Here is a 144179-nt window from a genome sequence, read left to right as displayed (position 1 = left end):
CACAGCCGACAGGTTGGAAAATCTTACGGAAAAGGCTAAAGCAGCCACAGCCAACAGGTTGGAAAATCTTACGGAAAAGGCTAAAGCAGAAGCCTTACGGTTTACAGTTGCTACAAGCCCTGACACCCGATGACAAAGTCAAACGCTTTGAATTTTCGGCGTGGTTGCAACAGCTCATGGATGCGTTCAGTGCGAAACTTTTTTTCAGTGATGAAGCAACATTTTTTTCTTAATGGTGAAGTGAACAGACGCAATGTGCTAATCTGGGCGGTAGAGAATCCTCACGCATTCGTGCAGCAAATTCGCAATTCCCCAAAAGTTAACGTGTTTTATGCAATCTCACGGTTTAAAGTTTACGGCCCCTTTTTCTCCTGCGAAAAAAACGTTACAGGACACGTGTATCTGGACATGCTGGAAAATTGGCTCATGCCACAACTGGAGACCGACAGCGCCGACTTCATCTTTCAACAGGATGGTGCTCCACCGCACTTCCTTCATGATGTTCGGCATTTCTTAAACAGGAGATTGGAAAACCGATGGATCGGTCGTGGTGGAGATGATGATCAGCAATTCATGTCATGCCCTCCACGCTCTCCCGACTTAACCCCATGCGATTTCTTTCTGTGGGGTTATGTGAAAGATTCAGTGTTTAAACCTCCTCTACCAAGAAACGTGCCAAAACTGCGAGCTCGCATCAACGATGCTTTCGAACTCATTGATGGGGAAATGCTGCGCCGAGTGTGGGAGGAACTTGATTATCGGCTTGATGTCTGCCGAATCACTAAAGTGGCACATATCGAACATTTGTGAATGCCTAAAAAATTTTTGAGTTTTTGTATGTGTGTGCAAAGCATTGTGAAAATATCTCAAATAACAAAGTTATTGTAGAGCTGTGAAATCGCTTCAATCATTTGTAGTAACCCTGTATACATTCAATGCTGTGACATACATCAACAAGAAACGCGCAAAATAAACGGCCACAGATTAAATATGTTCAGACTTTTAAACAGGATCAACTCGCAGCCCTGTCTTGGCAACTCTCATAGGTAGTCGATCCTATATATTTACTAGTGGAAAGGCCTCAAGACCAGATGAGATACCTATACGATTTTACAAAGATTATGGAAGAACTTGCTCCCCTTCTAGCAGAATTTATCGTACATAGCTTGAGCATCGAAGGGTACTTAGCGACTGGGAGAAAGCCCACGCCACTCCGTTTTTTTTTTTAAGAAGAGCCATAGGACATATTCACACAACTATAGCCCTATATGATTCACGCCAATCTGTTGTAGCATTATGACGTTCTTGGAAAAATAAGACCTCCTCTAACAAAATCAACATGGATTCCTCAAACAGAGATCCTGCGAATGCCAGCTCGCTCTGTTCCTCCATGAGATCCGCAGCGTCGTAGAGAACGGCGCTCAGTTGATGACGTGTTCCTTCAGGCAGTGAAAAAGATACGAACTTATCCTGATTTCGAGCAGATTTGGACTAGATTCAAGGTTTCCTTGCAGACTGAGCTCAACAAGTCGCTGTTAATGGAACAAAATAGGTAACTTTCGGAGTACTGCAAGGAAGTGTGGCAGCGCATTTACTGTTTACAATAAACGGAGTGGGCCACTGATCATGACCGGGCCAAATATCTCACGAAATAAAATGAAAAAACTACAGAGAACTAAACTCGTCTGTCTTGAAGGGGGAAACCAGATGGCGCTATGGTTGGCCCGCTAGATGGCGCTCCCATAGGTGAAACGGATATCAACTGCGTTTTTTAAATAGGAACCCCCATTTTTTATTGCATATTCGTGTAGTACGTAAAGAAATATGAATATTTTAGTTGGACCACTTTTTTCGCTTTGTGATAGATGGCGCTGTAATAGTCACAAACGTATAAGCACGTGGTATCACGTAACATTCCGACAGTTCGGACGGTATTTGCTTTGTGGTACATTATCCGTGTTAAAACGGACCGTTTACCAATTGCCGTAAAGGTCGATATCGTGTTGATGTATGGCTATTGTGATCAAAATGCCCAACGGGCATGTGCTATGTATGCTGCTCGGTATCCTGGACGAAGTCATCCAAGTGTCGGGACCGTTCGCCGGATAGTTACGCTATTTAAGGGAACAGCAAGTGTTCAGCCACATGTGAAACGTCAACCGCGACCTGCACCAAATTAAACGTCAACCACGACCTGCAACAAATTATGATGCCCAAGTAGGTGTTTTAGCTGCTGTCGCGGCTAATCCGCACATCAGTAGCAGACAAATTGCGCGAGAATCGGGAATCTCAAAAACGTCGGTGTTGAGAATGCTACATCAACATCGATTGCACGCGTACCACATATCTGTGCACCAGGAACTGCATGGCGACCACTTTGAACGTCGTGTAAAGGTCTGAAAACTGGGCACAAGAGAAATTACGGGACCATGACAGATTTTTTGAACGTTCTCTGTTTAGCGACGAATCGTCATTCACCAACAGCGGTAACGTAAACCGGCATAATATGCACTATTGAGCAACGGAAAATCCACGATGGCTGCGACAAGTGGAACATCAGCGACCTTGGCGGGTTAATGTAGGGTTCAGCATTATGGGAGGAAGGATAATTGGCCCCCATTTTATCGATGACAATCTAAATGGTGCAATGTATACTGATTTCCTACGTAATGTTCTACCGATGTTACTACAAGATGTTTCACTGCATCACAGAATGGCGATGTACTTCCAACATGATGGATGTCCGGCACATAGCACGTGTGCGGTTGAAGCGGTATTGAATAGTATATTTCATGACAGGTCGATTGGTCGTCGAAGCACGTTCACCGGATCTGACGTCCCCGGATTTCTTTCTGTGAGGAAAGGTGAAGGATATTTGCTATCGTGATTCACCGACAACGCCTGACATCGTGCGTCAGCGCGTTGTCAATGCATGTGCGAATATTACGGAAGGCGAACTAATCGCTGTTGAGAGGAATGGGGTTACACGTATTGCCAAAGTCCATTGAGGTTGCCGGATGTCATTTTGAGCATTTATTGCATTAATGTGGCATTCACAGGTAATCACGCTGTCACAGCATGCGTTCCCAGAAATGATAAGTTCACAAAGGTACATGTATCACGTTGGAACAACCGAAATCAAATGTACAAACGTACCTACGTTCTGCATTTTAATTTAAAAAACCTACCTGTTACCAACTGTTAGTCTAAAATTGAGAGCCATATGTTTCTGACAATTACAGCGCCATCTATCACAAAGCGAAGAAAGTGGTCCAACAAAAACATTCATGTTTCTTTACGTACTACACGAATATGTGATAAAAATGGGGGTTCCTATTAAAAAAAAACGCAGTTGAGATCCGTTTGACCTTTGGTAGCGCCATCTAGCGGGCCAACCATAGCGCCATCTGGTTTCCCCCTTCGAGGTAGACAAGTTTCGTTCTTTGTAGTTTTTTCTTTTGACGCTTATTTCGTGAGATATTTGGCCCGGTCACGATCATTGGACCACCCTGTATATAAATGATCTAGTACAAAGCGTCCGATGCTCTCTAAGGCTGTTTGCAGATGATGGCGTTGTCTGTAAGAAAGTGGCAGCCCGCATCTCGTGGTCGTGCGGTAGCGTTCTCGCTTCCCACGCCCGGGTTCCCGGGTTCGATTCCCGGCGGGGTCAGGGATTTTCTCTGCCTCGTGATGGCTGGGTGTTGTGTGCTGTCCTTAGGTTAGTTAGGTTTAAGTAGTTCTAAGTTGTAGGGGACTGATGACCGTACATGTTAAGTCCCATAGTGCTCAGAGTCATTTTTTTGAACAAAGTGGCAGCTCCAGAAGGTAGTAACGTTTTGCGGAGTGACCTTTAAAGAACGGATGGCGCAGGCGCAGGGAACTAACCTTGAATGTAAATAAATGTAACATATTGCGCATACATAGGAAAAGAGGTCCACTACTGTGTAGCTACACCTCTGATGACAAACCACTGGAAGCATCCAGGATTAAGTATCCAGAGCGACCTTAAGAAGAAAGACCACATAAAAGAAACACTGTGAAAGCAGACGACTGACCCAGATTTCATAAGAAGAATATTAAGGAAATGTAACTCATCCACGAAGAAAGAGGCTCATAAGGTGCTTGTTCTACCGGTAGTTGAGTACCGTTCATCTACACTCCTGGAAATGGAAAAAAGAACACATTGACACCGGTGTGTCAGACCCACCATACTTGCTCCGGACACTGCGAGAGGGCTGTACAAGCAATGATCACACGCACGGCACAGCGGACACACCAGGAACCGCGGTGTTGGCCGTCGAATGGCGCTAGCTGCGCAGCATTTGTGCACCGCCGCCGTCAGTGTCAGCCAGTTTGCCGTGGCATACGGAGCTCCATCGCAGTCTTTAACACTGGTAGCATGCCGCGACAGCGTGGACGTGAACCGTATGTGCAGTTGACGGACTTTGAGCGAGGGCGTATAGTGGGCATGCGAGAGGCCGGGTGGACGTACTGCCGAATTGCTCAACACGTGGGGCGTGAGGTCTCCACAGTACATCGATGTTGTCGCCAGTCGTCGGCGGAAGGTGCACGTGCCCGTCGACCTGGGACCGGACCGCAGCGACGCACGGATGCACGCCGAGACCGTAGGATCCTACGCAGTGCCGTAGGGGACCGCACCGCCACTTCCCAGCAAATTAGAGACACTGTTGCTACTGGGGTATCGGCGAGGACCTTTCGCAACCGTCTCCATGAAGCTGGGCTACGGTCCCCCACACCGTTAGGCCGTCTTCCTCTCACGCCCCAACATCGTGCAGCCCGCCTCCAGTGGTGTCGCGACAGGCGTGAATGGAGGGACGAATGGAGACGTGTCGCCTTCAGCGATGAGAGTCGCTTCTGCCTTGGTGCCAATGATGGTCGTATGCGTGTTTGGCGCCGTGCAGGTGAGCGCCACAATCAGGACTGCATACGACCGAGGCACACAGGGCCAACACCCGGCATCATGGTGTGGGGAGCGATCTCCTACACTGGCCGTACACCACTGGTGATCGTCGAGGGGACACTGAATAGTGCACGGTACATCCAAACCGTCATTGAACCCATCGTTCTACCATTCCTAGACCGGCAAGGGAACTTGCTGTTCCAACAGGACAATGCACGTCCGCATGTATCCCGTGCCACCCAACGTGCTCTAGAAGGTGTAAGTCAACTACCCTGGCCAGCAAGATCTCCGGATCTGTCCCCCATTGAGCATGTTTGGGACTGGATGAAGCGTCGTCTCACGCGGTCTGCACGTCCAGCACGAACGCTGGTCCAACTGAGGCGCCAGGTGGAAATGGCATGGCAAGCCGTTCCACAGGACTACATCCAGCATCTCTACGATCGTCTCCATGGGAGAATAGCAGCCTGCATTGCTGCGAAAGGTGGATATACACTGTACTAGTGCCGACATTGCGCATGCTCTGTTGCCTGTGTCTATGTGCCTGTGGCTCTGTCAGTGTGATCATGTGATGTATCTGACCCCAGGAATGTGTCAATAAAGTTTCCCCTTCCTGGGACAATGAATTCACGGTGTTCTTATTTCAATTTCAAGGAGTGTATATGGGACCCCTACCCCGTAGGACTGATAGAGAAGATTCAACGAAGAGCTGCGTGTTTAGTCACGGGATCATTCAGTCGTTGCGAGAACGTTACAGACATTCTCAACGAACTCCACTGGCAGACGTTACAAGAGAGGCGATGTGCGTCACGGAGGGATTTGTTACTGAAATTTCGAGAGAGCATTTTACGGCAAGAGTCGGACAACTTGCTTCGCCCCCACATACGCCTTGCATAATGACAAAGGTGAGAAAATTCGAGAAATTAGAGCCAATACAGAGGCTTACCGACAACCATTTTTCCCACGCGGTATTGGCGAGTGGAACAAGATTGGAGAGTTCAGTTACTGGTACAAAAATTACCCTTCGGCACGTACCATTACGTGGCTTAAGGCATGATCTACGTATAGATGTAGATATTTAGAAGCAACTAGTAACTCACACCCTATCCTTTAAAGAATATATTAATATATAAAAAAACTTCTGCTGCAAGAAACTAGGTATTGACGTAAAATCTCCCGAAATGCACAAGGTACAATGATGAACGCTGAGGTGACAAAAGTTCTGGGATGTTGCACCTTTCTGCCCAGAGTAGTGTAGCACATCGACATGACATACTCACAAAGTCGCTGGTAGTCCCCTACAGAAAAATTGAGCCATGCGGCCGCTATAGCCCTGCATAACTGCGACAGCTTGCCGGTGTAGAATTTTTTGCGCGAACTGATCTCTCTATTATGTCTCATATTCATAGCGGGGATTCACATCGGGTGATCTGGGTAAACCGGCCGCTGTGGCCAAGCGGTTCGAGGCGCTTCAGTCCGGAACCGCGCTGCTGCTACGGTCGTAGGTTCGAATCCTGCCTCGGGCGTGGATGTGTGTGATGTCCTTAGGTTAGTTAGGTTTAGGTAGTTCTATGTCTAGAGGACTGATGACTTCAGATGTTAAGTCCCATAGTGCTTAGAGCCATTTGAACGATTTTTTGATCTGGGTAGCCAAATCATTCGTTCGAACAGTCCGGAGTGTTCTTCCAGTCAATCGCGAACAGCTGTGGCACATTGTCACCCATAAAAACTACGTCTTTGTTTCGGAATACGAAGGTTTATGAATGGCTGCAAGTTGTCTCCAAGTGGCCAAAGATAACCATTTCCAGTGAACGACTAGTTGAGTTGCAGCAGGGGACCCAGTCCGTCCCGTGTAAACAGAGCCTAAACGATTACGCTGCCACCACCAGCTTCCACAGTGACTTGTTGACCACTTAGGTCCACGGCTTACTGGAATCTGCACCACACTCGGACCCTACCATCACCTCCTACCAAATGAAATCGGTACTCATCTGACAAGACCCTGAATTTCCATGAATTTGGATTCCAATCGATGTGGTCACGAGCCCTGGAGGGGGGTTACAGCCACAGGTTATGTTGTGCTGTTAACAATGACAGCCGCATCGGTGATCTGCAGCCATACTCCTTAACGCCACATTTCGTCGCAAAGTCCGACATTGACTTCACCGAGTGAGGTGGCGCAGTTGCTAGCACACTGGACTCGCATTCGGGAGAACGACGATTCAATCCCGCGTCCGGCCATCCTGATTTGGGTTTTCCGTGATTTCCCTAAATCGTTCCAGGCAAATGCCGGGTTGGTTCCTTTGATATGGCACGGCGGACTTCCTGCCCCGTCATTCCTTAATCCGATGAGACCGATGACCTCGCAGTCTGGTCTCCTTCCCCAAATAACCAAACCCCCCGTTGACTTTTGTTGTCACTCGGACCCTACCATCATCTCTTACCCACTCAAATCGGGGCTCATCTGAGCAGATCATAGATTTGCAGGAATGTCGGGTCCAAACGGTGTGGTGACGAGCCCTGGAGAGGGGTTACAGCCACAGGTTATGTTGTGCTGTTAACAATGACAGCCGTATCGGTGATCTGCAGCCATACTCCTTAACGCCACATTTCGTCGCAAAGTCCGACATTGACTTCACCGAGCGAGGTGGCGCAGTTGATAGCACACTGGACTCGCATTCGGGAGACCGACGGTTCAGTCCCGCGTCCGGCCATCCTGATTTGGGTTTTCTGTGATTTCCCTAAATCGTTCCAGGAAAATGCCGGGTTGGTTCCTTTGATATGGCACGGCGGACTTCCTTCCCCGTCATTCCTTAATCCGATGAGACCGATGACCTCGCAGTCTGGTCTCCTCCCCCAAATAACCAAACGCCCCGTTGACTTTTGTTGTCACTCGGACCCTACCATCATCTCTTACCCACTCAAATCGGAGCTCATCTGAGCAGATCATGGATTTCCAGGAATCTTGGGTCCAAACGGTGTGGTGACGAGCCCTGGAGAGGGGTTACAGCCACAGGTTATGTTGTGCTGTTAACAATGCCAGCCGCATCGGTGATCTGCAGCCATACTCCTTAACGCCACATTTCGTCGCAAAGTCCGACATTGACTTCACCGAGCGAGGTGGCGCAGTTGATAGCACACTGGACTCGCATTCGGGAGACCGACGGTTCAGTCCCGCGTCCGGCCATCCTGATTTGGGTTTTCCGTGATTTCCCTAAATCGTTCCATGAAAATGCCGGGTTGGTTCCTTTGATATGGCACGGCGGACTTCCTTCCCCGTCATTCCTTAATCCGATGAGACCGATGACCTCGCAGTCTGGTCTCCTCCCCCAAATAACCAAACGCCCCGTTGACTTTTGTTGTCACTCGGACCCTACCATCATCTCTTACCCACTCAAATCGGGGCTCATCTGAGCAGATCATGGATTTGCAGGAATCTCGGGTCCAAACGGTGTGGTGACGAGCACAAGAGAGAGGTTACAGCCACAGGCTATGTTGTGCTGTTAACAATGCCAGCCGCATCGGTGATCTGCAGCCATACTCCTTAACGCCACATTTCGTCGCAAAGTCCGACATTGACTTCACCGAGCGAGGTGGCGCAGTTGATAGCACACTGGACTCGCATTCGGGAGACAGACGGTTCAGTCCCTCGTCCGGCCATCCTGATTTGGGTTTTCTGTGATTTCCCTAAATCGTTCCAGGAAAATGCCGGGTTGGTTCCTTTGATATGGCACGGCGGACTTCCTTCCCCGTCATTCCTTAATCCGATGAGACCGATGACCTCGCAGTCTGGTCTCCTCCCCCAAATAACCAAACGCCCCGTTGACTTTTGTTGTCACTCGGACCCTACCATCATCTCTTACCCACTCAAATCGGAGCTCATCTGAGCAGATCATGGATTTGCAGGAATCTCGGGTCCAAACCGTGTGGTGACGAGCCCTGGAGAGGGGTTACAGCCACAGGTTATGTTGTGCTGTTAACAATGACAGCCGCATCGGTAATGTGCTGCCATACCCCTTATCGCAACATTTCGCAGCAATGTTCTAATGGATACGAACGTCCCACATTGACTCCACCGAGCGGGCTGGCGAAATGGCTAGCACACTGGACTCGCATTCAGGAGGACGACGGTTCAATCCCGCGTCCGGCCATCCTGATTTAGGTTTCCCGTGATTTTCCTAAATAGTTCCAGGCAGATGCCGGGATGGTTCCTTTGAAAGGGTACGGCCGACTTCCTTCCCCGTCTTTCCTTAATCTTATGAGACCGATGACTTCGCTGTCTGGCCTCCTCCCCCAAACAACCAAACCTCCCATTGACTCTTGAGAATATTTCACGCAGCGTTTCTTGTCCGTTAGCACTGCCAATTCCACGCAAACACCGCTGCTTTCAGTCGTAAAGTGAAAGCCGTCGGCAACTGCGTTTCCCGTGGTGAGTGATAATGCATCAGATTTTTTACTCTCGAAACACTCTTGATACTGTTGGTCTCGAAATACTGAGTTCCCTAACGGTGTCCGAAATGGAATGTTCTGCGCATCTAGCTCCAAATGCTATTCCGCGTTGAAAGTTTGTTAGTTTCCGTCATGCGGCCATAATCACGCCATACACCTCAACATGTGAATCACCTGAGTACAAATGAAAGCTCCGCTAATGCACTGCACTGACCTTTCATATCTTGTGTACTCGATACTACCGCCATCTGTGTTGTGGTCTTCAGTCAGTCCAGAGACTGGTCTGATGCAGCTCTCCATGCTGCTCTATCCTGTGCAAGCTTCTTCATCTTCCGGTACCTACTGCAACATACATCCTTCTGAATCTGCAGAGTATATTCATCTCTTGGTCTCTCTCTACGATTTTTATCCTCCACGCTGCCCTCCAATACTGAATTGGTGATCCGTTGACGTCTCAGACCATGTCCTACCAACCTGTCCCTTCTTCTAGTCACGTTGTGCCACATATTTCTCCTCTCCCCAATTCTAGTCAATATCTCCCCAGTAGTTATGTGATCTACCCATCTACACTTCAGCATTTTTCTGCAGCATCACATTTCGAAAGCTTCTATTCTCTTCTTGTACAAACTATTTATCATCCATGTCTCACTTGCATACATGGCTACACTCCATACAAATAATTACAGAAACGACTTCCTTACACTTAAATCTATACTCGATGTTAACAAATTTCTCTTCTTCAGAAACGCTTTCCTTGCCATTGCCAGTCTACATTTAATATCCTCTCTACTTCAACCATCGTCAGTTAGTTTGCTCCCAAAATAGCAAATCTCCTTTACTACTTTAAGTGTCTCATTTCCTAATCTAATTCCCTCAGCATCACCCGACTTAATTCGACTACATTCCATTATCCTCGTTTCGCTTTTGTTGCTGTTCATCTTATATCCTCCTTTCAAGACACTCTCCACTCCGTTCAACTGCTCTTCCAGGTCCTTTGCTGTCTCTGACAGTATTACCATGTCATCGGCGAACCTCAAAGTTTTTATTTCTTGTCCATGGATTTTAATACCTACTCCGAATTTTTGTTTTGTTTCCTTTACTGCTTGCTCAATATACAGATTGAATAACATCGGGGATAGGCTACAACCCTGTCTCAGTCCCTTCCCAACCACTGCTTCCTTCTCATGTCCCTCGACTCTTATAACTGCCTTCTGGGTTTTGTACAAATTGTAAATAGCCTTTCGCGCCCTGTATTTTACCCCTACGACCTTCAGAATTTAAAAAAGAGTATTCCAGCAACATTATCAAAGGATTTCTCTAAGTCTACAAATGCTAGAAACGTAAGTTTGCCTTTCCGTATCTATCTTCTGAGATAAATCGTAAGATCAGTATTGCCTCACGTGTTCCAATATTTTTACGGAATCCAAACTGATCTTCCCCGAGGTCGGCTTTTACCAGTTTTTCCATTCGTATGTAAAGAATTCGCGTTAATATTTTGCAGCCGTGACTTAATGGTTCGGTACCGCTATCTGTATATATGGATATTGCTGTATAATGACTTTTGTCACCTCACTGTATTTGTAGTGATATATGTGGATAGATCCTGCAAAATGTGTTACGAGTTAATAGTAACGAGGTAACGAAAATAAGTTACAAATCAAAACGTTGTGCCTTATGCTGACGTTTTACTTCAGGAATAGCTTAAATGTGCGAGTAGGAAGCGATGTAGTTTTATATCCTTTGTTATTTTATTTTTTGGGGGGAGGGTGTGTGGGGTGGGGAGGGGTGGAAACGGAGGTAGAGAATATCAGCGACAAAAATTTTGAGAAGGTTTGAGATTATGTGCAAAGTATTATGGTAGTCGCTCTTATTGAAAATATTGGATTAAAATGGATAACTGTGCGCCATAAGTTGCCCTGCCTCAACAAACGTACACAGTTCACAACTTTACTATCTGCCTTACTGTGTTATTTAGTTGTAATTATTACTGTCTATCGTACTGCGACAACAGAAAATAAATTCATCAAGTGGATGAAGCCAATTGAAAGCAGTGAGAGGCGGCGTTAATAAAGTCATTGAATGATCCTGGATACAAATTATTTTAAATTCGGGGCATCTGAAAGGCATGATGTTAGTAAGAATTCCGTCAGCAGCTGGTGAAATTGTTCTTGGGCCACACAGTCGCAGGCTGGAATTTTTCGGATTCCCCATTTGTGCATCATAGCTACACATCTTGCTTGACGGGTTCTTACCCTGTTCAGTCTTGCTCACTTACTTCTCCACAGATGACATCCTGGTAGTTTGGCAGATGGACCCTGAACTCCTCGATGTTTTATTGTTACAGCATTCCATCTCTTGCGCCACTCCTCTTTAATGTGAAGCTTCCTTCCCTTATGCTACAGTAAAGTGTGAGGTATCACACGGTCTGGAGAAGGGAAATCTAAGACACTGACGGTCTTGGTGGTAGTCGGGGTGATGTAGCTTCCTCCAGTGTTGACTGGTTGCCTCTTGGCGTCTTAATTTAGGTGCTGGAATGTTACCGATGGTGTGCAGCCAAAGTATCGTTGTGGATTTTCGTGTACCTGAGATAAGTCTCATTGATTCATTCAGATGGATGTCTAGTTTCCTTGCATGAGCACTGTGTTGCCTTACTGGGGCTGAATGTTATGTATTGGGTGTACTAGTGTCAAATCTGTAGAGCGTGGAGTGGGTGCTTCAGTGCCCCAGAGTGAGCCAGCCACTTCCTTTAAGGGGCTCCGGAACGCCCTATACTTGCAATGTTAAAATAACGCTTATAAATTACATCTTTCCTCACAAAGTATTTGAGGTAGGAAGTTGAACTTTTTACAGATTATTTATTGGAATATGGGCTACAACTTAACATGGGAATTTTACAAAATTTTAGTTCAGTTATTAAAGATGATTTTTTTAAATTGTAATGAAAATTCACAACAATTTTTTACAATTTTTTATTTATACATTCAAAAATATACAGTTTTTTGGAAAAAGGCTGTGTTATATTATGCAGAAGGTACTGTGTAACATTTACTGAAAGTTTGAAACAAATATGTTTGGAAGATCCTTAGAAAACATGTAATTAGTATGAGACAATAAAAGTTTTGGGAATCGAGCGACAAAGATTGGATTAACTTTTTAGTGCATTCCAGGTCCATAGGATGGATTATCTTCATCCTCTGCAAACTCCTCCTCCAGCTTACTCTTGTTCCTCCTCCTGTTTACTCTTGCTTGTATTTCTAGACTCTTTACAGCCCTGTCTGCAGCCCGAAGGCGTTCCTCTTCTAAAGCAAGCATCGCTCGTACCATGTTAGAGCCTATCGTCTTTATTGTTTACAGTAATAACACATACCTTTGGATTTCCAACATTTCTCCTTTTCTTAAAAGCCTTCAGAGGATTTCTAATAACTTTACTTTTACTCATTATTATACTTCAAGAAAACAGAGACTCAAGAAACAGAATTAATTACGAATATTTTCGAGATAACGACAGAGTAAATAAACATGAAACAATCGACAATCACACCAGCGATATATATTGAACCATCACAGGTTAGCCACAACACATAGTTTATCTCACATCACTAAAATGTACCTGATGAACACGGACGTTAATAATAATACCATTTGACAGCAGTTTAACAGCGCCACAGTGGGTCACGCCGATGTAGAACACATTTCAAAAAAATTTAAAAATAGTTGTAGTCTTCGGAATTGAATAAATTATATATCTATTAAAAGGTAGTAGTTTGCAGATTCAGTAAAACCCAAAAAAGTAAAAATTGAACATTTCATGATTTTGAGCCTTTCCGGAGCCCCTTAAGATGATATATCGGGTCTTTAGCTGTTGGCTAATGTTTTCCAGTTATCTTTTATATGTTAAAAATCGATGCTGTATGAAACCAGGCTACACAGCCTGGAAATCGTGTCTAATTCCCTATTGACAGAAGTCCACATTGTACTGCAGATGTGCAGTTCTGTTGTTTAGGGGCAATCCTTAAGAGACGGTATTGACGGAGGACATCGAAAAAGGTCAAATAAGGGCAGCTCGTTTTCTACTGTCGCTGTTCAAGAGTGGAACGGTTCAGAGATAGTTTGAAGATAGTTCGATTCACCCTCTGCCGGGTACTTAAGTGCGAAATGCAGAATAGTGTGTAGATATAAACGTAAATACAAGTATTTCAATAGGACTCCACTTCGGTCACTTGCGTGTCCCTGATTTACATCTATTGTGGAACCTGGGAAATGGGATTTATGGTTAAACGTGGCGACCGAACCCCGAGTAGTTGCTGCCGACTCGTCACGTTGTTGAAATGTGAATGCTAGACTAAAGGCAGGCTGGATATATGGGTGGTGTGACTGGGATTCAGTCGCGCCACATGTTGGCTCCCAGGTACAAATATGCATTTCAGGACAGGGGTTTCCTCTCGAAAATTTACGTTCGTCACCCTGATTAACGTACTGTCGATGTTGTTTTTCTTTTCTACACCCTTCATATACGTGATAAGCTGAGAATGTGTGTAGCATGTCTTGACTCCACATAAACAACGCAAGCAGTCGACAAAGACTTCCTTGGTCTGTGTTTTACTTCAAACTGTCGGATAGCTTATGTGACGTCAGTCAGAGAAGGTGAAGCGCCCAGCCAGCCGGTGTGGCCGAGTGGTTCTAGGCGCTACAGTCTGGAGCCGCGTGACCGCTACGGTCGCAGGTTCGAATCCTGCCTCGGGCATGGATGTGTGTGATGTCCTTAGGTTAGTTAGGTTTAAGTAGTTCTAAGTTCTAGGGGACTGATGACCTTAGAAGTTAAGTCCCATAGTGCTCAGAGCCATTTGAACCATTTTTTGAAGCGCCCAGAATGCGTGGTCGCCTCTCAATGTAACTTCACATGCACATGAAGCTGCTATTCTCTGCAACAGGTCGAACTCCCATCAGGATGTATTATAGTTATTTGTGTTTGATGTTGCTAAGAGGCCTGATATGGTATATGAGAGGCTTGAAGAGCCTCAGATGTTGAGTGAAGACCATGAAGATGCAAGGTACTCCTTTGAGACAGCGTTGTCTGGACCTGACAGTCTTCGAAAGGGGTCCCATTTTGGGTCTCGATTTGGAGGCCTGGTCAAATTTCTCATCACCCAGATTTGTGGGGTATTTGGATGTATTAGTGGCTCGATGCTGGAGGAGATAGTGTAAGGTGGCATGGTCTCCTGACCTTCATTTATTACATATTCCGACCTCACCATCATATTCTGCGTATCAAGACGTTTCATTCGAGCCCAAACTCGATAGTGTAGAGTTAATTTTACATATTTCCATTTAACCAATATGCAAATCTAAAAAAATAAATCGCAAGTGCGCACCAAGATTAAAAAGTTGATGCTGACGTACACAAGCATTCAAGACACGACCGCCACAGGAGTTTCTGTTCGGTGGAGGCAACCAGTCTGCTGGAAGGTCCGTAGGAGGGTGAGTTAGCATGCAGCTGCGCCGGCTGGCCGACCGTACAGGGACCAAAACAGTTTTTGCCATAGGAAAGGGATAATGCCCTGCTGTACTGTTTGGAAGAGCCCCAGCATATGCATTTTGTGATGGACCTTGTGAGCAGTTCAGAGTTCTCACGTGTGGACAGTAAACGCATAACGCGGATGCTATATATTTCCGCAGAGGTCGGCTCAAACGGAGTGCCATTCTCCCGTTTGGAATAGTAACGCTGATTGGCAGAATATTTCTGACGCAATGAGCCGGAGGAATGAGGGAAAGACAGGGGATGATGTACCCTTTTGCTTTTTGCGTGCGGAGGTGTCGTTCCTGTGACGCTCTTGAAGTGGGAACACGTAGCGGGAGCGAGTGCGCTCGTGCATGTACGCAGGGAGCGAGGAACAAAGTCTCTACTCAGTACTGCACTGAGAGAGCACCTCTGTCGCCAGCGAATCGGAGTAATACTCTATAGCGAGCTGCTCGCGATTAAGCCTTTGTTCACTGTGTTGGCTGTGACACTTAATGTGCGGTATGAACACAGACAGAGTATTAGTTAGCGCCTGCGAGCAAACATTTGGTGGCATTGCGGTGGACTGGTTATCTGACCGGTGTACCACGCCAATAGTTAAGAGTAGGGGCAGATAGGAGACCTTGCTCCATAAAGGTGTAGTGAGAGTTCGATTGGCAAAGGTCAATCCAGATAGAAAGAGATAGTTGTGTTATTTTTCAGCGGCGAACGACCCAGGCAGCAGTCGTCACAGCTCACGGTATTGTGCGCTACAGCTTATGCGAGCCCCATCTTTCCTCCATTAGAAATAACATACTTCATTCACGTCACTCCATTACATTCCTCACGCGACAGCCTCGACCGTACATAGAATAATTCAATTGGAAATTATTCAAGTTGAGTAGGAGCGGCTCTCAGCCGTTCTGTCAGAGTAAATAACATTCTTAAAGAAAAGGGATAAAAGAGCTTTCCCACACTTTGTATAAAAATTTCATTAACAGGATTCCTATCCATAAGAGGTAACCTCTTTTTCGAAAAGAACCCGGAAATTTGTGTACAAGTTTATAAATAAAAGTTTCACTTGATTTTCTCAGATTTTGCAATACATAATATTTTGTGTTCATTTAATGTTTTTCTTACACTAACTAGCAATACTCCAGTACCCAAGTATCCCAATGGTTACATAAGAATATATAGAACATTTTTGTGTCTTTTCCTTACAGTGGACGACTCCAGAAGATATTTATTGCTGAAAGTTTTTCAGGCATTTTAGGTACGTTAGGAGCGTCTGTCTGGCTTCCGTAGTAGTGTGGGGTGGAAATTGCTTCTTGCAGGAGCCAAAGGGTACTTTTCAGAAAAATCCATTGCGCAACTCATCAACATAAGACCCACTGACAATAGGAACGTGAAGGCAGGCATACCTGTTGTCAAGATTTTGGTTGACCACGTCTGGAAGCACACTGTTAACCTCTTCACATCCACACCTGGTGTCCGAGAACAGGCTCAAATGATTCAAATGGCTCTGAGCACTATGGGACTAAACTTTTGTGGTCATTAGTCCCCTAGAACTTGGAACTACTTAAACCTAACTAACCTAAGGACATCGCACACATCCATGCCCGAGGCACGATTCGAATCTTCGACCGCAGCGGTCGCGCGGTTCCAGACTGAAGCGCCTAGAACCGCTCGGTCACTTCGGCCGGCTCCGAGAACAGGTAATGGACTTCTTGCTATGTTTTGAGTCATCACACGGCGTTAGTCCAAGTCTAATAACAGTCAGACAGAAGAATTACCTTCTCACACATAGGTTGCCTTTAACATCACAAGAGAAACGACTATGTTTAGAACGATACCGTTACCGGGAAACATGGACTGTTGATGAATCACGTCGCCCTCTGCTGAGAGATGGCTTGCGGTTGTGCATCCAGCATGTGACTATCTTTGGGTAGTATGGTTGTGATCCGGTGGGAGGTTCTTCTTCCAATGATCTGGAGCGACACAGCGATGTTAGTCGCAGCGTCACGATGTGGGGAGTCATCGGCTTTACTTCAGGCCACGGCTAGTGGTCATTGACGCAACTCTGACGGCAAAGTAACCCATCACGGACATGCTGCGTCCTCGAGGGCCGTCTCCGCCGAGACAGTATGGTGTTACCATCTATCAAGAGGAAAATACTCGTCCACACACGACACACGTCTCTATGAACAGTCTGCGTGATAGTGAGGTACTCCTGTGCCGAACTAGATTTACAAATCTACTTACGAGACTAGCTTGGAAGCAAACTGAGCCCCAGAGCCATTATGCATTAACAGCCAGTTACAACAACTGTGGGCCGTCTAGCCTCACGAGAGACTACAATGGTTGTATGACATCCTTCCCAACCGAATCTGTGCTTGAAAACGGGGCCAGAGACTGTACAGCCTCATACTGATAAGTGGGCTCACACTGCGGAGCTCTCTGTAAATTTGACTCGATTGTATACTGTCTCAGTTACTAGAGAGTAACTGTGACAGTATCTAATCGAGTCAAATTTACCGTGATGTTTCAGTTCGTTTCCTCGTGCCCTTAGTGTACACAGGGAAGAGTCAATGAAGAATAGAGCATTTCGTCACGTTTTGTTTGGTAAGAGCGAGTCTTTCACCTAGATGATCATCACACCAGTAGGAGGCGCTAAAAGATAGCTGTCGTTAGTTACTGAAGGGTTTATCTGATGAAATTCCGAGAACACACTGCATGGGGGCTTAACTATTGTGCAATAATTTTAGTAGCTGTGTGTCTGGTTACGAAGTCTCGTAACCGGTTGGCCCTGACAAGTATTAGTGCGCAATCTGACTGCATAAAATAACAATAAAGAATGAAACGAAATTTCCGTTAACAGAATTGATTAATTAAGTACCCTGCAACTATAAAATCTACGATACAACAAAGCACAAGTGTAACTGTTCTGTGTGTGGAAGTGTGATTCAACGTACATGTATCCGGCACGGTTCTTCGTCAATACGAGAAGATATTTTAAACACCATTTACAATGAACTAGTTGAAAAACCAGAAATACTATAATTGCACAAAGAAACCAGAATTACAAGTCTAATACGTGAACACGAGCCAGATGCCTTGTTGACTCAACCTGTGACCAAGAGGCATTGTCATTAAGGAAATGTGAAATAATTTTTTTTTTTACCTCCGTATATACTGACGAAAAATACACTGTGATCATTGCAACATCTTTCATCTATACATTACACCAACTGAACAGCATCTACTGTCTCGCCCAACAGAACAATAACTGCACACGACATGCTCTCAACTAGTACTCCTCTCGACATCCTCTCAACAAGCACTGCCCACGGCAACCTCTGAACTACTACTGCACCAGTGGAGGCGGCGGAATAATAAAGTTTGGCGCAATCTCTGGCGCTGTGACTCAGTGTTGCCACCTTTCAACACGTTTCAAAAAGTTTCACTAAATGTCCAGAATTTTCGAGCTTTTATGGAGAGTTATTCACAATCTTCCATCTTGTATTCGCAAACTAAACAAAGAACGTAGTTGCGGTTCCACGGGAGTATGTAACGTGTCCTCCATTCACACTGTGTAAAGTTGCGTGCGGTTTGCAGATGTAGACCTAGATAAACGAATATAATGCACAGTGGACCACTTATAACACTCCCGTCTGCCACTGCTATACCATAACCTCGAAACTGGAGCAGTTTGCAAAACAGAATTATTTTGTTAGAGTAATAATGGTATAAAGCAACAGAACAGTGTTACCCTCTGAGAGGAATTTTGCTAGGTTGACCGTGTTGTTCCTAACGGAGGTGGCTTATCGGAAATGAAAGTCAGAATTACGTAAATATTTGAACAGTAACAAACAAAATTTTGCCTATCTGCACTGTTTAACTGATAAAGAAAACGGCCGCCAGCCTAACTAGGCAAGAAAATGATTAACATTCTCGTTCAATAAAATAGTTATTAGTAACTTTAATGGATAAACACAACCTATACTTTGTCACACGCGAGTGCAGGGAACTCTGACACATACATATGTTTACGGTAAGATTGAAGCTAACAACTGGAGCAGCACAAACTATTTGCAAAAATATAAGAGATAGCGAAACACACTATTACTTTCGGGGCTTAAATAAATTATGGTTTTACTAATTAGTGGTCTTTCCGTTACTTGTTACCGCGCATTAATACAATAGACAAACTGTGTATCTTGTTATACTATTAATATGCACTTCCAATACACAAGAGAGACAAACGCTTAGCAATCATGAACATATAGTTTTCTACTATTGCAGTTTCCCACTTTTACTACAGCGAAACACAATGTTGACAAAATTGCAAGAAACTAACTCACCTTTAGAATTTACTACAGACAACCATGTGATCATTTACTTTATAAGCCTCAGTCTTAAGAACTTTTAATTTTGAAGTTAGCAACAGCATTTTAATAAGCCGGTTTTATAGGAATATTTTCAGCAAACAACATTTACTTTAACTCACTCTCTTGCCATCTTAACTTTAACTTTCTTTTTACTATGTTGAAGAGGCATTGACGAGCAAAATATTGTGCTTTAATGGTCTTTTAGTAAGGACACTCGGATATCACTTTAGCTCAAACGGAGAGGAACCCGAGAGGTGTTATGATGAGGAGAAAAATCAGGGTAGGTACATAAATTCAGATATAAATTACCTTATATTTGAGCACACTAACACATCCATTAAAATGATCCTTCACTGTACATCATTGTAGTATTCCAATATAATGATTGCGCAATGTGGTGGCAACTGCATGTTGTTAAGTGGAATTGCAGGTAGAATTGCTGGACTCTGTCATTTCTTGGTGGCGATGATAGATACAAATTCCAGAATAGTTCCAGCTATTTATCCATCCATCCGAGGCATTGTAAAGTAGCAGAAAAAGCCTCTCTCGGAACCAGCACAATATGCATCTTTTACATGGCAGAGCATAGTTTGGTAGCTCGTCTCCGACTCGTAGCTCGTCTCCGACTGACTATCAGTTCCACCTTTTCTACATAGGCCAACCACAATTTGCGCGCGCTACACAGTTCCGTTCCCGAGGGGAACCACAACAACTTTTACATACACAATAACTAAGAACCCTAAGTGAAGGTCAGCAGTTTACATAACAGCAAACAAACACATTAAATAAAACAGAACATTTTCACATATTGACATTTCTACCAACAATTATTCACACAAAATTACAATCATATACAGTAAGTTTTGTTCCCTCCAAATGGGACAAAGCATTTAAACTGAAAGATACACTACTTTGCACTGAAAAAAACCACGACATCAAAGTTTTAACAAAGAAAAGAGTATACAATTTTGTGTTATCTATTCAATCAAAAACATTTACAGGTTCTTAACGATGTAATATTAAATGAAACAAAAGCAAAATAAATCAGTAGAGCATTAGAGCTATGGTGTTACACACTAATTTATTCGTTCATAACTGAGGAGAAAGAATTTCCTTTGGGAAAATGCATTGAATCCGGCAGAGATTACGTAGAGAGATACACTCTAGTTCTTCTATAAAAAAAAAGCTTCAACGTTTTTTTTTCACTGCTGGTGCACTGGCGATGAAACGGACCAGACTTCCTCGTACGGCACAGAGAGGTGAAATGGTTTATGGAAAGACAGAGAAACCGCGTGCGCGAGAGGGAAGAAGGACAAATAAGTGTCAGTGTGTGTGTGTGTGTGTGTGTGTGTGTGCGCGTGTGTGTGTGCGCGCGTGCGCGCTGTAAAACGCGGCCAGCGCCGCGGCCCACGGTGCAATATGAGCGACCGCACCGGCTGTCGCCTGCTGCTTTTGCTGCTGCTGGTGCTGCTGGCGGAGATAACGCAGACATCCACCCGGCCAGCAGTCCGCCGGCGTAATGCAGCCACGGCGTCACACAGGGCGCTCTGAGCTATTTGTAGCCCGGCTGCGCGACATTCGTTGAACTCACCTCTATCCTATGGTCGACACCGCTTCAAATCCTCAACTGTAGTGGTATGTCTGGAATCTGGGAAACGAAAGCAGTGGTATTACGTTCGAACGGAAGGCGATGTTAACACTAGAACACCGAAAAGCAACAAAAGACCTAGTTCGGTTTTTTTTCCTCACTATAACGATTGCAGATTCTGATAATTTCCAAACGAACTTAGCGACGTTTCCCTGTTTCTTCTACTTTTGTCAACACTGTACTGCGAGTTGCTGTATTTTTAAGATTTTACGGTAATTACTTGAAATATACTGCATATACTGTAGGGGTTCCGAGCAGAGGATGGTGTTGTTGAACCTGCAGAACGTCTTCCTGTACTAATAAACCATGATTAGCACGTGAACATTTATTCATTCAGAAGTACAGTTCTGTGTCTTCACGTCAACCTTGGCTGAAGCCTTGTGCCCACCGTTAGGACACAAAGATTTACATTTACATCGTAAAGGAAATGTAGAATGGCTGTGGCTCTGAGCACTATGGGACTTAACATCTATGGTCATTAGTCCACTTGAACTTAGAACTACTTAAACCTAACTAACCTAAGGACAGCACACAACACCCAGCCATCACGAGGCAGAGAAAATCCCTGACCCCGCCGGGAATCGAACCCGGGAACCCGGGCGTGGGAAGCGAGAGCGCTACCGCACGACCACGAGATGCGGGCAAATGTAGAATGGAACTAATCGGTACTGAATTGCAAAAACAGACACACTCGATAATTTTTCATTTTAATGCCATCTACGACGAATGGAAAACAACGATTTGAGTAAACGGTAGGTATTTTTTGGCATACAATCCGAATTGGCATTTTAAGTTGGAGGAGAGGGGGGGATGGCAACTGAAAACACATGGTTGGTCCCGTCCACGCAGCAAGGGTGATTAGGAAGTGGCCAGTTACAACGCAGACCGAAATTTCCTTTACTAATATGAATTTCTCACCTACAACATTTTTTTCCATATGATGCGTCGTATTAGATGTATTTAGTTGTCTCAAGATTAATCAGACGCCCTGTTTGTCTCCGTCCCTCTCTCTCAGCGGACGTTCTGTTTAAGTGTAACATGTGTCTGGCTATTGTTGCCGATGTAGCAACATGTGCTTTCGTCCGTCACCGACTTACTGTATTGATTGTTTCTTATCTGCTGCGTATCTATTGTAATCTTGCCCTCCCTCACATCACTATTAAGGTTCTCATAGTTTCTTCATTATTACCAAAAGCTTCGAGAGGTGTAAGATGTATAAAAGAGAAACTTTTTTCTTATCTTCATTTTCTCTTGTTGTTGGGTCCAGTTCTTGCGACTAGGGGTACAGTCTAGAGGCTGAAAGTTTGATTTAACGTGGTGGATTGCTGATGACTAAATAACTGCCAAACATTTGCCTGTATATTTCATTAATTGTATTCTTTGTCACATTATTAAATATCACACTGTTTTTACAATTTCCGCTCCTATCACACCAAAAATTACATTATTATTGACACAATCAAAAAGACGTCTGATTTCATCAGAGGTATGCCCACCACTCTCTACTTTCTGTGGCACTCACAATATTCCAAAGAGCTTACAAACCAAAATAATTTACAAACCTCCTTGACAAATTAAGAATCATCTCCTAGATATAATATTATTTTTAATTGAATCCACAAATAAATTTAACAATTAGCATTATAGTGTGCAATTAGTAATATAAATTATAATTATGCTGGATATTTCTAAAAGAAAAACAATTTTAGCTGTTAGATTGCCGCAACTTAATTTCTTTTTATACATTTTAGTCTCAAATTTAATACTTCGTATACAAAAACTAATGAAATTCTTTCAGTGAAACAGCCGAGAATGTCCATCTATAAAAGAGTCGATAGTATACATGGGATCGGTTATTTCTATAAAATAGCGTAATGTTAGAGGAGGGCGTCCCATTACACTATGTCACCACATTCGCCTGGTGTATCCTTTGGTCGTGGAAGAGTGAACGCAAGAAAATTTCAATTTCTTACCCTTTTCTTCTCTGTGGCATAACAGTACCTAGAACGGTCATCCATCGCACCTACTCTTTAAAGTATTGCTTATTTCATGATTACTTATGTACCTCTGTTACATTTCACTTCGGTCGACGGTTGCTGTCTTACGTGGTAATACACGCATTGTCAGAAAGGTATAGAAAGTAGAAACTGTCTTGTGGCTTCTCACACGAGTTTCGTGAGTTGCTGTTGTTTTATGAATGAGAAGTGTGTTTTTCTGTGACTAAAGGTAAGAAAAATGGTGAGAGTGATCCATATATTAGGCTATGTAACATTCTTGCAACGCCAGGACCCAAATACGTTCTTTAATATCTTAGTGTTAAAATGTTTTCAAACATTACTTTGATGCACTTTGTTTATGAGCTGAAATTCGAAATCTATAAATATATTTGTGTAAGTGCCACAAAACGTTATTTTAATATTAAAAGTGAAGATACAATCAGAAAATTTATCATAATTCAGCTATTTTTAATGCGATTGGAAAAAGGGAGTTCATGAAGTCTGTGAAACAGAGACATATTTTGCATTTAGTGTAAGGGAGAGCAGGACTAGAAGTTACCGAGGTAAGTTGTTCCGACTGAAATAACTCCGCGAGGGAAAGAGATACAAATGTGAAGTAAACACGTCGTGAAATGAAACGCCACGGCGCACCGACGGCAACCATCGTAAACAAGCTAGTTGTCACCGGAACCTTGGAACGACAGCACGTGCGTCGCTGGTTCACGTGAGTAAATATTTTCGTATTTGGTATTTTTGATCTATCTCACGAATTTTAAGGAGTAGCCTTTAGTGTTTCAATGTTTTATTGTAAGGATTTATCTAATGCTTTGATACACAGTGCGTAAATTACGAATCTTTCGTAACATAACCAATATCTTGCTTATATTTAAACATGTGATTTGGGGCTAGATATTCCGTTTTTCGGGGGCACATTGTGACCACGGAACAACTTACCCCAATTCATTTGTACGACCAATGGAGTATAAAAATTGTTATTTTTTGTGGTATGACGACGTATACCCGAAAAACAATACGAGGTCCTCTGGCACAGGAGTTGATGCAAAAAGCAGCAGACCCAGTTCTCAACGATGGCAGGAAAATAAAAACTGTTGCCAAAGAATTAGATATTTGTCATATGACTTTACACAGATTTGTCAAAAAGCTAAGATCTGGGGTAGAAAATATCGCGACTGGTTACAAAAAAGTAAGATTGAACCTTACTAAAGAGCAGGAAGATAAGTTAGCAGAATATCTGTTGCACTATGCTTCAATTTTCTTTGGTCTTCTGCCTGAAGAAATGAAAAAGTTAGCGAGATATCATTGAACAAACACAATGTTACCGACTTTTTTACAAAGCTGAGCACAGTGTTGGATAAATATAAACTTCCACCTTCAAGGTTATATAATTTAGATGAAACAGGCGTTACCACAGTGCCAAAGCCGAGGATAATTATTCCCAAGAAGGGAATGAAGCAAGTTGGAGCCATGGTATCTGGTGAACGAGAGATATTGGTTATAGTGGAACTGGCATAAATGGATTAGGTCAAACATTTCCTCCCATGTTTGTCTTCCTAAGGCTTAAATACAAGGATTTATTTATAAAAGGTGGACCACCGGAATCTATTGGTGCAGGAAACAGTTCAGGATGGATGATAGCTACGGAGTTTGCAAAATACAGGGCTATTACAAATGACTGAAGCGATTTCATAAATTCACTGTAGCTCCATTCATTGACATATGGTCACGACACACTACAGATATGTAGAAAAACTCATAAAGTTTTGTTCGGCTGAAGCCGCACTTCAGGTTTCTGCCGCCAGGGCGCTCGACAGCGCAGTGAGGCAAAATGGCGACAGGAGCCGAGAAAGCGTATGTCGTGCTTGAAATCAGTCAGTCATAACAGTGCAACGACACTTCAGGACGAAGTTCAATAAAGATCCACCAACTGCTAACTCCATTCGCCGATGGTATGCGCAGTTTAAAGCTTCTGGATGCCTCTGTAAGGGGAAATCAACGGGTCGGCATGCAGTGAGCGAAGAAACGGTTGAACGCGTGCGGGCAAGTTTCACGTGTAGCCCGCGGAAGTCGACGAATAAAACATGCAGGGAGCTAAATGTACCACAGCCGACGGTTTGGAAAATCTTACGGAAAAGGCTAAAGCAGAAGCCTTACCGTTTACAATTGCTACAAGCCCTGACAGCCGATGACAAAGTCAAACGCTTTGAATTTTCGGCGAGGTTGCAACAGCTCATGGAAGAGGATGCGTTCAGTGCGAAACTTGTTTTCAGTGATGAAGCAACATTTTTTCTTAATGGTGAAGTGAACAGACACAATGTGTGAATCTGGGCGGTAGAAAATCCCTTACGCATTGGTGCAGCAAATTCGCAATTCACCAAAAGTTAACGTGTTTTGTGCAATCTCACAGTTTAAAGTTTACGGCCCCTTTTTCTTCTGCGAAAAAACGTTACAGGACACGTGTATCAGGACACGCTGGAAAATTGGCCCATGCCACAACTGAAGACCGACAGCGCCGACTTCATCTTTCAACAGGATGGTGCTCCACCGCACTTCCATCATGATGTTCGGCATTTCTTAAAGAGGAGATTGGAAAACCGATGGATCGGTCGTGGTGGAGATCATGATCAGCAATTCATGTCATGGCCTCCACGCTCTCCCGACTTAATCCCATGCGATTTCTTTCTGTGGGGTTATGTGAAAGATTCAGTGTTTAAACCTCCTCTACCAAGAAACGTGCCAGAACTGCGAGCTCGCATCAACGATGCTTTCGAACTCATTGATGGGGACATGCTGCACCGAGTGTGGGAGGAATTTGATTATCGGCTTGATGTCTGCCGAATCACTAAAGGGGCCCATATGGAACATTTGTGAATGCCTAAAAATACTTTTTGAGTTTTTGTATGTGTGCAAAGCACTGTGAAAATATCTCAAATAATAAAGTTATTGTAGAGCTGTGAAATCGCTTCAATCATTTGTAATAACCCTGTATATGAATCATTGTATCAAATATACTAAACTATCACCTGCAAATCCTATTTTGTTGCTGCTCGATAATCACCAATCTCATACTCATATGAATATGGAAAAATCGAAATCTAACTCCTTTATAATGGGGTCATTCCCGCCTCATTGTACACACCTCCTAAAGCCATTGGAGGAAATGCACCTTTTAAAATCTGTTGTGCAAGCGCTCAGGACAATTGGCTAGTCAATAATCCTGGCAAGACAATGTTGATACAATGAGATCCCAGAAATTCTTAGATACGTTCTACCCCGTGTTATGATTCCCATAAGCGTAATGAGCGCTTTAGAAAAGCTGGCAGTAGGACTTATAACCACAACGTTGTTACAGAAAACGACTTTGCTCGATAGTATTTTATAGATCAACCTTTAGCTTTAATAAACGCATCAGATGTGGCCTTAGGCATTTCATATAACAGTATCACCAGTAGTTCGGAAGCAGTATCAAATGGTTTAAATGGCTCTGAGCACTATGGGACTTAACTGCTGAGGTCATCAGTTCCCTAGAACTTAGAACTACTTAAACCTAACTAACCTAAGGACATCACACACATCCATGCCCGAGGCAGTATTCGAACCTGCAACCGTAGCCGTTCCAGACTGTAGCGCCTAGAACCGCTCGGCCACCCCGGCCGGCGAAGCAGTATCAGAGACTGTTATTAGTACAGACGCTAATGCATCTGAAGCTGTAAACATTAGTACAGATAAAAGACAAATCGTTGATGAGCCTGGGCCATCAGGAGTTGTTAAATTGCTTGCATCTTGAGGGGGCATAGAAGAACAACTCGGAGATCAAGTCCCTTTCTCCCCTGAAGCATTACGTCCTTTTCCGAAAGCACCGCCAAGGTTGGAACAAACAAGAGACGTCTCAGAAAAACCGCTATTTTAACCGATAGTCCAGCAGAAGAGGAAAGTAAGAAAAGGTAAGTGAACATCAACAATGAAAAAGCGAGAAAAAATAAGGGAAAAGGGAAAGGTAAAACACAAAGGGAAGGAGAAGTCTGTTAAACGACATGTTCTACAAACGGGTAGTGAGAGGTCTGACAGTGAAGAGGACAGTTTGGCAGGCTAGTGTGCTGTGGCAGTTACTGTAATTCACCTCCTGAGGAAGAATGGGTCCAGTGTCAAGAATGTAAGAACTGGGTCCATTCCTGGTGCAGGTAGAATCAAGCCTTATTAACCTACCTACACCCGAACTGAGATTGTGATATACCTTCTGATGATTAATTAATTATAAGTATATATGTTTTCTGCTTATAACGGCAATCTGAAAGTCATTTTCAACCTAAGACAAGGCCAATGTCATTGAAGACTGAATTCTCAAAGCTGAATATTACAAGTTATATGATAAGCTGTTAATTACGAAAGGGTTAATAATTGTTTAAGTACAAATTATAGTTATTTGTTATGTAACATACAAATGTTTACCTGATGATTCGTACGATATTGTTGATTATTACTTAAATGGTTTAACCATTTATTGTTTTTTATTTCACAAATACTAACTTTAACAAAGATGGTAACAACTTACACTGACTTGTTAACAATTTGCCCGAAGTAGGGGTAAGTTGCTATTTTACGACTTAAGATATTAAAACATTATTACTACAAAAAATCTGACAACAAATGACCCAAGTATTTTTGATGTCCTCGCATGAATACTAAGATAAAGTATTCTTAACCAATTTCGAGGTTAACTAAAAATCGGAATTTGAAGCCCTGCTCTCCCGTACTGCAGGAATACAGTAACCGCCATCTGAGGCGACTTATAGGGTGTTACAAAAAGGTGCGGCCAAACTTCCAGGAAACATTCCTCACACACAAATAAAGAAAACATGTTATGTGGACATGTGTCCGGAAACGCTTAATTTCCATGTTAGAGCTCATTTTCCATGTTCTTCCACCTACGCTCAACGGAGCACTTTATCATGATTTCATACGGGATACTCTACCTTTGCTGCTAGAACATGTGCCTTTACAAGTACGACACAACATTCGGTGACCGATGGATTTGTAGAGGCGGACCAATTCCATGGCCTCCACACTCTCCTGACCTCAACCCTCATTTATGGGAGCATTTGAAAGCTCTTGTCTACGCAACCCCGGTACCAAATGTAGAGACTCTTCGTGCTCGTATTGTGGACGGCTGTGATACAATACGCCATTCTCCAGGGCTGCATCAGCGCATCAGGGATTCCATGCGACGGAGGGTGGATGCATGTATCCTCGCTAACGGAGAACATTTTGAACATTTCCTGTAACAAAATGTTTGAAGTCACCCTGGTAAGTTCTGTTGCTTTGTGTTTCCATTCCATGAGTAATGTGATTTGAAGAGAAGTAATAAAATGAGCTCTAACATGGAAAGGAAGCGTTTCCGGACACATGTCAAAAATATTTTCTTTCTTTGTGTGTGAGGAATGTTTCCTGAAAGTTTGGCCGTACCTTTTTGTAACACCCTGTGTGTGTATACATTGTGTGGTCCACTGATTGTGACCGGGCCAAATATCTCACGAAATAAATATCAAACGTAAAAACTACAAAGAACAAAACTTGTCTGACTTGAAGGGGGAAACCAGATGTAGTATGGTTGGCCCGCTAGATGGCGCTGCCATATCTCAAACGGATATCAACTGCGTTTTCTTAAATAGGAACCCACGTTTTTTATTGCATGTTCGTTTAGTACGTAAAGAAATATGAATGTTTTTGTTGGACCACTTTCTTCGCTTTGTGATAGATGGCGCTGTAATAGTCATAAACGTACGTAGTATCACGTAACATTCCACCAGTGCGGACGGGTTTTGCTTCGTGATACATTACCCGTCTAAATTGGACCGTATACCAATTGCGGAAAAGGTCGATATGGTGTTGATGTATGGCTATTGTGATTATTTAAGGAAACAGGAAGTGTTCAGCCACATGTGAAACGTCAACCACGACCTGCAACAAATGATGATGCCCAGGTACGTGTTTTAGCTGCTGTCGCGGCTAATCCACACATCAGTAGCAGACAAATTGGCCGAGAATCGGGAATCTTAAAAACGTCGGTGTTGAGAATGCTACATCGACATCGATTTCCTGTACCATATTTCTATGCACCACGAATTGTATGGCGACGACTTTGAACGTAGTGTACAGTTGTGCCACTGTGCACAATAGAAATTACAGGACGATAACAGATTTTTTGCATGCGTTCTATTTAGCGACGAAGCGTCATTCATCGACAGCGGTAACGTAAACCGGCATATATGCACTTTTGGGCAACGGAAAATCCACGTTTGCTGCGACAAGTGGAACATCAGCGACCTTGGCGGGTTAATATATACATATAAAACACACACACACACACACATATAAGAGTTCAAAACAATATTTAACAGAAACCTTTTTAGAAAAAAACTGAATTCATTCACGGGTTTCGGTGTGAAAATTAAGAAGACTTGTGGAACTAAATGGTCTGAAGAGAGAAAAGCCGCCTTCAGCGCAAGAATGAAAGAAGTGTGGACTGAGAGAAAGAAGACTTCCCAGAAGCGCAAGAAATAACTGTTTTCACGGTCTTTAACGGCCAAATTTGTATAGTAATAATAAATAAAAGAGTTCATCCAAGGCGATACGAAGAGAGAAACGTAGATATGACGTAAGCCAGCTTAATGAAATTGAACAAGAATTTATCAAGAACAACTCCAGAAACTCTTACAAAATTTTCAAAGAAAACCTAACAGAGTATGAACCACTTAATCTGTGCTTTCGTCGGCCCGATGGATCGCTGGAAACCAACCCTAAAAAGAACTGCCAAGTTTTAGCTAAATATTTTCACTCACTTCTCAACTGCGAACCTTTTACAGAACAACTAGATTTCGTAGAAACCACATCCAATCCCGATTCAAATCCACCATTACTTAAATAGGCAAAGAAAATAACCAATTCATTGAAGAACAACAAGTCTCCAGGGGAAGACGGAATCATAGCATACGTATGGAAATTAAATGACAATAATCTCACACAAGCAACCGACAGAATTATATCAAATATTTGGGAAATTGAGAAAATACCTGCATTAATTCACCCTCTCCGCAAAAAAGGTGCAAAAACCGATCCAAATAACTCCAGGGGAATTTCTCTGCTCCTCATAATTTACAAAATTCCTTCAAAGGCCCTGTTAAACAGACTAGAAGAACAAGCGAACCAGTTAATAGAGGCATATGAGGCAGGGTTTCGCAAAGGTCAATTTTGCGTCGAACAGATACGGAACTTGAAAACAATTTTGCAAATGAGAAGATGTAGAAATACTGTGATAAGTTTTGTCGATTTTAAAAAGGCTTACGATTCAACAGGTAAACAAAAATTATTCCACACTTTAGAAGAGTTCAGGATTGACAGTATAACAAGGTCAGGCATTAACAAATAAAACCTCCAAAGTTAAATTCATCGGAGATATATCAGAAGCATTTCATATCCATACTGGTGTTCCCCAAGGAGATGGCATGTCCCGCCTTCTATTTGATATGGTTCTGGAAAAAATTGTGAGGACATGGGAAAAGGAAATTAAAGGAATTCAGGTTGGGATTAAAAAAGAGCAGAGAATCAGGGTGAAGTGTCTGGCATTCGTGGACGATCTTGCCATTCTAACCAACAATAGAGAGGAAGCCAAATTTGCATTGGTAAAACTACACGAAATCTCACAGAAAACTGGGCTACAAATGTCCTACGAGAAAACGCAGTATTTGGAAAACAAACCTGTAGATAAGTTGCCCACTTCAGATATCTGGGAGAGATAATCCAACCAGCAGGACTGAACTCAATAGCCAATAAAGATAGAATCTCCAGATTGCAAAAAGCATATGAGCTCACTTGGGATCACTATAATAAGAAATCTATTTCGGTCAATGCGAAACTACGGCATTACAACACAGTAGTCCTTCTAGAAGCACTGCAGAAACTACAGTGATTAAGTCATACGAAGATCAAAGAGATTGAAAAGCAGGAAAGAAAAATACTGAGGAAAATATATGGACCAGTGTTTCGGGAAGGGAGATTTACAAAGAGATAGAAACAATAACAGACACCATTAGAAAGAGAAAGGTAAAATTTTATGGAGATAATGAGCAGGATGAATAAAAGCAGACTCACAAGGGAAATCTTTGAGATGGTAAACAAGAGTAAAAACAAGACAAAGGGGATCACTGAAACCAAAGAAGACATTAAAGAACTGGGGATCACACAAGACTAGATAAACGTCATTTACTCGATAATCCAGGGTATGTTGGCATATTGCAGCTCAGTTTGAGCTAAATAATACCAGACAGCTATGAATAAAAACAGACAGCTATTAGCCTTACATCTCGATGTCATGCTGACACTACAATAAACAGCATAATTCAAGCAGATTCTGAAGCCTGCTAGAAGGTTGCTGAAACGCAAACAAGTGACTCACGGAACGTAAATGGTGCAATGCAGACACTAAAATCGGGAACTGCATGTTTAGCTAAATACCTGAACTTTAAAGAGAAGAAATAAAAGTTCGGTGTAGCGTACATGCAAGTTAATGACAAAGTGAGGTAATTCGTGTCTTCAGTGAGAGTGTGTCTTTTTGCCTACAACAAGCGTCTTCAGTTACGAACTATTTTATACCCAGGGCAACAACTGTTGAAAGGCATGATGTTGGGAAGAACTCCACTTACAGCTGAAGACATGACGTTAGGAAGAACTCCACTTACAGCTGTTAAAAGTGTTGTTTATTAAAACGGCAATTTTACCAGCTGTAAGTGGAGTTCTTCGTAACATCATGTCTTCAGTTGCGCCATATCATCCTAGCCTTGTTAATGATAAGATCTACCGTATATTGGAGAACTCAGGTATTGAGTCACAAAGTTTCTTATCGGATTGCGGATGGTGATCGTTCGCCGCAGATGGGTGATGGACGTAGTGAGATTAGAGATCAGTTGCAGGTGCCAGGCGCCTCTCCATTTCATGTCTCTCTACAATAGCCTGGACCAGGGCCGGGCAAAGGTTACTCGCGTTCGAACGGGCTTGAGATTTCCCGATAAGCCACTGTGCTTCTTCGAACAATCACGTGGCGTGTGACTCACGCGCCGCGAGTGCAAGGGATACGCAAAGAACTACGAGATAGCCGAACAGTACGCTCTAACTCTGCTTAAAATTTGACAACTTCGTGAAACACTGGAAATAGCATTAAATGCTACTAGTGCACAAACACCTACTGTTTTTGAACAAACTCACAATACGATTTCTCGTACAATACTGTTATGTATGGATATATAAATATTTATTCTGATTTTTAACTAAAGGAAACAGACAAAGACGAAAATGTTATCGACCAATAAATATCAGTTGGCTGAACCCAGTGAAATACAGGATGCATCAAAAAGAATAATCCGGTTTTGCACGCCTATATTTCTGAAATATACGAGGGCAGTGCAATAAGTAATGCAACACATTTTTTTTCTCGGCCAATTTTGGTTGAAAAAACCGGAAATTTCTTGTGGAATATTTTCAAACATTCCCGCTTCGTCTCGTATAGTTTCATTGACTTCCGACTGGTGGCAGCGTTGTACGAAGCTGTTAAAATGGCGTCTGTAACGGATGTGCATTGCAAACAACGGGCAGTGATCGAGTTTCTTTTGGCGGAAAACCAGGGCATCTCAGATATTCATAGGCGCTTGCAGAATGTCTACGGTGATCTGGCAGTGGACAAAAGCACGGTGAGTCGTTGGGCAAAGCGTGTGTCATCATCGCCGCAAGGTCAAGCAAGACTGTCTGATCTCCCGCGTGCGGGCCGGCCGTGCACAGCTGTGACTCCTGCAATGGCGGAGCGTGCGAACACACTCGTTCGAGATGATCGACGGATCACCATCAAACAACTCAGTGCTCAACTTGACATCTCAGTTGGTAGTGCTGTCACAATTGTTCACAAAAATCTGAACGAACTTCTCCTTCTTCATGACAACGCAAGACCTCACACAAGTCTTCGCACCCGAGAGGAGCTCACAAAACTTCAGTGGACTGTTCTTCCTCATGCACCCTACAGCCCCGATCTCGCACCGTCGGATTTCCATATGTTTGGCCCAATGAAGGACGCAATCCGTGGGAGGCACTACGCGGATGATGAAGAAGTTATTGATGCAGTACGACGTTGGCTCCGACATCGACCAGTGGAATGGTACCGTGCAGGCATACAGGCCCTCAAGGTGGCATAAGGCCGTAGCATTGAATGGAGATTACGTTGACAAATAGTGTTGTGTAGCTAGAGGATTGGGGAATAAACTGGTGTATTTCAATGCTGAATAAAAGAACCCCTGTTTCAGAAAAAAAATGTGTTGCATTACTTATTGTACTGCCCTCGTAAATAATGATTTTTGTTTTTTCATGAACGGGGAAATCAAAAAGTTTTTTCCATACCTTTTCATAGGTGTTTATTATGCCCCCCTTGAAACGCCTGACGTATGTCAATGAGGTATTCAGATTGTTCACACACTGCAGAGAGCGTGTCTCGAGTTACAGCTTCCACAGCTTCTGTTATACGATGTCTCAGTTCATTCATTGTTGTTGGTAACGGAGGCACATAAACAGAGTCTTTTATAAACCCCCACAAGAAATAATCACATACAGTCAGGTCCGGTGACCTTGGAGGCCAGTAATGTAGACCTGAATCATTTGGTCCAGTCAGACCGATTCATCGTTCAGTAATCCTTTGATTTAAAAATTCCTGCACTTCCTGGTGCCCGTGTGGCGGTGCCCCATCCTGTTGGTAAACAAAGTCGTTCGAATCAGTCTCCAACTGTGGGAAAAGAAAGTTGTGAAGTATATCGAGGTATGTACTTCCTGTAATAGGGTTCTCGGTAAAAAAAAAAAAAAAAAAAAAAAACACCTTTTCCTGTGAAACTGGACAAAACACATTAAATTTTGGAGAGCCCCTCTCATGTTGGTTTTTCCGTACCCTATAATCTCACATTATGGCGGTTCACCTTTCCGTTTAAATGGAATGTTGCCTCGTCGCTAAACACTAAGCGCGTAACAAAACTGTTATTCTCCATCTTGCTAAGAACAAAGTTACAGAATTCCACACGTAGTTGTTTGTCACCTAAACGTCGACGCAACACATGACAGACGGATATCGGCGACATGTTGAGCCATCGCGGTGCACGGAAAACGGATTTTTGGGGCCTCCTTGTGGAACTACGGCGGATGCGTTCGACGTCTGTGTCAGACACTCGGAGACGACCCGGAGATTCGCCTTTACGAAAGCAACTTGTTTATCGGAATTGTTGATACCATCGTCCAGTGCTCCGTGCTGTAGGGGGATCCACACCATATCTCGTACCACAGTCACTCTGAACAGATACTACTGACCCGCACTGGGCAAAACGTAGAGCAAAAACCGCTTTCTGTTGTCCGGGCACAATTTTTACGACAAGTGGACGCACACTGCTGCTACCTAGCTGGAACATGAAAAACTCGAGAGTTTGCTTTTTCCAACAGCACGTTGTGCACGCACATATCTCAAATAACTTAAAAGATCCAGAATGAGAGACGGCCGGTGTGACCGAGCGGTTCTAGGCGCTACGTCTGGAACCGTGCGACCGCTACCGTAGCAGGTTCGAATCCTGCCTCGGGCATGGGTGTGTGTGACGTCCTTAGGTTGGTTAGGTTTAAGTAGTTCTAGGTTCTAGGGAACTGATGACCTCAGAAGTTAAGTCCCATAGTGCTCAGAGCCATTTGAACCATTTCAACCAGAATGAGATTTTCACTCTGCAGCGGAGTGTGCGCTGAAATGAAAATTTCTGGATGATTAAAACTATGTGCAAAGATCCCGAGTTCGAGTCTCGGTCTGTGAAAATCTCAATTTGGAAACATCCCCCAGGCTGTGGCTAAGCTGTGTCTCCGCAGTATCCTTTCTTCCAGGCGTGCTAGTTTTGCAAGGTTTGCAGGAAAAAAAAATGGTTCAAATCGCTCTGAGCACTATGGAACTTAACATCTGAGGTTATCAATCCCCTAGAGCTTAGAACTACTTAAACCTAACTAACCTAAGGACATCACACACATCCATACCCGAGGCAGGATTCGAACCTGCGACCGTATGGGTCGCGCCGTTTCAAACTGAACCACTCGGCCACACGGCCACACCGGCTGGGCTTCGCAGGAGAGCTTCTGTGAAGTTTGGAAGGTAGGAGACGATATACTTGCAGAAGTGAAGGTCTGCGGACGGGGCGTGAGTTGTGCTTGGATAGCTCACGTGGCGAGATCTATCTGTCCTTGGTGGATCACCATGGCCACAACATAATGGAATTCAAATACCCAACGAGAACCTGGAAGCACATTTGATGTCCAATGCATACTCCATTACTGTCAACAGCAGCGATATCGATGGGTATATTCTCATAAATCGTAACCTTTTGACCAGGAGTCGATTACATACAATTCATATGGGTGATTCTCCTCTTTGCACAAACTGTGGACTGTTAGCAACGGAAGAACATGGTTTAATGTGTGGCGCAGCGAGGGACGTCTGGATGCCGACGTCTCGAATACTGCCCTTCCTTCGGCGCACTAACTACATTGAAATCACATCGGATGTACTTTTCCAACCAGACAAGACTTTCTTCCCAAACGAAAGACGTATGCGGTCAATTGGATCGCTGGACATGCGACGAAATATTTGTTTTCATATGATTTTAAGTCCGTGATGGATTATTGGAAAAAATTACTGGTTGCAGGCTGGAGTTGCTTGATTGCAGATCAGGATCCGTAACTGCTCGCCAATTATGTTGCACACATTCGTAGCTCTACCGCTGATAGTGTTCCTCGAGTCTGCCATCCGAACAGCCTTTTTCAGACGCCAACAGCCGGTAGCTGCCTTTATTTACCATCCAAATTACCATCTCCTTTTCCCAACCACGGAAGTTCATCTCCCGCATTGGGGGCCCAGGTCAGGGATTACGATTGTAGCTTGTGTCCGATCACTTCAGTCTGAACTAGAGTCGTTTCCTTTACCACCTCTCCTCTGGGCCCATTTGCATCATGTATTGACCTTCATGGTGTATACCTAGGCCGCAATTCGTATGGACCTTCCACGTGGCCCTAAGGACTCAGTTTCTCCTGAGTCTCTGCTGTCACTTCCTCTCGGTTCTTGACGTGTCCCAGGGCTCTGAAGTGGTTTACATCGACGGTTCGATGGCTGATGGTCACGTTGGTTTCGCCTATGTTCTCAGAGGACATATTGAACAGCACTTCTTGCCGGATGACTGCAGTGTATTCCCTTCAGAGTTGGTGACCATATCTCCTGCTCTTGAGCATATCCGTTCTTGCTCTGGCGATTCCTTTCTTACCTGTAGTGACTCCTTGAGCAGCCTGCAACCGAACCGCCGAATCTTTCCATCAGTAAATGGGGTATGTTCTCAACTGACTCGGTTGTTTTAACCCCCTCCACTGACGGAATGACCCGCTTCCTAATTCCGTATGTATAAAACCAATACGGACTTGTAGCTGTCACGCCTTTGCGCTTACTGCTACGTATTTTAACCGCAAATAGCTCAGTCCTAATGGTAAGAGGTAGTAGTGAATTCACGTTGTTAATATTTGAATACAGCACAGCTGCCACAAGCTCAGTTCACTTTTACTCCACTCCTACCCTCGCCATTGCACCACATTAACTATGTGCTACGTGAACCTTGCTAAATTCACTTGCGTGTACATTTTGACCGTCACTCGCCAGTATTTACCTAATGATTAGTACACTCCTAACCGGACTATTTCCCTAAGAGCTGCGATGATTGAACGGGTTCGATCCACAGCCTACAGTGCCCTACAGTTCACACGGTAACACTGCCTACCTGACCCACTTAACTTGGTAGTAAGCGTATGTGTCCAATCACCACTGCTAGCAGCAGTGGATAATCCTATCAGCACGACGAGAGCAGCAGACTTACCGCCAAATCCTCCTGAAAATACTTATAACTATGGTCGCCAGCTCTGAAGGAGCAAAAGAATAAATCAATTTTTGGCTCGTTTCAAAGTGAAACGGCTTGAGTTGAATTTAAACTTAATTCTGAGTATTACTATTTCTCATCATTCGAGGTGATTCTACAAAGCAAATACTCTTTCAATTACTGTGAGTTGGCTTGGTAATTACTACCAAGACTATTTATGCAACTTGGGTTAACAAAATTCTATCCTTCAACTTTATGTAATGATTTTGGATATTACTCTTTGGACAATTGATATAGAATAACTTAAGTGACTTTACTTGAAAGGTTACTCAGAAAAATTTAAGTAACTACAAATAGGCGACTCATTCTGGTGTGACCATTGCTCTTTTCAACATTCTTATACGCTAAAGTATTCTACAACCAAAAGAATTGTAAATGAAAGAGGCGATGGTGGCCTCAGTCTGATTTCACTATACTATGTTTGAGGTTACTACACTTTACAATGAACAACATGTGTCGTAATTTTACTCATTACTATATTTTGTCCTCTGTACTTGCATAAAAGAAAACTGGTATTCTCCTTTTACATGTATACAAAGTTCGAATTAACAATTGCAAGCATTCTTGCCTTGGGTAGACGTGTCGGTGCTGGTGGTGAGCTGCATGTGGCTAACGCAGCTCTTCACGCCTCATGCCCTTAACGGGGGCTGGAACTACGAGCCGTAGCACTCGTATAAGCTACTGCACGTCCGCCACAAAATCTGGGCGCGGGAACTCTTACAATCAGCCCCAGTGGCATAGAGGTGGCTTCGATAACCATTCGTCGCGTTTTACTCCACAAACGGCGACGATATTCGCCTCTTCGCTGTTGCACAATCACTTTTGCGTGAGCACAGTTACGCACGTCCGATCATGTCAACACTCCCCTGGCCATTCCATTGTTCAGTCCCTGTGTCTCCAGCTACCCCTAGCTACGCTCGTATCACCAAGAGTGGGGGCGTTCCCCTACCACCTTTTTACCGAAATCATTTAGTATTTAAGAATATTTATATTTATTACCTTGCAGTTCATACCAGTCATAATAATTTCTACTAGCGCTTTACAACATTAAATTATACAGTAATAACTTATAATTACCTAGAAAAAGAATACATTTGACTCCGAGAGCTTAGTGCATTGTCTGACAGGTAGCGCTAATTCGCGGTTTCGCCAATAGATGGCATCAGGGTGCACCCCCTGGCAGTCTCACACCAGCGCGCCCGTTTCCGACGCGCGGGCTCCAAATTACTGGCAGCCTACCATCATTTCAGTTCCGTTACAAGCCTACAAGCTATCGACCAGTGTTGCCCTCGCCATCCTTTGGTAGCGACAATCCAGGAGCCCGTCTACATCCTGGAATGGTCTGGTCGTTCAGTGCTGTTTGTCTGGACCCGTGGACACGTCGGAATCCCAGGCAGTGAGCTTTCTGACAGGCTGCCCAAGCAGGTTACTCAGAAACCGCTTCTGGAGATCGGCATCTCTGAAACTGAGCTGCGTAAGGTTTTTCGGTTTCGTGATACGGAATGGCATAACCTCGGTATGCACAATAAACTGTGTGCCGTAAAGGGAACTTTAAATGTGTGGCAGTCCCTCGCAGGGACTCTGGTTCTCCGCCGGCTTTGCATCGGCCACGCATGGGTGACCCTTGGGTATCTCCAGCGCCTTGAAGACCCACCTTAGTGTCGGTGTTCCAGTCGGTTGTCAGTGGCCCACATTCTGTAGCTCTGTCCTACTTTGGCTGCCCTGCGACGTAATCTTCAGCTACCAGACTAGTTATTTTTAATTTTAGCTGACAATGCTGATTTAGTTTTACGTTTTATACTGTTAGGTTTTTTTATCGTTCTATCTATGTTTTAGCGCATATCCTTTGTCGCGCTGTGTTCTCCACCCTAGTGCTATTAGGCTGGATCTTTTAGTGTGTCGCAGAGTGGCTGGCTTATCCTTGTTTTATTCTCCTGATCAGCCAGCCACAGTCATCTGCTCTCTTGATTTAATCCCTTCTACCTGTCTCTTGCGTCTCTGTGTGGTTTTCTTATCCTGTTTTCTCCACTGTAGTGTTTGTTCACCTTCGGTGGTACTTTTTGTTTTTCTTTTCTCCCGGTATTGTGCAGTAAGTCTAGTTTGTTTTATTCTTTCACAAGGGACCGATGACAAAGCCGTTTCGTCCCTTCCCCCATCCCCTCCCCCTAGAACTGACCAACCAACCAACCAACAACCAAGCAACTGAATGTCTCAACACATGATCTGGAACCGCTTGCCGATTTTACATAAGACCAAAATCTCCTAAGGTTTTAGTCCGATCGGTTGACAAAATTTTTCTTTCAAAGGCTTGGAACGCTTCTTCCATTGCTCCCTGTACGCTCATTTCGCTTTGTTCAGCTTCAGTTTGTCAACTTGATTTTGACTTTTCTTGAATCTGTGGAGAAACTCTGTTTTATTATGTAGCAGTTTTCTCATGCGGCTATTAAACCATGTCCTTTCTTTCCCATCCCTTAAGACCTTACTCCGAACGTACTTATCTAAGGCACATTGAATGATGCATTTGAACTATTTCCATCTGTGCTCCTCATTTGCGTCCCCAGCACTGAAATATGATGTTAACTACTCAGTTAGTCTGTAACTGGTATCCCGTCGTTCTTAATAAGCAAAAGTTTTGTCCTACATTTCTTAACACTCCTTGTAAGACACGTATTCATAAATGGTATCACAGCCTTATATCGCTGATACCCTCCTCTGCTTGAAATGATTTTACAAGTTTAGGTCTGTTTTTGCTATGAGGTCTAAGATATTTCCTTGAGGAGTTCTTTCTCTATCTGCTCCTACGCTTCTCGGTGTCTGAAGTTTTTGTCAGCCAACGTATTTTAAGCTTTCAATCCAGTAGGAGTTGGAGACCACAAGAAAGACTTTGGATAACACTGGAGATCGGGAATGAATTTTGTTAATGTTGTACATTTTTCAAGAGTCTCGGCTCCTCTTCTTTCCTGAAAGACATTCTTAATTTCTACATAGGACTTGCATAAAATGCACCACAGGAAATGTTCAGTTATCTTAGAATGGGAGGTTACTCATCAACATCCTGCCGACGATGAAGTCGCGTGAGACGGGACAAAAGTTCTTAGCGGAAGGGCTGGGGAAGGAAATCGATAGTGCAATTACAAATCAAACATCGCAGAGTTCGCCTGATATGGCTTACGGACGTGAATAAAACACTAAATGTCGATGACAGGACGTATCACAGGACCGCCGTCCTGTCGAATAAGAATTAGCTTATTCCTCGTTCCACGGACAGAAAGTTCATTTCTTACTGCCAAATACACTCATTGTTACTAACACGTAATAAATGATGACACATCACAAAATTTCACGCGCTTCACATTCTTAAACAGTACGATTTTATAAACATGTTTAAATGACCTAAGTGCTTTTCTGTGCTAGTAAAGGGCACATGTCACGGCACAAAGAGTCATGGGTTCGAAAATGGGCGATCTTTTATACAGATTTTGAAGCGATTGCTCATCCTGTGTTTGGTGTCTACTAACAAACAGAAATACGTCGCTGTTTTTTGCGTCCAGCGTGGTCCAGCATCTTCCTGACGCACCCTCGTGGTAAACGGCCAGACGCCGTAAACGGCCTTCCGCAATCAATGAGTTCGTGTATCGCGTGGGCGGCGCCATCGGCCGTGATGTGGGCCTGAGTGAGCAGTGGCAGTTGGCAGTTGGCAGTTGGCAGTTGGCAGTTGACGGGCCGCTTAGCGGGGGGCTGGCGCGGCACGCCCCCCGGGCGGACGGCGCAGTAAATTGCTTCCCGTGCGGTGATAAATGGAAAGCAAATGTTTACCCCGCGGAACCAATGCATATCCAATGACAAACAGATAGCCAGCGCACGGCTGTCCAATTGATGGCCAACGTCGCCGATGCCTCGGATCGCGCGCTATTTTAATGTCCAAATGTAATCTCCAACACATGGCTCATTCCCAGGCACACAGCACCACTGTCTATTCGCGGTTCTACAGGACTAATAGCAGGAAGGATTTCTGTCTGCGCTTTAGGCATGCGAGTGTAGAACTCATCATCGCTTTTTGTTATGCTGCTACTCAACTCAAAAACGAAAAGGGAATGGACCACTGACGATGGCCAGTTGCTAATAAAACCAGTCCTCACCTTCGCAAAACGCTCCGCAAGATGTTTTGTGAAGGAATGAGTTTATGACGTTGAAGAAAATATGCGACGTCATTTTGCGATGGAGAACTGTGTCAAGGTATACTGAGATGACTCTGACTGGATCTGTCTGAAAGTATTTGTATTACAGGCGATCAGATTTTTCTTCAACAAAACTGTTCCACACAACGGAATACCGAACACCGTCAAAATACATTCCATGTAATAATTCAACAAATCTATTGTGCAAAATGAGATACGCTGTCGTCGTGAAGAGAAGGCTTGATTATGACTGAAAATGTACAGTAGAATAGATAAACACTGCAGTGCGTAATATATGAAGTGGATTTCTACTCACGAAATTATACCAAACATTCTGCCGTTAAGGTGTCGCTATGTAGGACAGAGTCGTACAGAATAGGCGCTGTTTCATCCTGTTCTTCAAATCTGGAAGTTAGACGCAGCTAAAGAGATTTATTTTTTATTGATGTTTAAGAATATTACGTAAGTGGTACATCTGATGATTAAAACAAGTACTGAAGAAGGTTAGCCTTCACAGGACTACATATATGTGATGAATGCTAAATTTGGATACATTTTAACTTATTCATCGAAACTAAACTGTTAGTTTCACGCTATTTGTGAGTTGCCTCTTGATACGGGCCTCTTTGTTATAGCTACCTCGCTCGCTCGCTGCTTCATTATCCAACTTCTGTCGAGTCCAGATTGTAACTAAAGGGCCGGCCGCGGTGCCCGAGTGGTTCAAGGCGGTTCAGTCCGGAACAGCGTGACTGCTACGGTCGCAGGTTCGAATCCTGCCTCGGGCATGTATGTGTGTAATGTCCTTAGGTGGGATAAGTTAAAGTAGTTCTTATTTCTAGTGGACTGATGACCTCAGTTGTTAAGTCCCATAGTGCTCAGAGCCATTTGAACCAAGTAACTAAAGGCGTAATCAAAGCGGTCTTCCATCTCCAGTTCAACAAGGGCAATTCAGTCAGAACTGTGCGCCGTGATTATCCTCACGAGTATGGTACTCCAACTTCTAAGACTCACCGAATTAGACGGTGGCATCAGTAATACACTCCTGGAAATTGTAATAAGAACACCGTGAATTCATTGTCCCAGGAAGGGGAAACTTTATTGACACATTCCTGGGGTCAGATACATCACATGATCACACTAACAGAACCACAGGCACATAGACACAGGCAACAGAGCATGCACAATGTCGGCACTAGTACAGTGTATATCCACCTTTCGCAGCAATGCAGGCTGCTATTCTCCCATGGAGATGATCGTAGAGATGCTGGATGTAGTCCTGTGGAACGGCTTGCCATGCCATTTCCACCTGGCGCCTCAGCTGGACCAGAGTTCGTGCTGGACGTGCAGACCGTGTGAGACGACGCTTCTTCCAGTCCCAAACATGCTCAATGGGGGACAGATCCGGAGATCTTGCTGGCCAGGGTAGTTGACTTACACCGTCTAGAGCACGTTGGGTGGCACGTGATACATGCGGACGTGCATTGTCCTGTTGGAACAGCAAGTTCCCTTGCCGGTCTAGGAATGGTAGAACTATGGGTTAGATGACGGTTTGGATGTACCGTGCACTATTCAGTGTCCCCTCGACGATCACACCATGATGCCGGGTGTTGGCCCTGTGTGCCTCGGTCGTATGCAGTCCTGATTGTGGCGCTCACCTGCACGGCGCCAAACACGCATACGACCATCATTGGCACCAAGGCAGAAGCGACTCTCATCGCTGAAGACGACACGTCTCCATTCGTCCCTCCATTCACGCCTGTCACGACACCACTGGAGGCGGGCTGCACGATGTTGGGGCGTGAGCGGAAGACGGCCTAACGGTGTGCGGGACCGTAGCCCAGCTTCATGGAGACGGTTGCGAATGGTCCTCGCCGATACCCCAGGAGCAACAGTGTCCCTAATTTGCTGGCAAGTGGCGGTGCGGTCCCCTACGGCACTGCGTAGGATCCTACGGTCTTGGCGTGCATCCGTGCGTCGCTGCGGTCCGGTCCCAGGTCGACGGGCACGTGCACCTTCCGCCGACCACTGGCGACAACATCGATGTACTGTGGAGACCTCACGCCCAACGTGTTGAGCAATTCGGCGGTACGTCCACCCGGCCTCCCGCATGCCCACTATACGCCCCCGCTCAAAGTCCGTCAACTGCACATTCGGTTCACGTCCACGCTGTCGCGGCATGCTACCAGTGTTAAAGACTGCAATGGAGCTCCGTATGCCACGGCAAACTGGCTGACACTGACGGCGGCGGTGCACAAATTCTGCGCAACTAGCGCCATTCGACGGCCAACACCGCGGTTCCTGGTGTGTCCGCTGTGCCGTGCGTGTGATCATTGCTTGTACAGCCCTCTCGCAGTGTCTGGAGCAAGTATGGTGGGTCTGACACACCGGTGTCAATGTGTTCTTTTTTCCATTTCCAGGAGTGTAGTACTGCTAGTTTATGTGAGGTGTGGAGGAGTCCATGGGTCGCCCCTTACGCTTGTTCGAGACATGGGGTGTTTCTCCATAGTTTTGCACGCAGTTGAGTGAAGTCGACTCGGTGTGCCAACGGAGAATTAGCCATCTTCATGTGGCCATGTAAATTATTGTGCCTAAAGTTGTGTTCCGAAACGTACAGGACCCATCTGATATAAGCATTCCGTGATGTTGGCACGCAACTAACTGTTTTGTGAATTCAGTGTCAGCTTGGAGATGGAAGACAACTTCCATTCACGGTTAATGTTCAGTGATGATGCTCTATTACCTTTAATGAGGAAAGAGAACTGCTACAACTTAAGAATTTGATAATACAATAGGTACACGCCACTTCTGAACGCGACAAAGACTCTCCAAAAGTTGATGGATTTGGTGCCGTTCCGAGGATAGACAGTCACAACCGATCATTTCTGAGGAACAGACTGTTACAGAAATAGCACAAACTGATGTGATCCAGTGAGTTGACACCAGAACTTACCAAAAGTTTCACTTTTTGAAGAGTACTGAACACCACAGCACTGGAGGCTGTATGTAAACAATTTCATTTCTTAACAATGAGCAGATTAAACATCGTATTCGGCTTAAAGGTTGGTACGTATCACGTATTGCTGCCAATCGCTTCCAAAGTCACCTGTTCTCATTTGTTTCTATGAGACTACGTGGGTTCCCGACCAACATTTTTGGGTGAGGTCTGCCACCGTAAAACAACAGTCAATAAGTGCAGTTACTCCTAACACGATCGCGAAAATATAGGACGAGTCTGACTATCGTTTGGAAGATAGTCATTCGTCCGGTGGAGCTTATTTGAGCCATGTGAAAGGTAAATGAAAACGTTCCATAAAAAGTAATTCATCCTTGCACGAGGACTGTTCAGAATATCCTGGAACTTCGTGCACAATTTTTTCTACACTTACCTTTTACTTACTGTGCATCGTCTCCTTCGAAAAACTCTCCTCCAAAATTGATACAACGCTCCAAACGCCGTTCCCACTTCAGGAGCTTGCCGCGGTGGCCGAGCGGTTCCAGGCGCTTCAGTCCGGAACCACGCTGCTGCTTCGGTCACAGGTTCGAATCCTGCCTCGGGCATGGGTGTGCGTGATGTCCTTAGGTTAGTTAGGTTTAAGTAGTTCTATGTCTAGGGGACTGATGACCTTAGATGTTAAGTCCCATAGTGCTCAAAGCCATTTGCACCATTTGAACCCACTTCAGGAATCTTGATACGCCTCTTTCTGGATAGCGCAGAGCGCCGTCTGCGAATTCTCTTTTATCTCTTCTATCGTTGCAAATATTCGTCCATTCAACGTCTGCGCACCACAACCGTAGACACACGTCTCATCACCAATTATGATTCTCTTAACGAATATCTCCCATTTGCGCCATCCAAATGCTCTTCACAGATTGTGAGGTGAAGCTCATTCTGGTCTTGAGTTACGAGAGGTGGGACGAACTTTGCGGCAACACGATGTATTCCAAGATGCTGTATCCGGATTTCATGACACCATCCAACTGAAATGTTACATTCTTCTGCATTTTCTCGGACAGTCGGTCTTCGATTGGACGCACAAATTCGTTGACGTTCCTGACATGAGCGACTGCAGTAGACGTCGACGGCGTTCTCAACGAGGGTCATCATTAATTTCTGTACGAACATTTTTAAATCTTCATAACCATTCGTAGCACCGAGTACGGCTTAAGCGCTCATCGCCGTAGCCTTCCTGCGTCATTTGGTGTGTCTCTGTAAAGGTTTTCTTGAGCTCCACGCAAAATGTAATGCAGACGCGTTGTTTCTGTAACTCAGCCATCTCGAAACTCGCAAACTGTGCTACACAACGTTCTGTTCAGTACAGTACTGAACAATAACTAGGAAACACACAACAAACTTCCGACAGTTACGCACTAAACACGGTCGTGTGGGGATGCCAACCGAATTTCGCTCCAACTCACCACTGACGCGGAATTACGAATGTACCGAATCTTCTTTGAACAGACCTCGAATTTGCAGGTACACATACGGTATACTCTTGTAGGCAGGTGGACGCTTTGCAGATAAGAACTTTGCATGTTTTATGATTTACCTCAAGTTGATATTTCTATCCACATCGTCCAAGACCTATACAGGGTTATTACAAATGATTGAAGCGATTTCACAGCTCTACAATAACTTTATTATTTGAGATATTTTCACAATGCTTTGCACACACATACAAAAACTCAAAAAGTTTTTTTTAGGCATTCACAAATGTTCGATATGTGCCCCTTTAGTGATTCGGCAGACATCAAGTCGATAATCAAATTCCTCCCACACTCGGCGCCGCATGTCCCCATCAATGAGTTCGAAAGCATCGTTGATGCGAGCTCGCAGTTCTGGCACGTTTCTTGGTAGAGGAGGTTTAAACACTGAATCTTTCACATAACCCCACAGAAAGAAATCGCATGGGGTTAAGTCGGGAGAGCGCGGAGGCCATGACATGAATTGCTGATCATGATCTCCACCACGACCGATCCATCGGTTTTGCAATCACCTCTTTAAGAAATGCCGAACATTATGACGGAAGTGCAGTGGAGCACCATCCTGTTGAAAGATGAAGTCGGCACTGTCGGTCTCCAGTTGTGGCATGAGCCAGTTTTCCAGCATGTCCAGATACACGTGTCCTGTAACGTTTTTTTCGCAGAAGAAAAAGGGGCCGCAAACTATAAACCGTGATATTGCACAAAACACGTTAACTTTTGATGAATTGCGAATTTGCTGCACGAACGCTTGAGGATTCTCTACCACCCAGATTCGCACGTTGTGTCTGTTCACTTCACCATTAAGGAAAAAATGTTGCTTCATCACTGAAAACAAGTTTCGCACTGAACGCATCCTCTTCCATGAGCTGTTGCAACCGCGCCGAAAATTCAAAGTGTTTGACTTTGTCATCGGGTGTCAGGGCTTGTAGCAATTGTAAACGGTAAGGCTTCTGCTTTAGCCTTTTCCGTAAGATTTTCCAAACCGTCGGCTGTGGTACGTTTAGCTCCCTGCTTGCTTTATTCGTCGACTTCCGCGGGCTACGCGTGAAACTTGCCCGCGCGCATTCAACCGTTTCTTCGTTCACTGCAGGCCGACCCGTTGATTTCCCCTTACAGAGGCATCCACAAGCTTTAAACTGCGCATACCATCGCCGAATGGAGTTAGCAGTTGGTGGATCTTTGTTGAACTTCGTCCTGAAGTGTCGTTGCACTGTTATGACTGACTGACGTGAGTGCATTTCAAGCACGACATACGCTTTCTCGTCAGCTCCTGTCGCCATTTTGTCTCACTGCGCTCTCGAGCGCTCTGGCGGCAGAAACCTGAAGTGCGGCTTCAGCCGAACAAAACTTTATGAGTTTTTCTACGTATCTGTAGTGTGTCGTGACCATATGTCAATGAATGGAGCTACAGTGAATTTATGAAATCGCTTCAATCATTTGTATTAGCCCTGTACTTACTAACGGAAGATTCAAGTCACATCACATAGGCACCTTCTTTAGCGACACTTGAGTCCAATCAAAGTACCCACTGGGCGCTCACTTAAGTGCCTGTCACTCCGAAATACACTCCTGGAAATGGAAAAAAGAACACATTGACACCGGTGTGTCAGACCCACCGTACTTGTTCCGGACACTGCGAGAGGGCTGTACAAGCAATGATCACATGCACGGCACAGCGGACACACCAGGAACCGCGGTGTTGACCGTCGAATGGCGCTAGCTGCGCAGCATTTGTGCACTGCCGCCGTCAGTGTCAGCCAGTTTGCCGTGGCATACGGAGGTCCATCGCAGTCTTTAACACTGGTAGCATGCCGCGACAGCGTGGACGTGAACCGTATGTGCAGTTGACGGACTTTGAGCGAGGGCGTATAGTGGGCATGCGGGATTCCGGGTGGACGTACCGCCGAATTGCTCAACACGTGGGGCGTGAGGTCTCCACAGTACATCGATGTTGTCGCCAGTGGTCGGCGGAAGGTGCACGTGCCCGTCGACCTGGGACCGGACCGCAGCGACGCACGGATGCACGCCAAGACCGTAGGATCCTACGCAGTGCCGTAGGGGACCGCACCGCCACTTTCCAGCAAATTAGGGACACTGTTGCTCCTGGGGTATCGGCGAGGACCATTCGCAACCGTCTCCATGAAGCTGGGCTACGGTCCCGCACACCGTTAGGCCGTCTTCCGCTCACGCCCCAACATCGTGCAGCCCGCCTCCAGTGGTGTCGCGACAGGCGTGAATGGAGGGACGAATGGAGACGTGTCGTCTTCAGCGATGAGAGTCGCTTCTGCCTTGGTGCCAATGATGGTCGTATGCGTGTTTGGCGCCGTGCAGGTGAGCGCCACAATCAGGACTGCATACGACCGAGGCACACAGGGCCAACACCCGGCATCATGGTGTGGGGAGCGATCTCCTACACTGGCCGTACACCACTGGTGATCGTCGAGGGGACACTGAATAGTGCACGGTACATCCAAACCGTCATCGAACCCATCGTTCTACCATTCCTAGACCGGCAAGGGAACTTGCTGTTCCAACAGGACAATGCACGTCCGCATGTATCCCGTGCCACCCAACGTGCTCTAGAAGGTGTAAGTCAACTATCCTGGCCAGCAAGATCTCCGGATCTGTCCCCCATTGAGCATGTTTGGGACTGGATGAAGCGTCGTCTCACGCGGTCTGCACGTCCAGCACGAACGCTGGTCCAACTGAGGCGCCAGGTGGAAATGGCATGGCAAGTCGTTCCACAGGACTACGTCCAGCATCTCTACGATAGTCTCCATGGGAGAATAGCAGCCTGCATTGCTGCGAAAGGTGGATATACACTGTACTAGTGCCGACATTGTGCATGCTCTGTTGCCTGTGTCTATGTGCCTGTGGTTATGTCAGTGTGATCATGTGATGTATCTGACCCCAGGAATGTGTCAATAAAGTTTCCCCTTCCTGGGAAAATGAATTCACGGTGTTCTTATTTCAATTTCCAGGAGTGTAGTTGTTCAGCTATATGCAGCGATTTCACGCTCCGTAAGCTGCATGAGCAGATGTTCGCGTCTATGTTCATTGAGTTGTCATGCACACATTATTTGGCTCTGTGATTCTAGAACTAGTGTACTGCCCCGTGATTTTAAAGTAACTTGTGTTGACCTAGTGGCCAACGTTCTGTCTCAAATAATCTGATAATTTGTGATGGTTAATGTTGTTATGGCTATGCAATGTGCCCAGTTGTCATGCATAGGTATATCAGAGGCCTATGCCTGATCTAGCAAAAAAAGAAAAAAAAGGGATGTTTGTCTTATAATTCTTTTGGAAGACAACAGCTGTTTCTCAGTTTTAATATTTGCTCTTGTGATATTTTAGAAGCTGATGAGCCCTCTGGTACGCTGCTATCCAGCCCGTGAAGCACGTTGTGAGCTCCAGCCAATGGTAAGACCCTAGCGATTTTGTTATCTTTATTCAAAAATGGTTCAAATGGCTCTGAGCACTATGGGACTTAACATCTATGGACATCAGTCCCCTAGAACCTAGAACTACTTAAGCCTAACTAACCTAAGGACATCACACACATCCATGCCCGAGGCAGGATTCGAACCTGCGACCGCAGCAGTCCCGCGGTTCCGGACTGCGCGCCTAGAACCACTAGACCACCGCGGCCGGCTATCTTTATTCCTTCTTGGAAGAAATTACTGCTCCCTTTCGACAGTTCTCTGCTAGACAATCTTATTTCCTAGGACGTATCGACTTGTCGGAAACACTCTATAAGTGCAGTAATGGTTAAACCATAATTTTACCTGTAGTATAATCTACCAAAAAACTTATGTTTGTTGTTACTTAACAGCATTTGCTTAGTTGCTGGCAGAGTGTTCGGTGTTGAATGCTTCTCGCCGCGTGGGCTTGGCTTGCTTACGGCCGCGTACAAGGCTCTCGAACTTTTGCTAGCGCGGATTGCTGTTTGTTTTGAGTTTGGAGTTGTCTGTTCTCAAGCTGAGCATCTTCTGTTATCTGAATTGCACTGCAAACGAAGTTTTGTTTTCCACCAAGAGGCCTTTTATTAACTGCCTTCGCACAAGAAATATTCCCTTTAATGTTTAATACATATTGTATCATACACTCCTGGAAATTGAAATAAGAACACCGTGAATTCATTGTCCCAGGAAGGGGAAACTTTATTGACACATTCCTGGGGTCAGATACATCACATGATCACACTGACATAACCACAGGCACATAGACACAGGCAACAGAGCATGCACAATGTCGGCACTAGTACAGTGTATATCCACCTTTCGCAGCAATGCAGGCTGCTATTCTCCCATGGAGACTATCGTAGAGATGCTGGACGTAGTCCTGTGGAACGGCTTGCCATGCCATTTCCACCTGGCGCCTCAGTTGGACCAGCGTTCGTGCTGGACGTGCAGACCGCGTGAGACGACGCTTCATCCAGTCCCAAACATGCTCAATGGGGGACAGATCCGGAGATCTTGCTGGCCAGGATAGTTGACTTACACCTTCTAGAGCACGTTGGGTGGCACGGGATACATGCGGACGTGCATTGTCCTGTTGGAACAGCAAGTTCCCTTGCCGGTCTAGGAATGGTAGAACGATGGGTTCGATGACGGTTTGGATGTACCGTGCACTATTCAGTGTCCCCTCGACGATCACCAGTGGTGTACGGCCAGTGTAGGAGATCGCTCCCCACACCATGATGCCGGGTGTTGGCCCTGTGTGCCTCGGTCGTATGCAGTCCTGATTGTGGCGCTCACCTGCATGGCGCCAAACACGCATACGACCATCATTGGCACCAAGGCAGAAGCGACTCTCATCGCTGAAGACGACACGTCTCCATTCGTCCCTCCATTCACGCCTGTCGCGACACCACTGGAGGCGGGCTGCACGATGTTGGGGCGTGAGCGGAAGACGGCCTAACGGTGTGCGGGACCGTAGCCCAGCTTCATGGAGACGGTTGCGAATGGTCCTCGCCGATACCCCAGGAGCAACAGTGTCCCTAATTTGCTGGGAAGTGGCGGTGCGGTCCCCTACGGCACTGCGTAGGATCCTACGGTCTTGGCGTGCATCCGTGCGTCGCTGCGGTCCGGTCCCAGGTCGACGGGCACGTGCACCTTCCGCCGACCACTGGCGACAACATCGATGTACTGTGGAGACCTCACGCCCCACGTGTTGAGCAATTCGGCGGTACGTCCACCCGGCCTCCCGCATGCCCACTATACGCCCTCGCTCAAAGTCCGTCAACTGCACATACGGTTCACGTCCACGCTGTCGCGGCATGCTACCAGTGTTAAAGACTGCGATGGAGCTCCGTATGCCACGGCAAACTGGCTGACACTGACGGCGGCGGTGCACAAATGCTGCGCAGCTAGCGCCATTCGACGGCCAACACCGCGGTTCCTGGTGTGTCCGCTGTGCCGTGCGTGTGATCATTGCTTGTACAGCCCTCTCGCAGTGTCCGGAGCAAGTATGGTGGGTCTGACACACCGGTGTCAATGTGTTCTTTTTTCCATTTCCAGGAGTGTAGTTGCGCACGACATAAGCGAACAATACCTTTGCCTTCCTCTCAGTCCTGGCGAAGAAGACTGAAGGATGCCTCGGAAAAGAGGTCGTGCCCCTCCAAACAGCGTGTCCGTCGCTGCAAGCACTGCTGCTGCCACCATCAACAGCCTGCGCCGCGATCTCCGGAGGCCTTTCTCCCTAGGCGGGACTGTAGTGTTCGCTTTTGAGGACTACCTGAGACAGCGACAAGCGCACAAGGAAGTAACCCACGCCCCCTAGCGAGACATCAGCCAGAAGTCATCGATACCGGAAGACGAAATGGGCTGCCACTGTTCGACCTCCCACACTCAAGCCAGAAGCCCCACCCCCACTTGCTATTTTCTGATCTCTAAGTGAGAACAGAACGAGAGAATCGAATTACTTAGCTAGTTTTATTTGGCTGACGTGTACTTTCATGGTTTTGCCTGTCATCAGGTTGCATACTGGCAGATTAACGGGACTTACGATCTTACTAACTGCACAGGGACCCATGAACCTGAGAACAAGCTTCCTGGTAATATCATTACCCTGTTGACCAGCCATACAAAAATTCCCAACAAAAACCTAATCCCCAATTTGCCGCCAAAGGGTCTCATTCTCTGATTATACTATCTCACTTGACACTGATGGGCAAAGGCAATGTTCCTAGCTCCATCCCTGTTTTTTTTTTTTTTTTATCAGATAGGGCTAATCCGCTCAGGCAACTGATGGTATACTCCGCAGATCAGCAAGGTACGGATTAAGGGAATAAGAAAACATCAAAGCAGCAGAAGCCTCATAATGTGTCGAATTTAAGGCAGCATCAATCCAAGGGATGGAAATGTCCAATTTGGTCTGGTCCTTTCCATAACAAATAATAAAGACGGTCTTAAGAATACGATTACCTCTCTCCAAAAAGGAAGGATCAGTCTAATAGGGCATGGACGCAATATGCTTAACGGCATTACCAAAACAAAGCTGCTTACATTCTCGTGACACAAAATCGGGGCATTGTCACCGACAAGCGCATTTAGTGGTCACAACCAGCAAAATATTTGAGTTAAGTGACAAATATTTAGCGAGGCAGTAAGCCCTCTCCTGGGCAGTAGAAAAGGGACCCACGACAATTAAAATATAACGGTACCAGCTATTGATCGAGGCAGGGGACCCACATATACAGTGAATAGTTTATCCAAAGGGCTTTGCTCCCTTTCGGAATCAACAAGCCTTTATGTGACTTTGAAATAGGCTTCGTCATTTTACAAGAATAACACTCGTGAACCGATTGGCGAGTATCCTTATACACCATGTAAGATGAGCACGGACCCTAGCAAGGGTTTTATAGAGGCCCAGACGCCCACTAAGGCGTTATAAGGAACTATGAAAATAAAAACACCCTGATGACATCAGTTCACCCGATAAACAGATTTTTGGTTCGGCTAATTTCCCAGCTTTAAGACAAAGTATATCCTTCCTCAAGGAATAACCGTAAAGTTGCTCACAAGGTAACAACCGCCTTCATGTAGGACCTAAATAATAATCCCAGTCCTACTTAACCTGACATCAGAAAATATGTGAGGTGTCTCAGCTAAGACGTTAAAAACGGAAGAGCTGACGACTGAACAAAACTCCCAGTATTCCAGGGTGCGCTCCTCAAACATGCGGCTGAGCGTGTTGACCATCTAGTTATCTGAACCCCTGATACGGCGAACTTTGAAGGGTAAAGCAGGTATAAGGATCGCCCACCTCGGAACCCTGCCTGTCTTTCTTGGGCGAGCCCAAATCCAACATAAGGCCTGGCTGTTAATCTCTAGGTCAAATTCTCTGAGTTCAAGATAAAATGTCAACTTTTCAAAAGCGAACAGAACAACAGAACGGCCAGAGCCTTTCACTCATACGCGAAATACTTACGTTCACGTCCCACCAATCTTCACGAGGTGAATGCAACAAGTCGTCTTTCACGTGGGTCTTCCTGTAAAAGGACTGTGGACACCTGGCCTTACACGCGTCGGTCTGTAGAATGAATCTGTTTTCGAAATTAGGAATCGCTGATGCTGGCGGGTTACTTAGAGACGTCTTAATCGCCTCAAATGCGGCCTGCTGGCTCTCTCCCCGTGCCTTCTTACGAAGATCGTCAAGAGGGGTAGCTAACTGAAAGCAATGAGGGACAAACTTCCGAAAGTGGTTGGCCATTCCGATAAATCGGGCGACTCCCTTTGTGCTCTTAGCGGAAGCAATCTTCCTAAGTTCGGAAGAAAGTTCTCATCTATTCTGCTTCCATCTTTAAGTACCAGGTGTCCCAAAAACGAAATTTGATGACTGGCGAGAGTGACCTCGGAGGGTTTGACCGTCAACCCAGCAGATCGGAGCCTCAATAGGACCTGTTGCGAAAGATGTTCAGCAAAGGACCGATTACACAGAACAATATCATTAACATAATAATAAACAAGATCTCAAAGCAGTGAAAGCACGGCAGTCCCAGTGGCTAGCCCTTAGGGTACATGGTTGAATTTAAAACGCGGAAATAGATAGGTTAAAGTTATATACAGGGTGAGTCACCTAACGTTACCACTGGATATATTTCGTAAACCACATCAAATACTGACGAGCCGATCCCACAGACCGAACGTGAGGTGAGGCGCTAGTGTAATTGATTAATACAAACCATACAAAAATGCACGGAAGTATGTTTTTTAACATAAACCTACGTTTTTTTAAATGGAACTCGTTAGTCTAGTTAGCACATCTGAACATATAAACAAATACGTAATCATTGCCGTTTGTTGCAATGTAAAATGTTAATTACATCCGGAGAAATTGTAACCTAAAGTTGACGCTTGAAACCTCCGACGTTCAGTTGCGTGTTGTAACAAACACGGGCTACGGTCGGCGAGCAGCATCTGCAGGGATATGTTTACGATGACGACCGTGTTTACGAGTGTGGCTGTAGTGCACTGTTGTGGTTTGGTCTAGCTGTCGCAGTGTCCGCATGTAGCGCTTGCTGCTATTGTTAGTCTGCATTCGTCTCCGCACTCAGACCAACTGTAGTACACCGTGTTACCAGACGTCTGTGATAGTGTAGTGTTGTAGGAACTGTGACCGTGGTGTATTCGAACTCTGAAAAGGTGGAGATGATACTCATCTATGGCGAGTGTCGACGAAATGCAGCTGAAGCCTGCAGGGTGTATGCAGAGCGGTACCCGGACAGAGAGCATCCAACGTGCCGCACATTGCAAAACATCTACCGCCAACTGTATGCAACAGGTATGGTCGTAGCACGCAAACGGGTCCGTAACAGGCCCGTTACAGGAGAAGCGGGTGCAGTTGGTGTGCTAGCTGCTGTTGCCATGAACCCACACATGAGTACACAGGACATTGCGAGAGCCGGTGAACTGAGTCAAAGTAGTGTCATGCGCATACTGCATCGTCACCGCTTTCACCCGTTTCATGTGTCGCTACATCAGCAATTACATGGTTAATCATCGACTGCAATTCTGCCAATGGGCATTAACAGAGAATGCGTTGCAGTTCTACCTGTTTACCGATGAAGCGGGTTTCACAAACCACGGGGCAGTGAATCTACGGAACATGCATTACTGGTCCGTGGACAATCCTCGCTGGCTCAGACAGGTAGAGCGACAGCGACCGTGGACTGTAAATGTATGGTGAGGAATCATTGGCGACCACCTCATTGGTCCTCACTTCATTGCAGGGGCCCAAACAGCTGCAACATACATCGCGTTTCTACAGAATGACCTGCCAACGTTGCTCGAAAATGTCCCACTGGAAACGCGTCGACGTATGTAGTATCAGCATGATGGTGCACCTGCACATTCCGCAATTAACACTAGGCTGCCCCTAGACAGGATGTTCGATGGCCGTTTCATAGGACGTGGAGGACGCATAAATTGGCCAGCCCGTTCTCCTGATCTTACACTTCTGGACTTCTTTCTGTGGGGTACGTTAAAGGAGAATGTGTACCGTGATGTGCCTACAAGCGCAGAGGATATGAAACAACGTATTGTGGCAGCCTGCGGCGACATTACACCAGATGTACTGCGGCGTGTACGACATTCATTACGCCAGAGATTGCAATTGTGTGCAGCAAATGATGGCCACCACATTGAATATCTATTGGCCTGACATGTCGGGACAAACTCTATTCCACTCCGTAATTGAAAACGGAAACCACGTGTGTACGTGTACCTCACCCCTCATGGTAATGTACATGTGCGTCAGTGAAAAAGACCAATAAAAAGGTATTAGCATGTGGACGTAATGTGCTGTTCCAGTCTCCTCTGTACCTAAGGTCCATCACTGTTCCCTTTGGATCCCTACGTAATTCGGTGCTCTCCGATACACACGATCGAACAGCGGAGGAGTGGTACTCAAGCGTCAACTTTAGGTTACAACATCTCCGGATATAATTAACATTTTACAATGCAACAAACGGCACTGATTACGTATTTGTTTATATGTTCAGATGTGCTAACAAAACTAACGGGGTTCCATTTAAAAAACGTAGGTTTGTGTTAAAAAACATACTTGTGTGCATTTTTTTATGATTTGTATTAACCAGTTACACTAGCCCCTATCCACACGTTCGGTCTGTGGAATCGATTCGTCAGTATTTGATGTGGTTTACAAAATATATCCAGCGGTAATGTTAGGTGACTCACCCTGTATAGTGGGAATTAGTGAAGTTCGATGGCAGGAGGAACAAGACATCTAATCAGGTGAATACAGGGTTATAAACACAAAATCAAATAAGGGTAATGCATGAGTAGGTTGAGTAGTGAATAGAGAAATGGGAACGCGGATAAGGTACTACGAACAGCATAGTGAACGCATTATTGTAGCCAAAATAGACACGAAGCCCACGCCTACCACAGTAGTTTAAGTTTATATGCCAACCTCTTCCCAGATGATGAGGATACCGTACATACGTATAATGCGATAAAAGAAATTATTCAGATAGTTAAAGGAGACGAAAATGTAATAGTCATGAGGAACTGGAATTCAATAGTAGGAAAACGAAGAGATCGAAAAGTAGTAGGTGAACATGGAATTGGGGTAAGGAATGAAAGAAGAAATCGCCTGGTAGAATTTTGCACAGAGCATAACTTAATCATAGCTAACACTTGGTTTAAGAATCATGAAAGAGAGATGTATACGTGGTAAAGGCCTGGAGATACTGGAAGGTTTCAGGTAGATTACATAATGGTAAGACAGGGATTTACGAAACAGGTTTTAAGTTGTAAGACTTTTACAGGCGCAGATGTGGACTCTGACCACAATTTATTGGTTGTGAACTGTAGACTAAAACTGAAAAAACTGCAAAAAGGTAGGAATTACGGAGATGGGACCTGGATAAACTGAAAGAACAAGAGGCTATAGAGAGTTCCAGAGAGAGCATTAGGAAACGAGTGAAAAGATCTGGGGAAAGAAATAGAGTAGAAGAAGAATGAGTTGCTTTGAGAGATGAAATAGTGGCGGCATCAGAAGGTCAGGTAGGTAGAAAGACTAGCGCTGGTAGAAATCCATGGTAACAGAAGACATATTGAATTCATGAAAGGAGAAAATATAAAAATGTACTAAATGAAGCAGGCGAAAAGGAATAGGAACGTCGCAAAAATGAGATAGGCAGAAAGTGCAAAATGGCTAAGCAGGGATGGTTAGAGGACAAATGTAAGGAGGAAGAAGCATGTACAACTAGGGATAAGATAGATACTGCCTACAAGAAAATTAAAGTGACCTTTGGAGAAAAGAGAGCCACCGCATGAATATTAAGAGCCGAGCGGTCTCAGGCGCTGCAGTCATGGACTGTGCGGCTGGTCCCGGCGGAGGTTCGAGTCCTCCGTCGGGCATGGGTGTGTGTGTTTCTCCTTAGGATAATTTAGGTTAAGTAGTGTGTAAGCTTAGGGACTGATGACCTTAGCAGTTAAGTCCCATAAGATTTCACACAGAATTGAACATTTTTTTGAAAAAACTCTCCCGAACACATATCGAAACAAAGGGAGCAGTTCCTTAACAAACAACAATTGTCCGTCCTCACAAAAAAATCAGACATGTACGAATAAATGTCAGTTGCTTGTAATTTTTCATGTAACATATGAAGAAAATTTTTCACAATAAGCACATATAGTACAAATCGAAACATCATTAATTATTATTTGGTCTAGTCACTTTGGTCACTCTTGAAAAATTCTCCAATAGAGTATAACGGATGCTGTCTCAGGACCGCTGCAACGGCAGACATTGCACTTCTCGAGACAATGCGTTGAACATTTTAGAGCAACCATTGTAAAATTACCTTGCTTTCTAGACTGTCAACATCTTGGCATCTTGGTATTTCGATGTCCCTCATGTGGCGCATATCATAATTATGTACTTCTTGACTCATGCTTGTTTCTTTTATACTAATAAGGAAGTAAAGCACATACTACTTGAAAATTATCAATCCTCCTGACCGCGAGAATACAGGCCAGCATTGCTCCAATGTTTTGCTTGAAGTGATGATCTTGACACCATCTTGTTTATCATGTACACTTCACAGATGAGTTGACACAGCCTTTTGTTTCCTCAGGAGATTACACGCGAGAGGTTGGAGCACATCTCCACCGTGTGCTCATTCAATGAGTTTCCTGTTAGTCATGAAGTCCAGTACTTTGAGTGCCTCCTTATTATCCTGGTATCCAACGCTGCTGATGTTGCATATCAGACGGTGTATTTTTTCTTCGTACATTTTCTTTTTTTGATGAATCATTCTTTGATGTGTTCAAAGAACAAATCTGTAACATACAGAGCCTGTGCAGCAATTTTTACTATGGCGAAAAGGGTGGTGCCATCGGCAAACTGTAATATATGGTCAGTACAGTCTATGCCATTGACATAAAAAAGAACAGGGGAGCTCTTATGACGGATCCCTTAGGCACCTCATTCTCCAATTTGAGTTCTTGGTAGATTGCTCAATGCACTTTCACTACCTACCTGAGCTTTTCAAGACAAGAGTAAAGAGTTTCCAGAACAACACCTCCAGTACCGTAACACTTATGCGTATTAAGCAGTCAAATATCTCGCTGAGTTCACAGAGCGCCAGCGCGACACTTTCTCAGCCCTCAGAGCCATGCTTTATCTTTATAGTTAAGTCTGGTACTGCTGTAACTGTTGACTTTACTTTGCAAGAAGCATGCTATGTGCCATGGAAGAGTTGGTTGTCTTCAAAGGAACTTAGTATCTGGTGTTTCAGCGCAGATTCTATACAGTTAGCTAAAACTGCGATTTTTGAAAATGGTCTAAACGTGGACACTTTGTAGACTGGCACTATTCGTGCAAGTTTCAGGAAGAGTGGGAAGACAGTTCAGGCAAGAAGAGAACAGAAGCTTTTGAAATGTGATGCTACAGAAGGAAAGATTAGATGGGTAGATAGTGTAACTAATGAGGGGTTACTGAATGGAATTGGGGAGAAGAGAAATTTTCGGCATAACTTGACTAAAAGGAAAGGTCACTCGATAAGACACATTATGAGACATCAAGGATCACCAATTTACTATTGGAGGAAGTGGGAGGGAGTAGTGATACTGTAGAGGGAAATCAAGAGATGAATAAAATGTTTCAAAAAGATGTTGGTTGCAGTAGCTATTCGGATTACAAGAGGCTTGCACAGGATGGAGCAGCGTGGACAACTGCATCAAACGAGTCCATGGACTGAAGACTACAGCAACATGTGTGTTGAAGTCAACGGCGGTCACAGGGAGGACCATTACTTACTTAAGGGGGTGGAGGGATATGTCACTAACAGTACTTCAGAACGAAAGAAACAAGAACGGTTGGAGTCGAAAATAAGCTCCTTAGTAAGTCTCACTGGAGAGGCCTAGTAAGTTTCTACTACCTTACCAGAAAAAAACAGAAAGTCTCTGCTTCCATCACCAGCAGATCTGAAACACCTACAGCCACACATTCTTACTGCACGAAATACTCTTCGATAAGTAGTGGAAGGAGGAAGTACAAACATGTTTCGCGAAAATCAGGAATACAGAAATGCAAGTCGCTGAGGAATGAAATAAATAGGAAGTGCAGGGAAGCTAAGACGAAATGGCTGCAGGAAAAATGTGAAGACATCGAAAAAGATATGATTGTCGGAAGGATAGACTCAGCATACAGGAAAGTCAAAACAACCTTTTGGTGACATTAAAATCAACGGTGGTAACATTAAGAGTGCAACGGGAATTCCACTGTTAAATGCAGAGGAGAGAGCAGATAGGTGGAAAGAATACATTGAAAGCCTCTATGAGGGTGAAGATTTGTCTGATGTGATAGAAGAAGAAACACGAGTCGATTTAGAAGAGATAGGGGATCCAGTATTAGAATCGGAATTTAAAAGAGCTTAGGAGCACTTACGGTCAAATAAGGCAGAACGGATAGATAATATTCCATCAGTATTTCTAAAATCATTGGGGGAAGTGGCAACAAAACGACTATTCACGTTGATGTGTAGAATATATGAGTCTGGCGATATACCATTTGACTTTCGGAAAAGCATCATCCACACAATTCTGAAGACGGCAAGAGCTGACAAATGAGAGAATTATCGCACAATCAGCTTAACAGCTCATGCATCGAAGCTGCTTACAAGAATAATATACAGAAGAATGGAAAAGAAAATTGGGAATGCGCTAGGTGACGATCAGTTTGGCTTTAGGAAAAGTAAAGGGACGAGAGAGGCAATTCTGACGTTACGGGTAGTAATGGAAGCAAGGCTAAAGAAAAATCAAGACACTTTCATAGGATTTGTCGACCTGGGAAAAGCGTTCGACAATATAAAATTGTGCAAGCTGTTCGAGATTCTGAAAAAAGTAGGGGTAAGCTATAGGCAGAGACAGGTCATATACAATATGTACAACAACCAAGAGGGAATAATAAGAGTGGACGATCAAGAACGAAGTGCTCGTATTAAGAAGGGTGTAAGACAAGGCTGTAGCCTTTCGCCCCTACTCTTCAATCTGTACATCGAGGAAGCAATGATGGAAATAAAAGAAAGGTTGAGGAGTGGAATTAAAGTACAACGTGAAAGGATATCAATGATACGATTCGCTGATGACATTGCTATCCTGAGTAAAAGTGAAGAAGAATTAAATGATCTGCTGAACGGAATGAACAGTCTAATGAGTACACAGTATGGTTTGAGAGTAAATCGGAGAAAGACGAAGGTAATGAGAAGTAGTAGAAATGAGAACAGCGAGAAACTTAACATCAGGATTGATGGTCACGAAGTCAATGAAGTTAAGGAATTCTGCTACCTAGGCAGTAAAATAACCAATGACGGACGGAGCAAGGAGGACATCAAAAGCAGACTCGCTATGGCAGAAAAGGCATTTCTGGCCAAGAGAAGTCTACTAATATCAAATACCGGCCTTAATTTGAGGAAGAAATTTCTGAGGATGTACGTCTGGAGTACAGCATTGTACGGTAGTGAAACATGGACTGTGGGAAAACCGGAACGGAAGAGAATCGAAGCATTTGAGATGTGGTGCTATAGACGAATGTTGAAAATTAGGTGGACTGATAAGTTAAGGAATGCGGAGGTTCTACGCAGAATCGGATAGGAAAGGAATATGTGGAAAACACTGACAAGGAGAAGGGACAGGATGATAGGACATCTGCTAAGACATGTGGGAATGGCTTCCATGGTACTAGAGGGAGCTGTAGAGGGCAAAAACTGTAAAGACAGAGATTGGAATATGTCAAGGAAATAATTGAGGACGTAGGTTGCAAGTGCTACTCTGAGATGAAGAGGTTAGCACAGGAAAGGAATTCGTGGCGGGCCGCATCAAACCAGTCAGCAGACTGATGACCAAAAAAAAAAAAAAAAAGGAGTGTGTAAGGACAGAAAGTTGGTTGTTGCTCAATAAATAAATAAGTAAATAATTTTTTTCGCGTCATGCATAATCTCTTCCCAAAGGTTTAAAAGAAGCACAAACAAATCGTTGCAGCGTGTAAATGATTTTAGGCGACACAAGAGAAGCGGAAATGGTCACATTTACCCGACAAGACATGCAAGAAAAATGAAAGAGTGCTTGGACATTCACGTTCAACAAGGAACAGTCTCACTGAATTCTGTGTCATACTGTGTCGTTAGTTGGAAGCTAACGGCAGCCTGACTATGGAATTACGACTGCGTGTGTAGGTTGCCGTTAGTGTCACAACACAAACGGCTGCGTATGGAGTGGTGGCATTATAGGGAACCGTTGAATGCTGAATAATGGCGTCGCATTGTGTTCAGCGATGAAGCGCGGGTTCTGCACTACTCCGGATGACCATGGCGGCGACCTGAGGAGAGATGCCATTCTTCCAATATTTTTGAGTGTAAAGCGGTGTTACTCATGGTGGAATGTTGTGGGGAGCCATCGGGTGTGGCTCCAGGTCAAGGCTGGGAGTGATTAATGGAACACAGTACAGCGTTAGATCACGGTTATGTTGTGCCCTCACATATTACCTTTCATGCATCAGTGACGTGGAGCCATTTTTCAACAGGACAACGCTCATTAAGTAGTCACTCGTGTCTCTGTGAACTGTCTATGTTTTGCTGAGGTATTCCCGTGGCCAGCAGTATCCCCAGATCCGTCCTCGATAGGACATGTGTGGGATATGATCGGATGTCGTCTCTGTCCCGATACCAACAGTTGTATACCACGTTTCCTCAGGAGAGGATACAACGTCTGTATGACACCTTTCCCAGGCAAATTACTACACGCAAGCAAGACAGCAGTTGTCATACTGATAGGTGAGACCAACAGATCTTTCTAAACTACATTCGATTTTGTAATCATGTAAGATCAAATAAGACAGAAGGGATAGATAACTTTTCATCAGAATTTCTAAAATCGTTGCGGGAAGAGGCAACAAAATAACTATTCACGATGGTCTGGAGATTGTATGAGTCTGGCGACATACCACCTGACTTTCGGAAAAATATCATCCACACAATTGCGAAGACTGCGAGAGTTGACAAGTGCGAGAATTATGGCACAACCAGCTTAAGAACTCATGCAGCCAAGGTTGTGACAAGAACAATATACAGAAGAACGGAAAAGAAAATTGAAGATGTGCTAGATGGCAATCAGGTAGGCTTTAGAAAAGATAAAGGCGTCAGAGGAGCAATTCTCATATTGCGGTTCATACAAGAAGCAAGAGTAAAGAAAAAATCAAGACACTTCCATAGGATTTTTCCACCTGAAAACACGTTCGACAATTTAAAATGGTGCAAGATGTTCGAAATTCTGAGAAAAATAGAGGTAAGCTGTTGGGAGAGACGGGTAATATACAATAAGGACAAGAGCCAAGAGGGAATAATAAGAGTGGGAGACCAAGGACGAAGTGCTAGGATAAAAAAGTGTGTATGTTAGGGATGTACTCTTTCGCCTCTAATGTTCAATCTGTACATCGAAGAAGCAGTGATGGAAATAAAAGAAAGCTTTAGGAGTAGAAGTGAAATTTAAGGTCGAAGGATATCAATGATACGATTCATTGATGACATTCCTATCCTGAGTGAAAGTGAAGAAGAATTACATGATACGCTGAGTGGAATGAGCACTCTAACGAGTACAGAACATGGGTTGAAGGAAGACGAAGGTAATGAGAAGTAGCAGAAACTAGAACAGCGAGGAACGTACCACAATTGATGGTCACTAAGTACATGACGTTAAGGAATTCTGCTACATAGGCAGTAAAATAACCAACGACGGACGTAGTAAGGACATCGAAAGCAGACTAGCAATGGCAAAGTGGGCATTCCTGGCCATGGGAAGTCTACTAGTATCAAACATGGATCGTAATTTGAGGAAGAAACTTCTGAAAATGTACGTCTGGAGTACAGCATTGTACAATAGTCAAACATGGACTATGGGGAAACTGGAACACAAGAGAATCGAAGCATTTGACATGTGGTGCTACAGACGAATGTTAAATATTAGGTAGACTGGTAAGATAAGGAACGAGGAGGTTCTGCGAAGAATCGGAGAGGAAAGGAATATGTAGAAAACACTGATAAGGAGAAGGGACTTGTTGATAGGACATCCGTCAAGAGGTAAGGGAGCAGTAGAGGGCAAAAACTGTAGAGGAAGACAGGGACTGGAATACGAGGGCAGTTCAATAAGTAATGCAACACATTTTTTTTTCTTGGCCAATTTTGGTTGAAAAAACCGGAAATTTCTTGTGGAATATTTTCAAACATTCCCGCTTCGTCTCGTATAGTTTCATTGACTTCCGACAGGTGGCAGCGCTGTACGGAGCTGTTAAAATGGCGTCTGTAACGGATGTGCGTTGCAAACAACGGGCAGTGATCGAGTTTCTTTTGGCGGAAAACCAGGGCATCTCAGATACTCATAGGCGCTTGCAGAATGTCTACGGTGATCTGGCAGTGGACAAAAGCACGCTGAGTCGTTGGGCAAAGCGTGTGTCATCATCGCCGCAAGGTCCAGCAAGACTGTCTGATCTCCAGCGTGCGGGCCGGCCGTGCACAGCTGTGACTCCTGCAATGGCGGAGCGTGCGAACACACTCGTTCGAGAAGATCGACGGATCACCATCAAACAACTCAGTGCTCAACTTGACATTTCTGTTGGTAGTGCTGTCACAATTGTTCACCAGTTGGGATATTCAAAGGTTTGTTCCCGCAGGGTCCCTCGTTGTCTAACCGAACACCATAAAGAGCAAAGGAGAACCATCTGTGCGGAATTGCTTGCTCGTTATGTGGCTGAGGGTGACAATTTCTTGTCAAAGATTGTTACAGGCGATGAAACATGGGTTCATCACTTGGAACCTGAAACAAAACGGCAATCAATGGAGTGGCGCCACACCCACTCCCCTACCAAGAAAAAGTTTAAAGCCATACCCTCTGCCGGTAAAGTCATGGTTACAGTCTTCTGGGACGCTGAAGGGGTTATTCTGTTCGATGTCCTTCCCCACGGTCAAACGATCAACTCTGAAGTGTATTGTGCTACTCTTCAGAAATTGAAGTAACGACTTCAGCGTGTTCGTAGGCACAAAAATCTGAACGAACTTCTCCTTCTTCATGACAACGCAAGACCTCACACAAGTCTTCGCACCCGAAAGGAGCTCACAAAACTTCAGTGGACTGTTCTTCCTCATGCACCCTACAGCCCCGATCTCGCACCGTCGGATTTCCATATGTTTGGCCCAATGAAGGACGCAATCCGTGGGAGGCACCACGCGGATGATGAAGAAGTTATTGATGCAGTACGACGTTGGCTCCGACATCGACCAGTGGAATGGTACCGTGCAGGCATACAGGCCCTCATTTCAAGGTGGCGTAAGGCCGTAGCATTGAATGGAGATTACGTTGAAAAATAGTGTTGTGTAGCTAAAAGATTGGGGAATAACCTGGTGTATTTCAATGCTGAATAAAACAACCCCTGTTTCAGAAAAAAAATGTGTTGCATTACTTATTGAACTGCCCTCGTACATCCAGCGAATAATTGAGAACGTAGTTTGCAAGTGCTACGCTGAGAGGAAGAGGTAGGCACATGAACGAAATTTTCGTATTCACACCTGTATATAAGCTGAGAAAGGTAGCTGATGAACCGTATCATCCTCATCTTTGCCAGGTGTGGTGTGTCGCCTTCCAGAGCCTTGGCTTTGCTCTGCCGCGACTGGTCCGTTTGCTTTTAAATTTCGGAAGGCGCTGCGTTCTGTGGAGAGACCTGCTGAAGACGAGAGTATCGAGTGCTGCTGCCGGAGTGAGACGGGGAGTTTAGTTTCCGGTTGTGTGGCAGGGCAATGTTGCGGGAAAGGTGGTATAACTTCCTGTGAACGCACGTGATTGTTACGAGCGTGTGTACTCGGGACGGCGGCAGTCGCTCTGGACGGGCTGTGTGATAAGGAAGCTCGGCGTGGCAGCTGTTGACGCGGTGTGTCCGCGTTGCTATGGCGGAACTGGGGCGATTGACATAACTCGACTTGGTGCTGGTTGCAACATGTCGCCGAATGCTTGTCTGCCCGTCCGCAGCTCGTGGTCGTGCGGTAGCGTTCTCGCTTCCCACGCCCGGGTTCCCGGGTTCGATTCCCGGCGGGGTCAGGGATTTTCTCTGCTTCGTGATGACTGGGTGTTGTGTGATGTCATTAGGTTTAAGTAGTTCTAAGTTCTAGGGGACTGATGACCATAGATGTTAAGTCCCATAGTGCTCAGAGCCATTTGAACAATTTTTTGAGCTTGTCTGCCTTCTGGACTAACGGTGAGAATTTCTTGACTTGATGAGTCTCACTCAATTTCTGCCCGTGTCGTCGGGTGTGTTTTGCTCTAAGGTCGTGTGCCATAGTGTTTCGCAATTTTAGTAGGCTCAGGCGTGCCCGAAATCCCGATTCAACGGTATGCTGTTATATTGTCAAGTATAACTATCACTAGAAAAGAGTGTTAACTCTCTGTGCCTTAATAACTGAACCTAAAATATTATCGGTGGATGAAATTTTATCCTGACCCAAGTGCAATAACGATCTTGTATTTTACAATTTGTTGAGTGGTATTATTATTTAGTACTGGCCGTCACATTTACTAAGTCGAAGATTTACGAAGGCCAGTGGGCGTCATTAACAGTTCCTGCCTAGATAGGCGTTATATTTTGAACCATGTCTTTCACCGTTTAGTAATTTTTATTTTATGTGTTATAGAGAGTTGCTGTCATGCCCTATGTGGGCGACTCGCCTCGTTGGTGAAGTTTCTAGTTGTTCCGCTGGTCTGTGCCGTATTGCTAAAGCAGGCAGTACTAGCACAGCTGAGTGTAAATGTTTCCTAGTGGTGAGGAGCACGGGCTGGTTTTAAGTGCTAACTCACTAACTTCAGCCATTCTCAAATATTTATTACTACTGATATTCAGGCCCTTCAGGACGAGTGGCGACGTCACTACCTCTCATTGGTTATTTATTTTATCTTGTTAGCTTGTTTCATTAACATAAAAACCTTTGGCATATGAATTTGTCTTTTGGTCTTTACTGCTCCTTTGGACGAAGTAAATTAACTGTTGGTTTTGCATTCTTGCAGCATTATCAAAACAGCATTTGTGGTTATATTTGATTGGCCCTTCTAGCCGAATGATTAAAGTCATTCCTTCCAGTAACTTATTTATATTGGTCAATAATTAATCAATGGTGTTGGGTCCTTCAGATTATCTCCTTATGTTGAATCTTAAGGTTGTCATTCTGACATTACAGTTGTGATTGTTCAGCGGCCCTTAAGGCCTGGAGTTTAAAAATTTTTGTTGTGTAACAGGTATATATATATACAGGGTGTTTCAAAAATGATCGGTATATTTGAAACGGCAATAAAAACTAAACGAGCAGCGATAGAAATACACCGTTCGTTGCAATATGCTTGGGACAACAGTACATTTTCAGGCGGACAAACTTTCGAAATTACAGTAGTTACAATTTTCAACAACAGATGGCGCTGCAAGTGATGTGAAAGATATAGAAGACAACGCAGTCTGTGGGTGCGCCATTCTGTACGTCGTCTTTCTGCTGTAAGCGTGTGCTGTTCACAACGTGCAAGTGTGCTGTGGACAACATGGTTTATTCCTTCGAACAGAGGATTTTTCTGGTATTGGAATTCCACCGCCTAGAACACAGTGTTGTTGCAACAAGACGAAGTTTTCAACGGAGGTTTAATGTAACCAAAGGACCGAAAAGCGATACAATAAAGGATCTGTTTGAAAAATTTCAACGGACTGGGAACGTGACGGATGAACGTGCCGGAAAGGTAGGGTGACCGCGTACGGCAACCACAGAGGGCAACGCGCAGCTAGTGCAGCAGGTGATCCGACAGCGGCCTCGGGTTTCCGTTCGCCGTGTTGCAGCTGCGGTCCAAATGACGCCAACGTCCACGTATCATCTCATGCGCCAGAGTTTACACCTCTATCCGTACAAAATTCAAACGCGGCAACCCCTCAGCGCCGCTACCATTGATGCACGAGAGACATTCGCTAACGATGTAGTGCACAGGATTGATGACGGCGATGTGCATGTGGGCAGCATTTGGTTTACTGACGAAGCTTATTTTTACCTGGACGGCTTCGTCAATAAACAGAACTGGCGCATATGGGGAACCGAAAAGCCCCATGTTGCAGTCCCATCGTCTCTGCATCCTCAAAAAGTACTGGTCTGGGCCGCCATTTCTTTCAAAGGAATCATTGGCCCATTTTTCAGATCCTAAACGATTACTGCATCACGCTATCTGGACATTCTTCGTGAATTTGTGGCGGTACAAACTGCCTTAGACGACGCTGCGAACACCTCGTGGTTTATGCAAGATGGTGCCCGGCCACGTCGCACGGCCGACGTCTTTAATGTCCTGAATATTTCGATGATCGTGTGATTGCTTTGGGCTATCCGAAACATACAAGAGGCGGCGTGGATTGGCCTCCCTATTCGCCAGACATGAACCCCTGTGACTTCTTTCTATGGGGACACTTGAAAGACCAGGTGTACCGCCAGAATCCAGAAACAATTGAACAGCTGAAGCAGTACATCTCATCTGCATGTGAAGCCATTCCGCCAGACACGTTGTCAAAGGTTTCGGGTAATTTCATTCAGAGAATACGCCATATTATTGCTACGCATGGTGGATATGTGGAAAATATCGTCCTATAGAGTTTCCCAGACCGCAGCGCCATCTGTTGTTGAAAATTGTAACTACTGTAATTTCGAAAGTTTGTCTGCCTGAAAATGCACTGTTGTCCCAAGCATATTGCAACAAACGGTGTATTTCTATCACTGCTCGTTTAGTTTTTATTGCCGTTTCAAATATACCGGTGATTTTTGATACACCCTATATATATAACGCTTAAGTTCCATGTTAGAGCTCATTTTAGTTTCGTCAGTATGTACTGTACTTCCTTGATTCACCGCCAGTTGGCCCAATTGAAGGTAGGTAATGTTGACTTCGGTGCTTGTGTTGACATGCGACTCATTGCTCTAAAGTACGTTTGGGCAGGCATTGTCGGTGATGTCTTGATTGGGCCCCATGTTCTTCCACCTACGCTCAATGGAGCACGTTATCATGATTTCATACTGGATACTCTACCTGTGCTGCTAGAACATGTGCCTTTACAAGTACGACACAACATGTGGTTCATGCACGATGGAGCTCCTGCACATTTCAGTCGAAGTGTTCGTACGCTTCTCAACAACAGATTCGGTGACCGATGGATTGGTAGAGGCGGACCAATTCCATGGCCTCCACGCTCTCCTGACCTCAACCCTCTTTAATTTATGGGGGCATTTGAAAGCTCTTTTCTACGCAACCCCGGTACCAAATGTAGAGACTCTTTGTGCTCTTATTGTGGACGACTGTGATACAATACGCCATTCTCCAGAGCTGCATCAGCGCATCAGGGATTCCATGCGACAAGGGTGGATGCATGTATCCTCGCTAACGGAGGATATTTTGAACATTTCCTGTAACAATGTGTTTGGAGTCACGCTGATACGTTCTGTTACTGTGTGTTTCCATTCCATGATTAATGTGATTTGAAGAGAAGTAATAAAATGAGCTCTAACAAGGAAAGTAAGCGTTTCCGGACACATGTCCACATAACATATTTTCTTTCTTTGTGTGTGGGGAATGTTTCCTGAAAGTTTGGCCGTACCTTTTTGTAACACCCTGTATATATATATGTACCAATGAACAAGTGATTTTTAATGTTTAATAAAATTAAACTGTGTTTGAAGCTGGAACCTCATTTGGTTCTACGTTTTCACTCACTTCAGCCTTTGAGCTCTGCTTACCTTTCGTTTTGGTTAAGTTTTCCCATACCACGACGGATCAGAACCAGTATACAACTTTTAAACGCCTTTACGGGTGGTAATTGACATAAAAATAAATCAACAATCGAGTTCTAAATTCCAGCAGGAGATAACAGATAGAAGTAGGGGAGCTGACCCGTTTCACAAGCCAGCCTCAGATCTTATCGTTGAGTCAGCTCGTGATAAGCAGTTTCACTATCGCGGCCTCTCGTGAGTGTGACGCCGATGTGCCAAGCGCCTTAGACGGCTCCTTTATCTGCCAAGCTCAGTTTACACGGCTGGCGAGAGAGGCGTCACGTGCGAGGCCGGTGCGCCTTCTTTCAGCAGTACCAACGCAACGCGCCAGTGCGGATCGCGCTCCTAGGCTGAAGGCGTACACGGGAATATCGACGCACTATGGGAGTAAGTTGGCAGCATTGCGTGAGAAAATTAGTGTGGTGAAACCTGGCTTCTCTTGCACCAGCAGCGTGTGTATACCGGTGTACTAGAGATGGGCAAACTGAAACACGTAAATGTTTCGAAACAAATGAAACAGTACAATGTAATGTTTCGATATGGTGTTTCGAAACAGTGAAACAGTTTGTTCTGTAATCTAATAAACCTACACATTTTATCATCTTGAATGTCTACTGTATAAGTATGTCCATATAAACACAAATGAGGTGCGAGAGCGCTAATCATATCGCAGAAAGTATGAAACTATCACTTAGGCGTTTTGGCAGTTTCGTATTTCCTGCAGCAATTGCGCTGCTTTTGAGTCATGTGACTTTCATACTTTTCAATTGGCTGAGGAAAGCCTTAGCTGAAGACAGAAGAACCACCACGAACGGAACTGGAGGTGGGAGCAAACTGCAGAAACAACAGATATGCTACTGGGATTCCCACATTCCATTAGTACGGTTAATATACCTATCCTGCTAATTTCCATGCACACAAAGGGAATCATTGTGGATAATAGACACAGTGACTATAGACTCACAAATAACGCCAAATAATTCGAATAAATAACAATATATAACAGAAAAAAATTGTGTTTCAAGGTGTTTAGAACCGTTAGTATGAATTTACGATGCTTCCCGTTCACCATTACACTATCAGTGATATGTCAAACAGATTGCTTGCAATTATACCTACATCAGATTTATATACATGTCTAATAACTGTCACTCTACGCCTTTTTTATTTAAAATGTTGTAGTCTTACTTGCGTTTCTTAATATGATTACTGTACATGAACAGAGAAGCGTATGTTATAAAAAAAGTGCAATTTAATTGAATGATTTTCACATATTTATTATTTTGAATGCGAATAGTATGTGTTGTTTTATTGTTTGGTTAGTGTTTATAAAGCAGATGTTATGCCATTTCGGAATAGGACAGTCAGCTAGAAACGAAGCTTTATTTTCGGATATCTTGAGCTTCATGCTATTGCTTGTCAAAAGATTTCGACACTCTTGAAAGTGTTTCATGAAGTGGTATGTTGTGTTTCAGTACCTGTGCCGAGCCCGAATCTCGTCCGACACAGAGCGGAATGAAACACCGCTGTTTCGATACAATTAGTCCGTTCCAGGCGCAGGTGGACTGAAACAGTCTTATTTTGAAACAACGATACAGTTTCTGTGTCTGGCTCGAGATCCGAGACAAGGGCGGAATGAAACACCACTGTTTCGAAACAGTGAACCATACCCGTTCCGAAACACTGAAACAGTTCCAGGTATCGATACACTGTATCGAAACATAGAAACAGTGGCCAAGTCTAGTGTGTATACCAGTGTACGTAGTGTTGTTGCTGAACGAGTCCGCGTTGTGGAAATGAGCTCACAAGATACGTTTCGTGTTAAATCTGGAGAAATGATAATTACAGATCGGAAGGAAACGTAAAGAAAAACGACGGAGATTTGATGCTAAAGTCACAGAAAGATTAGGAGTAATATTTATCGTGACTGTGTCTATAGCATGAAATTCCTTGGAGTTCGTGACTCGAGAAGTTGTCATCCACGTACAGAGCCAAGTGTGGTCATATCTGTGGTATACTACGAGTCCGTAACAGATAATATTATCTTGGCAGGTTTAAGGTTATACAAAACGTTGATTTTTCAACGAAGAGCGGCGTGTTTTGTCATAGCGTCGTTTGACCGGCGTGACAGCTTTACAGAAATACTACAGTCGCAGAGACGGGCGTATGTAACGTCTCCTTACGTCACAGAGGCTTTTACTACTGAAATTTCGAGAGAGTACTTTCCGTTAAGCGTCGGACAACGTATTAGTTCCTCCCACATGTTGTTGTTGTGGACCTCTGTCCGAAGACTGGTTTCATACAGCTGTCCATGTTACTATGTACTGCGCAAGCCTCTACATCTTCGAATCACAAATGCGACCTACATCGAATCTCTGTTCTTACAATTTGTCTGGTTATATACTAATTTCAGAGCTTTGTGCATAAAAGTAATAGTGCGTTTGATATTAAACATAAGTTCAGCAATTCCTAAGCTTTTAGAATAATTTAACTTAAGTACGTTGACGAGTTCCTGAAAAAGTATGCAAAGTGTTCTGCGGGAAGTTTCGTTGTAGTAAGCAGGTCGAATTATTCAGTGTCTGCTAAGTGCCTTATTATTAGCAATTTTATTGCTTCCTTTCATGTTACTCTCCTGCATGCTGTGACTGTAGTTACAGTTCAAAAATTCATATGGCTCTGAGCACTATGGGACTTAACATCTGAGGTCATCAGGCCCTTAGAACTTGGAACTACTAAAAACTAACTAATCCAAGGACATTACACACATCCATTCCCGAGACAGGATTCAAACCTGCGATCGTACCGGTCGCGCGGTTCTGAAGCGCCTAGAGCCGCCCGGTCACAGCGGCCGGCGTAGTTGTAGTGGCAGTGGTATCGATAGTAGTAATAGCAGTATTAGAAATAGTTTTATTCATTGGTGGTTCACGTTTAACCCTTGTTTGCCTGACGGTACTTAAAAGTACCAGTAAGTTTTGACTCTCATTATTTTCTCGTGTTGCTGTTTCGTGATCTGAGGGCCTGTCGGTACGTAACAGTAACTCTGCTCTACTGTTTCATAGATGTTATTGTGCAATACATAGACCTCTCTGGCGGTCAGAGCTTAAATTGTTTTTCGCGCACTGCTGTGAAAACAGAAGATTGTATGTGCTTGTTTCCATGGTGTTGCCTGAATTTGTGCGCAATTTATTGAAACTTCCGTTGAGTTTTCCATAGCACGTACTTATCTTCTTTGGTTTTTTATAATAGTTTGAAGCATTACGTTACATGTGAATGAGATAAAGTGGAAAATATAAGGCGGACTTATTAGTACCGTCAGGTTGTGTGAACACTTTATTGTGGCAACAATGCGTTACCTCTCACTAGTTGTTCTCTCCACTTTTTCTCACATAGAAATCGGTAAATACATTTGCCTGTGGAACAATTAGAACAAACAGGAAAGGTTTGCCAGGCAATTTACCCAAAGAAAAATATCTAAATCAAATCACAGAGAGTCATCTTAAGACCTAACAGTATTTCAATGGAAGGAAAATAAAGTAGTGTATTTTGCGTCAAACTTCCATGGCACTGAACAGAGCGTAGTGACAAGAAAACAGAAAGATGGAACTAGTATGACTATACCATTTCCAGTTATTGTATGTGATTACAATAGAAACATGGGTGATGTGGATCATGCAGACAGATTACGTTCAACTTATAGTCTTGACAATCGATCAAAGAAATGGTGGCATCGTCTCTTCTGGAGAGGAATAGAAATTGCTTTTGTCAATGCTTACGTCATTTTCAGAGATCTACATGGGGCACTGCCACTGCTGGAATTCAGGGGTGGTGTGGCACTAGGGCTAATGAATGAACAGCAAGTGCCAAATCTCAAAAAGAGAAACTCTCGTAAAGATGAAATAACTCTCCCAAAGAGAAGGAAGGATAACTTTCCTGTTCCGAAGGATGTACGTCTTGGCAACAGAGGAAACCGTTTTGTAGTGTTCAGTTGTAAAAGAGGAAGATGCGAAATGTGTGCGAAAAATAAAATTCAGTCGTGACAACATTCACAATGTAGTACATGTAAAGTCTATTTGTGCTGCAATGAGAAAAAGAACTGTTTCCTACAATTTCATGAGGTATCACTAAATATGTTATATGTATATACTGTCAAAAATGTGTAGCTAAGTTACTGTGTATTGTGAAGTTGCTCTAGATTAAATCTATGTGAAATTTAAAAAAAAATTCAGAAATATCATATTTCTGTTAATTAATTTTCTAATGTTAAAATATTTAATATTTATGTGGAATAAAGTACAACTTATAAAAATTGGAGCATTTTTCTGCGCATGTTGTGATTCTGTCCAGTGAGTCTGACGGTACTTGTGAGTACCAGGAGAGAAAAAAGTTGTGAAAAATAAAATAAAATTTTACAAAAATCCTACCGTCATTTGAGGCCACAATAGGATAAATTCTGCAAAGAAAATGTTAAAAAGTACATTTTTTCTTATGTAAGGAAACAAAGGGTTAAAGGGATAAGAGAGTGATGTAGTATTAAAATTGAAGAAGAGAAAAAATACTTCACATACACAACATTTCCAAACACCGAGGTGACAAAAGTCGTGGTATATCTCATATTATCATGCTGGACCTCCTTTTTACGTGCCTGGTGCAGCATCTCGACGTGGCATGGACTCAACAACCCGCTGGAAGTCCCCTGTCGGAACATCGAGGCATACTGCCTCTACAGCAGTCTACAATTGCGAAAGTGTTGCCAGGGCAGAATTTTGTACACCTAACGGATACGTTCGTCGTCCGTCCCACATTCCTGCGGTTATTTCACGCAGTGTTGCCTGTCTGTTAGCACTGACAACATTTCGCAAACACCGTTGCTCTTCGTCATTACGTGAAGGTCGTAGGACACTGCATCGTTAATGATTAGAGGTGATGGTCGAAATGTGATATTCTCGGCACACTATTGTCACTGTGCATCTCGGAATATTGAATTTCCTAACGATTTACGAAATGGAATGTCCCAAGCGCGTAGCTACAAACACCATTCCGCGTTTGAACGCTGTTAATTGCCGTCGTGTGGCCAAAATCACGTCTGAAACCTTTTCACATGTAGCATCTCAGTACATGAGACAGTTCCACCAATGCACTGCTCTTTTATACCTTGCGTACGCGATACTACTATCATCTGTGTGTGTACATATCGCTATCTCGTTTTTTCTGTCACTTCAATGTACTTGCAAGCGTAGTTTGGCGAGGACGAGATAGGCAGTCCGTTGTACGCCTGTGTTAGTGAAGATTCCGGACCTTCCTGAAGTAATTTAGGAAAAATCACACAATATACAAATCAAAGTGATCGGGCTTCATCACCCCCAATACAAGCCCAGTCTGTTAAAAGCAGTGGAAGCTAATCGGGCTAATCCTTAGTGTACAAGAAACTTGTCGAGACACGCTCCGAAAAAGTGTTTCATAACCTGAAAAGCTAAAATCGTTCGTTCATGTCTCAGCACCACACACTGCGCACAAAATACACCCTATACACGCACAACCACTGATAATAGGGCTATGGCGATTAGGTCTCGTTTCAATTTTGTGTACTGTAGGGCAGGCCGGAGTGGCCGATGGGTTCTAGACGCTACAGTGTGGAACTGCGCGACTGCTACGGTCGCAGGTTCCAATCCTGCCTCGGGCATGGATGTGTGTGATGTCCTTAGGTTAGTTAGGTTTAAGTAGTTCTAAGTTCTAGGGGACTGATGACCTCAGAAATTAAGTCCCATAGTGCACAGAGCCATTTTGTGTACTGTAATTTCTCATTTACTAACCTGAGATACTGATCCTCAAAGACATCGGTTGTTGGATGTTACTATTTTGTTTTTAATTTTGTGTGCTACGACGTTTAGCAGCGTATCCATTCTGAAGCAACTGCATGAATATTAGGAAAAACATAATGAGAATACGAAATAACAATTCGTTACAGTTAGCAGAATAAAACAAGTGCAAAAACAAAATAAAAGAGCATTTACAATATCTAAACTGTTAACTACATATGTTGTGGATTACAAACATATAATTTTGGCAGCAGTCTGTGGCTGGCCTGATGTACAATAAAGTAAAATAAAAATGAAACACTATATAAGTACAGGTAATAACTTTAACCAGGCAGCCATTGAAAGCGTCATGTTATAAAATGCTTAACCACATTACTGGCTTGTAGAGCTGCAGCCATGACATCCGGTTCAGTACAGACAGCAGCACACAGCCAAGCCATTTACTAGTGTGAGGGAACCACTGGACTGTGTGCTGCAACGCCCTACAGCAAACAAGTCAGGGGTAAGCCAGTGTGTCCAACAACCTACTGTACCCCCGACAGGAGTACAGTAGCGTGTACACTCCTATGATGAGGATCTGTAGTATTATAAAGGCTCGAAACGTATTGATCAGTGTAGAGACTTGTACATCATCATAAGCAGCTGAGATATCAAGGCAGATGTCCAGGAGGAGGTTGAACAAAATGAACGTGGGCCAGCTGTCAACTGTTACTACTATCTGATGGTCACACATTGAGTATACGAGCCTCGCTTTCTACTGGCCTCGGGGAGGGCCATTCTGGCGAAAACGCTTCGTATTGGCTGGAACCTCTGACGTCACAGTGGGGAGGCAAGCACATCGCGGCTGTCTCGTAAGCGAGCCACATCACATAGACAAATTAAATCAAGCGGAATGACAGATGTATTATACCGTAGGACTGATTAAATGATATTTATGATGAAAGATACAGATGAAGTGATAACCAACAGCTGTTTCCTCCTTGTGGCACGTTAGTTCATGGCTTTCAGCTTAGCTGTATGATTCAGGTAAAAAATTCGTATAAAAGTTCTTGTTGCTACATAAAGAGCTATATCTATGTCATGAAACTGAGGAGACCTTTGTTCCAAAATAGAGCACAGAGATTTATGAACTTTTTTTTTTCTTGCACACTCTGATTCCAAGAGGAGCAGCCAATTCTGGTCCAAAATGTGATACTTTGTTTGTCCGTGCTGTTGCTTAAGCCTTAAGACATCCAAGACATGTAACTGTTATCCAATCTGCAATAGATTCTCTTATTTCACTTTTGACATTTAAATGCAAAGTTGCCTGCACTGCATTTTTCTGCATCTGGAAGAACAACTGAGACCATTGAGTCATCACACACAATTAGTACACCTATTAAATCCATAAATCGGAGTGCTGGTGATGTGTAGTGGTTAATATAAATTGCTGACACAACACAGGTAGTGGGTTTGAACCTCATTTTCTATTTTTATTTTTAAATCATTATCGAAATGAATTGCATTATTATTTTTTTAAATACTTAGGCTTAATGTAGTTTCTTATTTTTAATATTTTGCCGTTTTACTTTAATTTTTTCATTAATCCTTTTATTTGTTCCTATTTTTCCCTTCTCTCATTCTTCTTTTGTTTGAAGGACTGTAACTGTGGATGGTTTCCCCACCTTTGCCGACCTCTCCTCTCCTTGTTACAAAATGTGTGGAAGCAAGACTTCAGCCGCGATTCGTACTATATTCTTACAATGAAACAGTGGCAACTCGTGGAAAATTTTATCAGTGTGATGCTATGTTACCAGAAGATACAGCAAACAAATTCACTAAAATATTTTAAAGTAAAACGAGTAATTCACTCATTGACGAAATAATGAAGTCCGTAATCACTGTTTTCTGCTGCAGAATTTGTCTGTAGCTTTGGAGTTGCGACCCTCAGCATTGGTCACATATCCATCTCAGTGGAGAGCCGTTAAGTCATTGTTCTGACATGGTATTTAGAAGAGAGGTCTTAGGCCTCTTCAAAGATGAAAAATGTGTTTCAGGTTCAGTAGGTGTCATCAGTCTTATCACAACTATTTTCAGAGGTCTCGTTATGTGAGAGCAAATATCCTGCAGGTTGTTTCTCGAAATGAACTGGAGTATTGATACAGCCTCGACGAAAGATCCGAACCCAAAGATTGGACAGTTGCACATATCACACCAATACTCGAGAAAGGTAGTAGGAATAATCGACTAAATTGCATGCCCATATCGTTAATGTCGATACACAGCAGGATTTTGGATCATATATTGTGTGCGAACATTGTGAATTACCTCGAAGTGAACGGTTTACTGACACACCGTCAACACGGACTGAGAAAACATAGTTCTTGTAAAACACAACGAGCTCTTTACACACACGAAGTGTCGAGTGATATTGACAAGGGATTTCAAATTGTGTTCGTATAGCTACATTTGCAGAAGGCTTTTGACACTGTACCTCAGAAGCGGCTTGTGGTGAAATTGCGTGCTTATGGAATATTTGTGTCTGGATTCGTGATTTCCGGTCAGAAAGATAACAGTTCGTAATAAATGACGGAAAGTCGTCGAGTAAGATAGAAGTGATTTCTGGCGTTTCCAAAGGTAGTGTTATAGGCCCTCTGCTGTTGTTCATCTATATGAACAATTTAGGTCAATCTGGGTGGTCGTCTTAGGTTGTTTGCATAATATGCTGTCGTTTATCGCCTAGTAAACTCACCAGAAGTTAAAAAAAATTGCAAAACGATTAAGAAAATATATTTCAATGCTACGAAAATTGGCAACTGACCCTACATAATGAAAAGAGTGATGTCATGCACATGAGTGCAGAAAGGAATCCCTTAAACTTCGGTTACACGATGAATCAATCTAATCTAATGCCCTTAAATTCAACTAAATACCTAGAAATCACAATTCCTAAGAATTAAAATTTGAAAGAAAACGCGGAAAATATTGTGCGGAAGGCAAACCGAAGACTGCGTTTTATTGGCAGAACGCTTATAAAATGTAATAGATCTACTAAAGAGAGTGTCTGCGCTACGCTTGCCCGTGTTCTTTTGGAGTACTGCTGCTTATCAGATAGAATTAATGGAGTACTTTCAGAAAGTTCAAAGAAGAGCAGCACGGTCTGTATTATCGCGAAACCGGGGGCAGAGTGTCACGGGCACGGTGCAGGATTTGGGATGCACACTATTATAACAAAGGCGTTATTCGTTGTGGCGAAATCTTTGCACGAAATTTCTATCAGCAACTTTGTCCTCTGAATTCAGAAATATTTTGTTGACGACCACCTACATAGGGAGAATCGATTGTCATAATAAAATAAGGGAAATAAGAGCTCGCTCTAAAAGGTATAGGGGTTCGTTTTCTCGGCGGGCTGTTCGAGAGAGCAATAACAGAGTTATTGTTAAGGTGGTTCGATGACCCCTGCCTGTCAATTAAGTTTGATTTGCAGAGTAACCATGTGGATGTAGATATTGCTGAAGTCTAGTCGTTGATACAATACCGACAGCTCTGCTTGTAACCTTCGTTTCTCTTGTAAGCTTGGACAACAACAATAAGTTATTTCTTAGGGAAACGTCTTGAGTTTTCTTCAAACTTGAGGAATTTAACAGCATTATTGCGTCCAGATGATGTAGGGCTTGGGAACGATCATGGGATTTTCTGTTAATCCTATCGCATACTCCTTTTGCCTCGGAATATCGACAAAGACTTATCTTCTAGCGCTTGCTCTGAGAGGTGGTTGTTGCTGTAATGAAGTGCTGAAGGTACGAAACTCTATTAGTACTGGCGGAAGTGATGCCACATCGTAGCGTGCTGAAACGAACACAGAAGACCGTAGTGCAGCTGAAATCATTTCAGCACTCGGCGTTGTGGTTTCTACTTGTGGCCCAGAGAGCACTACAAGAGAAGTTGTTGTCTGTTTTGCTTGTATACCACCACACATTCAAAGGAAATGGGGTAATTTTAGTGCGATTTCTGGCTTGCATTCAGTGATAATTTTAGTCGGTAATTACAGTGTGCTCCAGCACATTAGCACATGATCGCCAGCTGCCACCGCATTGAAATAGTTAATATGTACTTAGAATATGAAAAAAATAACAGCTATTTCCACGAGAAATGAAGCTGTAACATCCAAGAGCAAAAGCTAATAAAGCTAAGAAACGTAATTGATTTATTTCCTATTCATTAACTGTTGCAGAGTAATGCAGTAAGGTGTGAAACATAAAATTTATATAAATTAATTTATGTGTAAGTAAAATGTGAGGTTTAGTTAATTTGAATGTTAATTATTTAACTGCTGACTTCTTATCTTTTCACTTGTATTCCTATTCTCTACATTTTTCCTCATTAGTATGGAATGTTCATACTGAAAACTGGTGTGGATGGTAGCTTCTTTGTTGAAGGTGATCATAAAACTCGTTTCGTAAATCTCATTCGTAATTTTCCGGCTGAAAACGAAATGAACCACCTTAACTGTTTGCATTCAGTTCGCCGGTGTGTATGCAAGTGTGGAATCTTGTAAAACGATTACAATACTGCGAGTACATCTACGAATAGACCATAGGTATATTTAAACAATCAGACGTACACCATGAGCTGTGTACACCAGTATTCGGTGATATGCTTTCAGATGCCTGGTAAGCCATGAAACTATGTGATGACAGACAACAATTTGCTAATATTAACCAAGTTTGAATTGCAATACACACAATGAAAAAACCATGCACACGCTAAAATTCAGCGTTCATTAGAGGTGCGGTACGTCGCAAAAACTGTTGTTTTACATGTTTGTACGACCCTGATTCGAGTAGTGTTCCATAGGTTAGACATTATACTTGCCAGACATGTAGATACAATTATATAAATGATATGACTATATTGATTTGATGGAAAGAAACTCGTGTACACTTTTTTATTTCAAATCTGCTTAAGGAAGGAAAAATCGTCTCTATTTTCAGCATAAAGATTACGAAAATGGCAAGTGATTCATTATATAATGATAATTTGCACAGGCTTGGTAAATTTGTTGTTAGAATTAGGTGGGAATGAATAAAAGTACCAGCAGCGAGATAGGATTCACAGACCTCGTGCTTATGAAGATAGGCCATTGCTCCATTGTCTACGGTCGCGGTTAGTGTTAGCGACCATACAAAACATATAATTACGCTTAAAACTTTGAAACTCGATTTTCTCGATAAATTCTTGGAGTTGCGTCTTCCCGTTTACATATGTTTAAATGCTACGAGGTGCATTCGTACGGTCTCCTGATAAGCCAGCCGCGAATGCATCGCCGAGTGGGAAGGAGTCAAAATGCAGCTACGAAATATTTCATACCAAAATATTACAATTGAATATAATGGATCTGCATGATAAATGAGAAAAGCAAATTGTGCATCCTGGCGCCAAACGTTCTATGCAGCATTGCACCATACTGTGCAAAGTCTAGTTTTCAAACTGACTTTTATAAGCAAAGGCTGTAAATAAATTTAAATTACTCTACCGGTAAAACGAAACTGGCACAATCTTAAACGATTTGTTAAATAGGTGCTTCGTTGTGCACTGAATGCATGTTGCCACAGTTTGTCTGCAACTTATCTTAGATCCCAGGTGTCCAGAATCTGATTAAAACCATTCATTTAAGCAGATCAAAATTATAAGTATGCCACAGTTACGCGTATTATGACGTCAGACTCTCAAACTAAAGACCTACCGTTTTCAGATATATAAGACACTTCTGTTCCGAATTAAGTGTTATGCCGTTTGATTGTGACAGTCCTCCAATTAAATTATCTGTAAATCAAGTTTGGTGTGCGCTGTATTAAAAAAAGAGTTCCACGTGAACAGGAAACTCCGCTATGTTCTGATATGACGAGCTTAAAAAAAATGGTTCAAATGGCTCTGAGCACTATGGGACTCAACTGCTGTGGTCATCAGTCCCCTAGAACTTAGAACTACTTAAACCTAACTAACCTAAGGACATCATACAAATCCATGCCCGAGGCAGGATTCGAACCTGCGACCGTAGCAGCAGCGCGGCTCCGGACTGGAGCGCCTATAACCGCACGGCCACCGCGGCCGGCTATGACGATCTTAAGTATATAAAAATATTCACCCGTATTTGCTTATTTTAAAAGTTTTGCGTGCTGGCACCACATCATGTTTTCATTAATATTTAGCATAATATGAATGAACGAATGTTAGGTATGATCGAAAAGTGATCAGCGTGGGAGACACTCATTTAAATACGTTTAGTCTTAAGAAAGTGACACACTTTCAGTGATGGTTTGATGGTCTCTTGATGTAAGTTTGTAAGACATTTGCCTACATGTAGCATGGTGCGGTTTCCCGAGAGTCAGCTGTTTTCGCAAGGTCTGATCTGGAGGGCAGCTTGTGGTGGGTCTGCGTAACTTTTGACACGAGGTGGGCTTCATCTCTGTATGGTAGTTCAGCTGCACCGTTCCAACACATGAAAATTTTACGGGTGACGGAATATTTAAACAGCGCTTGGGGGCTTAGACATTCTCACGCTGCTTTCGAATGTTGCTCTCGCTATTTGAGGTATTATCTTTTGCCGAATGTTAGACTGTGATGAAGTTTAGCGGACAGAAGCAGCCTCACTGGTAAACTTTACTAATGACGCGTGACTGGAACCAGGATTTTGGTTCTGGTTTCACGGCAGGCGATCTAACTGAGGATTCGGCCTAATCTCATTAACTATTCACGCTATCTTAACTGCTGCTACGATCATACTTCTTTAACCTTGATGTGTGAGACTATTCGTATTTAACAAATTCATTTAAGGCTATCATGTATACATCTGTGTTTTGAACGAACGATATTCAACATTCAGCTTAAATTCGCCAAGACTTTGACTACCTTCTTTGTTGTTTTGTTTCCACTGAATTTTAATTCAATTTATTTAACGTATCTAGTTATTCTTAGCTGTTACAGCAGATGCCAAACTCCGTGCACGTAATCGTTGATTGTCTAACACACGTGTTGTAGGGTGATGGTGCAGTTGCTACGGAAGAAGTACACTGTAGGCCGACCGACGCGTATGACAGCAGCACATACTTCGTCGTTAGGGTCATTCTCTAGCCCCAGAACCCCAACAAATCCAAGAACCAATACGTTCTGAATAATTTAGTAGAGGTAGCGAGTCAGCTTGCAACACGATCGCTTTACTTTTTAAAAATCCTATTGGCTCTTCTGGAGTAACTAAATGTATTCCAGCCCCATTTCCAGTAATTTTTTAACAGTTAGTTTCAGAGATCAGCACAGTCATTACTGCAGTATTTACCTAGCTCTGCATTGATTTTGGTGGCTTACATCATTGAGTTCGATTGTATAGGGCACATTTTACCGAATATTGTTAGGAAATGTCGCAATGGCTCCGCTGTAAATAATCGGGTGACGAATGTTTCCAATCCTGAACGCCTTGTGAAAGATTTGCCTAAGTACCTGCAAAATTTCCTCATTGTATCGGGTGCACATCGAAAGCGCGCTTACACCCCAGAATCAAACAAAGTAGCATGAGACCTCACAGATGTTGAGCAGACTGTGTCCAAATGACGGCCAATACATACAGGGTTGATTGTGTCCACAAAGTCTTCCATCTAGCCGGTGAACATGTCCTACCCTGTTCATATATGCCTTGCTTCTCAGCCTCTAGAGTCTACACTCTTCGCCCACATCCTAGCACCTCCCGTCAGTGAGACACAGGTCGACTTTCTAGAGTCACTTTGGCATGGGTTCGAGCGTCATTGTACTGTGAAGTAAACGGGTCATTCCCTATGTGCACTGTGTAACCTTGCGAGTTTGTTCCGAGCGAACGTTTGTTTTAGGATAGCTAGCTTCATGTAACTTCGGGGGCTGACATCTGCCGGCCTAACCGGGAGACACACTGCGCATCTGTCACTACCTGTCGTTGGAAAGCTATCCAGTGTCTGTTACTGGACGCGTACATTCACCACCTATGAGAACCTAAATAAATGATATTAAATATTATTCAATAATTTTCAAAATCGGTACACTACCTTTGGACATTCCGGAGAACAATGTACCCAAATTTCAGCTTTATAACTATAATAGTGTCTGAGATAAAAAAATTGCAAAACAAGTCAAAGACCGACACCTAGGAAACTAAATTCAATTAGAAAATGTAAGAGTGTATACTTTGGTATTATTTAAAAACATAAACAGAAATCGCAGGGTGCAGAATTAATTAATTGAGATTTTCATACTAAAACCTTTAATTATTTTTCGTTTTCATAATATAAAATTCAGACAGAATTATTTTTTGTGTCTAATATTATTGAGGGAGTAAATATGAGTGAATGAGAGTGTGTACGTGGGACATTCGTCAAATTGTTATCTTGCATTATATACTTTCTTAAGTAACTTGCAAGAGTTACGTAAGCCTCTCTTGGGGAAATGCTCGTAGGGAATTTACCCACTTTCCTGATGACGTATGACTAGGTGTGATTCCTATTCCAACAGAGCAGCTAGAATGTCAGTTGGAGTATTATCTGTATCTAAAGGATATTTCCAGATTTACTTCCTTTCCGTTTTAGTTTATTAAACATTACTTCAATATTTTTATATCAGAATGCCGTAGATGCGTCTGTATGTAGGAGTTGGTGTAGACCAGTTTTGGCGCGAGTATGACCATGAGCGAGCATTCTGATTGGCAGGGCGTATGGTTAGCCAATCAGAACTGAGAGGGTTCCCACTCGTTACCTGATGGTTATGCTGGGGGTGAGGCCACAAGGAGGGAGTCTCTCGCTAGCTTTCAACGCGGACGGCCATGTTACTACTGTGAGTCAAAATAATGTGTAAAATGAAGGAATACTGGGTTCCTCACGTTTGGTATGTGTCGTGACTAACGCTGACGTACTTACGGACAGTGTTGTAAAGTTTGGAAGTTTTAGAACTGTATTGTTGGAATGATATTCGAGTGTGAAAATTTGGCCTTCGTTGTATCCGCGTGGCATGTTCCGGTATTCAACCACTAAGCATTTTTTGAGAGCAATTTCTTTTTTGAAATCCACCAGAAGGACCGAATGTAATAACTCATGTTAGTGGTGGAATTAATGACTGTGGAGACGTTGCTTCGCTCGGGTCAGATTTAGACAGATACCTGGCTGCGTGCGTGTGAAATGAGTGTAAACATTGTGAACGTGAAGAAAATAGCCAATAGTTTAAATGTGGACTGAATAGTATTGTTTCTTTGGCTAGATGGACAAAAATAAACCTTTTTGTGGGGAAATTTCGAACATTATTTTTCAGAAGCCATTCCACTTTCTTACTGTCCGATAAAAAAAATGTAATGACACTTTTTCTACAGAAATTTATTTCATCACAAGAGTTGCGCGGCCTCAGTAATTGTAGATATTAGATTGGTGTTTTTTATCAACGCAGCTTTTACATCATCTTGTCTGTGTCTACGTTACCGAGTGGAGGGATATCAAGCAGACGCCATGCTGAGGTAGGTGATATCTACACTCCTGGAAATGGAAAAAGGAACACATTGACACCGGTGTGTCAGACCCACCATACTTGCTCCGGACACTGCGAGAGGGCTGTACAAGCAATGATCACACGCACGGCACAGCGGACACACCAGGAACCGCGGTGTTGGCCGTCGAATGGCGCTAGCTGCGCAGCATTTGTGCACCGCCGCCGTCAGTGTCAGCCAGTTTGCCGTGGCATACGGAGCTCCATCGCAGTCTTTAACACTGGTAGCATGCCGCGACAGCGTGGACGTGAACCGTATGTGCAGTTGACGGACTTTGAGCGAGGGCGTATAGTGGGCATGCGGGAGGCCGGGTGGACGTACCGCCGAATTGCTCAACACGTGGGGCGTGAGGTCTCCACAGTACATCGATGTTGTCGCCAGTGGTCGGCGGAAGGTGCACGTGCCCGTCGACCTGGGACCGGACCTCAGCGACGCACGGATGCACGCCAAGACCGTAGGATCCTACGCAAAGCCGTAGGGGACCGCACCGCCACTTCCCAGCAAATTAGGGACACTGTTGCTCCTGGGGTATCGGCGAGGACCATTCGCAACCGTCTCCATGAAGCTGGGCTACGGTCCCGCACACCGTTAGGCCGTCTTCCGCTCACGCCCCAACATCATCCAGCCCGCCTCCAGTGGTGTCGCGACAGGCGTGAATGGAGGGACGAATGGAGACGTGTCGTCTTCAGCGATGAGAGTCGCTTCTGCCTTGGTGCCAATGATGGTCGTATGCGTGTTTGGCGCCGTGCAGGTGAGCGCCACAATCAGGACTGCATACGACCGAGGCACACAGGGCCAACACCCGGCATCATGGTGTGGGGAGCGATCTCCTACACTGGCCGTACACCACTGGTGATCGTCGAGGGGACCCTGAATAGTGCACGGTACATCCAAACCGTCATCGAACCCATCGTTCTACCATTCCTAGACCGGCAAGGGAACTTGCTGTTCCAACAGGACTATGCACGTCCGTATGTATCCCGTGCCACCCAACATGCTCTAGAAGGTGTAAGTCAACTACCCTGGCCAGCAAGATCTCCGGATCTGTCCCCCATTGAGCATGTTTGGGACTGGATGAAGCGTCGTCTCACGCGGTCTGCACGTCCAGCACGAACGCTGGTCCAACTGAGGCGCCAGGTGGAAATGGCATGGCAAGCCGTTCCACAGGACTACATCCAGCATCTCTACGATCGTCTCCATGGGAGAATAGCAGCCTGCATTGCTGCGAAAGGTAGATATACACTGTACTAGTGCCGACATTGTGCATGCTCTGTTGCCTGTGTCTATGTGCCTGTGGTTCTGTCAGTGTGATCATGTGATGTATCTGACCCCAGGAATGTGTCAATAAAGTTTCCCCTTCCTGGGACAACGAATTCACGGTGTTCTTATTTCAATTTCCAGGAGTGTAGTACGAACAAGGTGGTAAAATATTTTCCAAGTTTTGTGACAGCTAACTTCAACAATATATATCTCATCCGGATTAGCTGATGGCCGGCCGTTGTGGTCAAGCGGTTCTAGGCGCTTCAGTCTGGAACCGCGCGACCGCTACGGTCGCAGGTTCAAATCCTGCCTCGGGCATGGATGTGAGTGATGTCCTTAGGATAGTTAGGTTTAAGTAGTTCTAAATTGTATGGGACTGATGACCCCAGATGTTAAGTCCCATAGTGCTCAGAGCCATTGATCCGAAATGGCGGCACAAAGATAACACACCATAGCCGTGGGCTGATGGGGGGGGGGGGGGGGGAGTGTAGCGTCCTGACCACTCGTCTAATATGTGGTGCCTAGGGAACCTGCTTTCTCCGATCGCTAGACAACAATTCAAGCAAATCGTATTAATGAGATTTTATTACAGTAATATAATTGACAATAGTTAACTTTTGTGAAATACAGAAGTGTCGTAAGCAGTGAATTACAAAACAAATATAAGCAAGCTCTTCAGTATATACAATTCGTAATTCAAGCGAAGGAATGTGGGTCATAAGTCGCTGCTACGGAGTTCGTAGAACGGTTCGCCTTCAACTGGGCCGCTTCCAGGCGGCGCGGCGCTTGTGTCCTCTTCGTCTAGATGGCGGTACTGTCTCGCTATCCTAGAGAGGGGTCGGTCAGCGTGCTATTGGCTCTGTTCCAACGTTCTTGCCCGTGGTGCCGGCTCTTGACTTCACACCGGCAACACTCTCTTGCTTCCACTACGGGCCTTCTCATATAAGTTCTCTTACAGGTTACACGTGCAGTTACAATAACATTTTCCCCACAATTTCCCCACGTAAAAAAGTCAAATGTAGTACTGGGGAACACCGAGATCATGACCTGAAATATGAATGGTTATTTGACTGACAATGTTGTTAAATGAGAGAGTGGCGTGCGACATCTCACTGACTTTTGCAAAGATGCACCATTACCAAACCAAAAGCTTGGTAATAATAATTATAACATAGATTATGCTTTTATTCCTTTCTAAATTACAAATTAAAATAATAGCTGGCAGGGGTTGCCGAGCGGTTCTAGCCACTACAGTCTGGAACCGTGCGACCACTGCGGTCGCAGGTTCGAATCCTGCCTCCGACATGGAAGTGTGTGATGTCTTTAGGTTAGTTAGGTTTAAGTAGTTCTAAGTTATAGGGGACTGAAACTTCCTGGCAGATTAAAACCGTGTGCCCGACCGAGACTTGAACTCGGGACTTTTGCCTTTCGCAGGCAAGTGCGTTACCATCTGAGCTACCGAAGCACGACTCCCGCCCGGTCCTCAAAGCTTTACTTCTGCCAGTATCTCGTCTCCTACCTTCCAAACTTTACAGAAGCTCTCCTGCGAACCTTGCAGGACTATCACTCCTGAAAGAAAGGATATTGCGGAGACATGTCTTAGCCACGGCCTGGGGGATGTTTCCAGAATGAGATTTTCACTCTACAGCGGAGTGTGCGCTGAAATGAAACTTTCTGACAGATTGAAACTGTGTACGCGACCGAGACTCGAACTCGGGACCTTTGCCTTCGCAGGAGAGCTTCTGTAAAGTTTGGAAGGTAGGAGACGAGGTACTGACAGAAGTAAAGCTGTGAGGACCAGGTGTGAGTCGTGCTTCGGTAGCTCAGATGGTAGAGCACTTGCCCGCGAAAGGCAAAGGTCTCGAGTTCGAGTCTCGGTCGGGCGCACAGTTTTAATCTGCCAGGAAGTTGCATATCAGTGCACACACCGCTACAGAGTGAAAATCTCATTCTTATAGGGGACTGATGACCTTAGAAGTTAAGTCCGTTAGTGCTCAGAGCCATTTGAATTAAAATAATATATCTGTAATGCATAATGTACGTAAAATCTAACTGTAAAATATGTACTTTTATGATTTCAACACACATAATTTTCTGAAAGAAATATTTTGACTAAACATATGTGCAGATGTTTAATGAATCGATATTTCACATGTCTATTAATAATTTTTTAGAATTTCAATACATATTTACAGACATCAGGGGTAAAAGGACCTCTGATTACTTAAAATATCATACTGTATCCATAATCCGTCTTAGTATTTGCATGGCGCTGCGAATTTTATTAATATAAAACTATGAAACATGAACTAAAACATCTTGTAGTTTATATGTCTGACAACAGTACCTAATCAATAAATAAGAGTTTTCAATCGTGTTTCTGTCAAATTCTCGAGCCTTCGCTGGTCCTTCGATCACGTGATGTCTGACGATACAGTCAGAACATTTTTATTGCCGCTGCCATTTAACCTCGTGGCAGTATTTACAGCGTTTTTACTACAATATATATCGTTTGTTGGGCATTTACTCTGTCATTAATTATGTTCACTGTGCATCTCAATGTAGAGATTTGAAGTAAATCAGGCAAGAACTTTAAATTAAACTAGTCAAGTATTTTTTGAAACGTTTGGTGACAACGTTTCTCCTTTATTTATTTCATATATATATATATATATATATATATATATATATATATATATATATATATATATATATATATAAACTGCGTAAATTAAAAATAAATATAGCTTGTGTCCGCTCAAATGTCCGTTAAGGGAACGTATAGAATCTTCAAGTAAGTCCGCCAAGAACGTTTAGAGATTTTTAGTAACATCGTTCCCCTTTTATATATACGTAAATATTTCAAGTGATCTTCTCTTATCTTGAACGTTAAGTGTGCAAAATTTCACCAAGATCGGTATTAGATTTCCATTAATTACAAATAAACAACAAACAAACTGACACTGACAAGAGGATGCGTCCTTACATGTAGGTTCAAATGGTTCAAACGGCTCTGAGCGCTATGGGACTTAACATCTGAGGTCATCAGTTCCCTAGACTTAGAACTACTTAAACCTAACTAAGCTAAGGACATCACACACACACGCATGCGCGAGGCAAGATTCGAACCTGTGACCGTAGCAGCAGCGCGGTTCCGCACTGAAGCGCCTAGAAACGCTCGGCCACATCGGCCGGCTGCATGGAGGTGGACAGAAGAAGGGAGATGTTATTCATGTGTCTATACAGCCTCAATTATTTTTCAAACTGAGTGATAACAATACTTCAACGATGCTAAATAGACAGTGATACAAGACACAGTGGATCTTTGGCTTAGCACATAAAACTGATTTGTTACGTATTTTCGGAGTTCGCTTCATGTGGGTCACCTGGTTCGGTAGTTGCGTTTATTGTATGTGCAGTCCTACCTACCGCTGTTACGGGTGAGGGCTGTCCTGCTGCTGCTGTTGGTGACGTCAGCGCCGCCGCTGCCGGGCCTGGAGGCTGCCGAGGTGCTGGGGCTGTTCCAGTCGCCGGGGCGCAGCCAGTGGCTGCTGGCGGAGACGTACCTGAGGGCCCTGGAGCGGCGCGGCCACCGCGTCACCGCAGTCACCACGTTCCCCTCCAGCCAGGGCGGCGCCGCGGCCAACTGGACCGAGATCCTCATACCGAACCCCGTCAACGAAGACGGTGAGCAGAGTCTTCTTTGCATTCCAGTCTGAAGGAGGCACCAGTTACCAGGGAAACTAATTCCTTGCCTGGCACGCTATCTACGTCTCTTTGGAAGTCACGATGGTTTTTTTTTTCTCAAGCTCGTGTTTTTGCTTTGCAACTTTAATACCAAAGCCTCAGAGGTAAATAACTTAAGCTCTCAAAGTAGTATTGGCTTGGAGTATCGCGAGTAGCTCGTTTGCGTCTTAATGTCACTGTTACTACAAATGGCTTAAATTGTGGTGAAATGAAATGTGCGAGTTGTTAAGCTCTAGCATCGGGTAGAGTGGCCGCCGGATGCGAATCTTTTTACTTGGTACCACTTAGGTGACTCGCGTGCCTATGAGGATGAAGGTATGATGAAGACAACACAATTATCAGTCCGCAAGTGGAGAAAATCTGCGACCCATCTGTAAATAGAACCTAGGCCCCTCCCAAGACATACTGCCGCGCTGAACACTCAGTTACGGAGGCGGATAATTGTGGCACAAGAAACAAATCAAACTTTTGTTCCAACACAAAAAACAGTCCGTCGAACTCATTGCTTTGTAAACATTATAAAAACCACTCGCTATGTTAACGATTCCGAGAGCTATTAATATGATTCTGATAAATCGTCAGTAATACTACTGCTCACCTAGGACCAGATGACATCATCCCTAACTGCAGGGCCGGCAGGGGTGACCGAGCGGTTCTAGGCGCTACAGTCTGGAACCGCGCGACCGCTACGGTCACAGGTTCCAATCCTGCCTCGGGCACGGATGTGTGTGTTGTCCTTAGGTTAGTTCTAGAGGACTCATGACCTTAGAAGGTGAGTCCCATAGTGCTCAGAGCCATTTGAACCTAACTGCAGATGGGCAGTGGTAAGTCACCTGTACTGCCTATGTCTCAACTGTGCTGATCATCTATACAAGACAGCAGTATATCTATAGCGACCGTGACACCCTTTGTTTACACTAATCAGTCAGAACATTATGACCACCTACCTAATAGCCGGTATGCCCACCTGTGGCTAGCACGGCTAATTCGTGTGTGAAATCTCATGGGACTTAACTGCTAAGGTCATCAGTCCCTAAGCTTACACACTAACCTTAATTATCCTAAGGAAAAACACACACACCCATGCCCGAGGGAGGACTCGTACTTCCGTCGGGACCAGCCGCACAATGCATGACTGCGGCGTCCAAGACCGCTCGGCTAATCCCGCGCGGCACGGGTAATTTCAGATACGGTTTGTGGCATACAACCAATGAGGCCTTGGTAGGTCGCTAGAGGTAGTTGGCGCCACATCTGCTCACAAAAGTCACAAAATTCCCGTAAATTATGGGGAGAGGGGTGGTGAGCTCTGACGCCACGTTCAATCATATCCAAGATGTGTTCAATCACTTTCACATCCTACGAGTTGGGAAGCCAGTACATCGACTGAAACTAGCCACTGTGTGTCTCGAACCACTCCAACACACTCCTGGCCTTCTAATTGGCGCATTCTCTTGTTGAAAAGTGCCACTGTCGTCAGGAAACATGACCGTCATGACGGGTGTATGTGACCTGCAACCAGTGTACGATATTCCTTGACCGTCATGGTGTCTTGCATGAGCTCCACTGGACTCACGGATGCCCACGTGAATGTCTTCGACAGCATAATGGAGCTGCCGTCAGCTTGTCTTCATCCCACAGCACAGGTGTTAAGGATCTGTTCTCTTAGAAGACGATGGATTCGTGTCCCTCCGTAGGCATGATGAAGAAGGTTTCTGGATTCATCAGGCCATGTAACGGTCTGCCACTGCACCAAAATCCACTGCCGATGGTCACGTGCCCTATGAAGTGGTAGCTGCTGACGTCATGGTGATGACGTAAGCACACCCACGGGTCGGCGGCAACGGAGCCCCATCGTTAGGAGTGTTGGGTGTTCAGACACACTTGTCATGTGCCCAGCATTAAAGTCTGATTTTAGTTCCACCACAGTTCGCCGCCTGTCCTGTTTTACTAGTCTGCCCAGCCTACGACATCCGACATCTATAATGCGGGGTGCCCGCCCAACCCAACAAGTCGTGCAGTTTCCCAAATGCTCTTGCCGAGCCGCCGGGTATCCCAGCCTGCCCTGAGTCAAACTCGAGACAGATCGCGCGTCTTCCCCATTTTACACATGGACAGCGCACTCACCGATACTACATGCAACGTGCGTGTGTCTGACTAGCAGTCATTGCTCGCCAGGTGAAGCTGCTATCGTCTGGACGGGTTTATTTTTACAGTAGGCGGCTGGTCTTAATGTTCTGGCTAACACTGTAGGCGCTACCATTTTGCGACATTGTGACCCGGGTCAGTGCCCTACTCATGACGTCGCAAGGCCTGCCCACCGTTCCAGTCACAAATCATGGCGTTATAACTGTTATCAGTGAAGTCATCAAACGGTTCAAATGGCTCTAAGCACTGTGGGACTTAACATTAGAGATCATCAGTCCCCTAGACTTAGAAGTACTTAAACTTAAGAACATCACACACATCCATGCCCGAGGCAGGATTAGAACCTGCGACCGTAGTAATAGCGTGGTTCCGGACTGAAGCGCATAGAAGCGGTCGGCCACAGCGGCCGGCAGTGAAGTCATCAGCCTTCTCGATGACTCCTCCATAAGACCTCCTCCACCCTCATCTACTACCTCCCATTCAATCTCTCCAGCCAATTACACTGTTCTATTAAAGTGACGCAGCCAGTCAGTAGTGTCACTCTCCTCTAAGGCAGAGTTACAGTAACCTCAGACAATGACAAGTTCTTCGTATAGTGCCTTTGTGTGCTTAAATAATGCACTGTGGTATTTATTAAACATTCAAAGATCAGTATTTACGGGCATCTTTGGTTGACGATCTTGGAAAGTGTGTATTTATAATACTCTCTCTCTCTAGTTTATTTAATTTCGGCCTACGCAACATAAATTCAGCAAGCGTCTCTCTCTCTTTCTCTCTCTTTCACCTTTGACATGCCGGCCGCGGTGGCCGTGCGGTTCTGGCGCTGCAGTCCGGAACCGCGGGACTGCTACGGTCGCAGGTTCGAATCCTGCGCGGGCATGGATGTGTGTGATGTCCGTAGGTTAGTTAGGTTTAAGTAGTTCTAAGTTCTAGGGGACTTATGACCTAAGATGTTGAGTCCTATAGTGCTCAGAGCCATTTGAACCATTTTGAACCTTTCACATGAAACACAGAGATACGTGTGCACATACACAATTCAGTATCCCATTTGACGTACGTAATGCATTGTCTCTGACAGTGGAGTCATTTTAATATTACGCCAGAGGTATGTACAAGTAGACAATGTTTATGTAAAAGATCTATAACTTTGATCTTCGCATTTTAATACAAAAGCTTAATGTATGTATGTGTACATAAATTCTGTAACTTGGCACAATTTTTATGCATAATTTTAATACAGTCGTCGTCGTACATGTAGGTTTGCCCAGTATCAGCGTGAACGCAAGCTTGTGTGTTATGGTATGACTTCTAGCGATATTCCGTTTAATATTGAATTTAAATACGATGGTGGTGCATTTACCGATTTAGCTGTTAGATATGAATGTGATACTTAGGGTATAGTGAATCAGTTATGTGTTGAGAATACACCGAAGTACTGTAATGTTGTGTTGAGGAAGTTCGTTTGTGAATTTCACAATATTGATTGAAGAGTAAAGTGGGTACACAATTATCTTTCGGAAAAAATGTAGCTTGACGGAATTTTTAGGCACCTTTATAATACTTCAGTTTGTTTGGCTGGGGTGGAGAGGAGAAGAGGTGGCGGGACAGGGTTTTTAACATCCCACTAACACAGGTCCTCTCTTTTGACCGAATTTTTTGATAGAACTTTAGTTTTTAATACCTTGCTGATTGGCTGGTCATAAGTGAAGGGTAGCGGAGGTGGGTAAGTTTTTAATTTCACAGTAACACATCTGGGCTGTTTCTATCATCTTGAATTTTATTAGGGGCTCTCATTTTTAGTACTGTGTTATGAGCAGATGAAGATAAGGGATTTCCGGAAAGCGTTTGACCCGGTGCCCCACTGAAGACAGTTGACGAGGGTCTGAACGTTTCCATTCGGCTCCCAGATACATGAGAATCTCGAAAACTTCTTAAGTAATAGAACTCAGTGCGTAGATCGCGACGGTGGGTGTTTATCGGAAACAATGGTATTGTCAGGAGCGGCCAGGGAATTTTTATAGCACTGCAGTTATTTTCTGTATATAATAAAATATACATTAACTATCTGACGGACAGCTCGTGGTCTCGCGGTAGCGTTCTCGCTTCTCGAGCATGGGGTGCCGGGTTCGATTCTCGGCGGGGTCAGCGATTTGCACTGCCTCGAGATGACTGGGTGTTGTTGCGTCGTCTTCATCATTCATCCCCATTACGGTCGGAGGCCTGCAATGGCAAACCAATTCCACTAGGACCTTGCCTAGTAGGGCGGCGCGGGTCTCCCGCTATGTTAAGGAGTATGGGACTTCATTACCATCTGACGGACAGGGTGAACAGCAATCAGCGTCTGTTTGCTCTGACGCTGTTGCATGGCGGTAGGTGTCGTTGTTAAGGCACAGTAGGTAGACGAAAGGCGTCTTAGGCAAAATTTCTAGCTGGTGTGACGAACGGCAAGTAGCTTTAAATGTAGAAAAATTTACATTAATGCGGATGAGTAAGAGAAACAGTGCTGTAACGCTCCGATGAATTAGTAGCATGATACTTGACACAATCACATCGATTAAATATCCAGGCATAACATTGTAAAGCAGTATGAAATGGAAAGAACACGGAAGGCTGGTAGTGGAGAAGTCAAATTCTCGACTTAGTTTTACTGGGAGAATTCTGGAAAAGAGTAGCTCACCTGTAAAGCTGACAGCGTGTAGAACACTAGTGTGACCTGTTGTGGCGTATCAAGACAGCCACGCCACTCGGAAGTAGCCGAAATGCACGCGTTAAATTCAAGCAGGCTTGCTGAGGTCTGAAACAGGATACGTAATGAATGCTATAAAGAAAAGTACGTAGCTCCAGGAATACTTAACTTTAATACATCATTTGTATACAGCATTCTTGATGATACAAGTGAGACTCTCTATAGAAATGGTTAATGGCGCCTTGCTAGGTCGTAGCCATGGACTTAGCTGAAGGTTATTCTAACTATCTCTCGGCAAATGAGAGAAAGGCTTCGTCAGTGTAGTCGCTAGCAAAGTCGTCGTACAACTGGGGCGAGTGCTAGTCCGTCTCTCTAGACCTGCCGTGTGGTGGCGCTAGGTCTGCAATTACTGACAGTGGCGACACGCGGGTCCGACATGTACTAATGGACCGCGGCATATTTAAAGCTACCACCTAGCAAGTGTGGTGTCTGGCGGTGACACCACATGACCCGTTGTTGAGTCTTCTCGAGTGTCTGGGCTCCTCACCAGGTAGGATAAAAGGAAGACACCAAAGAAATTCGTACGCGTGCTACTGGATTTTGTTACCGGTAGGTCTGATCAGCACTCAAACACTATGGAAATCCACCGTGAGCTCGAATGGGAGTCCCTGGAGAAAAGGCGACACTCCTTTCGTGAGGCACTACTGAGGAAATTTAGAGAACCGGCACCTGAGGCAGATTTTAAGAAAGAGTCTACTGCCGCCAACGTGGATTTCGCGTAAGGCCTTAGTGACAAAGGTCCCGAGTTCGAGTCTCGGTCGGGCACACAGTTTTAATCTGCCAGGAAGTTTCATATCAGCGCACACTCCGTTGCAGAGTGAAAATCTCATTCTGGACACATCCCCCAGGCTGTGGCTAAGCCATATCTCCGCAATATCCTTTCTTTCAGGAGTGCTAGTTCTGCAAGCTTCGCAGGACAGCTTCTGTAAAGTTTGGAAGGTAGGAGACGAGGTACTGGCAGAAGTAAAGCTGTGAGGACCGGGCGTGTGTCGTGCTTCGGTAGCTCAGTTGGTAGAGCACTTGCCCGCGAAAAGCAAAGGTCCCGAGTTCGAGTCTCGGTCGGGCACACAGTTCTAATCTGCCAGGAAGTTTCATATCAGCGCACACTCCGCTGCAGAGTGAAAATCTCATTCTGGAAACATCCCCCAGGCTGTGGCTAAGCCATGTCTGCGCAATATCCTTTCTTTCAGGAGTGCTAGTTCTGCTAGCTTCGCAGGAGAGCTTCTGTAAAGTTTGGAAGCTAGGAGACGAGGTACTGGCAGAAGTAAAGCTGTGAGGACCGGGCGTGGGTCGTGCTTCGGTAGCTCAGTTGGTAGAGCACTTGCCCGCGAAAGGCAAAGTTCCCGAGTTCGAGTCTCGGTCGGGCACACAGTTCTAATCTGCCAGGAAGTCTCATATCAGCGCACACTCCGCTGCAGAGTGAAAATCTCATTCTGGAAACATCCCCCAGGCTGTGGCTAAGCCATGTCTGCGCAATATCCTTTCTTTCAGGAGTGCTAGTTCTGCAAGCTTCGCAGGAGAGTTTCTGTAAAGTTTGGAAGCTAGGAGACGAGGTACTGGCAGAAGTCAAGCTGTGAGGACCAGGCGTGAGTCGTGCTTCGGTAGCTCAGTTGGTAGAGCACTTGCCTGCGAAAGGAAAAGGTCCCGAGTTCGAGTCTCGGTCGGGCACACAGTTTTAATCTGCCAGGAAGTTTAACTTGCAGAGTAAGTTCAAGGATTTTGCTGGCTGGAGGCTTGTATGGATGTATACGTCTCCCTGTTGCATCCCAATGGAAGGACTGGATAAGCCGATCTAATAACCACACATTCCTCAAGGCGTTTATAGTGCTGTGAGGGGAGATGTGTCGTCCTTTGGTATCCTGGCCGCTAGATGGGTGACAACAAACATTCACGCCACAAACTGGCGAATATTCAACATCCTTTCAGCAGTAACCAAATCAGTCCTGTTTTCATGTCCAATAACCCCTAACACCTTGATTCCACGAGTGGAAGAGGTATAGGCCTCGAGTATGGCTGCCACCTGTGAACTTCGAACAGGCTGTCCGCTGACACGACCACTCCGATCTGCCTGCCTCTGACGGAAGTGAGAACCATCGACGAGCGGCCACTGTGTCCCAGCTGACCCAAGCTGTACACCTCGGGTGGGCGTCCGGCCTGCAATTTCGTTTCAGTCCGGCCCAGGGAAGAAAATGTGGGGGGACACAGTGAAACACTCTCACTGTGCCTCGGCTCGGACTCATTTTCGGATATTTCCACCGACGCTCGCTTCACCTCAGATTTCCAATTTATGACGCAAATAAGTGAAAGTACTGCTTGCTCCTCGTAAGCGCAGCGCCATTTCGCCTCTACTGGATTGGAACACGTTGCCAGTACGAGGGCAAAGTTACGCCCCATGTGCTCATGTGAGTTTGGAGTCTGGGGGCAGAAAGCTCTACGTCGAAGGGCTACACGTTACTTCACTGCTTACTGCCTTTATCTGTCCTGTTCACTCCTCGATCACAAACGATAAAAATAATGTCGTGTGACAACGGCCTCCCCTGGTGCAAGTTGGTCGGTTGGTTGTTTTTGGGGAAGGAGACCAGACAGCGAGGTCATCGGTCTCATCGGATTAGGGAAGGACGGGGAAGGAAGTCGGCCGTGCCCTTTGAAAGGAACCATCCCGGCATTTGCCTGGAGCGATTTAGGGAAATCACGGAAAACCTAAATCAGGAAGGCCGGACGCGGGATTGAACCGTCGTCCTCCCGAATGCGAGTCCAATGTCTAACCACTGCGCCACCTCGCTCGGTCCTGGTGCAAATCTTCAGATTTGACGCCACTTCGGCGACTTGCGCTTCGATGGGGATGAAATGATGATGATTAGGACAACACAACACCAAGTCCCCGAGCGAAGAAAATCTCCGACCCAACTGGGAATCGAACCCGGGCCCTTAGGATTGACAGTCTGTCGCGCTGACAACTCAGCTACCGGGGGCGGACATCACAAACGATGATAATGGGCGACAGTTGCACGAAAGGTATCGACTACTCGCAAAATGCGCCGATTTGTACAGCGAGGTGGCGTTCAGATTCGTACATCATCCCACAAACATTTGCGTCACGGACGCTGCTATAGTTTCGACTTCATGCGCCAGGAGCACTGCTGTCGCGTCACGTGACAAGGCAGTCCACGAGCTTATGGGGTAGTCGTCTTTGAAAGTATGAAAAATATGTGATCTCATCATTTTCTTTTCGATTGAAAAGTAATTCTAAATCTGATGATATAGATTATTCCTTGTATTTTAGAATTCATCTTTATATAAACATCGGACTCTCCATGTAACTGCTGCACCACAAAGAAGGCCCCCTTGCAGCTGGAACGTTATTTACCGACAGGAGTTCCCTAAGCCCTCCTATTGGTCAGTAACAAAATAATTTTGTGTAAGTCATTTTCAATATGCTTTCTATGAGCATACACAGGATAATTGAAAAATTTTAAGCGCTAACAAAATTGTAACATGTTGAAACAAATGTCACTTTCTTTGCCCACGAAAAACTGAAACAGAAGTGTGAACCGAAAATAGACTTTTGAAGATATCACAAAATGGCTACGTACAATGGTAAGAGAATTCAGTTCAGAATGGCAGCATCAAAATCCAATCAAAATCTCATGTGCCGTTCTCAAGTTATGTTTCCTGGCAATATGAAAAATACACTCTCATAGGAGACATACCGCTAGTGAGCGATTCCTGGACGATACAGCAGTCCTTTCGGATCTTCGTCGTAGCGGTTGTCCTGCGAGCCTCTTTGGCACCCTTTGCCATCCGCTGCTCCGTTCGCTCGATACGCTTTACGTTCGCTTTCGTGCAGAAGTTGTAGCAGACTGGTCCGATCTCAAATTCAAGCACGTTCATAATTTTAAAAATGCCTGTCAGTCCTTCGCTGAAATTACTTGTCAAGTATGTCTTTACCGCTGTGAATAGTTTTCGGAGACACTTTTTTCCAAATCGGCTTGTAACCTGAGAACAGAGTTTCTGGCGAAGTTGGGGTGAACACTACCCAAGTAGACATCCCACAGAACGTATCAAGAAAAAAAAAAAGACAATTTCAAATTTTCAAAGAGGAATACACCTTTAAGTAAGAATGCGAATCAAGCCAACGGTTCACCGAAGGTTGCGCACGCAAGTATCGCAACCAAGTCCCTGTGCATAATGTGTGGTGTCACCGCCAGACACCACACTTGCTAGGTGGTAGCTTTAAATCGGCCGCGGTCCATTAGTACATGTCGGACCCGCGTGTCGCCACTGTCAGTAACTGCAGACCGAGCGCCACCACACGGCAGGTCTAGAGAGACGTACTAGCACTCGTCCCCAGTTGTACGACGAAATTTGCTAGCGACTACACTGACGAAGCCTTTCTCTCATTTGCCGAGAGACAGTTAGAATAGCCTTCAGATAAGTCCATGGCTACGACCTAGCAAGGCGCCATTAGCCTTACAGTGCTTGTATTAAAGACTCTCAATTGTATCGTCAAGAGCGATGTACCACAATGATGGAATAAAGTTAAGTATTCGAGGAGCTACGTACTTTTCTTTATAGCATTCATGAAGTATCCTGTTTCAGACCTCACGCCAGCCGGCGTGTGTGTACGCGTGCATTTCGGTTACCCGTCACTGTGGAGTGGCTGTCTTGTCAGTCCACAACATAATGTGTTACAATTTTCACCTGAGAAGCACCACTGACGTCAGAAACACCTAACAGCCATCAAGTGCCCACACCATTTATCATCTGTAGGAATAGGTTTACTCTGTACTGAACATACGAGAGTCGTTCGAAAAGTGATGCAACTCGTGTTATCTTGGCCAGCTTGGGGTGAAAATTGCGGAATTTTTTTTTGGCACATCGTGCGATATTCCCTCTTCGGCCGCTATAGTTTTATGAAGTTCCAATTGGTGGCGGCACTTATATGTAGCCTTCCAAATGGTGTCTGAAACAGAGGTGTGTCCATACAGGGAGCTCTCACTCGGTTTCTTTTTGCGGAAAACCAGAGCATCGCAGAATTCACAGACGCTTTCAGAATATGTAGGGAGATCCCGCAGTGAACAAAAGCGCGGTGAGTCGTTGGGCCAGGCGCCTGCCAGCATCACAACAAGTCGATCAAACCCGTTCGATCTCCTTCGTGGTGATCGGCCACACTCAGCTGCGAATCTTGCAATGTAGGAACGTGCTGACACTCTGATTCGAGGTGATCGATGGATCATAATCACGTCGCTGCTCAAATAGACTCGTCCACCAGTTGAGGTACATAAACGTGTGGGCGTGCTGGCTTCGCCACCGCCTAAGAAAGGATCGTAAATACCAACGAAGGACCATCTGTGCCGAACTGCTGGCCCATTACGAGGCGAACCAAACCTCATTCCATGGAGTAGCATCACACCACCTCTCCTCAGAAGGAAAAGATCGAAGGGCACCCTCCGCTGGTAAAGACAAGGCGACGGTCTCCCGAGGCTCTGAAAGAGTTGTTTCCTCATTGCCTGACGATCGTCTCTGAAGTGTACTGTGCTTCCAGAAGGAATTTGGAGAAATAATTTTAGCATGGTCGACGCCACAACAGTACGAAAGAACTTCTCCTTCCCCATGACAACGCAAGGCCTCAGACAAGTCTGCTCACCCGAGAGGAGCTCAGAAAACTTCATTGGACTGGTCTTCCTCACCCGCCATACAGTCTGGATCTCGCATGTTTAGACTTCCATCTGTGTGGCCCATTGAAGGATGCACGCCACGGGAAGTAGTACGTGGACCATGAGCACGTTACTGCCGTAGCAAGGTGTTGGCTCAGTCGTCGACCAGTGGGCATGCAGGCCCTCCCAGTGTCATGGCGTAAAATCGTCGCATTGAACGGTTATTGTGTTGGAAAATAGTGGTTCATAGCCAAATGAGTATTGGTATCCCGGATAAACCAAAACATTTTTTTAAAAAGTGATTCGTTACCTTATAGAATGCCTTTGATACGCTCGCATAAGAATGAAAGTTTAATCAACGTATGCCACTGGCATGGTCCTAATGGGGTATTAGTTTGGTAGCTTTTATTCAACGTGTGTCGTTGTTGTTGTGGTCTTCAGTCCTGAGACTGGTTTGATGCAGCTCTCCATGCTACTCTATCCTGTGCAAGCTTCTTCATCTCCCAGTACTTACTGCAACCCACGTCCTTCTGAATCTGCTTAGTGTATTCATCTCTTGGTCTCACTCCACGATTTTTACCCTCCACGCTGCCCTTCAATGCTAAATTTGTGATCGTTTGATGCCTCAGAACATGTTCTACTAACCGGTCCTTCATTTTGTCAAGTTGTGCCACATACTCCTCTCCAATTCTATTCAATACTTCATCATTAGTTATGTGATCTACCCATCTAATCTTCAGCATTCTTCTGTAGCACCCCACTTCGAAAGCTTCTATTCTCTTCCTGTCCAAACTATTTATCGTCCATGTTTCACTTCCATGTATGGCTAAACTCCATAGAAATACTTTCAGAAACGACTTCCTAACACTTAAATCTATACTCGATGTTAACATGTTTCTTTCTTCAGGAACGCTTTCCTTGCCATTGCCAGTCTACATTTTATTTCTTCTCTACTTCGACCATCATCAGTTATTTTGCTCCCCAAATAGCAAAACTCCTTTACTACTTTAAGTGTCTCATTTCCTAATCTAATTCCCTCAGCATCACCCGACTTAATTCGACCACATTCCATTATCCTCGTTTTGCTTTTGTTGGTGTTCATCTTATACCCTCCTTTCAAGACACTGTCCTTTCCGTTCAACTGCTCCTCCAAGTCCTTAGCAGTCTCTGACAGAATTACAATGTCATCGGCGAACCTCAAAGTTTTTATTTCTTCTCCATGGATTTTAATACCCCCTCCGAATTTTTCTTTTGTTTCCTTTACAGCTAGCTCAATATACAGATAGAATAACATCGGGGAGAGGCTACAAACCTGTTTCACTCCCTTCCGAACCACAGCCTCCCTTTCATGTCCGTCGACCCTTATAACTGCCATCTGGTTTCTGCACAAATTGTAAATAGCCTTTCGCTCCCTGTATTTTACCCCTGCCATATTTATAATTTGAGAGAGTATTCCAGTCAACATTGTCAAAAGCTTTCTCTAAGTCTACAAATGCTAGAAATGTAGTTTTGCCTTTCCTTAATCTTTCTTCTAAGATAAATCGTAGGGTCCGTATTGCCTCACGTGTTCCAATATTTCTACGGAATCCAAAGTGATCTTCCCCGAGGTCGGCTTCCACCAGTCTTTCCATTCGTCTGTAAAGAATTCGCGTTAGTATTTTGCAGCTGTGACTTATTAAACTGATAGTTCGGAAAGTTTCACATCCGTCAACACCTGCTTTCTTTGGGATATACCACTATCAAATATGATCAGTGTATCTGCCATACAAATGAAAATGAAATCTGCGTATTCGGCTTTTTAAGAAATAATTACTGAGCGGAACCGCTTAAGGAAGTAACTACTGTTCTAGCACTGATATAAACGGCCTACGGGCAGTTTTGTAACATAATATCAGAGTGACCTTGCATGGAGTCTCAGTAGAGTCCACCAATAGTAAAAATTTCGACTTTAAACTTGATCATTCTTGAAACTAGACATCTCGCCTGGTTGAACAGGCTACGTAATTCAGCTCACTGCTTCCTTTTTCTTTTCAGGTAACCTCAACGTATTCGAAGCGGCCTCGACAACTCTCTTGGATTTGCCGAAGGAGTTCCTTGTGGTTGCTGAAAAAATGTGTCACGGATTTCTGAGGGACGAAAATGTACAGAAGTTGCACAAGTCGGGCAAGAAATTTGACGTCATTATTCTGGAGAACCTCTTCACAGAATGTGTACACGGATACGCTCATGGCCTTAAAGCGCCTGTAATTGTGCTCTCCAGTTTCGCGGGAACGGACTGGATGGCCGACATGGTGGGAAATCCGGCCCCGTACTCTTATGTACCGAACCCATTCCTCGCGTTAGGCACCCACATGAGTTTTATCGAGCGACTTCAGAATACACTTGTAAGTATAGGAGGAAAAATCATCCGTAAGTTTCTGTATCTGCCAATGCTGGATTCAATTTTACAGACGTATCTGAAAGATCCGTCACTACCTTCATTGTCCGAAATCGAAAGACAGACGTCGCTTCTCCTGGTTAATTACCACTTCACCCACGGATGTCCTCGACCACTTGTACCCAACATGGTGGAAGTAGGAGGGTTGCATGTCAGGCAACCAAAGAAGCTACCCGAGGTAAGTTATGGCAACATTATCTCCAATACAAAATCTTAACGAATCTGGATATGTAGTTATTATACACCTTCTCTGTTGATTAGCGCCGGCCGGTGTGGCCGAGCGGTTCTAGGCGCGTCAGTCTAGAACCGCGCGACCGCTACGGTCGCAGGTTCGAATCCTGCCTCGGTCATCGATGTGTGTGATGTTCTTAGGTTAGTTAGGTTGGTAGTTCTAAGTTGTAAGGGACTGATTACCTCAGATGTTAAGTCCCATAGCGCTGAGAGCCATTTTTTTTTTTTGTTGATTAGCTTTCTCTTACAGTACCACTTTAAAATTAGTTTCCTCCGGCACTTCTTCTGGCTTAAATGCCTCTTATTGAAATACGTCTTACTCCATACGCATTTACTTGCTTCATACATGGAACAGCTCTGTGTAGATAATCTGTCTTCACCTATGGGATGTCTTTTTCATTATTAAAAACCTGTAAGCTTATTAAGACTCGCGCAGACGGAAAAAACGAATCCTTAAACAGTAAAATACTGGCGAAATGCAGGTCTCTGTGGCCAAGCGATGCTACTAGGCACTTCAGTCCGGAACGGCGCTGCTGCTGCTGTCGCAGGTTCGAATCCTGCCTCGGGCATGGCTGTGTGTGATGCCCTTAGGTGAGTTAGGTTTAGGTAGTTCTACGTTCTAGGGGACTGATGACCTCAGATGTTAAGTCCAATACTGCTTAGAGCGATTTGAACCATTTTTGAACTTTCGAAAGTATACAATGGCTAATATGACGAAAATCCACCCTCTGAGCCACGGTATCTTTTTAACAGGCTCCTATGTTCGTTTTCGACGACGGTTTGTGTGCCTGCTGCGTTTTCGTCTGCATCTTAAAAGAATATACGGAATCTGTTGGTTCATAGAATAACCTTGTCACCAAATGAGTCAATTTCGTTAGGCATCTTTAAGCACGCAATATCAAATACTGCCGGGAATGTCATGTAACGAGTTTTGAAACGGGTAATGAACCTCACAGAAAGTAAATGGCTCTATAAGAAAATATTCAGACAGGAAATGCAATAAATACATTCCGCCAGCGACGTCAACCCATAAAACTGAAATTATGTATATCAACGCTTTGGGACACAATATGAAAAGCCATCTCAGGTTGCCTGCAGATGATGCTGTCGTTTATCGACTGGTAAATTCATCACAAGAGCAAAACAAATTCCAAGGCGATTTAGAAAAGATATCTGTATGGTACAAAAATTGGCAATTGACCCTAAATAACGAATAACACCTACGAATTACTATTACTAACAACTTAAATTGGAAGGAATACATAGAAAATATTATGGGAAATGGTAAGTAAAACCTCCGTTTTATTAGTAGGATACTGCTTACACTACAGTTGTCCGCTCTCTTTTAGAATACTGCTGCGCGGTGTGGTATCATTACCCGATAGGACTGAAGGGGTACTTCGAAAAAGTTCAAAGAGGAGCAGCACTTTCGTATTATAGCGAAACAGGGGAGAGAGTGTCTCTGTAATGATACAGGATTTGGGGTGGACGTCATTAAAACAAGGGCGTTTCTCGTTGCGCGGGATCTTCTCACGAAATTCCAATCACAAGCTTTCTCGTCCGAATACGAAAATATTTTGTTGGTGCAGATCTACAGGCTTATTACAAATGATTGAAGCGATTTCACAGCTCTACAATAACTTTATTATTTGAGATATTTTCACAATGCTTTGCACACACATACAAAAACTCAAAAAGTTCTTTTAGGCATTCACAAATGTTCGATATGTGCCCCTTTAGTGATTCGGCAGACATCAAGCCGATAATCAAGTTCCACCCACACTCGGCGCAGCATGTCCCCATCAATGAGTTCGAAAGCATCGTTGATGCGAGCTCGCAGTTCTGGCACGTTTCTTGGTAGAGGAGGTTTAAACACTGAATCTTTCACATAACCCCACAGAAAGAAATCGCATGGGGTTAAGTCGGGAGAGCGTGGAGGCCATGACATGAATTGCTGATCGTGAACTCCACCACGACCGATCCATCGGTTTTCCAATCTCCTGTTTAAGAAATGCCGAACATCATGATGGAAGTGCGGTGGGGCACCATCCTGTTGAAAGATGAAGTCGGCGCTGTCGGTCTCCAGTTGTGGCATGAGCCAATTTTCCGCGGGCTACGCGTGAAACTTGCCCGCACGCGTTCAACCGTTTCTTCGCTCACTGCAGGCCGACCCGTTGATTTTCCCTTACAGAGGCAAGCAGAAGCTTTAAACTGCGCATACCATCGCCGAATGGAGTTATCAGTTGGTGGATCTTTGTTGAACTTCGTCCTGAAGTGTCGTTGCACTGTTATGACTGACTGATGTGAGTGCATTTCAAGCACGACATACGCTTTCTCGGCCCCTGTCGCCATTTTGTCTCACTGCGCTCTCGAGCGCTCTGGCGGCAGAAACCTGAAGTGCGGCTTCAGCCGAACAAAACTTTATGAGTTTTTCTACGTATCTGTAGTGTGTCGTGACCATATGTCATTGAATGGAGCTACAGTGAATTTATGAAATCGCTTCAATCATTTGTAATAGCCCTGTACATAGGGAGAAACGATCATCATAATAGAATACGGGAAATCAGAGCCGCCGCGGAAAGATATAGGTCAACGCTTTTCCGCGCGCTGTACGAAATTGGAATAATGGGGAATTATATGAAGGTGTTTCGACGAGTGTGGCCGTGCGGTTCTGGGCGCTTCAGTCTGGAACCGTGTGACCGCTACGGTCGCAGGTTCGAATCCTGCATTGGGCATGGTTGTGTGTGATGTCCTTAGGTTAGCTAGGTTCAAGTAGTTCTAAGTTCTAGGGGGACTGATGACCTCAGATGTTCAGTCCCATAGTGCTCAGAGCCATTTGAACCATTTTGTTTCGACGAACTCTCTGCCAGGCACCTAAGTGTGATTTGCAGAGCACCATTGTAGATGTAGATGAATTTCCTAGGTGATACAGCTGTTTTGCCGTATATGGCAAAGCGAGCTTTAAGCGGCTGATTCGTCATCATGATGCCCACGGACACCACTGGCAACAAGTAGAAGCGTCTGCATGATGAAGCGTCAGTTGTTTCCTGATTATGATGGCTTCCGAGCGTCCTTCTTGTTAGCAAGACACACTCGTCATGTCAGCTATGTTCAAAAACTTGATGGTATCATACACTACGCAACAAAATTGAACGATCACTGTCTCGAAATTTCGTACCTGCTTCCCATTACGATGTGTAAGTTTGAAATTTGTGTAAAAGGTGCCTACAACTTTCTTGTGTAATGATGCAAAATCGTGGCGCCCACCGCGACACCTAGCGTTGAAATTACGCAGTTTCCTTATGGATGGCCGAGGAAAACGTTTCAGACACACAGACGTTCAGAATCGATTCGGAAACACCTGAGTAGAAGGCGCAGAAGGTTTCAATGAAACACCTCTTTCCGTGGTCAGTCGATTCCCACACAGTTTTCCGTTGAAAACGACAGATCGAAGTGCGATGAGCAACAGGTTGTTGACAGCATTTGACATAGCTGATCGCCTCGGACGTTTAAACCCTTCTCTAAAGACATTGTGGGCTGCATCAAGATTTATAGTGGTCGTATCCCTTGGGAACGCAACGCAAATGCAACTTTTGTCTCACTTTCAAAACCAGTCAACAAAATTTGAACGTGTTCAGAAACGTCAAAAGGTACTGATGGGATTTTCAACCCTCCTCTTTCCCGCCCTGCTGTGGCGTGATAGTATGGAAGTGCAACATTAAGGGGCTCCGGAACGCCCTATACTTGCAATGTTAAAATAACGCTTATAAATTACATCTTTCCTCACAAAGTATTTGAGGTAGGAAGTTGAACTTTTTACAGATCATTTATTGGAATATGGGCTAGAACTTAACACAGGGATTTTACAAAATTTTAGTTCAGTTATTAAAGATGAGTTTTTTTCAATTGTAATGAAAATTCACAACATTTTTTTGCAATTTTTTATTTATATATTCAAAAATATACAGTTTTTTGGAAAAAGGCTGTGTTAAATTATGCAGAAGGTACTGTGTAACATTTACTGAAAGTTTGAAACAAATATGTTTGGAAGATCCTTAGAAAACATGTAATTAGTATGAGAAAATAAAAGTTTTTGGAATCGAGCGACAAAGATTGGATTAAATTTTTAGTGCATTCCAGGTCCATAGGATGGATTATCCTCATCCTCTGCAAACTCCTACTCCAGCTTCCTCTTGTTCCTCCTCCTGTTTACTCTTGCTTGTATTTCTAGACTCTTTACAGCCCTGTCTGCAGCCCGAAGGCGTTCCTTGTCTAAAGCAAGCATCGCTCGTACCATGTTAGAACCTATCTTCATTCCCATATTTCTAAATACCTTGCACCTTACAATGTTGCCATCATTGAAAGTCGCAACAGCAACTTTACTTTTACTCATTATTATACTTCAACAAAACAGAGACTCAAGAAACAGAATTAATTACGAATATTTTCGAGATAACGACAGAGTAAGTAAACATGAAACAATCGACAATCACACCAGCGATATATATTGAACCATCACAGGTTAGCCACAACACATACTTTATCTCACATCACTAAAATGTACCTGATGAACACGGACGTTAATAATAACACCATTTGACAGCAGTTTAACAGCGCCACAGTGGGTCACGCCCATGTAGAACACATTTCAAAACAAATTTAAAAATAGTTGTAGTCTTCGGAATTGAATAAATTATATATCTATTAAAAGGTAATAGTCTGCAGATTCAGAAAACGCAAAAAAGTAAAAATTGAACTTTTCATGATTTTGAGCCTTTCCGGAGCCCCTTAAGACGTGCGTGAATAAAACGGCAAATGGTCCCTCTAAGGCCCTCCAGTTTCGGATATATTCGGAGATACCCTCAGTTCCTCTACATTAGTTATGTACCTGCAGGTTAGGTAACTCTTTAGACTCCTCCTGGGTAGGGTTAGTTACATGTTCCACAGATCTTGAGAGGTTCCATGCCCTCTTTTGCATGTGTCCTCTCATTTTAATCAATTTCATTAATGTTCTATGTCATTGCACGGTAATAACAGACCGAATAAGGTTATTGTAATGAGAGTATTTGTACTGAGAGCTCAAAAAATACTTTTCACTCGATTCCTAAACATGTTGTTTTACTTCCCTGGGTGGCCTGTGCGAGGGGAGCATCGGAGGACGCGGCACACTGCGTTTCCGGTTGGGGGCTGCACTTCCCTGAATTCTGAGGGGTTCGTACGATAGGCTTAATCGCCTGGCAGAACGACTGACGTCGGTCGAGTTTCGCCTATTGTATGCTGGGCGAAACGACCAGCCAGACATCTGAGTTACAATGTTACTTAAAATCCGTCTTGATTGCAAAAAAAATTTTTATTATTCATATGACCGGTTTCGGTTCATTCAGAACCATCTTCAGATCTGTAAAAATAATTATACTAATTTACTATTTCACGGAAGCAAATGTTTTTCATCCTATCTAATCAACATCAAATGTACCAGAACGTACCTGATATTTCAGTTACAAGAGTAACCCGTCCAAATCCAGCAACTTCCGACAGGTGGCGTGTGGTACATTTGTTACATTCCATTTGTACATACTGTATTCAGTAGATCTTTTTTATATTAAAAATATTTGGTTAAAATATGTAGAGGTCAAAGTTAAAATCTGTACTTGTCAGGATTAAAAAACAGTAAAATTATCATTTTTAAACCATCTAAATAAAAGCATAGGGCGATTTATATATCGATGGTGCTGGTGTGAACTTGTTTTCCTCTATGGTCTGCTTCCGTGGTTCCCGCCATTTTGGTGTTGTGCCGCGGTGCGCTCAGTCGTCTGATGTCCATCGCCGCGGGCAAGAGGGCCGCACAGGAGGGCCCCGTCAACGACGCCAGGCGCTGCACGCGTCTTCCGGCTTCTCCACCGCGCACCATCTCTCATCCCTCGGCCTGGATCTCCACACGCAACAGTTGTCATCTTAGTAGGTCGTCATAAATGCTAAAATAGGCGTTATGATTGAATTCGTTTTGTTCATTGAGGATTAAATCCGGATCTTTATTTTTGTGGGTTTATATTTCGATCTCTTCCAAGATGTTAAGAAACCGCCCCTTATGAGCTCTATGCAGGATTTCTAAATTGTTTTCAATATTCGTGACTGAGTGCTTCGTCGTAGCCATATGCGCCCCAAAAGCTGTTTTGTTTTGAGAGTAGGTGTGCTCCCTGAATCTGGTTTCAAAGTTCCTACCAGTCTGTCCTAATTTCAGGATTCAGGTGTATATAAGATCAAATGTAATGACTGCTGTAAACAATATATAGGACAGACTGTACAAAGGACAGTATGTACAAATGGAATGTAACAAATGTACCAGACGCCACCTGTCGGTAATAGTGCTATAATTAATATAAATGACGTGCACACTGCCAACCAATTTCATGTGACGTAGCATGTGAAAGTTGCTGGATTTGGACGGGTTACTCTTGTAACTGAAATATCAGGTACGTTCTGGTACATTTGATGTTGATTAGATAGGATGAAAAACATTTGCTTCCGTGAAATAGTAAATTAGTATAATTATTTTTACAGATCTGAAGATGGTTCTGAATGAACCGAAACCGGTCATATGAATAATAAAAAAATTTTTTGCAATCAAGACGGATTTTAAGTAACATTATAAAATCACTGATTGCTGTTATCCCACAAGACATTATGTCTGTTTTTGCAAAGACATCTGAGTGTCGCCGCAGTTTACGTATTTACAGTTCTGGCGCGTCAGGAACGAAGATTCCTGGCACCGATTGACTGCATTGTCCTCTTGATTCTCAGAATTGTGGACCGTGCCCTGCTGGGCACGACTGTCTGGCGCCGGAAGGCCAGTGGTCTAGGCAGGTTGTTTTCGTAGCAGGTTCAGTGCCCTCAGCTGAATAGTAGAGGCATGATTTGTCGACTTAAACTGAGGCTAGTTAACGTCATAAAGCCCTGCTCGAAACTGCAGGGAACGGTCGCTATTGGCGCGAATGGTATTCCGAGACAGTGTGGGGGAATCAGCACTGAATGCTGATTCGTGGTTTTCGAGGAGAGTAGGGAGTTGAGCAATGCTGGCTTCGCTCTTGTATTGCATCACAGTGTGGAATTCGGGATCTGATCTTCGTCGGAGTCGGACAGTCTTGCGACTTGGTCGCTCTTTTTCGGAAGAACTTAGAATTCACGGACAGCCTTCGAGATCAGGGGTTGAAACAGAGTTGCTGCACGGCAGAAGTCGGCGCCTACGTCATCAGGACGCTGCCTACCAATGACGTGCTGCAGGTTTCAGTACGGGCACAGTATTTTGCTGCTCCAGCATTGCAGGACCTTATCAATTTTATACTGAATCCCTCAGCAGCACACGTACTCGCTTTGCTACAAGTCCACCTCGCTTGTTTCTCCATGTGATCCCATTTGAGCTCTCACTACTATTTGTGAAACTGGTATATAGTTGGGAGATTAATATTTGGTTCATTAGGACCTCCAGTCATTATCATCAATGTATTGCATCACAGAGAGAAGGAGCCCCTTGTTCTCGAGCCAACACTTATTCTCATAATATTTCAGTATACCCTATCCTTTAACCTAGTGTGTGTGTCGACAACCATGTGCATTTATGTTCTGATGTATAATAAATCTCATTGTAATATTTAATCCGCATATCACTTTGTAGATATAGGCAGAAACCCATTTCCGGTTGTTTATTATGATAAAGTTCTGTTTTTGACTAGATTACGATTTTTAATAAATTATTGTGAGTGTGCACTCCTTATTTTACCAACTAGCAGGGTCCACCATCATTTCCTTCCGTTACCGTCGTGCGCATAATTAAGTAGCTGGTAGATATGGAGGGGGTCGAGTGCATGTCTCGTTCTCATGCAAAATTCGTCTAAATTAAAGAGGTACAAACTCTCCTCCACCAGCGGCACCTCGCAATCTTTGCAACGATTCTTTATCGAAATGTGGAACGAATCATTTTAAGGGATATGTGTACATGATTAGTGTTAACATTAAAGAACACATTATCATTTATACCAGTATAAACTGAAGGTGGCGTTGGGAGAAAGGAAAGGGAAGAGAAGGGGCTGTCGATGTCACTTGGAATTTGTCCTCAACAACATGGACGAGTTAAAAAAAAAGAAAAAGAAAACAGTGACATTCATGATCATAATACCAGAAGAAAGACACTATCCCCTACTTAACCTATATGTGGCGCAGAATGGGGTAAAATATGGTGCGATAAAACTTTTCGATAAATTAGCAGATGAAATAAAATTTCTGAGAGACTGCAGTAACAGTTTGAAAAATAAATTGACACTCATTGACAACAATTTGCATACCATAGGTGAAATCTTGAATAGGAATAAATAAACCTATAGGTGTAATACATGCATTTTGTGCTATTTAAGGGAATGGGTAGTTAATAAAAATTTAAGCTTAAAGAAAGGAAGCCTTGGTTCGTGTGTGCATTTCTTATGCACTTGAAACGATCCACAACATAACGGTAACCGTGAGAGTGATTAATAGAACGCGTAACTGACTGACTAACTAACCTGCATCGGGACTTTGTGCGGAATCACGAGCGGAAGAACAGGCACCACGCTGTCGTACAATAAGTTATCGTTTTACTCTTAATTTTTTATTTGCTTTTGCCAATTTCCGGCGCTAGAGCACGTGCCTGGCTGGTGTCGAAGTGTCTAAGAGGCACATTCGTAACTTTCTCAACAAAGATGCGTGGGTGCACCGAAGGTATTGTCGAACTTGGGGGGGGGGGGAGGCGGCTTCTTAGAGGGCACTTCACTGCTTTATCCACCCACATGTTAATATTGCAAGCGATACAAGGGCTGCGGTCACTTTGCACACCAAAGGGGTGCGTCCACGTTCAGTGTGGATGTAGCCCCACAGAGTCCTTAGAGAAGTGTTGAAACGTCCGAAAACTACGCAGTATTTAAGGTTGTCAACAACATCTTCCTCTTGGTCATCACACTGCGATCTGTCGTTTTCAACAGCGAACGGTGTAGGAATCAACTCCCAGTGAAATGAGGTGATTTCATTGACGCCTTTTATTGGACCCACTGACGCGTTTTCGAGTCAGTTCTGAAACTCTGTGTGTGTGTGTGTGTGTCTGAAATGTTTTCCTCTGCCACCCATAAGAAAACCGCGTGATTTTAACGCTGGGTGTCACGGCTCTGACCTCATCGCAGAGGCGTCCAAAGGAGTGGTGAAACGGATAAGAGCAGCTGTGATCTTCCCATGGCGTTACACATTGTTGGTGGCACTGGGCAGGACTTGTGGTGAAATTTGGTGCCCTTGTGACATCACAGATCCATCTTATAGTTAACGTGAACTTTTGAGCCGTGGCCTTTGTTTCACACGTGTCGACACCATGGCGTTTGAAGCGTCAACGGACCAGGGCGCCGCGCTTCTGCAGTGTCACAAAGGAAGGTCGTAGGTACCTTTGAGCCAAATTTCAAACTTATGCGTCATAATGGAAGGAAATTGCCACATTTGGGAAAAGCGATCCTCTGATTCTGTTGCAAAGTGTACGCATCTTCTGCAACGTATACCACATTAAACCCGGCACCACAGGTAAAATTGCAGTTAATATTAAAGCGTCCAACAGATAAATATGTACCTATCACTAGCTGTGACAAAATGTAGATATTCTGCTGAAATAACTTCCCTCTGATGCAGGATATACAAAAGTTTCTGGACGAGGCCACGGACGGAGCGATATACTTCAGTATGGGCTCTAACTTGCAAAGTGCTCACTGGCCACAGGAGAAGCGGTCCGCCTTCCTGAAGGTGTTTTCGCAGCTGAAGCAGCGAGTCCTGTGGAAGTGGGAGGCGGACTCGATGCCCGGACAGCCGCCCAACGTGAAGACGGGAAAGTGGTTGCCGCAGTCCGACATACTGGGTGAGTCGCACCACCTCTTGAACCAGACGACGACACAAGAAATAAGCAGCGGTAGCCATTCCACCTTTTATATGGTAATTTTTTATTTACACTTGTACAAACATGTGGAAAACATTGACAAGAAGGAACAGTGTGACAGGAGATTAGTTAAGTCATCAAGGAATAACATCCATGGTACGATACGTGAGGAAAGTGCAGGGGGTGAAAACCGCGGAGGAAGGCAGAGATCGGAATGCTCGTATATACAATAAACTGTTGAAGACATAGGGTGCAAGTTTTACTCCAGGAATGAAGAGCTTGGCAGAGGGGGGTCAGTTCGTGGAGAACCGCATCAAACCGGTCATAAGAGTCATGAATAAAAAAAATATAACACTAAATTCCCTTCTCTGCAGCCGCAGTGGACAGCTCAAAAAGAGGAAAGAAGCCGTAATAAGGGGAAGAAATGGACAAGGAAACTATAGTCTAGTGGAAGCTTGATATGTGTTCGAAAGTAACATATTTTAGATGACGAATACTTGTTTCGGGATAAACTGAATGTGGACGAAGATTGTTAATTTCTACTGGACTATTAGCTACAGAAATATGCAGAGTAAGACTCTGTAACGCGGAAAACAATTATGTCTTCCGAGAAGTTACCCGATACCATGATAAGAGGGCTATTCGGAATGTAAGGAACGATAGGTCGCGAAATGGAAACCACAGTGAAAACCAAAACTGTTTTATTTGCTACAGTTAGCTACAACTACCAGATACTTATCTCCATAGTCGCCGATCCGACTTAGACGTTTGTTGTAGCGTTGTAGCACCTTTTCAGTTCCCTCATTACAGAATGCCGCCGCCAGTGCTTTCCGCCAATTCTCTACGCCAGAGTTTCAAAACAAAATTTTCTCGAGGACCCCCTCATCGAGCATGATTGGTACCTTCTCATATGACAGTTTCAAGTACCTATAAAGCCAAATTGAGAATCTTTTTATACGTTTTCTATTTTTGGTACTTAGAAAAAAACATTAACATATTCATTATTGAAAACATATTGAGCAGCCAAAACGAAAAAATATGTTATCATACGAAATAGATTTAATATATTTTTTATTCTAGTAGCACCTTGTGGACCCCTCTAGCACAGCTCGCAGACCCCTGGGGGTCAGCGGACCACCTGTTGGGAACCACTGCTCTACGCTGGCCTAGAGCTCGTTGTCTGTGCCAAAATGTTATCATCATAAGCAGCGGTTCACGCGAGCAGAGATGAAACTCGGAGGGAGAGAACTACGGGCTGTATTGTGGGTAATCAAACATTTCCAATTGAAAACGATGCAGGAGCATCTTCATTGCTCCTGCAGAATGCGGCTGAGAATTGTCTTGAAAAAGAAAACGCACGACAGTTATGTAATGTTGGCTGCATAGCTTCAGGCGAAATTTCTCACCAGGTCCTCATACTTGGCGGGAGACACTATTGTTCTAGGTATCTTTATGTGCTCCCTGTGTGTTCAGATCTAAAAAGAACGACGTAGCGCTATCGATGGGCATACCACTGCCCAACACACCCGCGCAAAACTTCTTCGCATTTTCACTGGAGTATAAATTTCCCGACCGATCGTTTCTTACTTCCCGAATAACCCTCGTATTTCATGTCATTACTGAATCGGTTTCTGTCTAGAAACTATACTTTCTGGCACGTAAACGTTGCCACTGCCAGCACAATCTCTCACAGAGAGGTCTCTATGACATTCCTTTCCGACAGCGCCGTGCAAGCAGTTATAATTTTGTGTTAGTTTAACCCACTGTTATATGCAGATTACACTCTTTTAACACGTGGAATATTTCGTTTGTACCGGCTGAGGTAATATTTCCTTCTGAAGTCAAAATCACGGCTTTAGTTCGTATTCTGCAATTAAAGCACTGATGTTTTCTTTGGACCATGCTGCCATATCCTTCCTTCTTTCACATCAAAACCACTCCGGCTCTTCACCTCTCAAGAGCACGCTTGTGAGCGAATGCTTCGGCTTCTACCGGCCGCATTCATGTAACACTGCATGCACCGTGAGGTATGGGTGTAGAGGTCCTCATCCCAGCTTTGGTTATCTAGAAAATTTTATCATATTCGACGTTCCCTAGCGTCCTCTTACTTTATTACAGGCTGTTTTCCATCAGCAACACACTCTTATGTTAAGCTTCATGATTAGCCGCTATTACAATCCGATGTTCGACCGCGACCCGGAGTCGAAGGTCTCACGGTAAACTCTTTGTGCTATGTCAGGCAGAAGACTTGTACCTACACACATTCGAATACCATGTGTCCCAAGAGTAACACGCCTTTGATCAAGCTCTAGTGCAGTGCGTTGGCGTCGTCCGACTCACCCACCCTGGGACCAAAGGTCCAGGTGAATGGGCAGTGCCAGGTGCCATGACATTACATTGCAGAGAGCGACCTGGACAGCCCAGCAGAGTAAGAGTGATACGATTAGTGGTGCCTAAGACACTGAAGACAATCAAAGTACAACAGATCAGCATGAAGAGATGAGAACAGTTAAGACATTTTGACAAATTAAATAAAAGGTCTCTTGTGATGGCACAAAATTGTGTCCTCGAGTAGTGAAAGAAGCGGTGTAAGCGCGTAGGATAAGCCAGTCATATTACCAAATACACCTGAGGCGAACAAAAGGGAGATGCAAGAGTTCATTGAGAACTTGAACGCCGCATTTGAAATAGTAAAAAGCGAGAATGAGACGTTCTTATTCCAGTATGTCAAATCCAAAACAACTGGGGATGGCGGTAAGAGATTCGACGAGTTACTGGCCTGAGATATGAATCATTTTAGAGAAGAATTGTTCTGTCAAGAGATCGATTGAATTTTATGTGTGTAGGTTATTTCAAGCCTGACTACACTCAGGGAAATCAATATCCTTCTCCTTAAATAGGACACATGAGGTACCCAGATCGTTCAGAGTTGCCATAGCTTAACAGAAAGAAAGCAGTTAAAAGGTGCAGTGGAGTTAGTTCAAGCACTACGTTATGCTTGTTTCATTCAGAGAATGGCAAATGAGAAACCACAGCCTACTACGTACCATGTTCACGTGTATTAAACATCTAGAGGCTGTGGATCCCCATAAATACAAAATTTTAAGAATACAGAACATGGTGCACAGTAGAGGCGAAGACATTAGCATAAGCGATTCAGCTGAAATAACACAAGAAGAGGTGACCTTTATAATATCCATGGAAGAAAAAATGAAAGTTTCAGGGGAACATCATTGGCAGTGTAATAATAATAGTCATAAACAAGGGATACGAAATGCTACATTTGTGGTTAACTGGACCAAAGACTGTAACAGACACTGAAAGACTACCAAGATGAGATGGGTGTAGACACCAAACTGGGCAAAAAGAGCGAGTAAGTTAAAATATTTTTGTTACCATCGTGATGAGGCAGAGCATACACATGCAATCAGGACCAAAATAACAGCGTGTGAACAATGTCACACATATGGACATAATGCAAAGGACTGTAGAACTAAATGTTTTCTATGTGTTTCTTGTGGACATTCATCGTATCAGTGCATGAAAAAGCTCAGAGGACGACAAAGACACAAGATGGCAAACGAAGTCTGCATAGCAGCCAAGCATCACCTCCGTCACATGGCCTAAATTTGGGTTGTAAGCAGCGAGGCAGGAAAGACATAATGATGGACGATTCATGTGCGAGCAACGGTCGAACTGATCGCTGGAACAGTTAAAGTTACCTGTAAAAAACCAATTACGTACGTCACTTGCCAACAGGGACTTGTAAACAAAACATTGCTGGTGCACATTTAACCGGATGTCACTATGAGTGCATGTTCCCCATGTTATTGTGTGTTTCCCATGATTAATGAGTTGGAGAAAATGAGTTATAGCATGGAAACAAACCGTTTCCACACCCATGTTGACATAAAAATTTATTCGTCTACATGTGGGAAAAGTCCTGCAATTTGTGCTGTGCATTTTTGTTTCACCCTGTATATATGCGATCTGTATTTCTTACAATTCTTTTGACAGTTCCCGCCTTCCGTTGCCCTCCTGGCCTTGTTAAATCATGCATTAGGGATTTGGTTTCCTGTAACAGCTGTACGTTATCTGTAGCTCCACTAATTAATACATTACATGCCACATTCCTAATGCTCAGTTACTAAAACCTATCTTTACAATGCAGTACTGCCCTCAGTCCTACCTGTTTCACAGGGTGAAATTTCGCGTTTGCTGTCCTGAGATGCACATATGTTACCAACTTCCAGGTTGTACTAGTTATGCCGACTTCCCCTTCATGATAATAATGTATTCCTGCGGAGGTCATTGTCGTGATGAGAATGTCCTCAGAGCATTCGACAACTGTAGGTTCGCCACACCTCGGTGATAATTTGGTTATTCACATACCATTCCGTTTAGTATCCTCAGATTCATTTGTGTTCCAAACAAATGTGACGTCTTCTACCTTAGGCAATACATGTAACTGTTCATTAGCCGTTAACTATGTCCATAAACTTCTGTTTAACAAAATTATTTTCTTCACAAAATTACCAGTTATGTGAGTGTCTTTCAATAACCTCATTTCACAGTGCTCTTCATCACACATTGAGATTAACACAGACGTTTGTTTACAAAAATGGTTCAAATGGCTCTGAGCACTATGGGACTTAACATCGCAGGTCATCAGTCCCCTAGAACTTAGAGCTACTTAAACCTAACTAACCTAAGGACATCACACACATCTATGCCCGAGGCAGGATTCGAACCTGCGACCGTAGCGGTCGCGAGGTTCCAAACTGAAGCGAATAGAACCGCTCACCCACCCAGGCCGGCGTTTGTTTACATATACTCCTTTGTTTATCCAGAGGCGGCTGGTACGTGTCTCAAACAGTTGCTGTTGAGAATTTCGGTTAATAACAGGAAAAAGTCACTGATTAATACTTATTTCCTTATAGGCCAAGGAGCCAGCCGTTAATGAGGTAGGCCAACTATCCATTGAATCATTAGTTCGCAGAATGGGTGACAGTAAGAACACACGTTTCTGATAGAAATAGTAATTCAGGTGTAATGAGAGTTAAAGTCCTGAGAGGGGCTGAATCTATAGGATATTAGGAGTAGCTGGTCGGACACCTCACATCACAATGTGTTTAACTTTCTACTTAGGCAGACCGTTCCTGCTAAAATCAACTCTTTGTCGCCAGTCGCGAACTCAAAGTAACCAAGGAGGTTTTGCTCCCTCTCAGCTCCGCTATAAAGTCTGATTAGAATAACTACAACAGCACAAAAAACTCAAACTGTCCCCACGTGGGTCTCACCGACCCTGTACTGGTGCACTGGACCTGTGCCATAACTGTACAACTCTCCACGTATAACGTCCCTTCACTTGCTTCTCCAAAAGGCACTACAAAAAAAAATTATTCACCATTACTGATATAAGACTTTATGAAAATATAGTATACTGAAGAGGTTCATTTGTGGCAGAGGGTGTTCCTTTGTACATCATTGAGGAAAACCCTGCTACACCGCCTAGAAAGGCTATAATAGGCTATAATCTACATCTACACCTACGATATTACTTTGCTATTCACAATTAAGTGCCTGGCAGAGGGTTCAATGAACCACCTTCAAGCCGTCTCTCTACCGTTGCACTCTCGAATGGCTCGCGGGGAAAAACGAGCAGTTAATTTTTTCTCTGCGAGCCCTGATTTCTCTTATTTTAAAGTGATGATCATTTTTTCCTATGTAGGTAGGTGCCAACAGAATGTTTTCGGAATCGGAGGAGAAAACCGGTGATTGAAAGTTCATGAGAAGATCCCACCGCAACGAAAAACGCATTTGTTTTAATGATTGTCACTCCAATTCACGTATCATGTCTGTGGCACTAACTCCCCTGTTTCGCGATAGTACAAAACGAGCCGCCCTTCTTTGAACTTTTTCGATGTCATCCGCCAGTCCCACCTGATGCGGATCCCACACAACATAGCAATACTCCAGAGCAGAGCGGTCAAGTGTGGTGTAAGCGGTCTGTTTAGTAGATCTGTTGCATATTCTATTTGTTCTTCCAATTCATCGCTGTCTTTGGTTTGCTCTACCACAACATTATCTATGTGATCGTTCCAATTTAGGTTACTTGTCATTGTAATCCATAACTATTTACTTGAATTTACAGCCTTCAGATCTGTGTGACTTGTCGTGTAATCTAAATTTAGTGGATTTGTTTTAGTACTCATGTGAATAGCTTCACACTTTGCTTTATTCATGGTCAGTTGCCACTTTTCACACCACACAGATAGATTATCCACATCATTTTTCAATTCATTTTGGTCATCTGATGTGTTTACAAGACGGTAAATGACAGCATCTGCAAATGATGTAAGACGGCTACTCAGATTGTCTCCTATGTCGTTAATGTAGATTAGGAACAATAGAGGGCCTATAACACTTCCTTGGGGAACACCGGGTATTACTTCAGTTTTACTCGATGACTTTCCGTCTATTACTACGAACTATGACTTTTCTGACAGGAAATCACGAATCCAGTCGCACAACTGAGGCGATACTCCGTAGACACGCAATTTGGTTAGGAGACGCCTGTGAGGAATGGTGTCGAAAGCCTTCTGGAAATCTAAAAATATGGAATGAATTTGACATACCCTGTCGATAGCACTCATTACTTTATGTACATAGAGAGATAGTTGTGTTTCACAATCACAGACACGTGACACCAAGATGCTGAAAAACACACCTACCGACAGGCGACGTAGTTTATTTCGTGTTTTTGATGCTGTGTAGCAGCTGTTCCTCAAATGAATGAATATGCGCGATGCTTAGTAGAGTTTCGCATACAGAGGTAGGGCACTGAAAGATGATTTTATGAAGTGTTGATACCACTCTTCAATGTTTGTATCTGATGGATTTGCCGCCCACCTTGTTTATGTAGTATATGCTTAGGCAACAATGAAACTGAGTGTAGGTGATCTGAACATCTGGTGCTTTTCCCTTGACTTCCATTCGGATAACCTACAAATCTGCGGATTTTTTTATAAGCTAGAGAGTACATGATACGAACTATAGCTATAGTTAACTAATGGAATAATTCACAACAAGATTGTGACCATGTATGATATCAAGTACCCATAAGTCAGCAGATACTGATAGAAAAGATATTACAATCTATGAATGAAATTTTCTGTAGTTATTACAGTGTTTCATCATAAGTACTTATGTGTAGGACGATTACTGTTTGATTTGAGTGTTGTGTAAACTGTAAATTATTAGAGATTTGACAGTGCAAAAGTAATGTAGGTATTTATGAAAAGCTTCAGCACAATTCTTCCAAAACCGTGGTAATATTTTGGAACTAGGCTTTACCTATACCACTGCCCTATCTACAAATCGAGAACCATTGTGCATAGGTTGCTTGTTTGCTTTGCTCAGAATATGTTCGATCACAATATAATATCTTTAGTATGTATGTGGTATGTGTGAGGTCAAATCGACTAAGAGCTCATCCACAAGTCTTGAATGTATTTCGAGTAGAGTGGAAACATGTTCTGTCTGCGCTGTACTGGAACATTAGAATAAATTCTCAAACAGCCCAACGCTATAATGACGAAAGAATTTCCTACATTATACAGTCAGTTCCACAAGAAAGTGTACACCGTAATTTTAAATGTAACGTCCGCAGCGATGTCCCTGGTAGCTGTCGCGAATCTGTACTCAATGTGCTTTTGCACAGTGTGCAGATAAACAGTGTGAGACTTGAATGTTTTGTTTTGTCGGTTTCAGTTTTGGCTATTTGCACTTACTTACAGCCAGTTTGAACGCTAAAAAGATGAAATATTCATCACAAATCACTCCTGAGGTCCGTTAAGTAGGTATTTGGTTCAAACGAGGCATAGTTGGTGCTTCAAGAGGATAATGACCTGAAACATCGCAGCCGTCTCTGTACAGCGTGGAAACAAAGGGGGTGTCCACTATCGATTGGCCTTCAGTGTCTCCAGATGCAAATCTGATCGGAATCTTTGATCGTATATTAAAATGAAGCTTAAAAAATTCAGTGTATACTTTGAAGCAGCTGTCATATGAAATCAGGACGATACGAAGATCGATATCGAGAGATTATGCAGAAATTCTTCATGCCAAAGAGGCGCTAAGCTATGATTGATAATGGTGGCTATTGGACTAACTGTTAGGTAATTGCGCAGATAGTAATAATGTAACCTCCCCCTCACTTATCGACCCTAATGACAGTGAAAAATTAAACCGCGTGTACCTAATGGAAATTTGGGAAAAGCAATCGTCACCGAAGTTAATCTGTCGGTAAAGAGGGAGGAAAGGGTTACATCTAAATGAAAGGAAAAATGCAAATGAAACAGGTGGAAAATAATTTTGAAAAGGGGTAAAGTTAATAAAGAAAGTAAATGTGTAGCCGTTACGTCAACTAGCGGTAATTAGGTATTTGAGATTTGGGGGAAATTACGGTCGCCAGTCCTAAGGACAATTACTATAGTAACTGAGAAAGAAAGGTTATTACGCATATAATTAGCACTAGAAGTGTGGCAACTGAAGGTTGACACGTGTAGTGTGAAAACTGAAAGTTTGTCAGAAGTAATAAATTTCGCTACACTCTGACTTAATTTAGCAAAAGAATTAATAAAACAGGAAAATCGAAAGTTAATTTAGTGACTGAAGTTAATAGTGAGCTTTCTTTCTGAAGCACATCGAAATTCAGTAAAACACGGTTAGTCTTGGACTACCTCAACAATCATTTCAAAAGCTACTTGAATCTACGCAATTTCGAAATAAGAGATTTAACTTTGAACTTGAATTAAATGATTCTGAACAATTGTAAAATTTAGTACGTACCAAGCTGAGCTGCAGTCACAGGTAAGCTAAAATACGGTAACAAAACTCGCACTCTTAATTTGTGCTTGTGTAATCTAAATATTGTAGCCAGCTATAAATACTTAAACTGAACTTTTAAATTAAAGCAGTGAAATAAAATGATGCTGGCGTTTGAATCTCAACGACACTCGGGTTCATTCCGGGAAAGGAAGGGACCCTGCTCGGTAATGCAACTGGGATAATGAGCAACAAAGATTCATGCTAAGTTGCTGTAATTTTGCGAGGCAAATGGAACAATTTTAAAAGCTGAGGTCTGCCATACAGTTCTAAAACTTTACGTGCTTCCAGCCTTCCTCGTTGGTTGATTGAAGGTTTGAAGCCGTCGATCGAGGAGGGGGCGACAGTCACTCATTGTCGGTCGTCGCTATTGCAGAAGCTGGATGTTGGCGCGCCTTCTTCTCGACACGGTCACCAGACGAAACTGGCTCTTGTTGTGCACCAGCTAATGCTTCCCGTCCGCGACCCCATGTCAGAAACTATCATCGCAAGTCGAGCGCAATTACATGCTGCCAAACCCCGAAAGCGAGGCAACTCGTGGGAGCATCACACAACACCTGCTCCACTCGCTACTCCAGCCAGAATCTCTCTGCCCAGCCCGCGCTCCACGCGGCAGAATTAACACTACCAAAGATCCTACACACTTTGATTCTTCACACGACCTATCGATGTAATCGTTCGATAGCAGTTTTGCCTAGGCAAGACCCAGCGTAAAAATACAAATCATATTTACGAAACAAACCAACATAAATGCATAAATATATATATATATATACAAACAGTAAAACAATTACAATATATAAAGACACAGAAATGTTATATATTCAGGTAACAAAAATAAGGAAAACAAATTTATAGTACAATAAATGGAAATAGGAGGATATGCATTTCCGGCGTTACAATAACATGTATTCTCATGTTGACATATTTTTATAAGAGTGTCTTCATACAGATAACGGCGTACACTTTCTTGTGGAAGTGACTGTTCGGCTATCGTCTTTTGGATGAACAACTCTTGTTGTCGAGAGATGTTGTAGTGACGGTGTGATGTAAATCAGGCAACACAGTACCACGACTGCAGTGTACCAGCTGTATACTGCCGGGCGTGACGGCTGCAGCCCTTGCTCCCCCTGTGTTGCAGCCCACAAGAACGTGCGGGCGTTCATCACGCACGGCGGGCTGCTCAGCACGCAGGAGGCGACGGCCAGGGGCGTCCCGCTGGTGGGAATCCCCGTGTTCGGCGACCAGTCGCTCAACATGGCGCAGGCGCAGCGGCAGGGCTACGCGATCACGCTCGCCATCAGCAACATCACCGAGGCATCGCTGCAGTGGGCGTTAAACGAGGTGCTCAGCGTCCCCAGGTAACCGGCGCCCTTTAAGCAAGCTGAGTCTCGCAGTATGGCGAGCACTGATTTGCCACATAAATGTGACTATTGTGTTTGGAATACATTGAACCACATCTTTCATTGTTTGACGTTTGCGCCAGACTGGAGATGTTTTCTCCCTTCAACTACGCACGAAAAATAGCTGTGTGCTTGGATATTAGTGCTTCTATATGTTTACACTCCGCACGCCACCTTATGGCATAGGAAGGAGTGAGAGAGCAATCTATAGTCTCTTTCAATGGGACTATTTCACGCCCCCGCTAATAACATAGCCTCTCCGACATAAAAAAAGTTAAGCTCCCAAAACACAAGGTCGAATGGCGATGTAACTTTGTTCACGTACATATCATCGGAGACTGTGTAAATGATTAGAGCTGCAATTTTCTGTCGCAGGTAGGACAGACACCAGAGTGCATTAGTTTTGTTACCAGGGCTGGTGAGGTATACAGGAGGCATGAAAGTCGCTGTATGGTGAGTAATGACTATGAAGGAGTGAAACTGCAATGGAATTCTAAAACTGTCAAAGCTGCACAGAAGCATTTCTTTAATAGAATGAGACTTTCGTTCTCCAGCGGAGTGTGCGCTGATATGAAACTTCCTGGCAGAATAAAACTGTGTGCCGGGCCGAGACTCGAACTAAAGTAAAGCTGTGAGGACGGGGCGTGATGCGTGCTTGGGTAGCTCAGTTGATACAGCACTTGCCTGCAAAAGGCGAAGGTCCCGAGTTCGAGTCTTGGCCCGGCACACAGTTTTAATTTGCCAGGAAGTTTCATATCAGCGCGCACTCCGCTGCAGAGTGAAAATCTCATTCCGGAAACATCCCTCAGGGTGTGGCTAAGCCATGTCTCCGCAATATCCGTTCTTCCAGGAGTGCTAACTCTGCAAGGTTCGCAGGAGAGCTTCTGTAAAATTTGCAAAGCAGGAGACGAGGTACTGGCAGAAGTAAAGCTGTGAGGACGGGACCTGAATCGTGCTTGGGTAGCTCAGGTGGTAGCGCACTTGCGGCGAAAGGTAAAGGTCCCGAGTTCGAGTCTCGGCCCGGCACGCAGTTTTAATCTGCCAGGAAGTTTCATTTTCTTAATGACGATCAGTTTCAGACTTTAATCTATTATCAAACCACCCTGCAGAACAGACTGTACCACCTTACAATTTACATATGCAATATATAAGGCCAATCAAAGTACAAATGCATGTGACAAGGTGATTACATCCGGCATCTGTCCTTGAGGACGCTGAAGGGATTCCGCCCTGTTGAGGTTGTTTGTTTTATTTTGCAAAATTGCGAAATAACGATTACTTATGACCCATAATGGCACACTCTCTTCAGTGACCCCACCTGAGTTTACCTAACGATGTTCAGTACTCACGCCAATTTATTTCCTGTACGCAGCTCTGTACTGCCGTATCCAAGTAGTATCTTTAACTTATCTACTCGTACAACCAATAAGGCCACGGTAGACACCTTATGGTAGAATGTATGTGATGTGTAATCATCTTGTCGAACTTATTGACCTTATGTATCGTATACGTTACCTGTGACGCAGTACACTCTTTTCTGGAGGATGACTTGATAATGGGAAGGAATTCGAAACTGGTCGTCAGTTACATAAAAAACTAACTTCTGTTCAATTTTCACGGTTTTATAGTATTACTGAAACATAATAAGTTGCAGTCTATTGCCATCCAGCATGCTGGAACTGAGTAACAGATTTTGAAAGGGCTCTCGTTGTATGCCTCCATTTATCTGGCACCTCAGAGAGTGCATTAGCTACATTTATTTATTTTTGAGGGATGAGGCATTCATAGGTGGCAGTGGTCTTATGTTGGACTGCATTGCGAACATTGGGCCTCGCATACACGTTGTCAAGTTACTGGTCGGCGACGTCAGTACACCACAAGGGAGAACAGTCGTATTGTGCACACAACACGAACAACTGTGTTTGGACTGGTGCCATAACCAGAAAGCACGGCCTGGCAGCGAATAGCTTCTGTATGTCCATCCTTTTATACAGGAGGTCTCTGGGACGGCGACCGTTTACTACCGTGACAAAAATAAAAACAGCTACAGCCGTCCTTATAATTTGATTTTATTTTGTCGCTATTAGTTTCAACGCTTCATTGCATATCTTCGGACTCTTTCTGGTGCGGTACAGGTTGATATGATCCCTATGCATAACCCACCAGTAGCCAGCATTTCTGGATATGCAGTTGATGATTGGAGTGGTGACACATTATATACGTATCCAGTAATGCTGGCTACTGGTGGTTTATGCATGGGGATCATTTCAACCTGTACCGCATCAAAAAGAACCTGAAGATGACACAATGAAGTGTTGAAACTGGTAGCGACAAAATAAAATAAAATCATAAAGACAGCTGTAGGTGTTTTTATTTTTTGTCACGCCAATGAATAATGTCGCATTGTGTTCGTTTATGAATCAAGGGACTGTATTGCCGTTGATGTCCATTATTGGTGACTATGGTGGCAGTGTGAGGGGAAGTCTCACTCTTCCAATGATTTTGGAGATGCACAGCTGTGTTGCTCCTGACGTCATGGTGTGGGAAACCACTGGGTGTGACTCCAGCTCACGCCTGGTAGAGACTGAGAGAACTCTGACAGCACAGTGTTATGTTACCAACATGCGGTGTGCTCAGCTGCTTCCTCTCATCTGACTGCACAGTGGTGTCACTTTTCAGCAGAACAACGCTCGTTCATACACGCCACGTGACGCCCGGAACTGTGTGCCAGATGTAGAAATACTCCATACCCTGCAAGACCCCACATCTGTTCCCTGATACAACATATGAGTAACCAACTTGAAAGTCAATTCCATACCAATGCTAGTACGTAGGACAACGTGGACAAGTTACAATAGCTAAGGGCCAGTTTTACTCAAGAGAAGGTATAATGGTCCTAAGACACCCTTCCCAAACGAATCACTGCATGGTTCCTGGCCAGAACGGGTGCAGTATCATACCGACAAATGACGTCATACTGTCCAGTATTTTGTCAACATTACACGATTTTACAATCACTGAAGCAACACCATGTTTTCTCGCAACCTGTGAAATTTCGTTTCGTTTTCTCCTCTCTTTCTGGACCCTCCACGTATTTTTTTTTCAAGCACTGCAAATTTCAAAATCCATAACTCCAATGGATATTCTTATCTTGTAGTCGTTTGTCGTCCAGAGTTGCAGGCCCAAAGCTTTGTACAGTGACTGAGATGCTTTTCAACTGTGTGTACTGCAAATAGAAGCATCTCAAATGTGATGTTCTGTTAAAAAATATGAAGAATTATTTAGACGAATAGCTGAAAAAAGCCAATAGTGGTCTGTTACCAGAGGGTAGAGACTTGTGATAACTCGCTGCTGAAATGAGCACTGGAGGGTGAAAATGGTAACAAATAAGGAATACGATCTCCAAAAGAGGTTATTGTGATATAGACTGTAGTGTCTATGCAGAGAAGAAAAGAATACTGCAAGACAGGTTGCTTGGTTGATTTGGGGGAGCGGAGCAAACACACAGTCATCAGTCCCATCGGATTAGCGAAGGATGGGAAAAAAAGTCGGCTGCGGCCTTTCAAATGAACCATCCCGGAATTTGCCTGAAGGAATGTAGGGAAATCACAGAAAACCTTAGTAAGGATGGCCGAACTTGGGTTTGAACCGTCGTCCTCACGAATGCGAGTCTAGCGTGGTAACCACTGCGCCATCTCGCTCGGTCCAAGAAAGGACAGATTAAGGGATAAAATCATACTAGTCGAAAGTTACGTAATACAAAGGAACGCAGTTCAGACATTTATGCAGAATATGAGCCACAAAAAATATATTCGGTTTACCTGCCTTCAACTGAAGAGATAAATTTTGCCGCATCTTCTAGAACAACGTGAAACATAACGGTCACCCTCTCAATGGTCATTCGTCTATATTTCATTCCTGACATCCTGACCGAGTTTCCTGGGCTGGTAGGGGAGAGGGTGATGAGGGAAGAGAGCTATAGCTCCTTAAGTCCAACAGATAGGCAGACGTGGGGAAAGTGGGTGGTCAGAGAAAGCAAGTTCCGCTTTCCTTACATATGTGCTTGCTGATTCATCGTGGTGTGATAATCACTTCGTAATGGACACGGTACATACACAGAGTGTATTATTAGGTCCCCAATGTTGGCAGCACCCAGGCACAAAACACTCGTGGCCCAAATCGAATAACTTCGACTGATCCAGGACCAGTAACTCTTCGTTCAGGACGATGTGGACAAACCATATAAACCAGTATTGGCTACTGCTGTTCAGTTGGACATCCATATTTGTGTAACTGCAGACCCTCGGTGTGCAGGTACCGAGAGAACGCCCAGCGGCTGTCGCGCATCTTCAACGATCGCCCCAGGAAGCCTCTGGACGAGGCGGTCCACTGGACAGAGTACGTCATCAGGCACCAGGGGGCGCCGCACCTCAGGTCCGCCGCGCTGGACCTCGCCTGGTACCAGTACTTCCTGCTAGATGTCGTCGCGGCGCTGCTCGCCGCAGTACTGCTGGTGCTCCTCATCACAGGGGCAGCGATCAAGGCTGGACTGCGGCTACTGAAGGGGACTGCCGGTGGATCCAAAGCTAAGAGGTCTAGCAGCAAGTCCACCAAGAGGGACTGACGGCTTTCTATTTATTTACCTGTTGTATAAATCTGATTTGTATATTTCCTAGTCAGACGAATAAAATGGGTTTATACAACCATGGACTTTTAACAATATCTGTTCAACGTTGGACAGTAAAACCGTATCCACTTATTAATTGTTCATTCGTCGGTGGATGGTTTCACAATTAAAACAGCTACACGAGCTTATTACAATAAAACATATTTCATCGTTAATATACATACAGATTTTTTTGAAAGATTTCATTATGCCTTCAGCTGCCGTTCTCTTTATTTGCCGTACGATTGTACCGAAGCGTTATACATTGGATACATTACCGAAGCTTGTGATTTTGATGTGGAAACAAGTCATACCTGTAGATATATTAGGCGCATTATAACTTACTTTATGGATGATTTTTTAGTAGTACACTTTGCTATGAATGTCGTTGCTCCTATGACTCCATGTTATGCTCATAAAATAAATCAGAGACGTTTTACGCTATTTTAGGAGCACGTGACTTTCGAGCAGTTGCTGCAAAATTCTTGTGTATAAAGCCCATGTGTTAGTGTACCTAACACTAGGAAGATTTGAATTATTTTACAGAAATCTGTTAATAAACCTGCATATGATTTTCTTCTCAATTATGTTCACTTACCGTTCGTCATTGGTGTAAATATAGCTGTACGTAATTTCTTAAAAATAACTTATAATTATTTGTTCGTTTGTTTCTGGAGCACGTCATTTTTTGAGTAGATGGTACAAAGATATTATGTATGAAATCTGTCACAGTACTCTAATGAATCACTACTGAAAACTATGAGAGTTGAGTAAAAACAGCTTTATGGTCGGTTGATGTTTCGCAATACAGTCATACTTATTAATAGGTGTATGGATAATTTTACATTCTATGTTTCTGTAATGCTTCGTCGTAGAGCTGGTAGAAAGTTGTCTAGGAATTTCCCATTTCACAGATAATTTTCCTCTTTTAAAACTCTGTCTGACTGATCTTTCAGATGGATGTAATTTTCAATTTCTTCCATTACGTCCATGACTTTTCCTTTCTGTAACTTATATAATGAGTATGGAATCTGAAGTGTCTGCTCAGATCACGTTTCGACAAATTTTCTGAAAGCGCATGGGAGGTGAACTAGTGAGCAAAAATGTAGTGAAAAACTGTTTGGAAACAGTGCACTGAACAGCAGCGGAGCCAGACCCCAAACAGAGACACGAAACAGAACGAAAAATTTGGCAGATGACATGCTGCCAAAAAAAAAAAAAAAGAAAAAAAGACGAGAAAGAGCACAAAATACCAGTGTATAATAATGAAGTACATTTAGCGATGCAATTTTAAGAAATAAAAATTTCATCACAAAAGATGGCACATGGGTGTCGAAACAAGTCTGGGTAAATATAAAAAAAAATACTAACTGTGTTTGCATAAAGTAATTTTTAAATATTAGATGGTTATCTCTCACTTCTATTTTAGAAAGGCTTCTAGAAAGCTTGAAACCTCTGAAAAACTGTTTTAAAAGCGTAAGTCCTAAAGTTTTCATAGAGTATTTTTGCAATGAAAATACAGAAGTAGACAAAATTGTTTAGGCTAATATTAGTTTGTTTGTGAATATTGGAAACGTTTTCATTTAAAAAGCAAAGTATTTGGAGAATTCCAACCTTAGTATTATGAAATCTCTTGAAGTTGTACAGTTAAAATAACTGGTGAAATTAGACAGAGAAAGGAAGACATCTTTTGGTAGTGGTACACCTAAACTTTTGCCCACTGTTCTTGATTGAAATTTGAAATCTGCTGTTGAGAACAACTTCACTGAATTTAGTGATTCTATAAATTCTTACTTAGTTAACAGATTTGATGATAGTTTAAAGTGCTTAATCTCACAATGTCTAAAAAGTGAATTAACATTTAATGACATGCACAGAGTTGTGGAATGTGTCAAAGTGCATTGTGTGAACGAAGGTGAATTGCATGAGAAATTGTGTAGTTGTAATGGTGCAATTAAATGTGCCGTCTCTTTAGTGGCTCTTAGCCAGAAATCAACAAAAGTTTTAACTACACTGAAATAAAAAAATGTGAATTTTGAAAACTTCGGTAAACTGGTGGGTTATGTTATGAGTACATCAGAAAGTAATGTTCACACCGAGAGCGTATTTTCTCTTATGAATAATAAGTGGAAAGATATTAAACAGATGTAAGGAGTAGGGCTACAAACGTAATCAAATCTGAACTAGAAGTTGCCATGAATTTTTCTTATTCATGCAGTGAATTCTTCGAATTTGCTAAAATGATATAAAACTACTGACTGAGGCAAAATCTGTTGCATAATTTGTGTAAGTATTTGCGACTTGTAATTAGTTAACTTGTACAAATGCTGCTTTGACTTTTGATGAAATTTCGCCGTGTTCTCAGTCTCCCTTAATTCTTGTCAATTATCTAAGGAGCTCCCTCATTTTCTTAAAAAAAAATTGGCTACCATAGGTGAGCCAGTTTCCGAGAGAACATTCCGAGAGCATCTGCATGCAACGGACATTTAGATTCGGGCAGCACACTAAATGTAAATGCTCTGCGCGCGATTTAAAATCGCACATTTTCATTGGGATAAGAAACATAAAAGCTGATCTGAACAAAAGCTGAGAACGTGTAGTGTGGTTCCGTAAAATCCCAATTGGTCGTATTTTCAAATGATACGAGTAGTAGTGTGCTCCGGCGGCCCAATTAACATGTTTAACCGTCAGTGTCTGGTGTCGGTTCTTTAGCCCAAAAGTGGTTCTGTGATATTTTTTGTGGTGCTTTTTGCACCGAGATCTCGGCAGTTTAATTCAGGTTACCTTTTATCATGAACCAGTAGGATTATTTTACCATATTCGATGCCCAAGAATTGCCATTTATTTTACACCTCTATTGTGCATCTGCTGTGCACACTCCCGTCTTCCAAGATGACAACTTCCGGCCTCACACGATTGTGTGCATACACCCAGCCAACATATCGTTCGTCAGCTGGCCCGTCAAATCACGCTATCTCGAATTTATAAAAATATCTGTTCGGTTTCGATCAGTGGATGAAAAGCAGCCATCAGCTTACCGTGGTAGCTCTGCTGAATATAATGATAAATTTGTGGCTTCGGCTGGATACGACATATTTGAAGAAATTTGCGGACACTTTGCCTCACTGAACCGAGACCACCGTAAAAGGACAGAGGCGACAATACACATGATGAATTTGATGTCTCCAAAAGACTGATACACAATTTAGGTAACCGATTATCAATTAACGACAAAAACCCGATCCCATCACCTTGCGACAGACGCAAGCTTCCCTTCACCCCTTAGCGAAGAAATGGGGCAACTGTTCCTGAAATCAAGATTGCCATTTTCAGGAATGAGTGTCGATACCAAATGGTTCAAATGGCTCTGAGCACTATGGGACTTAACTTCTGAGGTCATCAGTCCCCTAGAACTTAGAAGTACTTAAACCTAACTAACCTAAGGACATCTCACACACCCACGACCGGGGCAGGATTCAAATCTGCGACCGTAGCGGTCGCGCGGTTCCAGAAAGTAGCGCCTAGAACCGCTCGGCCACTCCGGCCGGCCTGTTGTTACTGGCCTGTGATTTAAAGGACATGAGAGAAAACGTAAGGAACCCGAAGAGCAGAAGAAATGGAGACTATAAGGAGGGCGCACAGCAGTCAGTTGCAATCGGATTAGTTTTTATTATTCTTACAAATCTAGGTTTCGGCTACAATAGCTATTTTCATCACTAAAACACAAGAAAAAGAACAGAATCAAAATTAATTTAGTTTACGTAGAACAATAAGTAAACACCATGTTATCCAGCAGCAGCAATCCATTCTGATCAACGTACCATTTGCGTTACAACTCAACTGACCCGCGGCAGTGCATTTCACCTTATGTTCTTACAGGTGTATAGACAGAAGGAAACTGAGGCGGTTGTTTACAACAAGTACAACGGTCTTAGTTGACATCATGTAGTGCAAGTATATCACGAACAAACAGAGCTTTGTTTCAATACAATAGTTTAAATCACCTTTTTCTATATTTTTTATAAGATCTAAAATCAAGAAGCGTATTTCCATATTACTTCGAAATGTTCGAGAAATGCCAAATTACAAAGTACTTTCGAATATCTTTATGTTGAATCGATCCATGAATACCTATACAAAGGATCATTAATTTGTTCATATAATATCTTATACAAAATTAGTGCGTCACTTTAGAAATGAAAATTAACGCATTTAGAAGATATTGTTGAAGATACTCATGATAAAATACAGTTACATACTAGATCGATTTTATTCTGTAACTTTCCTTGTATTTTAGCACTGGAGATGACTATTTACAGCCAAAATCTAGATATGCTAGAGTAATAGAAACAAATGGGACTGAGACTCATCGCTGGGTGTCTCTCCTTACAATTTACTGTCGCTGTGCACGAAGGTTCCTTGTGGAATCAAAGTTGGACAAAATAAAAGGGTGTTTAGTTTACAAGCCTTACTGAGTAATTAAGTCTATCTTAAATGAATGTAGTTACCTGGTTTTCTGTATTAGGTCTCCATCACAAGACGGGAAGTAAAAAATTCCTATTCAAGAGTGTAGCGTTCGTTTCTTACAAGTGGAACGGAAAGTACGTCAAATTATTGAATCGAGATAGTTGCATGAAACTTACGAAGTAGCAGCTAGATTATTTTCTCACGCACTCAGTTTTTCTCTTTCATATCCAGTTTAATATTTTCCGCCACTTATTCCGTGCTGACTCTTGAGCTTATTCTTCACACTTCCATTTGTTTTCCTGTGGCTTAACCTACCTTATGATAACTGTACCGTATTTTTCCTTGAGCTAACTTGCACTTGAATAATTGTTGTATCGAATACAACTTGGAGTAACAACTTCATTATCACATTTTTCTAACAACTTGCATACAGATTCCTTATTGATGTTATTTGATTATACTAAGTCACTGAGTACGAAACATTTTGTTAAACATTTGAAATCAGTTACTAAGTACAAACACAGTTGCCTTCTAGATGGCGGTTCCAATATAACCACGCTACACTCGTGCCAGTGAGCGGTTATTTTTAATAATTCTATGAACAGAATCTTAGACCCTAAACTAAAGTGACAAATAATAAATTCTATATTCATTATAGTTAAAATATGCTTTTAAAAACAGCACAACAATGCAGAGTGCTTGGTGGTTTCGTAGGCACCATACGATCTTTCGGAACCCGTATTTTAAAATCTCACTAAGAAATCCACGTTTAGAATATTGGAACCATATAAGGTTATTATCCAATATACTCCTACCCATTTGGAGATCTATAACAATTAAAGGTCACCACACAACAATGGGTGTCATGGGCTACCTAACCTTTTGGCTAAACAGTAAATTTTATCATGTACTGAGAAAAGGATCAGTTATGCAACGTCTAAATTCAATTAAACGATGTTTTCAAAAGTAAAGTTCATTCAAATGGTATTACAGGACAAAAGATAATGCTTTGTAAATGCAGCTCGAGCCCAAACACATGAGATGGGTTAATCTTACCAAAATATTCATCATTATAAGGGATTCTTCCTAACTTTGTAAATATTGCTGTTTCACAAAATCTGAGACCAGTTTCGGATTCAACACACTGTTGCTTTAAGATGAGACACTATACATATCACCTGACAGTCATTCAGTCATTCTAAAGTTCGTAAAAATTACGTTTATTTGATTTTGCTACGAGGCAGAACAATTCGTGGAAAGAGTATCTGACTCAAATATTTGCTCTCACACTGACTGGACATACAAGTGACAGTCTGTTTCATATTAAAAGTATTATGATAAAAATAGTTCATACCAACAGGCAGCTTAATTCTACTATGAAGTGCATATCTATTCTTCGGTTTTATGACCCCACGACCTCTAACCTGGTGGAGAGAGACGTGTCTGTATACGGGCTTTTGAAGGAAGCCATACAGTGTCGACCGGACGTCGATGTCGGTCGTTATGACTCGCTGCACTTTATTATTCTCAAGGTGTGCCACAATCAAATAGGTAGCAGTATAGGTACATGAGCGATGGTTCTTATAGTGAACAGTAATGTCTGTGAATTGTGTTTGCTAACAAACCATGTACCTTCAATAAATGTTTTGACTTATTAGTTGATTTGTGGAACAGTAATTTTAGCACATCTGATCTCTGTGATCACAGGAACGGACTGCAACCATGTTTCATTTATCGTTGTTGTCGATGAAATCCATAACATGGATTTGCAGCGTAGTATGCAGCGGCTCCGAATTTAATGCCTTTTGTTAATGAAGTCACAGGTAACGCAAAAGGCGTTGTATGGTGTGTTTATGAACTTACAGCAGGTTGTATGGGGAAGTTTTCCTCCCTGATATCTAAATCTTGTTAAATGATTCAGTGTTCACTAATTGGTCCCAGTGTTGTTATAACGAAAACTGGCCCTAATAATGTCGCCCGTTAGGTCGCCGAGGGCTCGTACCTCTGGCGCGTGTAATCCTCATCTCTCGCGAGGAGACCGTGGCTTGTGACGGGGCCTTCCTGGATGCTAAGGCGCAGCCTCCGGCCGTATAGAGAGCCCACAGCCACGGACGCCAGCAGAGGAAGGCTAGGTGTCTGAATGGCGGCGAGGAGCAGCTCCGCCGGAGATTGCCCTCCCCTGAGAAAGGCTGGCGCTCGCGCCGCCGCCCATTAGGGAAATCCGGGGAGCGACGCCGACGCCGCCGCCGTCGCCAGAGGCGACGCCTCGCGCCACCCATTAGCGCCGCGACGCCTGCCCTGCCAGTCTGGGCCGTACTCACCCCGGCCGGCTGCTCACACGCGGCAGCATCGAGACTTCAACTCTATCGTCTCACTTACCTCAGTCTGTTGTTTGCGCAGCTTCTTTCTTCTGCTCCCGTACCCACTGGGCGAGTCACATACTGGCGTACACTGCCGATCCAACACCTTGTGGCCACCTAACTAAGTGGTGTGTCGATCCAACTTTAGAACGCAGTACAGCAGCCTTTTGACAAATCCTTCATTGAAACTTCCTGGCAGATTAAAACTGTGTGCCCGACAGAGACTCGAACTCGGGACCTTTGCCTTTCGCGGGCAAGTGCTCCACCATCTGAGCTACCGAAGCACGACTCACGCCCGGAACTCACAGCTTTACTTCTGCCAGTATCTCGTCTCCTACCGTCCGATATTTACAGAAGCTCTCCTGCGAACCCTGCAGAAATACTTAAATGGTTCTGGTTAGTGTTGTTTAACGTCCCGTCGACAACGAGGTCATTAGAGACGGAGCACAAGCTCGGGTTAGGGAAGGATGGGGAAGGAAATCGGCCGTGCCCTTTCAAAGGAACCATCCCGGCATTTGCCTGAAACGATTTAGGGAAATCACGGAAAACCTAAATCAGGATGGCTGGAGACGAGATTGAACCGTCGTCCTCCCGAATGATTGGTAAGTATACACGTTACACAATTACTGCACGTTAAACACTGGTCGTTTGAGAGTGCGGTGCTGCGCCACGAATAAGTAGAGCCGTACATTTGGGGAATTCTTGTAAATTTCACGCAGCTATGGTTGGAAGGCAGTAGTTAAGGGACCGATTCGCACAAAAACAACGTAAAAGCCTACGGAATATCAGAGCAGCTATGTGGCTGGCTTGAACAGTTTTTGGCAAACAGAACACAGCATGTTGTTATCAATGGAGAGACGTCTACAGACGTTAAAGTAACCTCTGGCGTGCCACAGGGGAGTGTTATGGCACCATTGCTTTTCACAATATATATAAATGACCTAGTAGAGAGTGTCGGAAGTTCCATGCGGCTTTTCGCGGATGATGCTGTAGTATACAGAGAAGTTGCAGCATTAGAAAATTGTAGCGAAATGCAGGAAGATCAGTTGCGTGTAGGCACTTGGTGCAGGCAGTGGCAACTAACCCTTAACATAGATAAATGTAATGTATTGCGAATACATAGAAAGAAGGCTCCTTTATTGTATGCGAACTTCATAAGAACGCGAAATCCCGAAGATTGGCTAAAATTTACAGACGCGTGAAATTTGGCACGGACTTCAACGCGAGATGCCTTTAATAGGTTCCACAACGAAACATTGTCTCGAAATTTGGTAGAAAATCCGAAGAAATTCTGGTCGTATGTAAAGTACACAAGCGGCAAGACGCAGTCAATACCTTCGCTGCGCAGTGCCGATGGTACTGTTACCGACGACTGTGCCGCTAAAGCGGAGTTATTGAACGCAGTTTTCCGAAATTCCTTCACCAGGGAAGACAAATGGAATATTCCAGGATTTGAAACACGAACAGCAGCTAGCATGAGTTTCTTAGAAGCAGATACCTTAGGGGTATGCAAGCAACTCAAATAGCTTGATACGGGCAAGTCTTCATGTCCAGATTGTATACCGATTAGGTTCCTTTCAGATTAGTCTGATACAATAGCTCCCTACTTAGCAGTCATATACAACCGCTCGTTCACAGATAGATCTGTACCTACAGATTGGAAAACTGCGCCGGTCGCACCAGTGTTTAAGAAGGGTAGTAGGAGTAATCCATCAAGCTAGAGACCTATATCATTGACGTCGGTTTGCAGTAGGGTTTTGGAGCATATACTGTATTCAAACATCATGAATCACCTCGAAGGGTGATTACCTATTGATACTAATCAGCATGGTTTCAGAAGACATTGTTCTTGTGCAACGCATCTAGCTCTTTGTTCGCACGAAGTAATGGCCGCTATCGACAGGGGATCTCAAGTTGATTCCGTATTTCTAGATTTCCGGAAAGCTTTTGACACCGTTCCTCACAAGCGACTTCTAATGAAGCTGCGGGCCTATGGGGTATCGTCTCAGTTGTGCGACTGGATTGGTGATTTCCTGTCAGGAAGGTCGCAGTTCGTAGTAATAGACGGCAAATCATCGAGTAAAACTGAAGTGATATCAGGTGTTCCCCAGGGAAGCGTCCTGGGACCTCTGCTGTTCCTGCTCTATATAAATGTCCTGGGTGAAAATATGAGCAGTTCTCTTAGGTTGTTCGCAGCTGATGCTGTAATTTACTGTCTAGTAAGGTCATCCGAATACCAGTATCAGTTGCAAAGCGATTTAGAAAATAATGCTGTATGGTATGGCAGGTGGCAGTTGACGCTAAATAACGAAAAGTGTGAGGTGATCCTCATGAGTTCCAAAAGAAATCCGTTGGATTTCGATTACTCGATAAATAGTACAATTCTCAATGCTGTCAATTCAACTAAGTACCTGGGTGTAAAAATTACGAACAACTTCAGTTGGAAAGGCTCAAATGGCTCTGAGCACTATGGGACTTAACTTCAGAGGTCATCAGTCCCCTAGAACTTAGAACTACTTAAACCTAACTAACCTAAGGACATCACAAACATCCATGCCCGAGGCAGGATTCGAACCTGCGACCGTAGAGGTCGCGCGGCTCCGGACTGTAGCGCCTAGAACCGCCCGGCCACGCAGGCCGGCTTAGTTGGAAAGACTACATAGATAATGTTGTGGGGAAAGCGGGCCAAAGGTTGCGTTTCATCGGCAGGACACTTAGAAGATGCAACAAGTCCACTAAAGAGACAGCTTACAGTACACTCGTTCGTCCTCTGTTAGAGTATTGCTGCGCGGTGTGGATCCTTACGAGGTGGGATTGACGGAGGACATCGAAAGGGTGCAAAGAAGGGCAGCTCGTTTTGTATTATCACGTAATAGGGGAGAGAGTGTGGCAGATATGATACGCGAGTTGGGATGGAAGTCATTGAAGCAAAGACGTTTATCGTCGCGGCGAGATCTATTTACGAAATTTCAGTCATCAAATTTCTCTTCCGAATGCGACAATATTTTGTTGAACCCAACCTACGTAGGTAGGAATGATCATCAAAATAAAATAAGAGAAATCAGAGCTCGAACAGAAAGGTTTAGGTGTTCGTTTTTCCCGCGCGCTGTTCGGGAGTGGAATGGTAGGGAGATAGTATGATTGTGGTTCGATGAACCCTCTGCCAAGTACTTAAATGTGAATCGCAGACTAATCATGTAGATGTAGATGTAGATGTAGATTGTATGATTATATGATAGCGGAACAAACACTGGTAGCAGTTACTTCTGTAAAATATCTGGGAGTATGCATACGGAACAACTTGAAGTGGAATGTTCATATAAAATTAATTGTTGGTAAGGCGGGTGCAAGGTTGAGATTCATTGGGAGAGTCCTTAGAAAATATAGTCCACCAACAAAGGAGGTGGCTTACGAAACACTCGTTCGACCTATACTTGAGTATTGCTCATCAGTGTGGGATCCATACCAGGTCGGGTTGACAGAGGAGATAGATTAGATCCAAAGAAGAGCGGCACGTTTCGTCACAGGGTTTTTGGTAAGCGTGATAGTGTTGCGGAAATGTTTAGCAAACTCAAGTGGTAGACTCTGCAAGAGAGGCGCTCTGCATCGCGATGTAGCTTGCTGCCCAGGTTTCGAGGGGGTGCGTTTCTGGATGAGGTATCGAATATATTGCTTCCTCCTACTTACACCTATTTATACCTCGCGTGTTCACGAATGTAAAATTAGAGAGATTCGAGCGCGCACGGAGGCTTTCCGGAAGTCATTCATCCCGCGAACCATACGCGACTGGAATAGGAAATGGAGGTAATGACAGTGGCACGTAAAGTGCCCTCCGCCACACACCGTTGGGTGGCTTGCGGAGTATAAATGTAGATGTAGATGTAGATGGGATGGCAGGCGTAAGCGATGCTGATATTTTGCAAACGGTTTAGAGAGGTAGGTTTACGACACGACTCGCAGGCTAGAAGGCACGGACGGATGGGTACTGTATACAAATGTGAAGTAACTAGGGCAGCACAGGACGTCGACGAGCTGTGAAGGACCCATACGTTCCAGTTTCGATAGGACCTAGTGACCTGTGTGTAGGGGCCAAAGTGGCCCGAGGAAAGCTGACGTTGTAATTATCAAAGAGCATTCTCCAGAGGAACTACGTCAGAGACATAGGGAAAAGACGTAGAAATAAGTGAGGCGGGAGGATAAAAGCAGGCAGCCATTTTGTCTGCATCTAGAACCGGAGAGTTTGACAATTGTTTAACTTGAGGATCAACCATGAAGTGTTGAGTGCTATTGACAAGGGCTTTCAGATCGTTTCCGTATTCCTGGATTTCCGGAAGGCTTTTGACACTGTACCACACAGGCGGCTCGTAGTGAAATTGGATGCTTATGGAATATCGTCTCATTTATATAACTGGATTTGCGATTTCCTGTCAGAAAGGTCACAGTACGTAGCAATTGACGGAAACTCATTGAGTAAAACAGGAGTGATTTCAGGCGTTCCCTAAAGTAGTGTTATAGGCCCTTTGCTCTTCCTCATCTATAAAAACGATTTGGGAAACAATGTGACCAGCTATCTTCGGTGGTTTGCAGATGACGCTGTCGTTTACCGACTAATAAAGTCATCAGAAAATAAAAACAAACTGCAAAACGATTTAGAAAAAATATCTGAATGGTGCTAAAAGTGGCAGTTGACCCCAAATAACGAAAAGTGTGAGGTCATCCACATGCGTGCTAAAAGGAACTCGTTAAACTTCGGTTACACGATAAATCAGTCTAATCTAAAAGCCGTAAACTCAACTGAATACCTTGGTATTACAATTACGAACAACTTAAATTGGAAAGAACGCATAGAATGTGTTGTGGGGAAGGCTCAAGAAAAAAATGCGTTTTACTGGCAGGACACTTAGAAAACGTAACAGACCTACTAAGGAGACTGCCTACACTACTCTTGTGCGTCCTCTTTTAGAATGCTGCTGCGCGGTGTGGGATCCTTACCAGATAGGACTGACGGAGTACATCGAGAAAGTTCAGAGGAAGGCAGCATATTTTGTATTATCGCGAAATATTGGAGAGTGTCACGTAAATGGTACAGGATTTGGGTTGAAAATCATTAAAAGAAAGGCGTTCTTCTCACGAAATTCCAATCACGAACTTTCTCCTTCCTACATAGGGAAGTAGTAATATGGGGAAACACTGATAACGGGAAGGGACAGGATGATAGGACATCTGCTAAGACATGAGGAAATGACTTCCATGGTACTAGAGGGAGCTGTAGAGGGCAAAAACTGTAGAGGAAGACAGAGCTTGGAATACGTCAAGCAAATAATTGAGGATGTAGGTTGCAAGTGCTACTCTGAGATGAAGAGGTTAGCACAGGAAAGGAATTCGTGGCGGGACGCATAAAACCAGTCAGTATACTGATGACACAAAGAAAAAAACATAGGGAGGAAAGATCACCACGCTAAAATAAGGCAAATCAGAGCTCGTACGGAAAGATATAGGTGTTCGTTCTTTCTGTTCACTGTAAAGGATTGGAATGATAGAGAATTGTGAAGGTGCTTCGATGAACCCTCTGCCAGGCACTTAAATGTGATTTGCAGAGTATCCGTGTAGCTGTAGAATCATGACGACTTTTGGTGATGGTAATCGGTGTCCAACCGGCCCGCTGAAGCTGCCTCCAGGCACCACTGCAGAGCTGTCTGTGGGCCCTGAACGAGCTGCCACTGGAGGACGGCCGGAGCTGCTGAGGATCACTGCGACGACGGTGGTCGGCTGCTCCCCTTCGGCGCTCTGCATGGCGTCCACAAGTCGCACTGGAGGGAGTAGCCAGCCACGCTCTGAGTCACGGGCGCAATTGAGGCACGCGGTGGCCACTTAGCCGTAGCGCGAGTAGGACCGCTACGTCCGCAAGGATGCGCAACTAGACGCAGCAGCTGCAGAGTCCGGCATTCGCGTTGACATTGACCAGCGCACGCTGCGTGACGACATCGCCGAGTTCAGCGCAAGGCCGGCTGTGCACCTTTGATGTGAACCTTCCCAACAGTCGTTTAATGTACAAAGTAGCAGCATATGGACTATCAGGCCAATTGTGCGATTGGATTGAAGAGTTCCTAGACATATGAAGGCAGCATGTCATTCTCACTGGAGAGAAGTCTTCCGAAGTAAGAGTGATTTCAGGTGTGCCGCAGGGGACTGCCGTAGGACCGTTGCTGCTCACAATATACATAAACGACCTTGTGGATAACATCGGAAGTTCACTGAGGCTTTTTGCAGATGATGCTGTAGTACATTGAGAGGTTGTAACAATGCAAAATTGTACTGAAGTGCAGGAGGACCTGCAACGAATTGACGCATGGTGCACTTAATGGCAATATAATCTCAATGTAGACAAGTGTAATGTGCTGCGAAAACATAGAAAGATAGATCCCTTATCATATAGCTACAATATGTCAGGTCAGCAACTGGGAGCAGTTAATTTGATAAATTATCTGGGAGTAGGAATTAGGAGTGATTTAAAATGGAATGGCCATATACAATTAATCGTCGGTAAAGCAGATGCCAGACTGAGTTTCATTGGAAGAGGAAATGCAACCCAAAAACAAAGGAAGTAGGTTACAGCACACTTGTAAGCTATCTGCTTGAATACTGCTCAGCAGTGTGGGATCCATACCAGACAGGGTTGATACAAGAGATACAGAAGATCCAACGGAGAGCAGCGCGCTTCGTTACAGGATCATTTAATTATGACGAAAGCATTACGGAGATGATAGATAAACTGCAGTAGAAGACTCTGCAAGAGAGACCCTCAGTAGCTCGGTACGGGCTTTTGTTGAAGCTTCGAGAACATATCTTCACCGAGGAATCAAGCAGTATATTGCTCCCTCCTACGTATACGTCCCGAAGAGACCAAGAGGATAAAATCAGAAAGATTAGAGCCCACACAGAGGCATACAGACACTGTTTCTTTCCACGAACAACACGAGACTGGAACAGAAGGGAGAACCGATAGAGGTACTCCAGGTACCCTCCGCCACACACCGTAAGGTGGCTTGCGGAGTATGGATGTAGATGTAGATGTAATAAAGACAATGACACACTTGTCTATGTTTCTCTGCATGCTTCGACGTCAGTCAATCCCTCTCTCCCAAACCATATCTCTCGGTCATTCTAACATATTACAACTCCTCATCTCTGGGGCCTGTACAAGTGGAGCAGTCACCTGATAGAGTCCAAAATCTCTTCCATTGGGCTCAGATTACGCGAACTTGCTTGCCAAGACATCAGTGTGGTCCTCGAACCTTTGTAGCACGAGTCTGGCCTTCTTATAGGGACAGTTGGGGAAGACATCGGGTATCAAAGAGTGCATGCGGTCTATCATAATGTTCATGGAGTCCACAGCTGTAATGATGGCTTTCATAACTACAATACGTCTCCCACACAAGCCCACGCCAATGTACCCCATAGCATAATACTGCTCCTACTAACCTGCATTCAGTCAGTGAGCCAGATCGCTGCTCGATCATCAGCGATCGGCTTGTTATCTTCGGCGCGCTCCCAGGCATGAGCATTTTTGCGTTTTCGGCTGGGGCGTGCGGGACGGCGAGAGGCAGTCGGTTAGGGGTGGCCGGCGAGACTGGCGGACTTGTGGCTCGGGTGTAAGCACATGTGTGATGTCTGCTGCGCTGGGGCTGTTTGCTAATCGTGAAACTCCTGCGGCGGCTACTGGTTGCCTGGAAGGCATTTCGTATAAACTGTGCCAAGCCTCGCAGTGAGAGGGGAGTCCGGAGTTGGTGTTGGCCTAGATGTTTGTACAAATTGAGGTGCCTGTGTGAGAAGCACGGCGTGGGCCTGTTGGTTGCTTCGTCCTTCTGGCAGCCACCGCAAGCGGATGGTCGGCCGGAATGTCTACAGTCTGTGGTGAGCATAGTGTGAACAAGTTCTCGGAGGATGTGTTCCCAGCCTGACTCTTAGCCTGTGTTATTTGCGGGTGCCAACCCCTTGTGTGTTACAGCTTCCAGGTGTCCTGTAAGATTTCACAGCAAAACTGTGTTTTTGTGGCAGTCTGTGTTTATGGCTCAGCCTCCGCCTAGAAAAGGGAAAGATTTGCAATTCCTTAATGCTGTAATTTAAACATATAAAAAAATAGTACTTTCAGAACAAGCGTCTGTTTCTTTGGGACACTGCAGTTCAAACAGGAGTGGCGTAATGTTAATGAGTATGTGTTAATCGTCAAACAAAGTGTATTTAATGTCTTGCTGTTTTCTGGGGCACGCAGCTGTGTTACTGAACTCATTTTGACGGGTTTTGTCGGGTGAATGACTGCTCCCCACTTCAGTGTATTCTTTAGAGCAGTATTGTAAGGTTTTTTGGATATTTGTCAGTGGGGTGTATTGATTCAGTTTTGTTTGTCTTTTTCTTTTGAATTACGGTGAATTGTTTAGTTTACCTGGTTATTGGCTTAACTCGCTCTTCACGCACTAAACCAGCTGATACTGAAATTGTTTTTTTTTAAATTCCTGTTTAATGTAACTTCATTTATGTTATTTGAAATAAACGTGTTGGATTGACCTTAATAAATTATGTGCAATCGAAGTAAGAGACCCAGTCCTTCATTAGTGCTTAAAAGTGGCGTGCGGTTCGGGTTGTGAGCCCCGGGCTCGAACCAGTCAGTATTTCGAGCAACCGTTAACGAGGATGACCGCATATGCAGACACAAACACGCACACCAGTATTCAAGAAAGGCAGTAGGAGTAATCCGCTAAATTACAGACCCATATCATTAATGTACATATGCAGCAGCATTTTAGAACACATATTGTGTTGGAACATTATGAATTACCTCGAAGAGAACGGGTTATTGACACACAGTCGACACGGATTTAGAAAACATCGTTCTTGTGAAACACAATTAGAGGGCCTATACAAGGGCGATGTATTTGAGGGTAATATTATGGAAATGGAAGAGGATGTAGATGAAGATGAAATGGGAGATACGATACTGCGTGAAGAGTTTGACTGAGCACTGAAAGACCTGAGCCGAAACAAGGCCCCGGGAGTAGACAACATTCCATTAGAACTACTGACGGCCTTGGGAGAGCCAGTCCTGACAAAACTCTACCATCTGGTGAGTAAGATGTATGAAACAGGCGAAATACCCCCATATTTCAAGAAGAATATAATAATTACATCCCAAAGAAAGCAGGTGTTGACAGATGAGAAAATTACCGAACTATCAGTTTAATAAGTCACAGCTGCAAAATACTAACGCGAATTCTTTACAGACGAATGGAAAACTTGTAGAAGCCGAACTCGTCGATGATCAGTTTGGATTCCGTAGAAATGTTGGAACACGTGAGGCCAGACTGACCTCACGACTTATCTTAGAAGAAAGGTTAAGGAAAGGCAAAGCTACGTTTCTAGCATTTGTAGACTTAGAGAAAGCTTTTGACAATGTGGACTGGAATACTGTCTTTCAAATTCTAAAGGTGGCAGGCGTAAAATACAGGGAGCGAAAGGCTATTTACAATTTGTACAGAAACCAGATGGCAGTTATAAGAGTCGAGGGGCATGAAAGGGAAGCAGTGATTTGGAAGGGAGTGAGACAGGGTTGTAGCCTCTCCCAGATGTTATTCAATCTGTATATTGAGAAAGCAGTAAAGGAAACAAAAGAAAAATTCGGAGTAGGTATTAAAATCCATGGAGAAGAAATAAAAGCTTTGAGGTTCGCCGATGACATTGCAGTTCTGTCAGAGACAGCAAAGGACGTGGAAGAGCAGTTGAAAGGAATGGACAGTATATTGAAATGGGGATATAAGATGAACATCAACAAAAACAAAAGGAGGATAATGTAATGTAGTCGAATTAAGTCGGATGACGCTGAGGAAATGAGATTAGGAAATGAGACTTCTGTAACATATCTGGGAGTATGCGTGCGGAACGATTTGAA

General features: G+C 43.9%; 1 protein-coding gene across 1 annotated transcript; it reads left to right on the top strand.

Annotated features, from left to right (window-relative positions):
* Nucleotides 1-89150: 89150 nt before the first annotated feature.
* LOC126156195 (UDP-glycosyltransferase UGT5-like) lies at nucleotides 89151-127367 on the top strand. The gene is made up of 5 exons (XM_049916287.1): nucleotides 89151-89241; nucleotides 101884-102464; nucleotides 112211-112433; nucleotides 122482-122701; nucleotides 127058-127367. The coding sequence occupies exons 2-5, from the start codon at nucleotides 101961-101963 to the stop codon at nucleotides 127365-127367; spliced, it is 1257 nt and encodes a 418-aa protein (XP_049772244.1). The 5' UTR covers nucleotides 89151-89241; nucleotides 101884-101960.
* The last annotated feature ends 16812 nt before the right edge of the window (nucleotides 127368-144179 follow it).

Source organism: Schistocerca cancellata, unplaced genomic scaffold (genome assembly GCF_023864275.1).
Source record: "Schistocerca cancellata isolate TAMUIC-IGC-003103 unplaced genomic scaffold, iqSchCanc2.1 HiC_scaffold_1104, whole genome shotgun sequence".
In the NCBI taxonomy this organism is placed as follows: Eukaryota; Metazoa; Arthropoda; class Insecta; order Orthoptera; family Acrididae; genus Schistocerca; species Schistocerca cancellata.
Note: the sequence above shows the minus strand (reverse complement) of the source record. Positions and strands in the feature narration are given on the sequence as shown.

Coding starts and splice junctions, on each gene's coding strand:
- LOC126156195 (XM_049916287.1), top strand. CDS start 101,961: ATGTGTCACGGATTTCTGAGGGACGAAAATGTACAGAAGTTGCACAAG. Junction 102,465..112,210: donor AACCAAAGAAGCTACCCGAG/GTAAGTTATGGC, acceptor CCTCTGATGCAG/GATATACAAAAGTTTCTGGA. Junction 112,434..122,481: donor GCCGCAGTCCGACATACTGG/GTGAGTCGCACC, acceptor CCTGTGTTGCAG/CCCACAAGAACGTGCGGGCG.